The sequence below is a fragment of the Cryptomeria japonica genome, chromosome 6, assembly GCF_030272615.1.
Source record: "Cryptomeria japonica chromosome 6, Sugi_1.0, whole genome shotgun sequence".
Taxonomy (NCBI): domain Eukaryota; kingdom Viridiplantae; phylum Streptophyta; class Pinopsida; order Cupressales; family Cupressaceae; genus Cryptomeria; species Cryptomeria japonica.
In genome coordinates, this window is record NC_081410.1 from 171,218,822 (window position 1) to 171,363,000 (window position 144,179).

A 144,179-nucleotide genomic window follows, 5' to 3' on the forward strand; every position below is an offset into this window, starting at 1 on the left:
CTGGGAGCATCAAGATGGTGCTGATGGTGAAGATGAAGTTCACATAAGTGAAGACGAACCTGAGTTTGTACCATGCACACAAGAGGATGGGCAGCAACAGCCAAGGCAAATTAGCCAATTCTTAAGACTTCCAGTGCAGAGAATGAACCAATCTTCACGTGGAGGTAAGAAAGGGGTTCTACGTCTTAGTAGCCAGTCACAGATCTTGACATCTGATGAGTACATTCAAAGGGAAAAAGATAAAGAGGTTGAAAGGAAAAGAGAAGAGGAATTGGCAGAGTGAAAGAAAGAGTAGATGAGACAGAGGAAGGCACAACGTGAAGCAGAAGCGATAGAAAAGGAGGCTAAGAGGGTGGAAAAATAGGCCAAAAAATTGCAGGATTCCCAAGACAAGTTCATTCGAAGACAAGACAAGGCAAAGAAAGATGCAGAAGCAAAGCTTGAGAAGGAGAGGATGAAAGCTAAAAAGGCAGCCAAGCGTGTGAAGAGGACAAAAGATGTTGCCACAGTCGCATAACCTCTACCCATTCGACACCCAATTCTCATGGAAATGATGAACCTCTTGTCCCCAGCCTCTGCAGCTATTAATACTATGCAAGTTGGGACTACACCTGGACCCTCAGACACCGTGCAACTTACTTCAAGTGTAAACCAGACATTCCTTGCTCAAATAGCAAGTTTCTTACAAACCCCTCACAGCGAAGAAAACAATTTTGGTGGGCTAGACCCTAGTAGGCCACAGTCCGTTGGGGTTGGATTTGTCACACCTCCTCCATTTAATACCCAAATGGAGAATTGATATAACCGTGATGTGATTAATACCCAAATGGGGAGCAAATTTTGAGTTTCGATATAACTGTGATGTGATTATAGAATGACATACTGCCATATTTTGTAATGTGTTCAAAATTCTGTTGTTTTCAAATATATCAGATGGATATTCCAATGAATTGATGGTGTTGTTGTAAATCTGATATGTTTGTTTTCTGTGATGTGATATTTCTCATATATCAGTTGAATTGATCTCGTATATTTCTCACTATCAAAAAAGGCCACATAAGTGTTCAAATTACTCACTATCAAAAAGGCCATATCAATGGCATTTGATTATTCACATGCCACTGATATGTCCTCTTTTGATAGTGAGAAATTTGAACACTTATAAATATTCAAGTTGCAGTCATCATATTATAAGTATTCAAATTGCAGTCATCATATATAAATTGCAATGTGTAATATGTCTACTAGTTCATTGCCTCAAAATGATAAAAGGAAGTGTCCCATTTGTAAAAAGGCACCAGACAAAGAACTATTTTCTACTGTCTTAAAAGATATCTTGTTAGCTGCCAAGTTATCGTTCTTGGGAGTATCTAACAAGACATCTTTTAAGGCAATATAAGACAATTTTTTGTCTGGTTCTTTTCCTCAAATAGGGCACTTCCATTTGATCATTGAAACACAAACAATTCAGAAATTGAAACAAATTGAAACACAAACAATTCAGAAAGTGAGGAATTTAAACAAATTGAAACACAAACAATAGGGCACATCCTTTTTCTACTGCACTAAGTGAGGAATTTAAACAAATTGAAACACAAACAATTCAGAAATTGAAACATAAACAAATAAGAAATTGCATTGTCTACTAGATCATTTCCAAAGTACAAATAAAAAAAAGAGAAGATTGAAACATATGAACTAAGTGAGGAATTTAAACAAATTAAAAAAAAAAAACTCTGGATTTGAAACATAAAAAAATCAGAAATTGCATTGTCTACTAGATCATTGCGAAAGTACAATTCCAACAAAGAGAAGATTGAAACATATGAATTAAGTGAGAAATTAAAACAAATTGAAACACAAACAATTCAGAAATTGAAACATAAACAATTCACAAATTGAAACATAAACAATTCACAAATTGCATTGTCTACTAGATCATTGCCAAAGTAAAGTCATATGGACTTTACCTGAGAGACATGCTTGTTGTCTTTGACATAGTGAGTCCTAGATCATTGCCTGCCATAACAATCGCAACAAAATGCAAAACAAACTAAGGTGTGTTAAGAAACACATTTAATAAGAAATGCATAACTACCTAAGATATCTACACAAATTAATATAAAATGTAAGAATTAAAGGCATAATGTCCAAAGAATTGAAGTGTGTTAATAAACACATTTACATTGATATGATGATCTTCCACAAGTATGGTTCTTCCCTCGATGCTCTAGCACGCCTGCAAAAAACAACAATATTGGAGGGTAGCATAACGTTGTAACAACAAATCATCCATACATTATTGAATGCATAAGTACATACATATACATATCTAGCTACATACATATGCACATGTACATAGAATTGCACATATACATACATATGCATATGCATATGCATATGTATAACATACATACATATTGCAAAGAAATAGTTACCTAAGGAATGTGCAAAGGGAATTTGCAAAACTCAGAAATATGCAATGAATTGGATTGTAATCAAAGTGACATGGAAAATTTTGTCTTATAATATAACTCGAATGTGCAATGCATTCAATTGTGGTAGCTACCAATTTTCAAATTTGAATTTTTGTGGGAAACATTCGTTCATGTCATATTGAACATGCAGACCTCCATTGCTTCGAATTGTTCAGTTTTATTCTACACACACACATGTATATATGTGTGTATGGACAATAACCATACATGTATGTGTGTGTGTGGATGACAAACATATAGGCACACTAAGCTGTAAGAGAGCATTGAAATGAAACTGTAAACCGCATACAAAGAAATCGTCAATATACAAAGCATAATGCAACTACGAAGGAGCATAAACCATCACTAGACATCCACCATGGCTGTTAATATTATTTACAGTGACTATATTGAAATAAATGCTGATTTACTGAAAACAGTATAATTTAAATTGAAAGATTTATAACATTTAACATTGACTGTAGAAGGAATTTACTTATTCAATGTGTACCAATCTGAATGACCACCCTTGAATAAGGAAATTGTTGTTGATTACAACAAGTTATGTGGCTATATGGTTATTGTCCATATACATATAAAAATATATATAGACAATAACCATATAGCCAGAGAACTTGCATCAACCATCGTTTTAGAATATATTATGCTATTATGTGTTTCTTCATGTATACATATACATGTATATGTACATACATGTACACATGTATATATATACATATACATATATATGTATATGTGTGTATATATATGTATGTGTATACATATATATGGACAATAACCATATAGGCAGAGAACTTGAAAGTGTATATAACAAGGAGACAAACTATAAGCATGAGATGCAGGAACAAAATATGTAACTGTGATGTGATTGAAAACTGGATATTGCTGATGTTTTATTAGATAGTGAATAATTCCATCATTGAACATGATTTTCAAAAAATAAATGGTACCGTATAAATATATAAAGAGAGACAGATCATTGAAATGAAACCCTCAACGCCATTGAGAGAAATGATGAAAAACAAATCTATTTCTGTAACTCATCATTGAACATCTTTCAATAAAATAAAATGGTGTTGCGTCTCTATTTGTGTATGCATGATAATATAGACAATAACCATATAGCCAGAGAACTCAAAAAGCCATGCAGGAGTTGTAAGTATGTAACTGTGATCTCTCTCTCTCTCTCTCTCTCTCTCTCTCTCTCTCTCTCTCTCTCTCTCTCTCTCTCTCTCTCTCTCTCTCTCTCTCTCTCTCTCTCTATATATATATATATATATATATATATAGACACAAAGACATAGGTACAAAACTTAAAAAATTATATAACATTAACCATATAGCCAGAGAAATCAAAAGAGCCATGCAAGAGTTATAAGTATGTAATTGTGTTGTGCGTGTGTGTGTGTGTGTGTGTGTGTGTGTGTATACACACAGACATAGGTACAAAACTTGAAACATTATATAACAAGGAGAGAAACTAGAAGCATGAGATAGTGAACTGTGATGTGATTGAAAATTGGATACTGTTGATATTCTACTAGACAGAGAACAATTACATCATTGAACATCTTTCAACAACAAAAAAAATGCTACCGTATAAATATATATACAGACAAAGATCATTGAAATTAACCCCTCAATGCCATTGAGATAAATGATGAAAAACAAATCTATTTCTGTAACTCATCATTGAACATCTTTGAACAAAATATAATGGTATTGTGTCTCTATTTCTGTATGCATGATAATATAGACAATAACCATATAGCTGAAAACAAAATGAGTAAATGGCTGAATGATGTTATTGTATTTCTCATATGAAATTTAATGGAAGTACTACATGGTATGCTTGATAATATTATTTACAGTGAATATATTAACAAATTGAAGGCAGAGCAAACAATGAAAATGCCACAAAAATCTTCATTTCCCTAAGTTTTTAGGACGAAAAGGATAGCGGGAGTTCATACCACGTGTACACACCCACCCACACACACGTGTGTGTGTGTGTGTGTGTGTGTGTGTGTGATGAAAAATAATGAAGGGGTTTCGAATAATTATGAACAATAATCAATCTTTTTTGCATTCTCTGTAATGATTTCGGCATTATAAACAGAGAGACACCATTTAATTGCACACCCATAAAATGAAATGATAAATAATGAAGGGGTATGAACAATGATCATTTTTTTTTGCATTCACTGTAATGATTTCAGCATTATAAACAGAGAGACACCATTTAACAGCACACCCATTAACCATTTAACAACACACACACACACACACACACACACACACACACACGCGCGCGCGCGCGCGCGCGCGCATATATATGTGTGTGTGTATATATGTAATGGTAAATAATAAAGGGGTTTTGAACAATTATGAACAATAGTCCAATTTTTGCCGCATTCACTGTAATGATTTCGACAGTATAAATAGAGAGACAACATTTAACAACGTAGCCATAAAAGAAAATGATAAATAATGAAGGGGTTTCGAACAATTATGAAAAATAATCAATTATTTTCACACTGTAATGATTTCGGCATTATAAACAGAGAGACACCATTTAACAACACACCCATTAATCATTTAAGAGCACACACACATGCATATATATGTGTGTGTGTGTGTATATATGTAATGCTAAATAATAAAGGGGTTTTGAACAGTTATGAACAATAGTCCATTTATTTCAGCATTCACTGTAATGATTTCGACAGTATAAACAGAGAGACAACATTTAACAACGCAACCATAAAAGAAAATGATAAATAATGAAGGGGTTTCGAACAATTATGAACAATAGTCAATTATTTTCGCATTCACTGTAATGGTTTCGACATTATAAACAGAGAGACCGCGTTTAACAACGCAGCCATAAAAGAAAAATGATAAATAATGAAGGGGTTTCAAACAATTATGAACAATAGTCAATTATTTTTGCATTCACTGTAATGATTTCGACATTATAAATAGAGAGACCATTTAACAACGCACCCATACAAGGAAATGATAAATAATGAAGGGGTTTCAAACAATTATGAACAACAGTCAATTATTTTCGCATTCACTATAATGATTTTGGCATTATAAACAAAGACACACCATTTAACATCGCACCCATAAAAAGAAATGATAAATAATGAAGAGTTTCAAACAATTATGAACAATAATCAATTATTTTCGCATGCACTGTAATGATTTCGGCATTATAAATAGAGAGACACCATTTAACAACGCACCCATACAAGGAAATGATAAATAATGAAGGGGTTTCGAACAATTCTGAACTATAATCAATTATTTTCGCATTCACTGTATTGATTTCTGCATTACAAACAAAGACACATCATTTAACAATGCACCCATAAAAAGAAATGATAAAAAATGAAGGGGTTTCGAACAATTATAAACAACAATCAATTATTTTCGCAGTCACTGTAATGATTTCGACATTATAAACAGAGAGACACCATTTAATAGCCCACCCATAAAAGGAAACAATAAATAATGAAGGGGTTTCGAATTATTATGAACAATAATTAGTAATTTTCGCAGACACTGTAATGATTTCGACATTATAAACAGGGAGACACCATTTAACAACCCACCCATAAAAGGAAACAATAAATAATGAAGGGGTTTCGAACTATTATGAACAATAATCAATTTTTTTCGCATTCACTGTAATGATTTCGACATTATCAATAGAGAGACACCATTTAACAGCCCACCCATAAAAGGAAACGATAAATAATGAAGGGATTTCGAACTATTATGAACAATAATCAAGTTTTTCACATTCACTGTAATGATTTCGGCATTATAAATAAAGAGACAATGTTTAACAACGCAACCATAAAAGGAAATGATAAATAATGAAGAGGTTTCGAACAATTATAAACAATAATCAATTTTTTTTGCTTTCACTATAATGATTTTGACATTATAAACAGAGAAACACCATTTAACAGCGTACCCATAAAAGAAAATGATAAATAATGAAGGGGTTTCGAACAATTATAAATAATAATCAAACTTTTTCGCATTCATTGTAATGATTTCGACATTATAAACAGAGAGACACCATTTAACAACGCACCCATAAAAGGAAATGATAAATAATGAAGGGGTTTCAAACTATTATGAACAATAATCATTTTTTTTCACATTAACTGTAATGATTTCGGCATTATAAACAGAGAAACACCATTTAACAGTGCAACCAAAAAACGAAATGAAAAATAATGAAGGGGTTTCGAAGTAAACAAAGAGACATGCATTAACAGAGCATACGAAGAAATCATCAATAGACAAAGCATAATGCAGCTGCGAAGGAGCAAAACCGTCATTGGACATCCAATATGCAATATGGACAAGTTATCGTTACTTGGGAGCCGAGGTTGCGGAGGAGGCCGCTGACGAAAACAATTTTCCTAACTTGCGAGTGCAAATGTTAGGGAAACAGTTTATTTCCCTAAGTTTTTAGGGCAAAAAAGATAGTGGGAGTTTGTGCCACGTGGGGCCACCATACCTCCGCGGGAAGGGGGTTATGGGTGGTCAACATGTTTTTTGACCACCCATTTTAAACTTGTTTACATTTATCATTATTTTTAATTATATGCATGTCATAATTTTTTTAGGTTAATTATTTTTTATAAAAAAGGTGAAAAATATATTAGCTTTTAGGTATTTTACAAATGGATAATGGTGTTTTGGTGTGTGGGTATTGGCGCAAAAGAGGTTAGGTATCGGTCGACACTTTGAAATGACCACTTTTTGACCTTTCGACGCATAATGACCCATAGAGATTGGATCATTACTACCCAGAAGCCAGATCAATAGGTTTAAGAAGTTAAGTCGCATACGAAGACAACCCAAAAAAAAAATCAAAATTTGATATATCGTTTAGGATCTGTGGGTGCGCGAAGCTAGCTATGACGGCTACTGGTGCTCTTCCCCTAAACTTTACTTCCCTTTACGTGAGTCTTTCCCACTGACCATGGGTGCCAACTGGAGTCTTCCTCATGTTTTGTTTGGAATTTCCCTCCAAAACACAAAGAAACTCTCCCAAAACACTTGCTCATAGTCACGTGGTCCCTTCACTAGGGAGAAAGCTCTTTTGAAAAGTTTTTTGTCATGAACCAAAAGGAAGTAACATATTTAAGTATATTAAAGACAATTCCAAAAGAGAATTTTATGAAATAAACAAAACACACACCCCCGCCTTGTGGCCGAAGACTTTGAATTAATGACTCAAATTGACTCAAAAATTACATAAAGACAACTTACACAAGATTTGAAACCCAAAATAAATCCATAAGTGCAACTAAGGCATAAAGCAAGAATTGGACTACAATTAGAACCTTGGCTCTACAATCCATAACATCGTATTGATAAGTCATAATAGGATTTATAGGTTTGAAGTCATTCTCATTAATATCATCCCATAGATCTTGATCTATTAGTAGATCCTCCATCTTCAACTTCCATACGTAAGAAATATTTCTAGAAAATTTGTCCACTTCTATTCTCCCCGACAAACTTTTCATCTAAGAATTATTCTAGCAAGATCACAAAGTATCTTTTGCACAAGATCCCACTCAAATCAAGATTAGTTTAAAAAATACAACAACCCACAACGGAAACCAAAGGTGATCAAGCTCTGATACCATTTGAAAGGAAGTTAAGGCGAAAGAACAACTTCCTACACTAACCTTGAGAGGAGGGAATGGTATTACAAAACCATGAGCTAGAACCACCCAAAAAGTGGTGCTCAACTTATCTCCAATGCAAGATGCCTTTTGATGTGTCAAAACACATGCCAACATGTGTAACTCTCTCTTACAACTCATTTATGTGTCCAACATGTTTTTCTGTTTCCCATTTTTGGAGACCCAACTTTCGAAGGCCATACATTTGATCCAGGTGTTTGATTGATGATCCATTTGAAGCACAAGAAAGATCATGAAGACATATCAATCTATAGCCCACTATGTTGGTTACGACCACTTTTGATCCCATCCAGAGCCTCTATGGCTTTCAAAATTGACTTCAAAACTTTCAAAAATGGAAACTTTAATATCTTCAAATCTAGGCATGATCTTGCACAACAAAAATTTGTCAGCATGCTTATTTGGCCAGTCCACAACTTTGAGGAAACTTTTGGACTAAGCTTTCATGAGATCCAATTTCAAGAGAAACCCAATTTTTTTGTTCAATCATAGCTAATGCGAGACCTCATAGATTTATAATTTTCAAACATCTTATCTTTATTTAGTTGTATATTACATTGTTTGATTTTTTTGTTTCTAAGATGTATTCAAGCTTTTTTCTTCTCCACTTCTCAATTTTTCTTTATTGACTACTATCAATTCACGACCATTTATTACTAATTTTACGATGTTAATAAAAAAATAGTGAACAACTACATTATATTCATTTTTCCTACATTGTGACATATTCTTTTTAGCATGTAAAAAATTAAATCGTTGGAGAAATTGCCCGTAAACAATTAAATTTATTGATATAATGTTGGTACAAAATTGAAACATCTAGGAACAAGATGAACTGAAATATTTGGTAAATTAACCTCCTAATTACAAATTTTGATTCTTGGGAATAATCAAACAACATATTCCAACCTCATATTCACATGCTATTCATTATTCCTACAACATGTTCATCCATTTTAATGTAAGTACTCTCTATGTATATTAACTTCTAGATATCACTACCATTTAATATTGAAAAACAATGATGGAGAACTTAACTTGAGGTACTCTAGATTAGCCATCTCCTCTCTTGATATTGTTCGTGTTTCCAACTGATTGCCTAGTTATCTCTATAGAATAGTCATTTCTAATGTTTAAGACTCTCCAATCAATGGCCAATGAACATGAGACAAAAAACTTGTTCTCCTCTATACTTGGATCTCCAAGACCTAGGGGGTATTCCCTCAACACGATATTAATAGATTTAACTTTATCATACCAGAATATTGTTATAGAAAAAATGTTCTCATAAATTTTCACAAAGAAATCTTGGATTTACTCAGAATTGTCTATGTTCTTGAATAATTTCTAATTATTGTCTTCGAGAACATATATAAATCAAAACAATTATAAAACATAAAACATGCAAATTATTTATCCTTTTAAATTCTTGGTTTTGGACCTTGGGCAAATGAATTTTTGATTGGTGCCTATCTAGATTACAGAGTCAAATATTTCCTTGCAAGTGCCTCTTTCTAACATCTAACTTCAAAATCAAAGGACAAATTGTATCAATTCATAGCAAAGATACATCCAAAAAAAGGGTATATCCCACAATTCTACTTACAAAACCTCAGTGACATACACAATTCTCCATATCTCATTCAAAGCATTCATATATTACTTGAATAGAAGCGAATAAACAAGATATACAATGCAATAAACTTACATAGATAAACTTAGAACCCTTGATCTCTTTATTTATAAGGAGTGCATACATCAAGGAGACAATTGTAAAAGACACATGGTGTAGCATTATTCCTATTAAGCAACTTAAATTGAAACTATGTCATATAGAGATTTGTCACATACAAGCAAAATTCTTCTGCTTTGACTCAAAATATGATATTTCTACCAAAAACTCTCACCCAAAATGGAAATTCTACAATCCATTTTACAATAATGCAAGTCCCTTATGTATTTAAAAGTAAAACATGTCCTAAAACTAAATAACATGACTCGTGTATGTCTTTACACTTAAACTTTTTATTTAATAGAAGAAAGTTCTAGACTTGATGAATACTAAGAGGGGGGGTGAATTAGTATGCCAAAAAATACTGTAAACAAACTTTTAAATAGTTTAGCAGATAACCGGTACAACAGATTCACTAATAAATTGGTTAAGATAAATACAAACCAGATAGCAAACAAAGCATTCACCCACAAGAGCACAATCACCATAACACAAGATATTTGACATGGAAACCCAAATGGGAAAAACCACGGTGAGCAGAAAATCACAAGTAACTATCTGCATAATAGAAACCAAACCGGTTAAGGTCATGCAATGTTCTTCACCAGAACAAATCCTGTTAGGAATCTAGATCTCTGTTAGGAGATAAGTCCTGTTAAAGACTACCTTGTTAAAGGATTTCAGATCCACAGTTGTGAACCACCTTGTTAGAGGATTTATAAAGGTTTTGTTGGGCCTACCCAGTTAAGGGTTTCAGACTTGTCAAAGATATTAGTAATCAACAAGTGAATGATCTAGATAATAGCACAGTATGCTTAGTTAGATCCTTGACAGCTCATTGTTAATTTATTTCAGCATTACTTCAGTCTTCAATATCTCCACACTCTGTCTCTTCACACAGACCTAATCTTCTCTTCAATGATCGCACATAACCATTTCAATTCTATATCTCACATATCACACATCTCACATGCAAACCCTAGACATGATGTCCTTATAAAGGAAATTGATTTCATGTCGGTCCAATAGGATTAGACTACAAGTTCCTAGGTTCAGTGCATCTAGACACATTTGGTAACACGACACAAAATCACCACCAAAGTGTCGGTGGATGATAACTCATCACACATTATAGTAATACCGGTTGGTAACTCATCACAGAGTAATACCGGTTAATACAATGTATCGATTACCGGTTGTCAAAAATGAAGACTGGTAGATCGTAGTGTTCCGATCAAAAGTTAACTACCGCTTGGTTCCTTCGTACTGCTTGAGATCCTCAAACCGCTTGGGGTCTTCATACTGCTTGGGATCTTCAATCAATCTGTGACCGATAAACCGTCTTCTGCAAAATACCGATAGTCTAAGGACTATACATTCAATAATACACAATACCGGTTGGAACAATTATCGGTTGAGTATAACTCATACATCAAGAAAGTGTGTGTCCATCAATGACAATCAAAACATCATCAAAATGCCAACAATCTCCCCCTTTGGCATTGATGGAAACACTTAGGAAAATTTTGACATCTAAGTGTTTTTACAAAAAAAATGCCATAATCAAAATTACTCCCCCTAAGCATATACACTACCCCTCTTGCAAAAAATACAATGTACACTACTCCCCCAAAATGGTAACACAAAAGTGCATGAAATGGTAACATTCACCAAAAATTTAATGTACACTACTCCCCCTTTGCCAACAATGACAAAGTAAAGCAAAGTAACCCCTTTTGCTTATATAATAAAATAGAGTAGATGTTCATGACAATAAGGAATGAAATTTCTCAAAAATAGATTTAAAGTTCTGCACAAAAGTTTTCATGTCCAATGTCCATGACTCAAGTAATGAGGTAGCAACCTCACTTTTAGTCTTCATCTGGAATGTCAGTTCTCCATTGCATCGATGCTACTCAGCTCTTGAGTTACCGTGATGGCTTCCAAGTTGAGAAAACATCTCTGAAGAACCTGCAGTTTAGGTAATAGGAGCAGTTGAAGCTCATGCAAATCTTGAGTCTAGTTGCTGATCTCTAAGTCCATCTTGGTCGTCTGATGTTGATAATGATGCATAGTTTGTCCATAGGCAGTGAACAAATCATAGGGCATCTTGAAGGTGTTGATATATTCCTGTAACTCTGATTGGAGTTTAGCTTTCTGTTTGAGCACATCTTCACAAAACAGATGGGGTTGGCAAATTTTACTCAATAGTAATTTACCTTCACCCATAGAAACATTGATATCATTCTGTTGCTTCAGTAGTTGTGTTCTCATTTCATTCATTTGCTTGACTAAGGCAACATTGAGTGCCTTTTCATGGTTCTTCTTTGCAGTTGCTTCATCAACATCTTCCAAGCATTGTACCTGGTCCTCCACTGTGGTACAGAGAAGTTTGAGCTTACATAGAGAGGAATCGGTATTGGGGAGGTTGGTACCGGGAATTAGACTGGTAAGGGTGTCAACCGCAGTTTGTATAACATCTTGTTCTTTCTTCCATCACAATTCTTCCAGTCTCTCCTGTGCAAGTTTGATGCTTCATAGTAGCTCAGACTCATCTGCTAATTGAGTCAGACTTGCAAGAGTTAGATCAATAGGAGTGGTGGTATCAACCTGTTTGGTTTGATCACCGGTTGCCTTAGGAGTCTGCTCTCCTTCTTTTGTTTTGATCTCTGCTTGTTTGTTCTTCTCTGCTTCCTTCTCCTCTTCTACTCTTTTCTTATCCTCTTCTTTCTTCTTTTGCTCCTCTTATTGTTTTTTCTTCTCTTCCTCCTTCTTCCTTTCTTCTTCCTTCCTCTTGTCTTCTTCTTTCTTCTTCTCTTCTTATTTTCTCTTATCTTCTTCTCTCTTCTTCTCTTCCTCTTTCTTCTTTTCTTCCTCTTTCTTCTTCTCTACCTCTTTTCTCTTATCTTCCTCTTTCTTTTTATCTTCCTCTTTTCTCTTATCTTCCTCTTTTTTTTCTCTGACTATTTCCTCTTGATTTCTTCTTGCCTTGCTTTTTCCTCTTGCTCTTTCTCCACTTTCTCTTTGTCCTATTTCTCTTTCTCAGCTTGTTCTTTGTCAGGATTGACATCCTCAATATCTAATGCAGCAACCTCAATAGGATCAATTTGTTCTGTCACCCTTTCTCCTTGACTGTCAAATACCTCATCCGGTTTGCTTGATGATAGGTCATGTTCTTGTTCAGTCTTCTTAGTGGCTTCAACTACCCTGTTTATTTCGACAACAACTTTAACATGTATATGTGTGTCATTTTCCACTTTAGAAGCTTTACCTTCTAGTAGCCTGAGTCTTCTCCTTCTCATGAAGAAGATGCCTTTATTCTTATCCATTATTTCAAATAATTCAGAATTTGAAGCGTAAGGAAAGTATTGTGCAAAAAATTTCTCCTCAATCTCCTGTTCTTTCTCAATAGCAATGCACCATTTATTATCCAAAGAATTGTACAAAGAATTTGAAGTAACCAATTTAATCTCTGATGGTGACCGATCATTAACACATAAATATTTAATGACCTCTTGTTCTACCTCCTCTTTCTCACTATCATTAAAATCATCAAAATATTCCTTTAAATCATCAAGCACTTTCCTCCTAATATTCTTTAATGTCCTTTGACAATGTGTCATTGGCTTATAAGAAGAAATATCAATATTTACCGGTGTTGAAGTTGCTATCACATTACCGGTAGACTTCACCTTCTTGCTTGATTGTCTTGTCTTCTTTGTTTGAGTCTCTCGTTCAGTGTCCTCTAACGTCGGTGAGTGGGTCTTGGATTTACGCTTACTCTCGAATACCTTTGCTAGAATAATCTCAGGTTTCTTCTTATCTGGTGACTACTTGGTCATTTTTGGACTGACAGAGGTAACCGGTGCAGATACTGATGGCACTGCTTTTCCCTATTTTTGTTTTGGTTCTTCAATCGGTGTGACCCTCTCAAAGTAGGTACCGGTTCTCTTTTTCTCTGCATCCAATGGTGAGGCAAGTAGGGTAGAGGCATACCCGATCAACATGTCATTCACCACTTCATACCCCATAGGTTCAACTACTTCCTTTCTTGGTTCCATAACTTCCATTATGCAGTCATCTATCCTTATTGTGAAGCAGATGTCATCTTCATACTTCTTCACAATATCATCAGATATCCTCATTCTTTGGCTCATCTTTCGTTTGAATTCATCAAAATACTTGTTTACAACCTCTGGATATGTAGTTCCCACTACTTGTAGACTCTCCTTGATCTGCCTGGAAACTGGTAGGTCAGTAGACCATTGAACATCACCACTCCAGGGAAATAACCTTGAAAGTAGAAGAATAAACCAACCAGAAGTTGGCCAAACCTGAACCTTACTGTTTGATGGACTTCAGATTCAACAACAATTGCTTCTATAGACAGGAACATAGGTCAAATATAGTATCTTCCTTGATCATCCTGTAAGCAACGTTCACTGCAGCAGCAGGGACAAAATTCATTCAACTGGCATAAAATATTCGGTAACCAATCACCATGCAAGCATATTTTATTCGTTCATCAAAGATAGTGTTGACGGTCATCGCCCATTGGTCACCCACAGAACCAGTGAGCTTTGTCATTTCAGTTTTGGTGACCTTCCGTAGAGCTGGTACCTCTCGAATATTGCAAAAACTGGTGATGGCATAAATTGCTTCCGGTGTGATGTCATGGGTCCGCTCGAGATACATCTTGTCACCATGCACTTTGCTAAGGATGATGTGAATATGTTCTTCTGTGAACTCTTCCAGAAAATATACTGCATTGTGCAGTTTCATCTTCTCAAGGACACTATACTCAGGTTTGATCTTCTTGTCATCCCCACAGAACAGACTTAGCTGGGAATGAATCACTAAGGATCCTAGGTCTTCCAATTTACAGTCTACATACCCTGAAATATCTCCCTCAATAATAACTTTGGTGGGTATTTGAGATAGGGCATTGTATTTCATTTTCTTTTGAAGAAATTTGGCCGAATCTACAGGTGCACTAGAACTAGAGTGCGATGCAGAAGCCATGATCAAATGATAAGTAAGAATTTCGGAAAATACCTTCACAAACTGGAATTTAGGTTTTCCAATGTCACACACAAAACACCACTTCGGTTGCAAGTTCACCGCTTAGAGTTCTTCACTGATTGCTTGAAGATGGTTGCAAGATTTCGCACAAGATTTCGTCAACTGCTAGACAAATCGCTCTGGTTGCTCTGCTCTTAAAAAATTCTTCTTTCGAAAACAGATAAGTGATAATGACGACAAAAATCCCTTTTAAACAACTCTCACCGGCCATAATAAATGCATCACCGCTAGGGCTCAAACCCTAAATTTGCCTTTTACCGCTTCAGATCTTCTATCGTCTGATAGGTAACATATACCGGTAAGGCTCTTTACCGATATAAACTGAGGGTTTAAAATATTTCACTGATATGTTCTCCCTAAGCTTTTCTGAAGCTCAGTTTGCCGGTTCAGAGACTTCCACACTAGGTGCAGAAACAGGTTCATTCTATGACTCTTCTTCTGATTTCTTTTTTCAAGTTTTATTTATTTCCACTTGAATGGTTTCAACATCAATCTTCCGTTCTGGAGTGATCGATATATCATCCGATAGGTTCTTTCTCAGTCTGCAAGTTCTGGCAGTGTGTCCCGGTTTGTTGCAATGATAGCATACCATTCCAGGTGTTCTCCATAGTCCATTATTCATACTTCCATTCTTCCTTCTATATGTTGCAGCAGTGTGACCGCTACCACGACAGATAAAGCAAGTTGCTCTCCAACTAGTTGCCGCTTGATAACCACTTGACCAATGGTCATAGATATTGTACCGGTTGGGATTTCGATTCACAGGAAGTTCCAGAATAACTCCTTGAGTCCTCGGAAGATATCTCCCAGTGTTGTGTAAAACTGACCTGCATTCAAATGGTCTATGCCCAAACTTGTTGCATTCATAATAGTTTCCATTGAATCTATTGGATCTAGGCATATTGTTTTGAAAGTAAAGAAAATTTTTGTAGGCCTTGCTTCTACACACATTAGCAGTATGTCCTTCTTTGAGATAATTAAAGCAAACATGTTTATATTTTTGCTTACCTTTTCCTTTGGATGTCAGTTGCTTCTTTGATGCTTCAACTTTTGTTCTAGAGGTCTCACCTTCCTCATATCTAGAGAAACCAAGTCCAGTGGTATTCTTTACTAGCTTTGCCGATTCTAGCTTTTGCTCTAGCTTAGCAATACTTTGATTGAATTTGGCAAGTATCTCCTTTGACTCGGTAAGTTCCTTGGAAATAGCAGCATTCGATTCCATCAAGGTTGCATTCTCAGAAATAACCATGTTTAGTTCACCTTGCATTTCTTCTTTTTCCACTTTACTCTCTTGGAGATGAGCGGTAAGGGTACTGATTTCTTGCTTCAGCTTGGAGATCTCACGATCTTTGTCTTTTACCAGATCTTCATCTTTCCTTCTGTTCTCAAGCTCCCGACTGATTCTGATAGTCAGTCCTTCCATCTCCCTTCTCAAGCTGGCTTTAGATTCATTCAGTTTTCAACTTCTTCAACTAGGGCATCCATGTCTGCTTCATCAGAAGAGCTATTTTCAGTAAGTTCCATCAGTTTCTAAGCATGCTTTCTTCTCTTGGCCAAAGAGGCTTTATACTTGACTTTGAGTTCATCATAGGCTCTCTCAGTCTGAGTGAGACGATGAGTAAGTTCCCTCACACTGTATTCCCCCATATCTCCTTCCAAGTGGTTAGACTTATAGAAAGCTTGGCTCTGATACCAATTGATGAATACTAAGAGGGGGGGTGAATTAGTATGCCAAAAAATACTGTAAACAAACTTTTACATAGTTTAACAGACAACCGATATAACAGATTCACTAATAAATCGGTTAAGATAAATGCAAACCAAATAACAAACAAAGAATTCACCCACAAGAGAACAATCACCGTAACACAAGATATTTGACATGGAAACCCAAATGGGAAAAACCATGGTGAACAGAAACTCACAAGTAACTATCTGCAGAATAGAAACCAGACCAGTCAAGGTCAAACCGGTTAAGGTCAGACAATGTTCTTCACCAGAACAGATCCTGTTAGGAATCTAGATCTCTGTTAGGAGATAAGTCCTGTTAAAGACTACCTTGTTAAAGGATTTCAAATCCATAGTTGTGAAACACCTTGTTAGAGGATTTACAAAGGCTTTGCTGGGCCTACCTGGTTAAGGGTCTCAGACTTGTCGAAGATATTAGTAATCAACAAGTGAATGATCTAGATAATAGCACAATATGCTTAGTTAGATCCTTGACAACTCATTGTTAATGCATTTCAGCATTGCTTCAGTCTTCAATATCTCCACACTCTGTCTCTTCACACAGACCTAATCTTCTCTTCAATGATCGCACATAACCATTTCAATTCTATATCTCACATATCACACATCTCACATGCAAACCCTAGACATGATGTCCTTATAAAGGAAACTGATTTCATGTCGGTCCAATAGGATTAGACTACAAGTTCTTAGGTTCAATGCATCTAGACACATTTGGTAACATGACACAAAATCACTGCCAAAGTGTCGGTGGATGATAACTCATCACACATTACAGTAATACCGGTTGGTAACTCATCACAAAGTAATATCGGTTAATACAATATACCGATTACCGGTTGTCAAAAATGAAGACTAGTAGATCGTAGTGTTTCGATTAAAAGTTAACTACCGCTTGGTTCCTTTGTACCGCTTGAGATCCTCGAACTGCTTGGAATCTTCATACCGCTTGGGATCTTCAATCAATCTGTGACTGGTAAACCATCTTCTGCAAAATACCAATAGTCTAAGGACTATACATTCAATAATACACAATACCGGTTGGAACAATTACCGGTTGAGCATAACTCATACATCAAGAAAGTGTGTGTCCATCAATGATAATCAAAACATTATCAAAATGCCAACAGTGTGCATTACAAGATATGTTTTCTTTTTAAAAATAAATTGGACTTTGATTAATTTAGCTATTGGAGAAAATTGAAATGTATGTTAACATTGCCACATAACCCAAGACTATTGCACTCTTGAAGATTGCCAAAATTAGGTCCAACTGATTATATTTCTCTATCTAGGTTGCACACATATTTTCTAAAGGTCATTGAAGAGGGAGTAATTTGGCTATCCTTTAATTATGTATAGCATATTTTGCATCCAATATTATTCTAGTTTTTTTGGTAAAATTGTCAAGACTTTTACAATAAATAACTTATCTAATTTTCTATTCAACAAACTCATATTGAGTTCTCCATTAACACCTATGAATAAGGCCAAGATAGGCACCACTGTACTGAGACATCCTTTCCATTGATCTTGTGGCTTGATCTTCTCATCATCATCCAAAAAATTTGGCATAATTATTTTTCTCTATGTTCTCAAGCATATTCAACTTGTCCTTTATCTATTTGTCTAGTTTTGACATACATGTAATGATTTCTTCAAGTATTATCAATATATCATTAGTTGTTATTGTAGACGCGTAAAAATTAATTAAATTAATATTTAATTAATTACCCTGCATCACATAATTAATTAAATTAATCATGTTAGACTTTTTTTATCCCCAAATTAATTAAATCAAATTTAATTAATCCCCCCCTTCCATCCATTTGATTAATTAATTAATTATATATGTTTCATTTTCCTATAAAGTTTGATTTATTTCAATAACACAAACTCAACCTTAGGCAATATGTCTAACTCCCTCCTAATCCCATTTAGTTAAATTAATTCACAACTAATTAAATTAATATGACGATTCCTACAAACCCACCTTTTAATCCTCCTTCATTAAGTTAATTAACCTAACTCTAATCCCTATTAACATTTATCCTATTTTTAAAAGTTACACACCTACCAAAGTCCACATGTGACTCCCCTCATAAATGACTTGCATGCACAAGTCATTTTCACCTCTCCACCCACCTTTGACCCATTGGTGCTCACACATGTGTGAGAATGCTCTTCCCAATAGAGTCACTCTGCCTCTTACACATGTCATAGACATGTCACTTTCATTAGCCCTCTACCTTTTCAACATGTGACTCATAAGTCACCTCATAGACACCCAACCTCTTACAAATATCCCTTTCATGAGCTTCACACTTACCTTTACACCTCACTTCTCATTGTGACACTTGTCACAAGACTAAGCCTTCAAATCTTGGACCACATTCTCATTTAATCCAAACTATCCATTTATCTTTTAATCTTGGCCCTTGATTTTCACCAAGAAAAATCTATAAATTGAGTCCTCTTCTCTCAATTTTATCATCCATTCATGTGCTATCATTGTGCTATCAAGTTTATCACTCAATCATCTTCACACCACCGCCATGCTACTGGATCAATGAGCAACCACATCTAACCAATCATCATCATATCAACATATTTGTCATTTTGAGGTTTGCATGTTCTTGTTTGAATTGGCTAAATGCATATTTCATTTACAACATTTGCATGCATTCAGTTATAACATTGTCGATAAATTTTAGATCAAAATTTGCACATTTATACACCTACTTCAAAACTACAATCTCGGTAGTCCACCTATCAATTATCCATTTCAAACTCTCCCTATCTATCATATACTCTAAACATTAGATGACTTCAAATGTAAATAGGCTTCCCATGTGTCATCAAGTTTACTCATTATTATTTACAATCTATAGTCGATCAAGTTATTGACTATACTTCCAATTTGTTTCATTTTTGCTTCCTTGGCCTTTTTAATTTTTTCCTCCATTTGCTTAATTTTTGCAATCAAGGTCTCCTTCTTTAGTGTTGATGGCTCTGCAGAATTAGGTGGTGTAGAAATAATTGGTGTCGTTTCACTTGGAGGTGAAATTTGGAGTGATTTAATCTGTTTTGAATCAACATATGCCTTCACACATTGCTCATGCAATTTATCAAAATTTGCCTGCAACTTTTTTGCTACTACTTCACTGAAGAGAGTTGTGTTCATTGCAAGAGATAGAAATTGGGGGAAATGTTGTCTAATAATCTCTTGACAATGATATTTCCTATTAAGTTTTGAATATTGTTTACCACCTTTGTCTTATTGGTGTTAGGAACCATTTCTTAGATTGTAAAGGTTTCAAACTTGGTACTAAACCTTGATCCAAAGAAAGATTTCTTAGCTTGTTGTTTTGTAGCAATTAGTTCTTTGTCCTCTTTCATAATTGTATTTAGAGCAATTATTGAATAAATATCCCTAAAGCAAGGGAAACATGCGATGGTGGTCAAGGTTAGTTTAAATCAAAATAAGCATAAACACTCAAGTAAATACAAAATAAATGTTTATACCTTCATAATGTTGCCTCTTGTTCCTCCGATTGAGCCTTCAGTGAAGTGAAATAGCGCCCTATCTCCACTTGTTTGGATTGGCTCCAAGGTTGGATGTGGAATGATCTCCACTACACAACAACAATCAGGATAACTTGATGGATGAATGGATGGATGATGAAATGACTAATTATAAGAGCAAATATGGCTATAGTGGTGATGCTATGGAGATGATTCTAAGCATAAACTAACAGCATAAGATTGCATAAAATTGAGATGTGGAAATGAGGGAAGGAGACCCCAATTTATAGATTTGAAAGGGCCAAGATCATTTCAAAATGGAGGGTGGGGATTGAATGAATGTGATGGAAAGGATTGAGAGGACATGGTGTGGAGACCAATATATTTTCCATAAAGGCATTTCTTGTCTCCACACTCCTCTGGTGCATGGGGAAGAGATCCCTAGACACATTGGTAGAATAAAAAGAATTTAAAATTCCTTGGGAAGGGACAAGGGGAATTTAAAATTCCTAGATAGAAGATTGCATAGGAAGAATAAAGAAGAAGAGGAATTTAAAATTCCTTGGGAAGGGACAAGGGGAATTTAAAATTCCCAAATAGAAGATTGCATAGGAAGAATAAAGAAGAAGAGGAATTTAAAATTCCTTGGGAAGAGAGGGCATGGGGATGTGAAAAGCATTTGAAATCCTTTGACATGACCAAAGCAGTTGCATTTAAGGTTTGGAAGGCAAGAGAGGAAAGCCATTTATGGCAAAGAGTTGACTTGTTACTAATTATGTTGATTAGGACTGTGCAAATGATTAAGAGGGGAGATTAGGTGGGTTAATGAGAGATTAGAATGCAAGTGGATGAGTTAAGAGGATTTGACAAGAGGAGAGAGAATGTGTGGAGGAATTTAAAATTGAGGAATAATGATAATCAAGCTTCTAGAAGAATTAATTAGGCTAAGTGAAGATTAGAAGAAATGATTTGTCGGAATCACATGACTTAAGTTAATTAATTAGAATTAATTAACTTAAAGAAGTTTAGAAGAATAAATTATTTAAAGGACTTTAGAAGAATGGATAAATAATTAATTCATTGACACATTAATTATTAGACTATAGTGACAAAATTAATTACATTTAATTAATTCATTTTGAGAGGAATAAATGGTAACATAATTAAATAAATTAATTATGTAGAAAGGATAGATTAATTAAATAACTACTTTAATTAATTTTAGAGGTCTACATCCCAATTTGGGAGAGCTAGTAATCTATTGTCCCATACCAAATTTCTTCTCTTCTAAGGAGTAATTTTTCCAATATCAAAGCATAACGCCTCCATTTGAGCATAGTGTTGCAATTAATGTCAAAGGTGCAATCACAAGTCTTATTGATGTCAGGGTATCCGAAAGTTTGTTAAATATTTAATTACTTATGTCATGACATGCAAAACATCTAAATGATGAAGTCAATTATGTCTCATAACTCTCTTAATGTTATCATATTTTCAAGGGACTCAAAACTCAAATTACAAAACCCTGCCATCAGCATAACAATAGTAAAAAGACATAGAAACAAACAAACAAAAAGCATAGAAAGGAATAACCAAGAAAAAAGACCTAATTAGAGTTCTTTAAGGCCTCTATAGCTTTAGCTTTCAATTGGGTCATATTCATAGCAATTTTCTTGAAATCCTGGATCTCTTGGGTAGGCTGCTCCACTACCTTATTGAGGCTGCCATAGGTTCATTTGCACAGGCCCTGTTGGTTCCCAAATCAACAGATTCCCAAACCCTAAAGATTTAGCCAACTTCTTATCAACAGGTTCAAGACTGGATTTGGCCAATAAACGAGATTCAATTGCACAACTGAAATCTCCTACACTTTTGGCTCTGCGGGACGAAGGCGGGCATACCTAAGTAATGCCTAAATAACCTATAACTTCCAATATTCATGGCATCACATGTTAAAGTAGATATCCCAATGTGTTTATGCCAAGGAAAGTGTTTGAAACTCATATTTGGCTACAATCATGGCTTTTAAACTCTCACTCAACATTTGGGATGGTTTTCTACACTAATCCTATAGTTTAAACTATAACCAGAGAAATCCTAGCATCAATGCATTACATCAACACCTTTTATCACAGTTTCTCTTGTAATCATACTCAAAGATCATGTATGCATAAGACATACTTCTTCATCCTACTAAAGCAGTTTTATCTCTTCTTTGAAGAGAAGAAAAAATGAGATGAACACCAGAACTTGCTCGAACAAAATAAACAATCCTTAATCATTCATTTCATGAAAAATGCTATTACATGTTGGAGACAATAACAAGAAAAACAATAAACATTTACTAGCATTTTTGGTTACAACTATTCAAAGCATAAAGCACCTACAAACTGAAAATATGACTCTAACTGGCATTAACTTTTGCATTGTACAAAAACATTACACTGCTCTCTTGGAGCCAAATCTGGGACCTCTCAAAATGAAGAAGAGAAAAGAAAAAAAACTAGAAGAAAACCCTAGAGTAGTCCTAAAAGAGTTCTACAATCGACACATGTCCTCATTTATGAATTTTTGCAATTTTTAAATCTGATCTTTTCCCTCAAAATTTGTCTTAAATCTTCACCTTGAATCTACTAAAATCACATGGAAAATATCTGAACAATAGCCCTACAATCATACATCTTTGACCTCTCCTCCTGCACACAAAAAATTGACATTGTCTACTCATTGATTTGTGGTGACTAAGGACTTATCACTCTCAGCACTCTACCCCTTGTTTGAAAATTTCCCCATTTGGGCCTCTATTTCTCTGTTTGTACCTTGCCTTTTTCTCTCTATCCAGAAACAAAAAAATTCCCCTTTATGATTGTCATTTTCTGCACATTTCCCATTTTGGTGAAAACACCTTCTTTCCATCATTATCTATCTTTATTCACACTACGCTTGGCACCAATCTTTCAAACATGCATATTTTACCACCACATTTTGCATTTCACCCCTTGAGCACAAAGAATTTATTCCATTCAATTTGCTCATGAAAATAATCAAAGCTTCTCCCTCCGCATTTTTGGTAAATATCCACATTTGTTGGACATCCTCAAATGGAAGTAAAATCTTTGTTGGCATTAACCCTTGTTTTTGCACACAACACCATAATACGACCCTTCACATTATCGTGTGCTATATATGTGCTTTCACATTTCACCGATGTGGTGACTGCAAATATTAGCTTAAATGACAAAACCTTCAACAGTTTGCTGGGTATTCAAGCTTTTTCCAAAGTTTCCCACATTTCACATTCATTTATGCCAAACATCCTCTAAACTTGATGCTTTCATGGACACACATACCCTATTCACTGCTAACGCACTTGCACATGCGAGGGGAGTATTGAGAGAATAGGCATGGAATAGGGCATTACACCCGCAATTTGCATTTGTGTAAAGATTGCCAAAGCCTTTTCATCAATGCATCTCATGCATTATTTGCACTCAATGTAGCCCAAGAGATAACATCTCTCTGAGGCATCTGTTAAACAATTTGTGTGCCTGGTTCAGGCTTCCACATTTCGCATTTCATGTTTGGTGAGTGCAGCTACAACACTGGACAAGACTCCCCCATGTCTTGGTACATATCCATATATTGTTCCAAATTTGCCTTATCAACATAGGCAAGGCACTGAAAAAGGCGTGAAGTTTAGTATTATGCCAGACGTTGCATTCTCCTGAGAGTTTCTAAAACCCTTTTATCAAATACATCTTCTATCTATCGTGCACTCATGGCATTTTATGAGACCACGTTTTTCTTTTTTCTCATTGCAACCGATCACCTGGCAGATAAAAACCAGAAACCCACACAAATCATTCTTTGCACTCTTTCCCTCTCAACTCATCTCTCTGCAAACCCCAAAATGAGCCACCCCTTCTGTTCATTTCTACTCGTCATCACTATAATTAGCTTGTTATTATGATCTAATGAAGCAGTATATAGGTCTAGGCCCAACTCTTCGAACTTCAGATCCGCAGTAAAGACACAGTTGAAACATTTCATTTCTGGTACTCACGTTAAGATTCGGGTGCTTGTAGTCGTACCACTTCTTCGTTGAATCCCTAAATCACCTGAACTGCTGTGACCGACTTACACAGGTGAAGAGGAATTTCGCATCCATGAACAACATCCAGTGAATTCAGTCTTCTACACTGAAAGACATATCATTTTGATTTGGACCGAAGCCATAAACTCTCGCGACTCATTTTGCAGTGACCTAATGTCGACTACCCCGCACCACCCTTGGTTTGACCCCTTGTTACTGTGTGGAGTGGTGGGGGGTCTTTCCTTCGTTGCCCTGAGTTTTTCTTTATTCCGCACTACTGCCTAGATGCATGCCATCGGGATGCAAGGTGGCAGGAGACCCTTTCTCTTGCGCCCTTACCTTGCGTTGTTTCATGCCGCCCCCTTTCGCCTTGCGGGGTGGTGTGGTCGACCTTTCCCCTTCTCGTTTGCTTACCTCGCAACATTTCTCCTGGCGGCTCCTTGTGCATGCGGGGTGGCGGGGAGGGGTCACTCCTTGCCTCCGTGGGACGTTCTATTTGCAACCCGACTTCCCCTACGTGCTGGCGGGGTGCTACCTTCCCTTTGCTCAACGATCATCCACTTACCTCACAATCATTTTATGCGCTCAAAATATCTTTGCAGGGTGTTCTTTTCATTACATCTCAACCTCATCCCGCACCTCTCATGACTTTTGTCTTGCACTTCACAGGGTGAGTAAATTTTTAAAAAAATCAACTTCCCATTTTGTTATGCGGGTCCGTCCATACCAAAGAAGTTTTGGTGCATATTTTATTCACCTCGTAATTAAACCATTAAAAAATGATTTAATATATAAATTTTATCAAACCAAATGAAACTTTAACATAATTCCACATGTTCCTTTATCCAAATTAAACCACCAAAGTGATTTAATTCATTTCACTCATGTCTTATTTGGATTAACTTTGTATAAAATATTATTTAAATCAGAATGATTTAAGCGATATATTTTTCCCTAATGGGCTTCAATTTATTTCATTGGGCCCCATCATTAGTCGGGCCCCCGGTGGGCCCGACTAATTTTTTTTTTTTTTGTTTCCGAACAATTGACTTGCTGAGAATGCTGAGAAACCTTGACTCGATGAACCCTAAGTTTGCAAATTTGCACATATCATCATTTAAATTTGACATTTATCACCTTTGGGCTATGGCCAAAAACACTTGAGTAGCTCCCAGAACTGGCTTTAAAAATTGACCAAAACACCTCGTTAGGGCTTGCAAGCTAGCACATTGGCAAATTGTTATACATAGAATTCACGACATCAAACATATTCTCAACTTGAAATCCAAGGCAAAAGATATTAATGTCTGAAGTTCCCTACTTAGGCTTATCTGAAACTGCTCCTGTCAAATCAACTTGAAAGCCATACAGACCCCAAGTTGAAAAAATATCAAGACTCCATTTCAGAGGTTGCCACTCGGAGAGATGATACATCTGGATACCTTGAATAAGTGTGCAAGAGGGTTTAGCTTAATTCCATCAAATGTGCAAAATTTTAACCTCCCAACTTGCCTTCTCTGAAAATTCTGAAGATGCTGCTTTTGAAACCTTGAAAAAGTGCATTTGGAATGGGCTTTGAAAAAATAACAAATGATGAGTTGGGGGGCTATAAGTTGGCCAAGTTGTAGATAATTATATAGGAAATGTAGAAGAACATTAATTTGTATGTGCATTTCACTGGGTGATCAAATATAAATTCAAATGTAGGGCTACTTTCTGCAAATTGTGTACAGTCAACTTGAAAATCTGAACTTTTTGCAAATGGAATCAAGTTAGGAAACTTGACAAATGGACTCATGGGGCTATGCCAACTGATGTGGGGGTTAATAAACATGTAGAGAAACATGGAAAACCATCAGTTTGGCTTAATATTTAACTGGTGCAAAGATGCAATGCCTCAAAGAGGGCTTGCTAAAAAAAAAGTGAAACAACCGCATATAGCAAATCAATCTCTGGACCTCCAAACAGGGACATCAAAAACTCATCAAAATTGATCAAGGGAAGCTGCAAATGGACCCATGGTATCTATGAAAGGTGCTCAACACTCCCCCAAAAGGGATTTTTCTTGATAATTAAGGGGTGCAAAATTATAGGTTCTCAAAGTGAGCTACCTAGGCTTATTTATTAGGGTATTCTCTAAGTGCATAAGGCAAAATTTTGAAATTGGGCTTTCAAAATTTGACAAATTTTTTGAAGTCCCAACAGGCCCAAGTCCCTTTCCATTACTTGTTTACCTTTATCCTCAATGTCCACATCCACCACCTAATTCTTGCTCTAATACCTTTTATCAAGTCTGTCAACCATAGTGTTAATGCTTTTTGCATTGCTCTTGACAACCTTGTGGCTAAAGAAAACCAGAGTGGTAATGCTATCATTAACGTGCTTCACTTTTTTCTTCAAACCCATGATTCTGCCCTCATAATTCAATTTCATAGTCTCGACATCCTTAACAACTTTATGAAGTGAAGCAACCAGATTTCTACCCTCATTTTCATCCTAGGGGGCTCCCTATTATCTTGTTTGCTGGAAATAGAACACAACTTGAGGTTGATATTCTTGATCTCATGGAACAACCACTTATTCATATGAAAACAATCCACAATTGCGTTCTTCGCAATGCCTAAAAGATCATTGGGACTTTCCTTCTCCAAAATAAGAAGGGGGGAATCAACATTCAAATCCCGAGGAAAAGGGGTTCTACCCTCACGATTTGTATCATGTTGTTGGTACCAATTGTTCCTAATTGTTTAGCATATGTTTTATTGTTTGGAAGTATCTATAAAATGTTTTTGAGACCTATTGCTAAGAAATAGTATGTGCACTCAATCACATTGTCATGGTTTTTGGCTTTGCATTCTACCAAAATTGAGATTTATGGATTGTAGTTTGGAAATAAAATAGAATGCCAAATGAAGTTTATTGTTTCATAGTTCTAGAGGTGGAGCTTAAGAAGACAAAAGTTATTAATGAAAAAGTGGCCATTGTGTTTGCATATTGATTGTGTTATTGTTCATGATGAATGCACCAAAGTATTGTACTATACACCATCTGGAGGAAGCGTGTGAAGGTTTTTGGGGACCAATTGAGTTAGTGTTGGGAAACACATACCATAGTTCCTTCTTTTGTTGTAACGTGTTGTCTCTAGATTGGGCCTATTACACATTCATATTAATGTTTATTCCTATGACCAACTTGCAGATGTTGTACAAATAAGTTCTAGGCCAACTTGAGGATGTAATTAACGTAGGAATGCATATATATTAGTGATTGGATTCATTCTAATGGTGTGAGTGTATGTATGTGAATATAAGACAACTTTGACACAAGTTATTCAAGTTGTCTACTCAATTTGTATAAGCGTGCAAACTAAAATGTAGATCTCGTGTGCACACTGCGATAATGTTTTGCAATAGACCCGATCAAAGGAATATTGAAGGTTTAGCCTTGAAGGTTCACATGACATATTTTTCATATATCTTATTGTAATTGGAGTTGGTATCTCCTTACCTAGTTCTTGGATTAGGGGATTGATATCTCATGTAGGTTGGTGCCTACAAATCTAATTGGGGACCGGTGTCTCCATCATAGATTGTAATTCCTATGGGTTGGAGCTAACAAAATATTGTAAGTTCTTTATTTACTTTGTGAGGCTGAATTTTGGAAGTAGACCCAAGCAACTATTCTCATTATAGTTTTTCCATTCTATGTTTCCACGTATATTTGATGTTTCTTTGTGTTAATGTGTGATTGTGTTTATTAGTTTGTTAGCTGTTTTAATGTATATTTGGTAATAATCCTAATGATGAATTGGATTTTAAGTTGATATTTGCAATATACGACACACCCTCCACCCCTTAGTATATCAGTGTGTCTAATTCTAATGTAGTGGAAAGGGGTTTACTATTCTAAACATGCAAAATAGGAATCAAATCCATTAACATTTACATACATTAAAGAATAATCAATAGGCCTAACTACAAACCCTAGGGAGAGTTGGGCACAATGCTTGGTTATTTCTTTTTTACTATTGATATGATTGGATAAGATAGAATGAGAAAATGCAAGAACTAAGTATAAGGATGCAATATTGATAATAATCAACATGAATAGTAAGCTACAAAATAGATATGGAAACTCTGAGTATAGATTTGGAAATATGATTAAAAAAGGAACCCATGTCTACAATTTGAACTTGAAAGTGTTGAATTTTGGGGTTAGGCATCACTCCCTTTATACCATATTGAACTATATTTTTGCATGTCTTAAACGAGGTGTTCATTCTTGAAACTAGAGGAAACAAACTCTTATACGAGATGCTTCATGCTCAAAACCAGACACAACATTTGATATATGTCTTAGACGGGGTTACACATCACTGAAACCAGAGAAAACTCTTACATGGGATGTCCTCGGAACCAGACATGTATCTGTCATTCGGCTCTTGACATTCACACATTCACCCCTTAGCATTTGCATTTATATTACATGTCTTAAACAAGTTGTTGCACACTCGAAACTAGAGGAAACAAACTATTATACAAGGTGATATATACTTGGAACCAAATGTCACTTGCACACATGCACGAGGATGAGTGGAACCAGTGGAATAGGGCTAGACTATTCCTACTCTCCTCCCCAACATGGATCACCTAGATGTAAACATCTAGGGGCGATGTATCTATGCTATCTTTCATCATTCTTCTCATGGATCACCTGGATAAACACATCTAGTGTGTATTCATGCTCTCTATCTCCTTCTTCTCATGAACTCATAGCTTTGCAATTGATAATTTATGGATGATGCTTGCTTTTCTCTTTTATGTGATCATTTATGTTTGTGAGATGATATTTTTCAAGAATGATATTAGTGGTTGAGACATTTTGATAACAAGGTCTCTTCGGTTAGTTGAATTGAGGTCTTGTCTTTGGTCTTTAGCTTTTGTTGTGTGTCTTTTTGTATCTTTGCCTTTGTTTGCCTTTTTGTCTTTGTTTGCACTTTTGGTTTTTGTCCTGTTTTGTGTGCTCTTGCATATGTTTGAGTGAGTTTGATCCTAAGATTGGGAGCTTCATCCCTTGAAATTAGTGATGTCTTATACTTCTTGTGATCTTGCTCTGCATTCCTCCTCTTCATCTCTCTTTTGTTTGCTTTACTGTGAGTATTTGCGTAAGTGCATACTCTCACTAAAGTGGGGGCTAAATGTAGCATCCTAAAATTGCACCCCTTTGCAATTTTGATTGCATTTAGGGCCCTTACCTTAGTGTTCGCATCCTTATTCCTAATTAAGGCCTGATTATGCTTATACCATGCAAATTGGGCCTTGTTTCCACTTTATCCATTGCATAACCACTTAGTCTGGCCCTAAAAAGGGATAGGACCAGGGTGTGGCGCTTTGGTCCTCATTGGGACCAGGGCGCCACGCTCTAGTCCCCCTTAATTGGACCCCTCTTTGATCCCCTCTTGCCTCTTCAAAAATGAACGAGAAATCTCTCCCCGTGTAAGCTCGTGTTGGAAAATTAATGCATTTTTTGACAGACAAGTATATAAGAAGGTTTTCCCATCCCATTTGCATAGTAGAAGGTATACAAGAGATCATAATAGAAAGGTGAAATAATCATCATCAAACATTCAAGCACTGAAGCATTCATCAATCATCCCTAGAGGTCTTCAAGGCTGCATTCTTCATTCATCAATTGTGCAATAACATTACATCATTCATTTGCAAGCATGTGTGTATGATTAGGGTTTTGTCATGTTCATGCCATTTTCATACAACATATGTGCTTACATTCAAGAAGCAAAGCATCATTATCAGTCATTGCAGATCTGAGGTATATCCTTCTATCATTTATTTCAGTATTTACAATATTTCAATCAAGGTTAATTCTAAAACTGAGGTTTGACTTAGGCAAACCCCTATTCCCAACCTATTTCCCTTTCTTTCTGTGTGCATGAAACAAGTACGAAGCCGTGCTCTTCAGAATAGGCATTATTTGCAGAGACGAATCAACCCTCTTTGGCATGCAAAAAAGTAGGAGGACCAAGGTGACGGGCACACCAATCTCGACATTTTTGGATTTTTTCGAGGGTCAGATCTGAATCTGTATACACTACTTAGATCTAGGTGCGTGTGAAAAATTGACGATTGTAGCTCACAATTTCCGCATTTTTACCTTCATTTCCAACACTTTTCCCTAATTTCAAGATTTCAACTCACAAAAGAGGGTCAATTTATTCACACTCCCCTTAAATCCATTCAGTATTTAGTCCTTATCATCCTTGATTTGGGATTGGATCTATTGGATTCCTCCCTGTTTTGAATGTAATGGTAAATTAGTGGTTTTCATTCCTTTAATGGTGGAAATCCTAATTTTTTACCATTACAGATAATAATCGGCATGAATAATAAGCTACAAAACAAATATGGAACCTCTGAGTATAGATCTAGAAATAAGAATAAAAAAGGAACCCATGTCTACAATTTGAGCTTGAAAGTGTTGAATTTTGGGGTTAGGCATCACTATCCTAGAGGTGTATGAAGAAAATAACATAAACAAATTTTAGGTCATAGTGTCACAAAGATTATCTCCCTAAAATTTAATTAGAAAAGTGTCAAACTATGGGGCTAAGCCCCGATGTCCAAGGTTTTTTGCTTCTTAAAAATCAAAATCTCTTTATGTCAGCCTGTACTTTATGAATCTGCAATCCTTCTTTGTTAGATCTGAATCTCGCACCCAAAAAAGAGAGAAAAATGGTGTTGGGTTGTATAGGGGTTTACCTTAGTCAAACTCTGGGTTGGAATTAACCCTACAACATTGATGATGAAAAATAGAGGTTACCCTTATAGGATAAAGGCTAAAAACCTTAAGGAAATGTAAAATTGACATATGTTATACCTTTTTCTACGAATCTCCTTCACTTGAAGTCTTCATGGAAAGTTGATGTTGCTAAGTGGAAGTCAGGAAGATCGCGCATGCCTTCACATAAATTTGATCATGGAATCCATCTTGAATGCTTGAAAATCAAAATAATTGACCTCTCCTTCACTTCCTTGTGAATGTTTGATTGCTTGATGTGAATTCCTTGACGAGATATGTTTCAAATGAGGGATAAGACTTTCTTTTATACCCAACCTCACGAAACATGTTGAAATTTTTGAAGAAGGTTGACATCATGAGCATTTTTCTGTTTAACATTCGCCAACCATTAGAGGGTTCAAATATACCAATCTTTTCTTCCTTGTTAAAATATACCAATCTTTTCTTATAAGCATGCTTGAACTAGAAAAAAAGATTAATTTCTTTAACAAAATGTTAATTTATAAATGTACATATATTAGTAGTTTTTCCTCTTCGTAATATATTGAAAACTATGTGATTGTAGAAATATCATGTCTTTAATAATTTCCAAATTTCCAAACTAGAGACATATAAAAGAGTTAAATGAATAATTAAATAGTATAACACTTTAAATGAATAAATAAATAGTATAATCACTTTAGACAAATGGCACTAAATTAAACGCTGACGGACTGAGTGGGACTCACCCTGCCACCAAACAAAAATTACGAAAGTATGCCTGCCGATTGGGGGCGTGCGTCAGAATAGAAGTTTTGTCAATGCACCTCAACACACGACGAGGAGGCCGAGGAAGGAGGAGCACATTCATCCTTCCTTAGTCAACTACTCGTTAATCTACACATTTATTTCTATCATGCAAACTCTTCGTCTTCGGATCACATTGTGTTCTATTTTTCACAATTGCACGGATGATCAAGGCCTATAAAAGGGGTCATTCGTTTTCAGATCTTGTCCAAAATTTCATAAAATTTGGAGCAAACCCAAGAGTTTTGTTGCAAGCCTTGAGATTTTAATTAGATTTGGAACAAACCCAAGAGTTTTGTTGTAAGCATTGGGATTTTAATTAGATTTGGAGCAGTGTGAGGGCAGATTGGGCCAAATATGGCAGAGGATGGTAATATATCGCGTTATGTGAAGCTAACAAAGGACCACGATGCACCTCTGGAAGAAATACGCCCTGGGGAGCTCAATCAGCCTGTGCATGTTCCGCAGGTTGGTTACATTCTCTTTAATTTAACTACAAACTCATTGTTTTCGTGATGTATGGATGCTTCCGTTTGCATCTTGGGTTTGTTTAATTGAGTTTGGCCTAAGCCAAGTTGTTTAAATTCCTTCGTTACGATTCAAATTTGGTGGGCATGAACGGTCAGATCTAGATCAATAGCGTTCTTATTTGGTTATATGGTATGCAGAAGAAATCAAGGGCATTAAATTATATTTGTAGAATTCAGACATCTGCTGTTGTAGTCCCATCGAGATTATGGGGTTGGATAGCATGGTTTGTCAAAATGGACACTGATGCGAGATGATAAAATGGAGTTAATGTTATGCAAATTTACAGGGGCATCCATTAGCTGTTGGTTAATTGGGTTCCATTGCTTTAATAGTGGGCGATGTGTCACATATGTAACAAATGGATTGTGGTATTAGGGTTTTAGGTATATAGATGGGTATCAGGGGTGCGTTGGGTTGGCATTTGCATGTTTATTTTTTTTTAGATTTTGAGCTGATGAGCTTCAGGAATTAAATGCTACGCCACGCTTTGTAGGATGCTTGCTCAACGTTTGGCAAAGGGTTTATACATCAGTTGCTTTATGCCAGCGATTCTGGTAACTTATTAATTACGGTTAATTGCAGTGGCAATTGTTCTTTCTGATAATGCTAAAAGGTCAATAATGGCCTTTTGTAATTGCCATTGTCTTCTTGCTTGTTCATTAGTTGTGTTTTGATGGATTTGACCTATCGATTGGTGTTTGTACGCATGGGTCATCAATGCCTCTATAATGCTTGGGAAATTTATGGATAAGTTGTGGCAGCTTCTGAAAGAATAAATGATTTTCTTAGGACATACAGCCTTTAGGTTGATAAATCTTTATACCCATTTGGTCGATAGATATGGCTTCCTCCATAGCTGTGATGTAGTCGTCTCCATAAATCAAGGGATACTTTCCTAGAACTCCAATAGTGTCAATCGGTAAGGAGCCCAGAAAGATTAATTGGGGAAACTTGGGCAAAAATAGAAAAAATTACAACATTTTTCAATTGAAAAAAGGGGTATTGTAAAAATTGTGACCAATTAAAACAATCAGAATCAACTGAAGCGTTTGGTACACTAACCAAATATGATAATAAACAGGGGACGGAGCTCTAAAAGATTGTCTTATGATTAAGGCATTAGCAGGCGCCTATGTAGATTAGGTGTAATTGTTAATGGATTCAAAATAGACACTAAGCAGCATGTAATTGGTTTGAAATACAAAAACATGTCAAGTCATCTATTCGGTTTCTTTAATGATGGGTCAGTTACTCTTAAAACGTTGGACAAAAGCTTCTACCCAGGTTATCCAGAGGAGCTTTTGCATGTTGAAGAATGCTAGGAGTTCATATTAGGACATGGGTGTTTGTTATAAAACAATCGCAACAATGATAGTCTTATGACAATAATGAGTGCGGATTAGAAAGGGAAGTCTAGTACTGGCAAGAGGTAATGGTCCTAATTCTAAATGGTTTTTCAAGGTGTAGAGGAAGGTGGAAACTGGTGTATACATGTTCCAAGTCTTACAGGTTTGATTCTAAATGATGAACATGAATATGAAAAAAAGACAAGGGATATAGAGAACATAGAAACCGGGGCTTTGCTACTTTGAAAGAGGAAAATAATTAAATTTGTTTTGAATTGACTCATATATAGAATTTCATTGTTTAGAATCCGTTGGTATCCACACCACCAAACAAATTTCATGATTGGCTCAGATTACAAGCTAATAATTCACTTGTAAACAATTTCTAATTCAAAGTGAAGCAACCTACAAGATTCCCTTTGGCACTAGATGACAATATGAATTCATGTGATGCCTTTGGATTGTTTAATGACCCTCCCACCCTTGATGTTAAAGCAAATAAGGTATATTAACATTATCTAAGAAATTTTATGATTGTTTTTCTTATCATGTCAATATGAATTATGAAATTCGGATGATACATATTAGGCTTCAAATTCATTAAATTATCATATTGCAACACCATGAAATATACCTTTTTAAAGAAATCCTTAGTTCATTGCAACAAAGTTGGATGAGAAAATCCATTCTTTAGATTTTGAGACGGGTCTTAAAAATGGAAAATAGTTTGTCAATTTTGATTGTTTAGCTACAATGTATGTAGTTGTAGACACAAACATGACTTATTTTTTGGTAAGTTGTGGACAAGGGGTCCACTGACACTCCCATATAAATTAAAACCAAAAATGCCAAAACTTGCATTACCCAAATGGGGTTGTGTCAGAATTCCAAATCTTTTAAACATCCCTTTTCTTTGATGATCTTAAAGCCATTTGATTTGTTACTTTTAGTGGTGTAGTCTTCTTTCTCTTTACTTCAGTCCATTCCATCTCGAACCTAGATTGCGGTTTTTCGAAGCTTTCCTCTTTAAACAAAGTTACTTCACAACCAGTGGCAGTAGGAGACCCAAAAGTCACCGTGGAAGATGTGCTTTTGCTTGGGCATGCAATTGAATTCTCCTCATAAGTCAAAGAAACCACATTTATCCCCTCCGTGGAGTCTACTATTTTCAAGGGCATGGTCTCTGGGGCATCTGAGCCAAGAGAAGGATAATCACTTGGCAAATGAGGGTCTTCTTGAAGTGTCTTTGGGGCCGATGAGTCTGGTTTCTCCATGGTAGGAACAACATAGTGGTGGGAAGCAACCCCTTTCCACCAAGAAGGCTAAGCCTGCACTTGAGAATACTTCTTTCTGCAATCGGAAGTGAAATGTTCTGTAGAAAAACATATCCTGCATTTGAGAGCTATTTTCTCATAATCTACAGTCTATCTCCAACGTCTTTTACTAGCCATCAATGAAATCTCAGCTGGAAGTCCCTTTGAGAGATCCATTTTGACACAAAGTCGTGCATTTCATAACTATCCATTTTGACACAAAGTCGTGCATTTCATAACTGATAGTTTCTTTGGATATGCTTTGATATTTTCCCAAACTATTGCCAATAGCTACTAGGCACTCAATTTCCCAAAATTGTAGGGGGAGTTAAGGTAGACGCACCCACAAAAATGCAGATGAAAATGTCTCAGAACATGGATCAAAGGAAGGGAACCAAGGCTTCATGCATAAAAAGTTCCCAAGGAAAAACCAAGGCCCAATATTAAGGATTAAATCCTTATCATCCTCAGATTCAAATTCCAAAATAAAAAATCCTCGAGTACATGGATAAATGCTAATTTCATCTGTCATATGTTTTTTCCAATTATCACTAAATACAGGAATGAAGATCACGCAGGCTTGGCCAAGATCTCATAAATCTACAAATGAGGGCATTATTCTATAGAAATTCCTCTTTGTCGCTAATGAGACTGCCCACATTAACCTCGGGCATCGAATTTGTAATGTCCCCACTTTGGAATAGAATTTAATAATAAATAATAATAATATTAAAATAGAAAAGAATAAAATTAAATTTTAAATTAAAATATAAAATAATATAATTAAAATTTAATTAAGTTAATGAATGGTCAAAAGACATGGAAGGAAAAGTTGTGACTCCCTCAAACATGGGATATAAAAGGTAGAAGAGAACCTCATTTTGAGAAGGGGATAATTTGGGAATCAGAAGTGCAAATCTGATTCAAATAAGAAGTGCAGATCTGATTGTGAAAGGTTGTGCCCCTTTCAAAGGGCAGACGTAATGAAGGGCTACGCTCTTTCAAAGGGTGCTAATGGTGAAAGGGTGTGTCTCTTGCCAAAGGGCATCCATAATGAAGAGGTGTGACCTCTCCCTCACATTGAGAGATATAAAGGAAAGGAGTCAAAAGCATCTAGTGACATGATCATCGATCAGATCAGATCAGAACTATTATTAAGTTACAGGAACTGGTAGCCTCCTAGTAGGGGACATTACAGTGGTATCAAAGCAATGATCCTGCCATCCTGCAGGGTAAAGAATCTAAAGATGAATCAAAGAATCATTCTAGTTAAGGAAAAAGAATCTAACAATATGTGTATTCACATGTATGCTCCGTGTTTGCAGATATCCGTGTATGCTTTGTGTTTTCAAGTATATGCTCCGTGTTTGATTCATATCTGATGTGTTTGTTTGCTCCATGACTATAGACATTTATTTAGGAACATTGTATTTGAGGTCATAGATGTGTGTCATGCTTTTGATCACAAGTTCTTAACATTAAGTGATATCTATGATATTGTGCAAACCATTTAAGAAGTGATGCGAGACAAGGAGAGAGAAAACTTGTCTTAAAATTACATAATTATGAAATGTATATGTAATTCATATTATCATTTGTATGAAGAATACCATATGATTCATATGTTGAGCGAAATGCCATGGTATTAATATAAGGAAGTACAAAGAGGGAGAATGGTGATGAGGTCCTCCTCTAGGTAGCCCACCTCATGGTAGTTGATTGGTGGTCCCATCAAGCCAAGGGGATGTAAGACAGAGTCCACCGGTCTTGTACTTAGAGGGGAAGGACATTTAGGACACCCTATTGTATCTTTCCAAACTCTATCATGATTGATTATTAGCAAGGGGATTGTTGCAAGGTGTGCGCCCTTGGTCTCCTTGTGTTGTGCAACGCAGTGCTCGGGTTTGTGACATGGCTTAACCGCTTCTTGTGGATTCTATAAGTCTAGTGGTTGTATCGGGCATTAACTAGTCAATCTTTTGGTGCAACAACAACCACACTTGTAACAAGTGGTATCAGAGCTTGGTCAAGGTTCAAACCTCTTGCTTGCGCTGGGGGGGGGATTGTTGCAAGGTGTGCGCCCTTTGTATCCTTGTGCTGTGCAGCACAGCGCTAGGGTTTGTGACATGGCTTAACTGCCTCTCGTGGATTCTATAAGTCTAGTGGTTGTATCGGGCACTAACATGTCGATCTTTTGGTGCAACGACAATCACACTTATAACAAGGATAAGGATGGAAGTGATGAAGGGGAACCGTGATAGGATACCTCACTAGGTAGCCCACCTCATGGTAGTTTGACCGATGGTCCCATGAGGCCAAAAGGGCTCTGGCTTTCACTCCACTCTTGGGCCTAGGGTAGAGGGTCTCTTGGACACCTCATCATTCTTCTTACTCCCACTTTCTTATGATTGAGCTCCTATAGGGAGCTGGACCATGTGATGTCCCCTTCTAGTTGACATCTATCAGCTTGGTAGATTAGCCTATCATTGACCCTCGTAGGCTGATGATGTTGGTTAGAGGGTCTTCTGGAGATTGATTCTTCATCTTTAGAGTGAGCATTACAGGACTGGCTTTCATTTGAGGTCTTCAGGACTCCGTTTGAGATACTTTCTATTTTCAGCAGTCTTGCTATTTTTAGCCAGTTGGGTTGGGCAATGGCAGAGTATGGTTTGGTAGTCTCCAGTTCTGACGGCAGGCAATTCTGATGGATACTTAGAGAGATATCAATATTTAATTACTTTAATTAAATATTAAGTGGCAAACTTTAATGTTTTAATATTATTAAGTCACTTTAAGTTATAACTTAAGTGAAGGTCTATTTCTCATTGGATGGGGCCACTTTTTATATTAGACTGGAGATGATTTATTTTTGACGCCTCAATAGTCAAAAAGAAATATTAAAAGTTTAAACATCTTTTAAATGATAAAATCGTGCAACTTGGGAAGCTGTGCCAATTAGGGCTGCAGCCCTAATTCGTCCTTTGGAGAGTTTATATGGTTGCCTTGGGTTTTGAAAAGGATTAGGTGATTGACGATATTCTGATTTTTGCTCTGAGAAGAGACTTGGCCAAGGGTTTTCAGCAGAAGATTATTCTGCAGGTGATCGGAGGTATTGGTGCAAGGAAACGTTGGATTCTTGTGCAACAACATTAGAGTCTGTGAAATACCAGATGATTTTGTTACTGTTGGTTTCATTTAGAGACCAAGTTTGAGCAGATTGGATAAAGAGGCATTGTTCTTTGAAGAGGGTTTGATAACTACAGCTAGAGGAGAAATAAAGAAATTCTGAAGTGATTGGTTGCTGATTTGACCTGCTTTGGAAGCCGTACCCTAGATAGCTGGAAGACTGCAATTTTGGCAAGGGAGCTTCTAAAACCCATGGAATAATTACAAAAGGTGGCGCCTAGTCTTCCTTGACACTTTGAGCTATTGCATGGGCGATTCTGGTTAGTATTGAATAAACAGTGATCTGCTGTCATAAATTTGCTTGCATGAACAGCAAGGGTTTGATGAATTTCCAATCAGAAAATGAGTAATTTACCTATGAAATTATTCTATTATTATTGTCTTAGCATTCCATGGAATATTAGTGTTGTTTGAATGTTATAAGAGACCTCAGGCTGAAATAAATAAATTTTCAGATTATAGCACTGTTGTTTTTTTTCCTTCATATCTTGTCAAAACTTGTTTTATCTGTCAAAAACAATTGCTATTGCAACACAAACGCACCAGGTTCAACTAAATGGACAGAGACAATAAACACAGCCTGTGAAAGGTTCTTACAGACCAGACCTTGGTTAAGTTAATTTATGCTTAATTATCTTTCTTTAGAGATTTATATTATTAGTCCCAATGGTTTCCTAACCTATTGAAGGATCTCAATCAGGTACGCATCTTGTTCCATTTGTAGTTTTACATAAAATGGTGATTTAGGGCAAGAACTAGGGTTTTTACAAAAAAGTAGCAGCATGTTTATTCTATGAGTGTTTCAAAAGCCATTTCATATCGGGAATCATTTTGAACATTCCATGATCATTGCTTGAGGACAAGCAATCTTGAGTGGGGCGCACTGTAATGTCCCCATTTTGGAATAGAATTTAATAATAAATAATAATTAAAATATAAAATTATATAATTAAATATAATTAAAATTTAATTAAGTTAATGAATGGTCAAAAGACATGGAAGGAAAAGTTGTCAACTCCATTTTGAGAAGGGGATAATTTGGGAATCAGAAGTGCAAATCTGATTTAAATAAGAAGTGCAGATCTGATTGTGAAAGGTAGTGTCCCTTTCAAAGGGCAGAAGTAATGAAGAGCTGCACTCTTTCAAAGGGTGCTAATGGTGAAAGGGTGTGTCTCTTGCCAAAGGGCATCCATAATGAAGATGTGCGATCTCTCCCTCACATTGAGAGAAGGAAAGTAGTCAAAAGCATCTAGTGACATGATCATCGATCAGATCAGATCAGAACTATTATTAAGTTACAGGAATTGGCAGCCTCCTAGTAGGGGACATTACAGAATTTGAAAGAAAAACTGTGAAGGGGGGTTTCTAGTTACCTGAGGTGCGGGGTGAAGGGAGACCAGAAGGAGAAGCAGACCAAGAAGATTTTGTTGGAGACAAAGTCATGCGCTCCTCTTGAGCATCCTGGCACAAATCAGCCTTGAAATCTAGATGATTGGCATTTTCCCACCTTCTGAAGAAGATTCGTAGCACCCTTCAGATCAGGCTTTGGATTATTAGAGCACTTGTCCATGATTTTTTCAGAACCATCATTGACAACCCCCTTGTTGCAATCTGAACTAGCTGAAATCTTAGAGACCGGGGCATGAGAGGAAGAAAGTGCTTCAAGTAGCAGATAGCGATCTTTTGAATATGTGTTTCCATGTTTGCTGTGTGGGGAGGGGTGTGGCAGATTCTTTTTGGCCCTAACAGAAGCACATGAAGCATCCTCGCTGAATTATTTCTAGCTCCGAATGGGAGCCGAGCGTGGCGATGTGTGCAGACTAGCATCTCCCATTGAACCTAAACCTGTTTCATTTCCCATAGAGGCCTTGTTGAAAATGCCTAAAACTCTGCCATCAAGTTGCGTGAAAGAGGAGTGAAGATGTGCAAAGTGAGACATTGTGCTCTTGGTATATGACACAAACATGACTTATTTATATCAACTATTTTGATATTTTAAATCTAATAAGACTCAATAGTATTCAAAGATAGTATTTTTACAGCAAGTTTCTTTAAAGAATGAGGTGTGCAGTCCCATGGTGGAAAGCATAGTCGGTGGAATGATCTCTCTTGTTGCAAGGATCTTATCTATTTTTTCAAGATAAAGGAACAAACTTTATATTAAGAATTTCACTCATTTCATAACTGTTTCAGCAAAATAGGCAGAAAACATCTTGCTTGGGGAGATCTATTTTTCTTGTAAGCTTCCAAAGCAAATGAGAATTCACAGGACATTAGTTTAACAATAACTTTTTGGCCAAATCCTTTAAGAGGATGGGGAGTGCATTGGCTTGTAGTACTACCCAACATTTTCAAACGAACGATCGATTAAAACTATTGAAAATGTTTTGTATGGTTACTTTCAAAATTATTTAACAAATTCTCAATCCACTTGGTCCAGGTGGTTGCTATCGGCTGCAAATTTGTAGTATAATACCTACCAATAATCTATTGCTGTTTGTTTGTTTAAGGCTCTTTATGGATATGAACAAAATAATCTATTGCTGTTTGTTTGTTTTAGTGCTTTATCTGATGATGTGACTGCAATCCTTCCGGATGAGTGTAAGGAGGCATGCCTTCATAGATAAGGAGCATACAGAGGCACTTCTTCATAAATAAGGATCTAAGTTGGAGAATGATAAGCACACACATGAATTGACAAGATATGGAAAGAATGACGTTTTATTGTTAGTATGCTGTTATTCTTACACTAGCCTGAGATGGATTTCAAACATATATATGCTACTTATTTATTGTTATGTTGTTTGTGATTTATATGGGTAACTGAATTACCCTTTATAAATTTTAAACAGCCCTTTATAATAACTCACTATTAATTCTTTATCATCCCCCTTGAGCATAATCAATATTGCACCCATTTTTTTATCCCACACAATCTCATCAAGTGTCATTTAGGATCATTTGTTTAATATTTGGTGCTCCCTTAATGTTGGATGGCCTCCATATGGACCAAACTTGATTGATGACCATGCTAAAAGGTGCTTCTTGAACCCTCACAAGTCTCAAAGTGATTATGTTGGCGGTGAAATGGATCCTAACAACCTATTTTAAAAGAAAAAAATAAAAGAAAAACAAAGAATAAAAGTACCTAGTATAAAGCATAGATTTTTAAAGTGAAACACAAAATTTTATACTGTTTCACTTACTTTCAGTAGCTCAAATTTTGAGAATGTTTTGAATATGCTTTGCAACATGTGGTGGTCGGTGAGAAAAATTTGGATCTCTTCGGCTTTGACATACACTTGTTTGATCCAATCAATTTTGTTGCTAATCTTTTGTAGCATTAGGTTGAGGGGGTGTATTGCACAAGGTGTCCTAAAGATGTGTGAATTAGATTTCTCTACTAACAAATAAGTTGCTCTACATTTTTTTGCATTGTGTTATGATTTGGACAACATTATAGATTCCTTCTCCTTAATGGTTCCTATAAGAATGTTACCAATAATTTGTGCATCCTTTATCTATCCTTCACAATGCACTTCTTTCAAAATCATCGCCTCTTTAGGAAACAATATAATAACATTGATCAAGGGATGATTTTTGGCCTCCTTCCACTCATTAGAAATAGACTCCTCTATCTTTTTCCACAGATCGCTAATGGGCTTCGATGAATCTTCTACAATTTTTACTTCCTTTTCCATTAAGGTGCAACACACCTTCGCATAACCCATTTTCTTTTACTTTTTTGGAGCCCTATTAATTTTTCTCATTGTTTCTTGCTAATATGATGAGCAAACAACATTGAAAGATAAACCATTTGCATATATACATCTTGCAATGTGTTGATAAACAATCTTTCGGGATTAATTTTGAAAGGCCAATGGTCCCTTTGGTGTCTTACGTGAAGTAGGCTTTGCTTGAGGCATGATGAAAAATGGGTGGTTCTCTACCACAACTTTAAGATTATATGGGGAAGAGGGGACTTCATTCTTCGGAATCCTTTCTTTGCCAAAATATGATTTGTTCTACAATTTGCTGCTTTAAATAATTATGCTGAAGATGTATTACACTCACATATGGATGCAAAAATGTCCGTTAATAAAAACTAGAAGCATTTAATTTGACGTGTTTGTAACACTTAAAGCATGAAAAACAAAAAAACATTTATTTATTTTCTCCTCTCAACTACCACTCACTTTGAGTTTAAGTGATCAATCAATTCTCTCTATCTCACTCTGCAATATATTTTCTTAATCCAATAAAAAAAAATTCTCTCTATCTCCATGCAATCATTAACTTCATAATTATCTCAATCTAATATTTTTTGCTTTGCTCAAGAGTTTAATAGAAATAATATAATATAATAATTTGGTACTAAAAGCTTTTTTACTTTTTAAAAGAGTTTAATTGATATATAAAAATAAGAATATACTAATCTTGTAATAAATTAAATATAAAATTAAAAAAATAATAATAAAACTATTTTTTCATGCATGTAATATTAATTACAATATAATAATATATAATTTTTTAATTGGAATAATGAAAAATATGATATCTTTTGACATACTTTTCCTATATTCCTCTAAAGATAGGTATGCTAGTTTCTCACGCTCTAGTATATTGTATCAATTGAGATGGTGGTATGGGTACACCATTCTTTCTTGGAGAAACTTTGACACCCATTCCAAGAATGACACAGAGATGAGCTTTCACTTGATTGTATTATCTTGTATACTACACATCATACCCACCACAAACCCAAACATATACCTCGCCACTTGGAACATGTATCATTTCAACATACTTCCAAAGTGGGGAATTTGGGTCTTTTTTGAATCAGGGTCAGTCCACAAAGCTAGAATTGGTTGCCACTGCAATTCTTGTAGCAACAAGTTTGGTAAACAACATAATTCAAACAAATGACTTGTTTAATAATTTAAACATAGATTCCTAGAAGAACGAAAATAAAACAAGAGAGTTCAATTGTAAAAGAAAAATGGGTATGGATTCACATTTGTTACATCACAAGAACAATCCATGGAGTTTGCAATATTGTTCTCTGACTTGCGTACATCTAGACACATTGTGTCGCAACGATTGGTATGTATCTTTTACTAAGGATACAAGTAGAAGTGATTATGTCACTTTAGGAGATGGGTGGATTCATTGTTGAAGGGTCTGGTAATGTTTGTGTCACATTGTACAATGTTGTTTATACATTCAGTAATGCTTAACATGCCCTTGACATTAACATGAATCCTTTTTCTAATAATGAAATAACCAAGAAGCCTAATTTTTGTGTCAACTTTTAAGGCACTCATCTATGGTCAAAACTCTCTACGTTGACAGGGTGATTGCAATTGGCATTACTGAGAAAGAATTGTACAAGCTTTGATCCCAAAAATGTGGAATCACATGCATTGATAGTGATGAAAAATACAAGTATATTTTGGCATGAAAGGCATGGGCACTTGATTAATCGGTATTTTATTTTTACTAAACAAAACTTATATGGTGAATGAACTTCCATCTATTCAAAATACTCAAGATATATGCATAGGATGTTCAATGGGATTTCACCCATTTGATATTGATAAAGCATGCAGGGCTAAAGGAGTCTTGACCTAGTTCTATTGATTTGTATGGCCTAGTGAAGGCACCCATTGTGCAGAATCAAATATTTCTTGTTGTCCGTTGATGACTTTTCAAGGACGATGTGATTCTACTTGTTGAAGTAGAAGTTTAAATGTCTCATGTTTCTTAACTTTCAAAGCCTTGGCTGAAAAGGAAGTAGGTAGAATTATTGAGTGAGTGAGGTTGAAATGTTCACCCCTGATTTTTTTTTTTTTTTGTAAAAAATTATGCGGAAACAATATAGAAAACAAGGCAGCTTGGCTACTAAATGTTAGCTTCAGATGCATGCAATGATACGAAGCTTTTAACAGGAAATCACTCTAACCAATACATTACCATAGGAGATATTAGTAGATACAACTACTGATGTTCAATTCCTCACACACATGTTAGCCCAAAACAATACCAAAAAGACAAGCAGCTAAAATCAGAATATCCTGATAATAAATTGGAACATAATAAGGGCAGTAAACTCATTCCCATGGAACAAGAAAGGGCACATGCGAGTGCCAAACCAACAGCAATCATCTTCTTAAACTTTACCAGAAATTACCCCTTTTAATGATGCTACAATATGCAGATTTTAGATCCCAAGTATGATTGATTTAAACTCATTCTGAAACACCAGCCAAGGGCAGGCGGTACAGCCACCTTGAGGAGTGATTTGCTCTAGTAAAATCTGTACTTTGCCAAACAACGCAAATGATGGCACAAAATGGATCAGTCAACTGTGATAAGTCAATAGAAGTAATACCCAGATTGATTATCTCCAGCCTAAGAAATAAGCTCACAAGTTTGCTTCAGCTACTTAGAGTAGGGCATTTTCCAGATTTCTGAAAATCAACTCCAGCATGAAAAAAAAGAAACCAAGTCAACACCAAACCTACACCACACATTCAAACCACACACCAAAACTAGAAACCCAAATCAGAAAACCTTGAAAAGCTTCATTATTCCATAACCAAAAACCCTATACAGGCCAAAATCACTGAAACTTTGATCTCTGATGCAATGACCAGTTAGGGTGGATCTCTCACCACCAAAACTAGTGTCCCAACTGAGGGTTTTCGTCTTCTAACCAGCAGTTTCTGTTCTCTGTAGAAATTCCAGCAGCATTATGTTATATTCACCAAAACAAAGATGCACAAATGAAGGCTCAATCTCCCTTTTAAAGAATGAGAGAGTGAGTTAGGGCAACTTTAGGGTTTTCACACTTTTTGCCTTCTTAAAATATTTTGTATTTTAAATATTTCCTTTTCTCCCTTAGGCATCCACTTTCTAAGGCATTATCTTAGCCTTAAGTCAAGGAAATATAATGGCCCCCCTTTTAAAAACAATGATATTCAACTAGACCATGGGGATAATGGTCCCCCTTTTAAAACCAATGTTATTCAACTAAGCCATGGGGTACTTTTCTGAAAGGCTTAAAGGCAACATTAAAAAAGATTGAAATGGCCAATAACACAAATATTTCTCTGAAGCCTTTGAACTCACCAAAGTTAAAGATAGGAACCCCGCACTGATTGAAGAAATCAGGAGCCCATTGACATACTATAAATAGTAAGTACTGAAATAACTCCATGCCAAAAATCGAAAACTCTACTGAAAAGCTAAAAAAACCCCTGCATGATCTCAATCAGGACACAAAGTCCCTTAACCAAAAACCATTTAGTCTTCAAGGACTCGAAATAGGCTAATTGTACTCCCATGCTGACTAGGCGCAAAGAGGGGACATTGCAAAGGTTAGATAATGGAGGGAGTTTTCCTCCAATTAGTTCAAGGAATTATGCGATAAGAGTGATATACATGTATTGTATACTACAAACACTCCACATAAAAATGTGGTTGTGGAGTAGAGGAATAGAGTGGTTATGGAGATGTCAAGGTGCATAACATACAACTAGAATGTGCCATATTTGTGCTGGGTAGGAGTCGTGAATAAATTATTTACATCCTTACCAATGTTCTTGTAAGGCATTGTAGAATCACTCTCGAAGAAGCATGGCTAGGAAAGAGACCATTAGTAAACGATTTTTGTATTTTTAGTCATCTTGTGTTTGCACTACCTCTTGAGTAGAGTGGGATTAAATTAGATGCAAATTCTAAGCCTTATATGTTTTTGGCTATAATGGGCAGTCCCCAAGTATATAGGTTACTTGACATCTCTAAGTATATGATTGTGATTAGTAGAGATGTAGTTGAAGATGAGAAAATGTCTTTCTTCTCGAATGATGCAAAGTCTACAAATTGTATTATAAGGGAAATCACTATGATATAATCCACACATATAATAATAGAAATAATATAATGTAGAAGATAGATCTCACGCAACACGAGATGTTTTGGTCAAGATGTTCTAACAACCAACATATGCAGAAATAGAGTAAACCCTTGAGGTAGGGTAACACCATACAATACTCCTTATGGAAGAAGCCACTCCATGCTATATCTCCAAATACAATATCATACTTCTTACACATCTTACAATGGTAATCCCCTTCTTTATGTAGACCTCTTCCTAATAATACAATGGAAGGATAGATGTTTGCGGGCCAAGATACCCTAATATTCAATAAATGCATAAATAGAGTAAACCCTTGAGGTAGGGTAACACCATACAATAATCCTTATGCAAAGCCTTTCCACACTATATCTCTGTAATGATCCGTCTCCAAAGCAATTCCCATCCGCATCATAATCAATGCATTCAAGGAGGAAATTTTGCATTGTGGTAGCTTTTGGATGGTTTAAATGATTCATCAGCAATAAATCCCATTATCTAATGTTTGAATGCAGCCAGCTTTATAGCTGGGAATTACAATATGAATCACACTTCACAAAAGACAGACTGCTGGTGTCAGAGATTGTTCCTCCAGCATTAGACAATGATAATCCACCTAAATTAACAAATGAGGAAATCACTTAATAAAGTAGCATCAATAGCATATAAGTCTATGGAAAGAATACTTGAGGAAAAAGTGACGCTAGTTTCATACTAGCAATTGGGAATAAGAAGGATTAACCTGATAATCAGAAAATGATCCTAGTATAGATTTGGGAAATCAGAGAAAATGTTAAAAGCAGAAATAAATATTTACTATCATCAAAAAATTGTCTTATTCATAAGACTTCAAAATTTTCTCTAATATTGGAACCCAATACGCTACAGCTATCAGATATTAAAAATACTTCATCCTTGATAAGCAATGTATTATCTTTAATAAGTCCTACAACTGCAGTGATCAAGATGAAAGGTCAGCAATCACCATTGAAGGGGCATCAGTTTAAAGTGAATGAAGAGCAGCGATTAATTAGGAAGAGACACATCATTTCTAAGGGATGGGACTCTTAGTAAAGAAGGTGACTCTCCATCCTCTCTTGAAGATATATAAGGCAGACCATCAATTGAAGAAAAGGCATCAAGAAATTTGATCAGATCAGTTATACATAACCTGCAACAGCAGACTTGGATCTAATAACCTGCAAATAACAGACTTGTGATCTAGCAAGTAATTGGTATGCAATATGATGATCTTGCTTAACATATAATCTCTTATGGAGTATTAAGATAATTAAGAATGGAAATTGCTAATCTATCTAGACTCTTATAATTATTTAGTCAATCAATTTATTCTCCTACAGACAATCATGTATGGGTTAGCAAGGTGATACGATTGGGAAAGTAGATACGGGTTCCCCTTCTAAGTAGACCACCCATGTTGGATAGACTAGAGTTCCTGCTGCTTATGGGCCAAGGGGTGTTATATCATGCCCTTGGGCTTAGTTGTGGTGAATGGTTTTGGGCACCCTTTGTGTTATCCTCTCCAATCCCTATGATGGTTGATTTGGAAAGTGAAAGAAGAAATCATGTATGGGTTAGTGAGGAGACACAGTTGAGAGAGTAAATACCAGTTCACCCTCTAAGTAGACCACCCCATGTTGGATGGACAAGGGTTCCTACCACTTGTGGGCCAAGGGGTGTTATATCATGCCCTTGGGCTTAGTTTCAGCGAATGGTTTTGGGCACCTGATTGTGCATTCCTCTCCAATCCCTACCATGGCTGATTTTTGGAAATGAAGCTATAGATTAGATCTCAATGAGTGATGTTATTCAAATACTTATTTGTTTTTCTTAAAAGATTCAATAGCTATTATATGATTTGATTATAGAATACTATTTGATTATTAGTGCAATTAGTTATATTTGCATTTATATGTTATTGGATCCCTAACCTGTATGGAAATGATTGGCCTTATGAATTACATTTCAAATGTTGACTAACATTATTGCAGGGTTTAAACCAAAGTTTATGTTGGAGAGGAAATTGTTAATTGGTAAGTTTGTATTTTAGTGAACTATATCTCTTATTTTAATTGAACTTGTGATTTTAGGGCGAGATTTAAGAATATCCCAAAAGGGGTGATTACAATCTCCAAGAGATCCCAAAACAATATCATACTCAACACACATCTTACAATGATAATCCCCTTCTTTATATAGACCTCCTAATAATATAGTGGAAGGGTATAATCCTAATGAAGGTCTACTTATCTCTTGATATAATTAAATATGCAAGTTGTTCACATGACTCAATATAACTAACTTAAGGGATGTGTGCCAAATGTTGGCATCTCCATCCACCTAAATACACCATATATCATATCCCTAGGCACATAACACACTACTAATAATTATGGAATATATTCTGGTGTGGAGGTCAAACAAGGCTTGGAGCTAGTAGTAGTAAAAGGCTCTAGTTCCATGGAGAATTTAATGATGTGTAGGGTGATACCCAAACTTCATAGGAGATCCAACAATGAAGATTGAAGTGGTATCATAACACAATGAAAGATGTATGGGAGGATGAATTACTAAAGGCAACGGAAGGCCGATCTACATAAATAGGCAACTACTTGTGCAAGGTGGTGAGATGGTAATTTGTGGTCTAATTGCTATTGTCTTGTAGGTCTTTGAACTTCACATGTATGATGAAGACAAGGGAAACCTTGAATGAGAGTATGCCATGAAGATAAAAATTTAGGCCTTACAAAATGAGAATTGGGTACTGCAAGGAAAAAAGACTTTGTTTCCAAATGGGTGTATAAAGTCAAATGTAAATCAAACTGTTCTTTAGACATGTACAAAGCTATGCTTGTCAAAAAAGGATATGTGCAGCAAGTTGTGATGGATTATAAGACATTTGTCCCTACTACAAAGATGGTAACCTTTCAGTTGTTAATTTCTATTGTTACGTAGTTTGGGTGGAGTTTGTCAAATAGATGTCAAAAGTACTTTTTTGAATGGAGATTTAGTAGAGGTGGTCTACATGGTGTATCCACAAGGGTTCAAAGTTCCAAGAAAAGAACATTTGGCTTGTAGGTTGGCTAAATCCTTGTATTGCACATACTTAAGCGAGCTCCTAGGGCCCTAGTATATTGAATCAGCTATTCTGATCCAAAGCTTTATGTAAAAACCAGTGGTGGTTGTTTATGATGATGATTTTGTTATCACTAGATTTCAAAAGGTGAAATCTAATCTTGTAATACTTTTGAAATGATTGATCTTGGGCTCTTGCATTTTTGTTGAGGTGTAGAATTTTAGCATCTTAAGAATGCTATATATGTATCTCAAACTGAGTATGCCGCATTTAATTCTGAAAGGTTCAAAATAAGTATAATCCATCATTTACACCTATGGAAGTTGGTATCAAACTCTCAACTAACACTAATTCACCATCTGTCAATGCATGAACGTATCATCAACTAATGGGTAATTTGATTTATCTTACTACCACTTGGCTGGACTTGTGTTTTATAGTAAGTTGCTTTTGCAGATTTATGCCCAAACCTCAAGAAGAACATTCACAAGTTGCAAAACATGTTCTTCACTATGTGAAAGGAACACTTACCTTTGGCATTTTTTATTAGTACTTCACTAATTCAATGCAATCTAGGTATATTGATTCTGATTGGGAATTGGTACCTACCTTTCTACAACTAGATATATCTTTACTTTCAGATTAGGAATAATTCCATGGCAGAGAAAGTTACAACATATAGTTGTCTTATCTTCCATTGAAGCAGAATATAAAGCAACTGTCAATGCAGGTTGTGATGTGATACAGTCGCAATGAATCTTGGTTGATCTTCAACTTGGTGGTACTACATTGACTTTGCCCTTCTATGATAATTGGGGAGTCCACTAGATGGTGAAGAATCTAGTATGTCATGCCATAACCAAACATATTAAAATTCGTCACCATTAATCTACAATTGGTTGATAATAAAGACATTTATCTTTATTAGTGTCCTATAAAGGAGCAAATTGCAGACATAATGACCAAACCACTTAATAGAGATAAACTTGTCAAGTTTAGACAAGCTTGAAATTGTTTCTAATTTGGTCATTAAGGCGGGGGGGGGGGTGTTAAATATATCGGTCATTAGCTGATTAGAATGAGAATTTGGCAATAAAAATTAATAAGTATCTTGGTAGTGGTTAAAACTAGCTCCGAGAATTAGGAAAGCTGTTTCCTTTGTTGAAATTGCACTTTTTCTGCTTATGTAATCAGTTTACAGATAGCCAACTTGGCTTACCTTTGTAAGCATATTGATAGGCACAATTTCAATGAATTGACATTGCTTACTTGTGAATTTTGGCTCGTGTAATTTTTACTTTCTCTATTGTCCTTTGTTTCTTGTTATCATTAAAGATTGTTGAGATTGAAATTGCATTTTTTGTGGTTGTTTAGCCTTGATGGATTTTGTATCTTTTTGTGGATTTCATATCTTCACGTATCTGTTCTCTAAATGTTGTGGCTCGTTTGCATTCATGTCAACTAGCATTACAAATAGGTTGACTAATAGCAATGGGTCTTTGCATTCTTCATTTGCTTTGCCTCTAGTCGAATATATTTGTCAAAACTCTATTTCTTGTTGTGGGCAATTCAAGTGTATTTTGTGAGCAGTGTGTGGAGTCTCAACTAGTGCAATTTTTTCTTGGGGTAAGTTAACTCAGCTATTTGAGGCTGGAGTTCCTAGTGAGGAATAAAGTCTTGATAGATGGCTATTTTTGTGGCACCTTTGACACCTATAGAGGATCTTATGATCTATAGGCTTATTCTAGTCAATTGCTCCCAAATCTATTCTGATTATATCTCAAAGTGGATTGTCTGGATCTATATTGTTACACATTGTGGATTTTTTAAGGACACTTAGATTCTTTGTAAATATTATGCTCATATCCACTTGGAAGAAGGGAGAGACAAACCCACAAGTGCCACACTTTAGAGATCTTTAGTTTGATTAAGGCTGGTGTCCTGTGCTTCGTAAAGTGATCTGATTTGTTCATGAACCAAGGTCCACTTTGGAAGGATGCATCTCCTTCCTTCTTTGAGCTGAATAATAGCCATGGAGTATCCCCTTAGCATCATTAGAATGTCATTTGAACTCACAAGGGTTCTTTTTGATCTAGGTCCGAAGGATCCTTTGGCTAGGGTAGGCACTCATTAATCTGCATATTACTGTTACCTTTTAATAACCAAAGTCCATGTTCCATTTCACCTATTGAGAAAGGATTTGCAGGGGGTGTGGGCATCCTATGATAGCAGCTGTTCTCTTTTTCAATATGAAAACCATGCTTGGAAATGGTATGATGTGCATGATATTGGAGGAAGTTGTGGATTACTTCCCTGTTTTGATGATCTAAATCATTTGAGGGTGCAATTCTGGAGCTGTGGAGGGACCACGGGGAAGCATCCATGGGGGAGGAGGGCATGGCCTCTTTTGGGATGAGTGAAGGATGTATCAGTTCCTATAAGGAGAGCTTTGTGATGGAGGTGGGATTCATAAGGGTGCATGCAAATTGGGTGATTGTTGGTCATGTTGCTGATTTCTTCCGAGCGTCCACATATTCTATGTAAAACACAACTGTTGGAAGAAATAACATTTCTAGTATATCTTAGAGAGGAGTGTGCCAAAACAGTAGAATCAAATGGTCATCTATGATGACTTCATTTTCTTTTTCCTAAGCTCTTTCTATGTTACTTACTCTCATTTAGTTAATTCATGCATTTTTTTTAACTTCTAATGTGATACCCAATTTTTGATTTAAAACTGGAGATCCCTTGTTATCATGCAAGTGGTTCAAATTTACATAGTGCTTAATTTTTGGGGTTTGTGTCAAATGATGAAACATGTAGGTATAATCTCCTGTTTATTGTTAGGAATTGATAATGGCATAATTTCCGTAGTTGCTACTCTTTTGACCTTGTTAATCTGACATTTATCACAAATGTTTAATTACTTATCCATGTTTTTCCTCATATTTGTATTTTGACACATTTTATTTCATCTTATGGGACTTCCAAATGAATATTGTTGTGGAACTCCTAAAATTTTCTATTTATGAGGATCATTGTTGCCTTTAAGTCATGTAAAATTGTATCCTTGTAATTATAAGAATGTTAGTCTTTAAGTTGGTCAAGTTCATTTTACTTAGGAAGGTTTGTGAGGTTTTGAAATACTTTGATCATTTGCTTATTGTTTTGCAATCTTGTCTTTTAAGTTTGTCTTTACCACTAAGATCAAATATACTCAAATAGGCGATCAGCAACGACAATTTTCCCCTTTGTTAAACACTGTATAGATTGTATAGACTCAAAATAGACTTAATTGCACATGCTATTGTTTGTAATTGTGGGACCAAAAATGGGGCATCTTTGTTTGACATTGTCAATTTTTAAGTATTCTTATGCTTTTTTTTGGGTTCAAAATCTTGGCATAAGATAGCCCCTATTGCATGGGTGGCATCATTTATATGAGATATGAATGGTCTAGTTGGATCTAGTGCAATTGAGATGGAGGTTTTTTTAGTGCTTTTTAAGGAAGTCAAAGACTTTTCACTGTTTTATTCTATTGAAATATCCCCATTTTTTTAAAAGTCTTGTTGGGGTTAGTATCTTGGAAAATCAATAGATAAATCTTATAGGTTTGTCATGCTTAGTGGTGTTCTAATATTTCGTATCACTTTTATTTTTATAGGATCTATTTTTATTCTCTTATCTAAGACTTGTTAATTTTCCTTTATCTATTATATTTTCTTGGTGGTTTTCTGTTCTTCCTCATTTGTATAGACATTTCTATCTTGAGAACTCTCTAATATTGAATATTCGTAGGTAAGAGTGTAAGATGTTCTTCATCCTCATAGAGGCCAAATGGAATTATCAGGAATTTATGGTGACAAATAGCTCTTGCAAACATTATTTTTGGGATGCCTGCTTCCACACATTTAAGTTGGTGATTACCACTTATTTAATGTATATTGGAGAATAATGTGCCTGAATAAAGGAAATCTAGAAGGTCTTGTGTTTGGGGTAGAGGATATTTTTATCTGATATGCACGATTGAAGCAATGACAGAAAGAAAACACAAGAGATTGCTGCAAGTTTACAAGTTGTATAATCATTTGTATTAGCATATTTAGGTTGCAAAGGATGTATAAGGTAGCTTCTAAGAGGATGGAGATGTGTACAATACTTAAGAATATAATATGACTCTATGTGACTGAAAAAATTAATTTAAGTATGCTAGCCCATATGACCATCTCATCAATTGCTTCAAATATAGAGGAAATTGTCCACAGATTCAAAAAATGTTCAAATTCACTCTGAAGCTACAAGGGTTTCAGATTCGTAAGAAAGAAATGAGATTAAGAAAGAGAATCCACCAAGGTTTTGTATCGAGTGAAATAAAAAGAAAACCTCTATGTAAGTAGACTTGAAAATATCTTCAATATGACAAATGGTCCTTGATTTTGCTTCCTAGACAGCATAATATGATTTTCTTTTAATCTTTTTCTGCAATTTGTGATTGGAAAATAAAATAGTACAGATACTTGGGAAGTCCAACTTCACAAGATAATAGATCCCTCCAGCTGCTTAGAATTATTAATGTGGCATCTTGATGGAAAGGTTTCAAAGAGATGTGTTTGAAAGATTTTGCAAGAATCTTTTTAATTAAAACATTTTTACTAGGAGAAATATTCACTACAAAAGGCAATTCTTCTGGAAAACAAAAAGCAGCAAAATGACTGAACATTGACTAAGATCTAAGATGCTTGCCGTGTAGTAAATGGTTGTAGTGCCAAAATGATCATCACCAATGTGGAAGTAACTTTTCCAATATCTTAAGGTAGCTGAAAATAGTAGATCTAGTGGAGGGTAAGAGGTGAGAGCCATCAAGGAGACTAGGTTTGACTGGGAGAGGCCAAAGGGTGTTAGATATAGTACGGCTAAAATATGGAAACCTTTGAGAGTACTAGGTCTAGGGCCATGATCAATAAAATTTGATATTGAATGTTATGCACAATTACAACAAAAATAGAGAGAGACAAACATGAGATTGTTGCAGTCCTACATGTGCACTCTGTAATGTTCCCTTTTGGGAGGACACTAAATCTTGCCCAAGATACTTGTAGAACTACTGCAAGCTATGTATATTCGGTCTGCTGTAGTAATTTGGACAGATTCAATTCGATGTTGTTTCCCTCTTAGAATGCACAGGTTTTCTGTTTATATCAATATGATCTGCTACCTATACTCAGATATATATATGTGTATGAGAATCCTTTCTATTCCATCAGGTCAGATTCTCTGATTATTGATTTGATGTTTCCTCTTCTTTTCCTTTGATGCGTTCTTTATTATTGTTTGCTGATTTGTATTTGTGTTCTGATCTCTTTGATAAATGTTCATATCATTCTTCCTGATTTTCGTATAATTCTGATTTAGGTCTGGTCCTAAATCTGCTTTTAACACCTCAGATATTTTGTTCTATTCCATGGATCCTACCTTCTCAAATGAATACTTCTCCACTTTATATCCTCCAATGTGAGAGAGAGTCACACCTCTTCTTAAAGGTCGCAATTTTCACAATTACCACCCTTCGAAAGGGTCACAACCTTTCATCATTGCAGCCCCTTTGAAAGAGACACTTCCTTATCTTCTTCCCATTAATGCTTCCTTAATTCCTTTGCTCCCTTCTTTCTTCCTTTTTCCCCTTTTTTCCAAATGAAGTTTTCTTCTTTCCCTTTTATATCTCATGTTTGAGGGAGTCACAACTTTTCATTTCATGCCTTTTGACTATTCACTAAACTTAACTAAATTTTAATTATATTAATTTTTATTTTTATTCTTTTATATTTTAATTTATTATTATTATTTATTAATAAATCCTATTTCAACAAGTGGACATTAAACACTCATTTGTATCATGTACATAAAGATTACATAGGATGTATGAGATGCTTCTAAGAGACTGAAGATGTGCATAGAGATATGCATAACATTTAAGAATATACAATAAATCATGCGTCAAGTGGAATTTTGATAAACTACACTAATCCATGCAACTATATTTATTAACTTACACTAGCTTGTGTGGTTATGTCTCATCAGTCTCTTGTTGTGATCTTATACAAAGTTTCTAATCCATACACATCTACATGGTCCCCTTTTCGTTTTTGACCAAATATGGTCGGTGTGCTGAAGGGAGGTTTACGTATCCTGTGTGTTTGTGATAGTTCTTGAACATACTTTTTGACTTGTTTTCCATCGTAGCATAATTTAGTAGGGGAACTGAATGTTGGTTTAGCATTAAGTTCAAGTTCAGTTTGATGGTCATGCCCATTTGGGGTAGGAGTCCAAGAGATAAATTGTTTGAGAAGCCATCCTTGTTTTTGTGGAAAAGTTTCCTTAATGCTGTGTAATAATAACGATTGTTTCCTCATTAATTTTTAACTTGAATATGTCGTACTGAGTTTATGGTTAAATTTTCATTATCTCTATAGAATTTGATTTTTTTATATTTCTGGACTTCAAGGGAATGATTTATATGTCAATTATGACAGTCATTGTACATCTATTTGCATCCACGAATCATGGTAATATCTTAAATCTTTTTATTTTCATTGCATCAAAATCTAACTAGTTATTGTATTGTTGGATTTTTATTTTGATGACGCACTCATAGGTAATCCAGCTTTAAATAGTGTTTAAATTCGCCAATTGTACTTTGCAGTTCAATCTTATCTCCATTGTTGAGATGTTATCTTTTGGAATGAATTTGCTAGTGAGATTTTTTGAGCACATTTAAGTCTACCAAGTGTTGTGAATCTAAATTCTCTTTAAAAGTTTGGTTGGTTGAAGTCTTTGAGAGGGCTATTGTAAAACTTTTTGACTTCTGAGGTTTTATTCTTAAGTTTTTAAATCCTTGTAACCTGTGCTAGTCACTCTTGTTTCTCTATCTTCAAAGTTTTTAAAGCTTCACGATCTTTAACATTCTTGTGTGTGCTTCCTGTAATAACTTTGACAACAGGGTTTGAACTTTTGGTTTGCATAGATTGCCTATTTTGTTGATTGCTATCAATTTTCTTGAGTTTCTTTCCTACAATGGTTAATTTTCCTTGTAGTGAGGTTGAAAGTTTTTTTGGAATTTTTGCGCTAGAAAGTAATGTTTGATGGTCATTTGAGATTTACATATTCTCTATTATGAAGTTTCAATCCTTATATGAATCTGAGGGTTCAATGTTTTTTGGGGAAGTCTTCAAGTGTAGCAGTTTTGATTTATACATTGGGATGCAAATGGTCGCCTTTTGATTTTGTATATGCAGACTAGGGGAACACAAATTGTGAAGTTTTTTATGGAATATTTTATAAATGATAACCTGTTTTTGTTTTATTAAACAGCTATGGTTAAACTGTTTCTTGTGATATTTTTGTGTTGTTTTTCTTCAATTATCTTGACAACTTATGCTAAAATTCAGCTGTGGTTTACATGGGACAGTTGGTTGTACACAGATGTCGAGAGTGTGGGCAGCCACTTCCTGAAAGTTATGAGCCACCTGCCAATGAACCTTGGACAACTGGAATCTGTGGCTGTGCTGAAGATCCTGATAGTTGTGAGTTCAATTCTGATCCATGACAGTACCAGGGTGCCTTGTTTACATTGCTTTATTAATGGTTTGATTGCCCTTGTGATAGAGATTGGAATACAAACTATGCATCCCTATTGTTTCTTTTATTATAATTTATAGTTGTAAAATATAAATTTTATTCTGTACCAATGCTTTTGTAATAGTCCATTTCCATCTTCATTCTTATCCATTGTTTTTGTCACTTTCTATCTTCTAGAATCCAAGGAGATTCTCATTGAGCATTTTTATCGCTGTAGAATTTTTTTAATATATTTGGAAGTTTGTTTTAAAGCTTTTGAGATACAAATCAAACTCAAGTCTGCAATAGAAAGGAAATCTCATGCTGTTCCTGATGGAAATATTGTCATTGATGTCAAAGGCAATCAGTTGAGATTGTTTAAATATGTGACCAGTCAATATGTTTCAGATTTGGTAAAGAACATGCAAGATGACTTCATAAAGAAACAGTGATTATAATAAGCTGGATTAAAATAATGATATATGTTCAAGGCATATTAAGATACAGTAATGCAGAGACAGCAATCTGTATTGAAGTTATTAATATCCATATTCAGCGATCTCCTTAGCACAATACTTCAGCGATTCAATTGAAGTATTGATAGAAGGCTGCAATTATCATTCATTTATATAGAAGCATATATTAAGGATAACATTAGTACCATTGAGTCTATCTTATTAAAAAGAAGATATTATACAGTGAAGGGAATAATAAGCAGTGATAACAATACTGTAATTAAAGTCAGTAACTACATAAAGCTACGATGCGCAAAAGAAGAAATGACAACGATCAGTATTATCTATTCTCAAGCAGTGCTTATGAACAGTGACTAGAGAGTAAAAGTTTACAAGTAGCCACGATGAGGAATAAGTCAGTGCAGATTTAAGACATCGATCATGTTTCAAGAAGGGTGCAACTTCATAAGTAAATAGACTGCAGAAGAGGCATTTATATTTATGAAAATGAAGACAGTTATCTTTGATAGAGATATGTATTAAGACAGTTATTGACGAATGAGGCCATTAGAAGATAATAAATTAGAATGGTTAAAGTCAGTAAAATAAAAGATAAGATAGCACAAAACAAAGTTTATTCAATGAAGAGCAGCAATGGACAATGACATATTGATAAGGGATTCAGAAAGAGCAGTGACTTTATTAAGAAGACTTTTATCAACATATCAGCAATTAAGTGGAAGATGAAGCTCTTGTATCAAAGGCAACGATTGTCTTTAGATTAGTTTTTGAAGAGAATTTAATAGTGCTCAGAAAAGCAGCGATCCATAAATATGCAGCAATTTATTAGTAAAGAACAGTGATAAGAAGTGGCAATTTGTTTGAGAAACAAAAGGAAGCAATAAGTCAATATTAATAAACATTCATATATCATAATGACTGACCAAGTCAATAATCATTAACATATCGCTAAGACAGTATTTGCTTTCCAAATGATATGGTTCATTAAAGGAAATATGAGTATTTTTGTTAAAGAATGTTTTCCCAGAAAGATGCAATTAAGAAGACTCTCCAAATGGTAACCTACGATTATTATACATAAAAAGGTGCAAAGTTTATCACACGAAATGAAATGAAATGAAGGATTTTAATAACGTCCACGAGGCCAAAGCAGCCTATGGGACCCACGGATAGCACACACCACACAGTCAGGGCACCACGATCCTAATCTGCCTGTAACCTCTTTTCAAGAACTGCCCTTCTGCAGTGAATTTTTATCAACAATTCGTTGTTTTTTCGAGTTTTGTTTCTTCAAACGAAGTGTTTAAATTGTCTGTTTTCAAAATGTCTTCATAAATGACCTGGATGTCACTATAAGCCGGGCATTCCAGAACAAAATGCCACTCTGTCTCTACTGCTCTTGTGTTGCAAAATAAGCATATCCTCTTTTCCCACTCTTCTTTAGGCATCATCCATTTACCTGTTTCACATCTCAAGTGATGAGAGCTGGTTCTTAATTGAGCCATTAGCATTTTAGCTTTCCATTTAATATTTGCTCCTATGTAGGCTTTTTCTTCATGATCTCCTGTGGGGTTGAATTCTGTGATATAATAGGCTGTTTTACGTCCACCTTGTTTTGTCCATAAACTGCTCCTGAATTTTTCCTTCACAAATTTTTTTATTTCTTCATTGGTGTTTGGGCATTCTTGTATACTAATGTCCCATTTGTTCATCCAATTGTCATTTTGTTTCATCCATGTTTACTTCCTTTTATCTAGTCTTTCCCCCATAATCAGCTTAGGCCAACCATGATTTTCCATCTTTTGAATCTTATTTTGGTTGTAAAAATGCAACTCTAAAGAAGAGGTAATCTTCAAAGAGAGAAGGAAAGAATTGAAATGAAAGATCACACTCCCCTAAGGAGAGATTAACCATAAGAGACACACCATTCCATGGAAGAAAGGATATCAAAACATGAAAAATACAACCAAAAGGGAATAGTGACAATTTAGATATAGAGAAAGAAAAGGATAAGGTTCTTGCCCCCCAAGTATAGAGGCAAGAATGAACCATGTTGCTGCCCCAAAATGTTTGATATTGAAAAAGCATCACCTCTTATGACAATTAGCGCCCAATTAAGTTAACTACTTGTGTCATAGGGTGAGGAGCAACATGCAGGGTGAACGGAGTGCTAAGGCACTACCTTTTCACCAAGAAAAAGAGCAAGATTAGTTGTATGAGGTATGCGAGCAAGATCATATTGTTCCTGAACAAATTCTTTAAATGCTTTACACTTTCCAAGAGAATGAGAACCACCACGATGAAAAAGGCAATGTTGACTACCTTCTTTATGTTTATTGCTAAATTTTACAAAAGGAAAAGCAACATTCTTATCATACTTCAATCTCCAAAAGATTCTATTTGCTAATTGTTCTCGATCATCAATAGGTGTAGGTTTAGTCTTTTGAGTTGTAGGACAAGTGTTGTTGGAAGAGGAAGGATTGTCATTGATGATTTTAACAGTTCCATTATCAATTAGTTATTGTATACTTTTTTTAAAATCTGGACAATCATTAGCATGATGGTCACGAGTTTGATGATATGAACAAAAAAGAGTTTTCGAAGAAGAAGCACCCTTAGATGGATGATAAGTCTTATGTCTTGCAAGGTAATCTTTAAAATCTTGAATTCTAAGGAGATCATCCATGGGGGATTCATGATAATTTCCCAGACCTTCGTTATTAGCTTGTGTAGGAGGGTTTATAGGGACTCTAATTCCTTGTTCAAATTTCTCAAGTCCTTGTCGTCGAAAACCTTGTTTTGAAATTATGTTATAGCCACTCCTATAAGTTCTTAATTAAGGAGGAACATTATAATGGATATCTTTAAAATTTGTGGTGTAAGTGTATTTAGGAGCAAAGGGAAAAGTAGATGAAGAAGGAATATCTTGTGTAGGGAGATTTTCCTTTCTATCATCATGCATATCCTCTTTGATGGGTTGGGAAGGAAGATCCTTATCATCTAAGGCCTCATCTTTACTTAATGTTATGTTGGGAGATAGATCATGAATGAAATGCATAACATTATCTTCTCTACAAATATTTTGATGACTAAGATAGGCTCTAGGAGAGTAAGGTGGATCTAGTGAGATAGAAACACTAATATTTTGATCTTGCCCCCCTTGCGCTAGGGTATGTGTAAGAGAAGAAGATGGTACCATGTTGCTCTTCAATGCTTGCTCTCCATTAGAGAGATCATTGATAGGAGTATTAACTCTTTCTTCATTCACATTAGATACCCTAGGAGAGGTACAAGTATTAGGTTTGCCATCATCTCTAGGTTTGGGATCTATAAAAGCTTATAGGTGATCTATATATGTAATGCATTTTCGTAAAAAGATCATAATAAAACAACATGCATTTTAAATGTAAGCTTTGAGATTTAATTGATTGAAAGGAAGTAGTTTGGAACTCTAAAAATGCAATATGCCAAAGTGCTTTGAATGAAAAGAAGCAATGTGAAATGAAAGAAGCCATTATCCAACACATGATTATGATAATTGTAAGTAAAAAGCAATGAAATCATATGTGAAATAACAAATAAATCAGATCTATTAAGTGACATTATGAATGTTTAAAATCAGTTCTGAAAATCGAAGTGATGAATTACACAACCCACAAATCCAATTTACCAAAATAAATTAGGGTTTTTATGAATAAACCTCTAAATTTATGTAATTTGATTAAAATAAGATCTATGAATGCGAATTCAAAATTTAAAATGTTTCCAAATCAGATCTGAAACAGTTAATTCAAATTAGACAACCCACAAGCTCAATTTTAGAATAAAAAATTAGGGTTTTTGTTGATTTAACCTCTAAATTTTTGAAATTCAATTGGAAATTAAACTTGTAATGTAAATTTGAAATTTAAACTACATAAACTCTTAGATCCGAGAACATAAATAAGAATAAAGGGTGTAAAGAGTCGGGTTAACCAAAATGTAATGGTGAAAAATATTAGGGTTTCCGCAATTAGATATATGAAAACCACTAAAATTTTACTTAACGACCATTACATTCAAAAGAGGGGTAAATTTGGTAGATCTAGCCACAAATCAGCAAGGATAGGGCTGAGAATTCTATTGGATTTACTAGGTTTGAATTAATTGCCCTTTTTTAAGTTGAACTGTTGAAATGCTGAAATTAGGGTAAATGTGCCGAAATTGAAGGAATTATGCGTAAATAGTGAGCTGCGGTCGTCAGATCGAGCCACAAACTTGGATCTGAGGAATGTAAGTGTATTTGGATCTGTTCCCAGAAGGAGCTCCTGAAATGTTGGGACCGGTAGGCCTGTCGCACCGGTCCTCCGCACTTTTCTTTTTCCAAAGGGGGATCTGTTTGTCACTGTAAGTAAAGTCAATTTTGAAGATCGTAGCTCCATACTAGCTTCCTACACACAAAAAGAAGGGGAAATAGGTTGGGAATAGGGGTTTGCCTAAGTCAAACCCTGGTTTAGGAATTAACCTTGAATGAAATATTGCAAATATTGAAATAAACAATGGAAATATATACCTCAGATTTGCAATGACCGATAATGATGCTTTGCCTCTTGAATGTAATCACATATGTTGTATGAAATGGCATGAACATGACAAAACTCTAATCGCACACACATGCTTGCATACAAATGATGTAATTTTTCTCCACAATGGTTGAATGAAAAGTATGCAGCCTTGAAGATCTCTGAAAATGCTTGATGATGAATGCTTCAATGCATGAATGAAGGATTGATCACTTGGAGTTTTAGGATTGAATTGAATTGAAATGTTTTTATATATGAGATCCTAGGTCAATTTACCAATTAGGCCAACCTCCAATGGTCATATAGAGCCACCAATTTCATTTCCCGCTGGAGAGATAGGTCCCATCCTTCTCTTGAAAATTGGGCCTCATTGAGGGGGACCAAGGCGCCAACGCCTTGGTCTTCCTCAATCAGGGACCAAAATAAAGGCCCAAAGAGGACACCCCTTTAGAGAGTCATTTGGTAGGCATATATGGCATAAAAATTGGAGCTAAAGCATTGAACGAACCTGGATAGGAGATAAGGTGGAGACATGCTAAAGTAGGGGCACAAACATGAGGTGTAAATTGGCCCGATGACAATTTACGACACTATAGGATCAAAACTCTTCAAGACAACATTCATTCAATGAGGTCATCTCCTCTCACAAAAAGGAAGAAGTAATCCCAAAGGCTAATGTTTACACTCTATCTACCCAAATTAAGATATCAATACATAGTAAAAATTTACAATCAATATTTAATAATCTTCATATTGCTCTTCATTGAGAGCACCAAAGACAACATTTGGTTCAATTTCATTTGAACCATAATCAGCTGTAATGCTACTCCCACTATCCATGTCATTTGCAAAAGCTGCCTCATCTATAGGGACTTTGGCAAACTGTGCAACTACAACATCTAAGTTGGCACACTTAGGAGTTAGATACCAATTCTTTGTCACCCCCTCATTGTTATCAGGTCTTTTATATGACAAGTGATGCAAGTTGGAGTGTACAAAGACCAAATACTTTGCTTTTTTTGCAACAAATTAGTTGTGCTTAGCTGAGTGGATGGTATATGCACTCCAATTCTGCTTAGCTAAAGAACTCGCAACTTGTTGAATTTGCATACAATATTACAATTACAAAACACAGATTATAAATTGCAATTTTGTAATATATAACAACTAATGAAATATAAGATTTAAAAAATAAAAATATACATACTTGACAGAGAACTTTAATTGCAAGAGGCTGTAAGTAAGTAGAGCCCTGGCCATGTATGTACCACCATTCATGAACATCTCTTTTGTACTTGTCTTGAAGAGCACGTACATCATGATTCCTTGAAGATATGAAGTGGCCAAAAACACTCAAGGCAACACATTCTTCTGAATGTAGTCTTCTAATGCCCCCTTTTTTATACGGCCCTTGACAAATTCCTATTCCCAAGCTAGACATAGTCCATAGGTGAGCTTTCACTCAATTATACAAGCTATTATACTCAATTCTACATTGGCTAAAATGACAATGATAACCTCATAGGTAGGAGTTGTTCAATCATTGTTGTATGTCACCATAGAGGTGACGCTATATCAAATGCAAATGAAATCTTTGCATAGACATTCTTTAAAGATGTTCAAAACTTAATTTTTTTTTGAAAATTCTTCAAAAGTTGAAAAAATTAAAAATTCACTTATCTTTGATGGTTAATCTTCCTTGTGTATCTCTTTCTCCCTTATTGGCAAGGTGTTAAACTCTTTTGTAGCCCTCATTTTAGAAGAAAATTGAAGCAATCTGCAAAAACCAACATATCAAAAAAGTAAAGTAGGAAATAAGAAATAAAGGATCACTTAAAAAGCTCACTTCATCCTAAAGCATAATAAGAGGCACCCAAGATCCTTCTTCATCACGCAGAGAATGCTAGGAAAGAGGTAGGAGAGTGTCACAACCTCCATATATGGACTTGCATTTTTTATTTTATTGGCCAGATCACTGCTAGTAGACATTGACATTTTATATATATTTTTTTCAATCTATGATCTAAATAAACATATGAATTGTTTATCTAAGTAGCAAATAAGAATAAACTAAGTAAACAAAACACAAAATAAAGATAGATATTACCATAACTATGATCAAAACTAAGAGGAGGCAATAATGAAATTGTGTCAATAACCAGCAAATTCACTGGCAGTTAGGAACATTGAGTTGAGGAGGATTGGAGTAAGTTCTTCCACATGAATAATACTTAACTCCACTTAAGCTAAACTATTTCTCATGCTCTCTTAAGATGTGGCAAGCCTAAAATGTTGAGAAACTTGCCCTATTAGAGACGTGGCAAATAAATCACAACAGTTACCTCTTAAACTTTCTACCACATCATCTAGTGTAGTTCAACTAATTTCGAAGGGACTTGCCACATTTCATAAATTAGTAGTTCTCTGATTATTTTTGGGCAAGAAAGGAGGATGACCAAACCATAAGTAAGGGAGAGCACTTGGATTATCCTCGACCCTCGTTCAGCTCTTGTTTCAAGTTTCTTGCCACCATAAGTCAGCAGAGAAGAGGGGAGCTTCTGCATTCCAAAAGATTCATTTTTCTGCTATCCATTATTCATTCCTTCTTTGTTAGAAACATCCGTTCTCTATTGCATTTTTTAATGAGAGAGAGAGAGAGAGAGAGAGTGAGAGAGAGAGAGAGAGAGAGAGAGAGAGATTATTGATGCCAGGAGGATCCGGTGAGAGAGAGAGAGAGAGAGAGAGAGAGAGAGAGAGAGAGAGAGAGAGAGAGAGAGAGAGAGAGAGAGAGAGATTATTGATGCCAGGAGGATCCGGTGACAAAGAATTGGTGCAGTGATTTGGGAGTTCACCTTTTCGAGTTGACTCGTTCAATCCTCAACTGGAGCTCAGTGTGACTAGGTAGGGTCTAACATCCACTCCTTATTTTGAATGCGTGCTCTATGTTGGTTATGTGGGAATTAGTGATTCAGATCTGAATAAAATTGTGGACATATGCACAACTGTAGCTCAAATTTCTTTACCATATGTGTAAACACATCCATGTATCTTTCCTATCGTTGTTCTATGAGATTTTATCAGTACATCATCCTCTATCATTTTAGATGATAAGCATAATAGTTCTAACATAGGGAGGGCTCAAATCTGCTGTTCACTACGTAGGAAGAACACCCCTGGCAGCCGTAAGGAACAGAATTATCATGATTTACATGGCTTGCTGTTCAAGATTTCATACATTATTCATTAGTGTGTGTATATATATATATATCTCAAAGTCCCAAAAAGGTCAAATGGACTTGACTGCCTGTAACTTCATCTACAAACTCTCTGTCACTTTTAATTGATTCTATGGATTAAAGATTTCTTCCTAATAGAAAGGATATACTTGGCAATATAGATATGCGAGGATCATATAATTCCTCCACACACACTTTAGTTTGAAGGATACAAATAAATATTAGAAACAAATTCATCAAAGTCCATTCTTAGAGAATAAGAAAAAAAGAGAGAACTAAACAAGCCATTCTGCCAAATTCATTTAATAAGATATTGTTTTAAGGTTAACATTAAGATATTAGAAGGAAAAAAAAATAATTACATCAAAATATTATCCCTAGGATGAGATTCACAATGGTTGGCACTTACATCAATTTGATTATGTATATATCTAAAGATTATACTGATAGGTTTGATGTATCTTACACACAAATTAAGAGACTAGGGTAAATGCAAACACACAAGGTTAGTATGTACCCTTATTATTTAATAGAAAACTTATTTATGTCATGTTCCTCGTTCATTTTGAAATTTGTTATGTAATACATTCTAAGCATATATTAATGGGATGATCAAGTGTAAATAATTTAAGAAACAAATGATCACTTCTAGATTAACTAGATTGAATGAAACATGAGTAAGATTGTTAATTTATTGGTTAAACTAAAATGATAGGGATGATTGCATAATATATTAATAATAAAAGTAATAGGTTAATTGTGTATATTGGAGTGATATAAGGAATAATTTCAATCATAGTATATGGTCTCACTAGAACAGCTCAACTACCTTGTCCATTGTTCTTACTTCTCTTTCCCTTAAAGTATATTGCTTGGTGATAAAGGAAATTGGATTATTCAATAATAATTACCTCAATTTATAAGTTGTTATCAACATTATAGATCATCAATTTAGACAGAGGTAACATGTTTAATTCTATACAATAATAATATTTTAATTTTAAATCAGTGAGGAATGTATATTATCTCATGTACAAACAAAGAGATTAGAATTCTAGAGTAAACACACATTAGCATACCCTTATGATTTAGTAATAACAAACTTAATTATTCCATGCCCATCCCTTTTATGGATATTTTCTTGAATATATTCCTATGCATATTTTAGTAAAATCACGTGTGTTTAGTTTGTGAATTAGTTACATAACAACCCCCCATACTTCTAGGTTAACCTTAGGTGAGTAACTTTTTATCAAATAAGTGATTAGAGACATTACTTAAAAATCACATTATACAAGAAATTAAACCATCCTTCATTACCTTCTAAATTATCATTCGATGTTCAATATTTGATTTTTCCTTTAGTAGATTAATAATATAGCTGGAAATTTATTTAGATTAGGAGCATCCCGTTCTTCCTTTTTTAATAATTGATACATGGTGACATGAAAGTCATGTCTCATTACCCAAAATTGCATAATGGATTAATAGGATTTTTGTATGTCTCATCTTAAGTGTTAATTTAAATATAATCTTTGAATATTCATATATTTGATTTATCTATGAATGCCTTAGAATGTAATTTGTAGTCATTTATTCTATTTTATTCCTCGTAATGAATTAAATGATTTTATTTTTTATTAAATCTCAATGTGCAATCTTTCCTTTAGTTTTTTGTGTTAAGTAATTAATTTATTAATTCTTAAAAATTGTTAAAATAATTAAAGTCTCTATATGCAAGATTAGGGTGGGTTAGTATGTCATTCAACTTTTCTTCCTTTCATGACATAGGAATTAACAAAAAAATGTATTTCATTTTTTAATAACACTTAAAAAATTAATTTTTTCTTTCAATAAAAGGAAAATTGTTTAGAATTTTTTTTTTTGTATGTGAATGTGCATTGATATTGAAATAATTAATATCAATATTTTCTTTTCAAATTTTATATTTATTTACAATGAAACATTAATGTTGCATGCTGATTTAAGAGTTGTATTTTTTTTCATGTTAATCAGAAAACCTAAATAAAAAACCTTAGAAAAATCTAGCAATGTTTGGTATAAATAGTTCCTCTAGCTTTGTTTACGGGTAATGTCGTCGTGACTGAGCTATTGCATCTATCGCCTGTCGTCCTTATAAATTGTCGGGGAGTAATAAGAGACACTGTGGAGTTAAAATTCAAGAGACAAGAAATCTCCCTTGGATCAATCATCTAATAAGATAACTTTTAATTAACTTACATCTGCTAGTGAAATTATAGAAATCACCAATAGGGCTTGGATGTATGTAATTTTCAAATTCATTATTTTAATTGGATTTTATGATCCTTTATTTCGACACACGAGTTAAGGGTGACGTGATCATATGACTAGAACCTAGATGGAATTAGGTAAACAAGCAAGGGGTTAGAGTGGACCTTTTTGCTTTATGAACTTCCAATGTAGATAGTAATCGCAAAGAAACTGTTTAGGACAATGATCTTCGAAATAGTTGCATATCCACTATATAGTTTACATCAAACTTAGTTAGAAAACGAAATTACATAGGCTTTGATCCTATTTGGAAGTGATGTGTGTAGGTAGTCGAGGTTGTCCCTACTATGCAAGCCTTTGGGGAAGGGGCTTTAGGAAGGTGACATGTTTATAAAGGTTAAAATAAATCAAGATAATTCATTCAAGTGAAAGGGGTGGGGATAAATTTTTTTAACATAAAGTTAAGATAAAATATATATTTTTATATTGAGAAGGAATCCTAGATAGATTTGTTTGACTTCTCGAGGCTTTAGGACAAATTTCGAGGTGGAACTCAAGCTATATATATAAACTCTTGAAGATGGTGGTCTCAATGCACTTCTAGTAGGGAAGTGTAATCTTGTGGAGTTTAGGGTGACAGATTGTCCCTAAGTTTAAGTGTTTGGTCAAACTATTATGTTATCCATCCCGTTTGATGGATGTATGCCCATCTTGTTTTGATAAATGGATGTCTAACCCTTTAAAGGCTAGATGCCTATCTTGGATGGATAGATGAAATCCTTGTCTCGTAAGGATAGATGCCTAACCCATATGGTTAGATGCCTATTTTGTATGGATGGAAGTACTTGAGTATACAAACAGATGAATACTTAATAAATGAAGGAAGATTAATAACACAAAAAAGATTGTGGTATTTTTGGGTTAGATGGATTGAGTTATTACATGTGGTATCAGAGTAAGGTTGAAATTTAGGCCTTGGACCTACTACAAACTTGCACAAGAAAAGGATAAATGTAATTTTGAGGAGTGGTATTTGAGTTAAAATTTTATTTTTATTCAACCCTTGGAAACACATTAATAAAGGAAATTATTAATTTTAGGAATATCAAATGGCTAGGACAAGGGGTGCATATGCCAACACTAGATGTAGGTAAGAAAATGTCAAGAATAATGAACAAGAAGCTTAAAGGGGACCTAAGACAAGACATGTTAGTCACACAATGGCAAGAGGAGAATAACCAAGAACAACAAGCACAAGCAAAAACAAATGTTGGGAATGAGAAACAACCACATGATCAATGTTAGCATTGAAACAATAATTGAACTGCTAACTGGGCAACAAGATAAGATAAATTTCTTAGAGCAAACAATTCAAGATTTTAGAGAAAGACATGGAGAATAGTGGGGTATTTGAACTAGAAGATCCTCTTGTAGAAGACATTTCTCGACAAGATGAAGTCCCTATGAGAGAATCATCAGCTCTAGAACTTGTACGATTTTTAAATCTAGTTTGAATGATTGTCCAAGGAGTGTACTTGTAGTTTCTATTGACACATTCTGAAATTTGGTCCGACAATTCCTCATTGCAGCATGAATTTTGCCATAATTTTCCCTTGCATCCTTGGACATTCCCTAGCAAAGCGGTTTCCTCCACACATAAAAAACCCTCTGGGTGGTCCTTGCTGTATTTGATTTCTAGGAGGGTTATTCTTTGTTCTTGAAGTCTTGGTGGGTTAGGTGGTCTATTGAGAAACCTTTTGTTGTTTCTATTGAAGTTGCCCTTGTTGAAATTATTTTCATTGTTCCTTGGAATCAAGCTAGGTGGTGGTTTCTTTTTTGATGAGTTGTTCCTTTGATTCTTATTAAAGGTGGGGTTTTCCTTGAATTCTTGCTTCCTCTTAAATGATTGATTCCTTTTACTATTAAAGCCTTGTCTTGCTATTGCCAAATCTTGTAGCTTCCTTTCTTGTTTCAATGATTTTTCTAACACTTAAGTCATATTCTCAGGCCCATGCATGTCCACTTTTGGTATTTATTCCCAAAATGAGTTGTCTAGCTTGGTTCTTTTCGTCCCTTTGTACATACTTCAACAACTTAGTGAACCTATCCCAATATTGTTGGACTGTCATTGACCCTTGCTTCAAGTTGTAAGATTCTGTCATTTTTTCATCATTGAAAATGTCTGATAAATTGCATTCACATTAAATTCTTCTTGGTTTATTGTAATATCCCCACTTTGGAATAGAATTCAATAATAAATAATAATAATAATATTAAAATAGAAAAGAATAAAAATAAAATTTAAATTAAAATATAAAATAATATAATTAAATATAATTACAATTTAATTAAGTTAATGAATGGTTAAAAGACATGGAAGGAAAAGTTGTGACTCCCTCAAACATGGGATATAAAAGGGAGAAGAGAACCTCATTTTGAGAAGGGGATAATTTGTGAATCAGAATTGCAAATTTGATTTAAATAAGAAGTGCAGATGTGATTGTGAAAGGTTGTCCCTTTCAAAGGGCAGAAGTAATAAAGAGTTGCACTCTTTCAAAGGGTGCTAATGGTGAAAGGGTTTGTCTCTTGCCAAAGGGCATCCATAATGAAGAGGTGTGATCTCTCCCTCACATTGAGAGATATAAAGGAAAGGAATCAAAAGCATCCAGTGACATGATCATTGATCTGATTAGATCAGAACTATTATTAAGCTACAGGAATTGGCAGCCTCCTAGTAGGGGACATTACAATGGTATCAGAGCAATGATCCTGTCATCCTGCAGGGTAAAGAATCTAAAGATAAATTAATGAATCATTCTAGTCAAGGAAAAAGAATCTAACAATATGTGTATTCACATGTATGCTCCGTGTTTGCAGATATCCATGTGTATGCTTCATGTTTTTAAGTGTATGCTTTGTGTTTGATTCATATCTGATGTGTTTGTTTGCTCCATGAGTGTCTATGATTACTATAGACATTTATTTAGGAACATTATATTTGAGGTCATAGATGTGTGTCATGCTTCTAATCATAAGTTCTTAACATCAAGTGATATCTATGATCTTGTGCAAATCATTTAAGAAGTGATGTGAGACAAGGATGAGAGAAAGTTGTCTTAAAATTAAATAATTATGAAATGTATATGTAATTTCATATTATCATTTGTATGAAGAATACCCTATGATGCATATGTTCTGTGAACTGGCATGGTAGTAATATAAGGAAGTACAAGAAGGGAGAATGGTGATGAGGTCCTCCTCTAGGTAGCCCACCTCATGGTAGTTGATCGATGGTCCCATGAGGCCAAGGGGGTGTAGACAGAGTCTAACGCTCTTGGACTTAGAGGGGAAGGACGTTCAAGACACCCTATTGTATCTTTCCAAACTCCATCGTGGTTGATTATTAAGGGAATTTCAATCACAAGAGAAGGATAAGGATGGAAGGGATGAAGGAGAACAATGATAGGATACCTCACTAGATAGACCACCTCATGGTAGTTTGACTGGTGGTCCCATGAGGCCAAGAGAGCTCTGGCTTTCACTCCGCTCTTGGGCCTATGATAGAGGATTCCTTGGACACCTTATCGTTCCTCCTTACTCTCACTCTCTTATGGTTGAGTTCCGATAAGGAATTAGATATAACTATGGTTAAGTAATGTTCTTGACCCTAGGTATAGAGAATTTATGTTTAATATCCTTTTTAGAAGATTTATATTATGGTTTATATACATTTCAATGGTTTGCTAACCTATTGCAGGATCTTAATCAAGTACGCATCTTGTTCCGTTTGTAGTTTTACATAAAATGGTGATTTAGGTCAAGAACTAGGGTTTTTAAAAAAAAAGTAGCGGCATGTTTATTCTATGAGTGTTTCCAAGGCCATTTCATTTTGGGAATCATTTTGAACATTCCATGATCATTGCTTGAGGACAAGCAATCTTGAGTGGGGTGGACTGTAATGTCCCCACTTTGGAATAGAATTTAATAATAAATAATAATAATATTAAAATAGAAAAGAATAAAAATAAAATTTAAATTAAAATATAAAATAATATAATTAAATATAATTAAAATTTAATTAAATTAATGAATGGTCAAAAGACATGGAAGGAAAAGTTGTGACTCCCTCAAACATGGGATATAAAAGGGTGAAGAGAACCTCATTTTGAGAAGGGGATAATATGGGAATCAGAAGTGCAAATCTGATTTAAATAAGAAGTGCAGATCTGATTGTGAAAGGTTGTGTCCTTTTCAAAGGGCAAAAGTAGTAAAAAGGGTGCTAATGGTGAAAGGGTGTGTCTCTTGCCAAAGGGCATCCATAATTAAGAGGTGTGACCTCTCCCTCACATTGAGAGATATAAAGGAAAGGAATCAAAAGCATCCAGTGACACGATCTTTGATCAGATCAGATTAGAACTATTATTAAGTTACAAGAATTGGCAGCCTCCTAGTAGGGGACATTACATTTACCCATACGGTTCCTTGGTTTTGGTCCACCTTGCCACTTCTCTGGTGAGTTGATAGGATCCCCAAAGGGCCTTTGTTACTTTATTGTAGTTCCTTAACTTAAAATGTTTCTCCGTTTCGAATAGCTAATTTTTTGCCCCTTCCCTTATTTGTTTTCTATCAAACTTGGGAGGTGTAATCTTCTTCAAATCCTTATCTAATTCTAGGGTCAATGATTCTCTGTCAAGGACTTCATCTTGTCAAGGAATGTCTTCTAAAAAAGGATCTTCTACTTTGGGTAGCCCATTATTCTCCATGTTATCTTGCCTTGCTCTAATATCTTGAATTATTTGCTCTAAAAATTTATCTTATCTCGTTGCCCAGTTAGCAGTTCAATTATTGCCTCAATATCAATATTAACCCCTCCAAGTGGTTGTTCCTCATTCCCAACATTTGTTTCTTCATGTGCTTGTTGTTTTTGGTTATTCTCTTCTTGCTTTTGTGTGGGTCTAGTATGTCTTTTCTTAGGTCCCTTTTGAGCTTGTTCATTATAGTTGACATTTCCTTGCCTTTGTCCAATGCTAGCACGTGCACCCCTTGTTCTAGCTATTTGATATTCTTGAAATTAATAATTTTCATTATTAATGTGTTTCTAAGGGTTGAATCCCAATGAAATTTTAAATCAAATACCACTGTTAAAAAATTCATTTATCTTTTCCTTGTGCAAGTTCGTAGTAGGTCTAAGACATTGTTTTTGAACCTTGCTTTGATACCACATGTAATAACCCAAATCTATCTAACCCAAAAATAGCAATTTTTTGTTGTTGTGCTATTAGTTTTTTTTTTAATTTATTAAATGTTCATTAATTTGTATGCTTAGGTACTATCATCTCTATAGGATAGGCATATAAATATATAGGTTAAGGCATCTATCCTTATGAGACAAAGAGTTTCATCTATCTATCCGGGATAGGTATCCAACCCTTAAGTAGGGTTAGGTATCCATCTATCAGACAAGATGGGCATCCATATCAAACAAATTAGGTAACATAATGCTTTGTCTAGAGACTTGAACTTAGGGACAATCTGTCACCCTAGGCTCCTGGAGACTACACTCCTTTATTGGAAGTTCATTGAGGTCGTCGTCTTTAGGAGTATATATAAATAGCTTGAGGCCCACCTCAAAATTTGGCCTAAAGCCTTGAGAAGTCAAGCAAATATATCAGGGATTCCTTCTGAGTGTACAAAGAATATATTTTATCTTAACTTTATATTAGAGATTTTTATCCCCAGCACTTCACTTAAATGAATTATCTTGATTTATCTTTATTAACATATAACCTTCCTAAAAGCCCCTTCTCCGATGGCCTACGTAGTAGGGACAACCTTGTCCTTAGATCACCTACATACATCGCTTCCAAATAGGATCAAGGCTTACATAGCTCTATTTTCTAACTAGGTTTGATGTAAACTAGGTTTGATGTAAACTGTATAGTTGGTACACAACCCTTTCTAGGGCCATTGTCCTAGACGGTTTCTTTGCAAATGCTATCCACGTTGGGAAGCTCATAAAGCAAAAAGGTCTATGGTGATCCCTTGTTTGCTTACCTTATTTCATCTAGTGTTGAAGTTTATAGCTTCGAGAGAGCTCATCTTCATGTATTGATGGTTTCACATTCCAACAACAATATCATCTCTGATTTTACATTCGTCAGTTGCAAGCTTCTTTGTCATCGTTCTTCGTGGTTTATTTCCTCCAGCGGTTGTATGTTGAAAGGTTATTTGTCTATAAGATAACTGCTCTGCTTATGTGTGTGTAACTTATGTCTTCGTGAGAATCTTGCATGAGCTGGCTACCGTGTCTCCTACTTGGATTGCTGTTGGTGTTATAACTGTCATCTTTCCTTCCGTGCTTGTCTTTTCATCTTCCCACACCGTGAGTTATGTCGGGTGAAATGTTGATTCTTTTGTGTGGATGTCTCTTCGTCTTTCCACTACAAAGAGTCATTTCAATCCTTTTTCTCTTCTCTTAAATATATTTTATTATGCAAAGAGTTGGGTGGTTGATTCTTTTCGAGTGTGCACTCAGATTTTATTCATCGCTGCTATGTTTCATATGCTTTGGGGGTTGCAACAGAATTAAGCAAGTCACTTCTTTCTTTCGAGGTCTAAGTGTGATCAAGTCTGAATCATGATATCTTCAGCTGCTTCAGTTTTCTCAGTCTGATTATTGTGCATATGATTCATGTGCAATCATTGTATTTTGTAGAAGTCATTTATCAGAAGTTTCGGCTTATGCTGTTCTAGTTCAAGTGATGTCAATCACTGTTGATTAAGTGTAAGAGCTGCATATCAGATTTTCTCATTCAATAAAGTTTATTCTTTGGTGTGGCTGGGTTTTTCACCCTCAGGTGGAGGGTTTTCCCAGGATAACTTTTGTGTTCTTGTGTTTTCTTGTTTTCAATTTTCTGAGTTTGTTCTTTCTGGTTCTAAATTTAACATGGTATTAGAGCGGGTATAAAGAAAAGATCCAGAACCAGATTGCTTAGCTTTGAAATTTTCTTTGTTTGAAGCTCTAGTCTGTTTTTTCAAGTTTTTCCATCATGGTGAATGGAGTGAAAGTTGAAGACAGATTGGATGGTGTAGCCAATTACACTTCATGGAAATTCAGGATTCTTATTGTGCTAGAAGAGAATGATCTTAACTATGCGAAGTCTGTTGTAGATGAACCTTCAGATGACACTGAGAAAGCTCAATAGAGGAAGAATAATCTCATGGCTAGAAAGATTCTAATTGATTCTGTTAAAGATCATCTAGTACCTGTTATATCCAAGTTGAATTCAGCCAAAGATATGTTCGAGTGCCTTCAAAGCTTGTATGAATTCAACAATACTAGTAGAGCTCTAGCATTGAGATGTCAACTCCTTCATATCAAAATGGCTAGAGGTGAATCTGTTGTTTCTTTCTTTATGAAGATTACAGAATTGAAGGATCAACTCAATGCTATTGGAGATTCTATTGATGATAAAGACTTGGTTATGCTGGCCATGGATGGCCTTCCTCACTCTTGGGAAGCTTTCATTCAAGGTATTAGTGGAAGAAATGAGTTACCCAAGTTTGATCGTTTGAGAGGTGATTGCATTCAAGAGGAATGCAGATTGGAGGCAAGAGGTATTGGACGTAAATCTCATCATGAAGAAGATCATGTTCTTGCTGCCCATACATCTAAAAGAAAAGGAAGGAAAGGAAACTTCAAGAGGAACAGAGATAGAAATTCTGATTCAGCTCTTGAATCTAAGAGAAGAAAGGACCTCTTTAGAGTACAATGCTTCAGATATGACAAGTTTGGTCACTTTGCTAGAGAATGTCCTTCTTGACCCAAACCACAAGCTGCAACAACAAATGTTGAAAATGTTTCTGAGGAGTGAAAATTCAGAGGGGTTCTTATTTATTTCTGATCTCTCTAGTAATATTCCTACTGATAGTGATACATGGCTTATTGATAGTGGAGCCTCCCGCCATATTACTGGTTATCGTGAACACCTCTCCAACTTGAAGGAAAAAGATTCTCATCTTCAAGTTATCATTGGTGATGATGCATGTTATTCTGTGAAGGGTGCTGGTTCTACTTCCTTTCAGTTGGATTTTGGTATTCCTCTTCTTCAGAGCGATGTTCTCTTTGTTCCTGGTATTAAGAGGAATTTGATTTCTATTTCAGCATTAGAAGACAAGGGTTATCATGTTGCTTTTGTTGATGGAAAAGTTCTTGCGTGGAAGAAGAACACCAACATTTAGTCAGCTCGTGAGATTGGTGTTCGACATGACAGTCTTTACAAGCTTTCAACCTGTCCTATTCAAGTATTAGCTCATGATTACAAGCTCAAGTGAGCTGTGGCATAAAAGATTTGGTCACCTAAATTTTAAAACTTTGTCTTCAATGGAGAAGGTGGTTGTTGGTCTTCCAAAGCTGAATCAAAATCATGAAGGTGTTTGCAAGGGATGTGCTCTAGGTAAGAATGTTAAGATACTTTTCATAGTAGTGAAAATAGAGCAAAGGATATTCTAGAGTTAATTCACTCTGATTTGTGTGGCCCTATGTTAGTTGCTTCTCTTAGTGGTTTTTGGTATTATGTTACCTTCATTGATAACTTTTCTCATAAGTGTTGGATTTATTTTCTTAAGTCTAAAGAATCTGATGAAGTGCTGTCCAGATTTAAAGAATTCAAAGCACTTGTTGAAAATTTATCTAACAAGAAGATAAAGGTTCTAAGATCTAATAATGGTGGTGAATATGTTTCTGGTTTATTTCATAACTTTTTTGTTGAAGTTGGGATTAAGAGGGAGTTCTGTGTCCCTTATAATCCTCAACAAAATAATGTAGCTGAAGGAAAGAACAAGACAATTGTTGAGGCAGCGAAGGCTATGATCAGAGTCTTCATACATTTTTATGGGCAGAGGCTTGCAAGACAACAATATACATTCAGAATCGTAGTCCTCATCAAATCCTAGACAACATGACTCCAGAAGAAGCTTTTTCAGGTATCAAACCAAACATTAGTCACCTCAGGATTTTTGAATGTCCTGTCTATATTCATGTTCCAGAAGAGAAACAAACTAAGCTAGAACCTTCAGGGAAGAAAGGCATCTTTGTTGGTTATAGTGAATCTTCAAAAGAATACAAAATCTACATTCTACATCAAAAGCAAATTGATATCAGTAGGGACGTGTCTTTTGATGAAGATGTAGCTTGCAAGAAATCCAAAGAGTCTAACATGGAATCTAATAGAGAAGACTTTGAGCCTCCTTAAGACATAGATATGGCTGATCCGGATTCACCTTCAGAGATTCAGAGGGAGAATACAGATTTAGAAGGCTCTGCTGATCCTGTTGATCCAATTGATTCTATAGATACTTCTGCAGGTCCCAGTAATATTCCAGCTAATAAGAAAAGACCATTGTGGGCTCGACACACTATGGAAGAGGTTGAAAAATATGCAGCCCCTCGTGGCACCTTCAGAGAGAGTAAAAGACCTCATAAGTTTGCAGGATATGTAGCTTTGATGAGTCACTTTATAGCTTCCGAGCCTTCTAATTTTGAAGAAGCCTCAAATCAGCAAGTGTGGAAGGATGCCATGATGGAGGAGTATCAATCCATTATCAAAAATGATGCGTGGGATATTGTTCCTAGGCCAAAAGGTAAATTTGTTGTTTCCTCTAAGTGGCTGTTCAAAATTAAACATGTAGTTGATGGGAGTGTAGAAAAATATAAAGCTAGATTTGTAGCTAGAGGTTTTTCACAAAAAGAAGGCATAGACTATGAAGAGACTTTTGCACCTATAGCACGTTACACTTCTATCAGAACTATTATTGCTATTGCAGCTGTTAAAGGGTGGAAATAGCATAGATGGATGTAAAAACAATGGAAATTGCATTAGATGGATGTAAAAACAACATTCTTGAATGGTGTAATTGAAGAAGAAGTTTTTATTGAGCATGCAGATGGATTTGTGATCCATGAGAAAGAATCACATGTATGCAGATTGAAAAAGGCCTTGTATAGCCTTAAGCAAGCTCCACGTGCTCGGTATGAAAGAATTGATTGGCATTTGTTGAGCTTGGGTTTTCTCAAAAATGATGCAGATCCAAATATCTATTTCAAGGTAATTTATGATAAAGGCTTAATTTTAGTTCTATATGTTGATGATTTATTTCTTACTAGAGAGGATGATCTCATTGGTAGATGTAAGAAAGAGTTAACTTTTGAATTCGAGATGAAAGATCTTGGCTTGATGCATTATTTCCTTGGTTTAGAAGTGTGGCAAAGACCAAATGAAGTCATATTGAGTCGAGAAATATGCCATTGACATTTTGAAAAGATTTGGTATGTTAGATTGCAAGCCTATGGCAACTCCCATGGAAGCAAATCTGAAAAAGTTACATGAGTTTGCAACTAGTTCAGATTTAGTTGATCCTTGTAAGTATAGGCAATTGATTGGATCTTTGATGTATTTAGTCAATACAAGGCTTGACATATGTTATGCTGTTAACACTCTCTATCAGTTTATGAATGAGCCTAGATAGATTAATTTTGTTGTAGCTAAACATATATTGAGATATATGCGTGGTACAGTGGGATATGGTCTGAAATATATTTCTTCTGGAGGTCTGAAATTGCAAGGTTTTTCCGATTCAGACTGGGCAGGATGTGTACCTGACAGGAAGAGCACTTGCGGCTGTTGTTTTAGCTTAGGTTCAGCTATGATTTCCTAGTGCAGCAGGAAGCAATCATGTGTGGCCCAAAGTACAGCAGAAGCTGAATATGTTGCAGCTACTACAACAACTATAGAAGCAATGTGGCTTCGCAAATTGCTTGCAGGATTGTTTGGACAACTTTTGGAACCTACGGTGATGCATTGTGATAACCAAAGCTGTGTGAAACTTTCGGTTAATCTTGTTTTCCATGATAGAACCAAGCATGTGGAAATAAAATATCATTATTTGAGAGATATGGTTCAAAGGAAGGCAGTGGAGCTCAAATACATTTGTTGCACAGAAGAGCAAACAACAAACTTTCTTACCAAGCCACTTCCTAGAGTGAAGTTTTGTTATTTTCGAGACAACCTTGGTATTGTAGAGAATGATGCTCTTGCTGAGAGAGAATCTTAGCTTCAATGGATCTTTTATATGTTGTTAATGAGTTCTTCTCTGCGAGAGAAGTTCGAGGTGAAATCCCTTGTTAATGAGTTCTTCTTTGTGAGAGAAGTTTGAGGTGAAATCCCTTGTTAATAAGTTCTTCTCTGAGAAAGAAGTTCGAGGTGAAATCCCTTGTTTCCACCCTCTCAGAGTAGCTATGGTGGAAGTCATGTGTGTGACTGCATGAGTTTATTTTCTGTTTTACTGTTCACCCTCTAGGAGTAGTTATGGTGAATATTGTTATTTGAGAAAATCTGTGATGAGATTTTTGTTGACATTCTTTTGGTTGCAGCTAAGTGTACATGTCATGTGATGACATATTGAAGATCTCTCTCTTGCTAAGAGGGAGTGTTGAAGTTTATAGCTTCGAGAGAGCTCATCTTCATGTATTGATGGTTTCACATTCGAACAGTAATATCATCTTCGATTTTGCATTCGTCAGTTGCAAGCTTCTCCGTCATCGTTCTTCGTGGTTTATTTCCTCCAGTGATTGTATGTTGAAAGGTTATCTGTCTATAAGATAACTGCTCCGCTTATGTGCATGTAACTTATGTCTTCGTGAGAGTCATACATGAGCTGGCTGCCGTGTCTCCTACTTGGATTGCTGTTGGTGTTATAACTGTCATCTTTCCTTCTGTGCTTGTCTTTTCATCTTCCCACACCGTGAGTTATGTCAGGTGAAATGTTGGTTCTTTTGTGCGGATGTCTCTGTCTTTCCACTACGAAGAGTCATTTCAATTCGTTTTCGCTTCTCTTAAATATATTTTATTATGCAAAGAGTTGGGTGGTTGATTCTTTTCGGGTGTGCACTCAGATTTTATTCATAGCTATTGTGTTTCATAAGCTTCGGGGGTTGCAACAGAATTAAGCAGGACACTTCTTTCTTTCGAGGTCTAAGTGTGATCAAGTCTGAATCATGATATCTTCAGCTGCTTCAGTTTTCTCAGTCTGATTATTGTGCATATGATTGATGTGCAATCATTGTATTTTGTAGAAGTCATTTATCAAAAGTGTTGGCGTATGCTGTTCTAGTTCAAGTGATGTCAATCACCGTTGATTAAGTGTAAGAGCTGCATATCAGATTTTCTCATTCAATAAAGTTTATTCTTTGGTGTGGTTGGGTTTTTCACCCTCAGGTGGAGGGTTTTCCCAGGATAACTTTTGTGTTCTTGTGTATTCTTGTTTTCAATTTTCTGAGTTTGTTCTTTCTGGTTCTAAATTTAACATCTAGGTCATAGTCTTATGATCACGTCACCTTTAACCCTTGTGTTGAAATAAAAAATCTTAACATTTAATTAAAATAATAAATCCGAATAATTGTATACATCCAAGCTCTATTGGGGTTTTCTACGGTATCACTAGCGGATATAGATTCATTAAGATTTATCTTATTAAATTATTGATCTAAGGGGGATTTCTTGCCCCTTGGATTTTAACTCCACAATGTCCCTTATTATTCCCTGACGATTGATAGGGACGATGCCACATGCCATTGTTGTAGCTTTGATAGGCAAAAGATGCAGTAGCTTAGTCACGACGACATTACTCTTAAGTGCGAGCTGGAGGCACTGTTTATACTGAACGCTGCTATGTTTTTTTAAGTTAACTCCTATTTATATAGGTTTCTTAATAACACAAAAAGAAAATACAACTATTAAATTAACATGTAACATCAATGCTTCATTTTAAATAAATATAAAATTTGAAAAGAAAATGATGATATCAATTATTTCAATATCGATGCACAATCTCATAGAAAAGTAATTATTTTAATCATTTTTTCTTTTATCGAAAGATAAAACTAACAAATGATAAGTGCTATAAAGAAAGGGAATTCTTTTTGGTTTTTTTTGTTAATTCCTATGTCATGAAAAGAAGAACAGTTGAATGACATAGTAACTCACCCTAATCTTGTATATAGATACTTTTATCCATTTTTATCATTTTTGAGATTTAATAAAAAAAACTACTTATCACAAAATTTTTGAAGGAAAAATTGCACATTGGTGTTTAATAAAAAATGATATCTCATTTAATTTTTTACAAGGAGTAAAATAGAATAAATTATTACAAATTACGTTTTAAGGCATTTATAGATAAATCAAATATATGAATGTTCGAGAATTATATTTAAATCAACATTTAAGATGAGACATACAAGAATCTTATTAATTGATTATGCAATTTTCAGTAATATGATATGACTTTCATGCTATCATGTATCCATTATTAAGAGATGAAAAAAGGATGTTCGTAATCTAAATAGATTTTCAACTATATCATTAATCTACTGAAGGATAAATCAAATATTGCCTGGTACATTAATTTTTTAACCAAATTGCTAATGTTCCTAATCATCCATTTCAAACATAAGGCTAATCACTTAATTTCACTTGGATTAAATCTTCTTTTCTACATTGAATGATAATTTTAGAAGGTGATGAAGGATGATTTAATTTCTTGTATAATGTGATTTTTTTTTAATTGGAAAAAGAAGAATTTTTTTTACAAAGACAGCTGATCAGCAAATCAGCAACAGAGAAAGCTGTTCAGAAGCAATTACAATGACATGTACAACTGTAGAGTAACAAACAGCTTAAAAACATAGTTCCATACTATTACTTCTCGGCCAATATTCACACATAAAGACCCTGTAAGGACATAAGAGAAAACCATCAAAATGTTAGAAGCTCTGGACTTATGTATTGGCATAAAATCTATTCTCAATAACCTCAATGATCGTGTAGCAGCAACAGCTCCTTCATGGGCAGATGGATGGGGCTGGATTTTGAATTGAGTGCTTGTTGCGATCAGCCTTCCATTCTGAAATATTGAAACCATGCTTCTCCAATGAGCTGGAAAACTAAAAGTAGCAGCTACATATTGTAAGACTCCCAAGCAGTTCAAGAAGTCCTCTCTTGAAATCTCCAGGCTGGAACATGTTTTAATGGTTGGGTGCAAAACTGCTCATGTATAATGAGCCAAAGTAACTGTTGAACGTCTTACTCTAATGACCAAAGAAGACTTGATCATTGGATTCTTTGTTGTTTTCAATGTTTCCCTAGCAGAGGCTACAACCATGAACCAATATCTGATAAAATAAATTAAGAGTTGGAGCATATCACTGCTTTTCTGAATTCCTTTCATTTGGGTCCCGCAATTTGTGCTCAAACTTTTTTAATTTGTTTTTGAATGTCATCCATAATTTTTAATAAGATCAAGACTCAAGCCAGATGTAGTCTACAGAACCCGAATATGGAGGGATAAGCTCACGCAAACCATGTGAAGTTCAATATGCAAGGGAAGAAAGGACTGAGAGAAAACGGGCAGACAATGAAACTTCCAAATGAAGCTGTTGATGACTTGTCTTGAGGTTTGGGTGATGATATTATGGAGAGAGGACAGCCCAAGAAGAGCAGTTCTTCAAGACCAAGCCTGAGTGAAAAGAGCTGGGAGAGTGGAAAAGAAGGAACACCATAATTGGCAGGCATGAACACATAGCAAAAAAAAGCATGCTTGATAGACTCCTTTTTGTTGCAAAATGGATACATGGGGGGTGGGAAGATGGAGGAGAGGCGATCACCAATAGGTAACTTAATATGGAGTACTTTCCAGGCTATTAATTGAGACTTTTGACTTCCAGATCTGAAAGCTTAGCTTATTCCACTATGATTGCTAAGGTTGCATTTCCATTTAGCATTCAGTCTTGTCGCCAAGGCAAATAGTTGGGAGAAGCTGCCTATAAATAATTTTAAAAAGAAAGTTTCGAATATTTTGCATTTTGGGCCATTTCCAGTCCTTAAGGAAATTGTCGTGGCAAGGGATAGATAACAAACAGACCAGCTCAGGAGTCACCATTTGTTGTATATTCAAAATAGAATACCTGTCCGAGGATGAGAATTTGAAAAGGTCTTTTGGCTTCTTCCAAGAAATCCAATTGAAATTGATAGGGTCCCACAAATCACAAAAGATTTGAATTCCTTTCTTAAAGAGGTGTTTCCTCTTGAGACTTTTAATACAACCAAGAGGTTTGTCGTCTTGTTGAATTAGGTGGTTCCACCAAATGGAAGAAGTAGCAAAGCTTAGACCATGACTCATGGATTGGTCAAACCAAGTTAGTCTATTAGAGGTAATTTGCCAAGCAGACCAGATAGAGTTGAAAGGAGCAGACCCATGAGTTTTAAAAAAGGTGCAATATGAAGTTTGTCTTGCTTATTAACTAAAGTCTATGATCTCCCAGCTGTAGTAGATTGGATATGGTATCGAACCAAGCTCTTCCAAGGGGCCTCTCCATCCAAGGCTCTAACAATCCACTTAGTGGTAAGGCACATGCCTTGGGTATAAGGGTCAATAATTTCTAAATCGCCCCTATCTTTTGGCTGGATACACTGTGTCCAAGAAGTTATAGGGAGTCCTCTCTCATTACCCCACTTAGCCCAAAGGAAACTCCTAATCATTTGAGTCAATTGTTTATAGCAGCTCTTAGAAGGCAGCCAGCAGGAACATATAGAAATATGGCTGGCCAAAAGAATTTTATTTGCCACTTGTATTTGACCAGCCATGGAAAGGAATCGGTTGGTCCAATTCATGAATTTTTTTTTTAGTTTAGACAAGAACAATCTCCACATATCTTTAAGGAGGTCCCTATGCCAAAAGGAATCCATAAGTATCTAGTGATAGACCCATGCTTCACTTCTTTCCAATCACTAGGAATCCAAGGTGGTCGGGTGCTAGGACAGGTCATAATGTATTCAGTTTTATGCATGGCCAGCCTAGAACTAGAAATGGTGCAAAAGAGCTCCAAAATATTAAGTGTATGTGTCACCTCATCAGCTGAGTTTTGTATAAACAGCATGCTATCGTCAGCGAAATGTGAATTTGAGAGCTTTAATATCATTTGGCAGTGAAATACCACGGATAAGTTTTGTAGAAAGTGCATGTTGAAAAGGATAGCCTAGAGAAACAACAACAAGGACAAATAAAAATGGAGCAAGGGGGCAGCCTTGGCAGATGAATTTTTGTAAAGGGAATTGGTGAGAAAGAGCTCCATTCACAGCAATTTTAGCATTGGCATCAACAAATAGCATATTGATTTACTTGCAAAGGTTGGGACTAGAACCAAGCCAACGGATTTGATCATAGGCTTTATCAAAGTCGATTTTGACAATTAGAGCGTCTTGAGTGGTTTGTTGTGCCCATTCAGCGGTTTCCCAAGCAAGAACTAAATTGTCAAGGATGAATTTTCCTCCTAGAAAACCGGTTTGCTCAGGTCGAACAATGTCTTGGGTGATCTGTTTAATTCTATGAGGAAGAGCTTTAGCAATGGTTTGGAGGAAGTATTGAGGAGTGTAATAGGATGCCATCCATTAATAGTGTCTTCATCCTTTCCTTTGGAAATGAGTATAATCAATCCCTAATTAATAATGGGACCCAAGGATCCAGTTTCATTTCCTTCAAGATACACATTATAAAAGTCATCTCAAATGTGAGGCCAAAGAGCTTTGTAAAACTCAACTAGTAAACCATTAATTCCAGGGCTCTTTTCCATTGCCATACACTGAAGAGCATCATCAATTTCTTCAATGGAGAGGTGGTCAAGGAATTTAGCATACTCGAGATCAACTTTTTGAGGGATGCAGCCAGCCGCACCCTCCTCAAGGATAGGAATAAGGTCATCACTAGCAGAATCATCTCTAAAAGATTTTTGAAGTTCTCATAGAATGTGTGCAAAATAGCATCATTGCTGGTCTGAATGGAACCATCAGCAGCTTTAATAGCAGAAATAAACTCTCTTTTGTGCTTATGTTGTAGATATTGAAAGAAATTTTTTGACCCACGATCCCCTTCTTTGATCCATTGAAGACGGGCACGCACTTGTGCGCCTTTACCTTTGTATGCAGCCAATTTTCAAAGAGCATTCCTTGCATTAACAGCTGATTGTTGTACAGTAATGTTTTCTGGATGTATAGCAAGGAGAGAATGTCCTTGTTCAAGCTATTCTTTGTGGGATCTTTCAAGTTGTCGTCGTCTAGCAGCAGCTCTTCTACCATAATCACGCAGAAAAGAAGTGCATCTAGCAATGGTTCTTTCCCACCAATTGATCCACCTATCTTGTTGAGGTTTCGGTTTAGTGTTCCAAATGGCAATTAGACCATCAATACAATCCTGGTTTTTAAGATGTGACACATTCAGTTTAAAGGGTAGATCATTTGAGAGGGTAGAGTGGTTGGAAAGATCAAGAGTGGTGAAAATGGGGAATTGATAAGAAAGTGTGACTGCGAGATCCATACACACAAGGCGACTATCACAGGGTAAAATTGAGAAGTTGGGAGAGATATAAAAGTGGTCCAGCCTGCTCATTTTTCTCAAGGAACCTTCACGACAATTGTTCCATGTGTACCATTGAGGCATATGGGTGTTGGCTTTACCCAATAGAGGATCATGCACCCCAAGGGAGTTGCGAGCTAAGGTCCACACTCCAAATTCAGATTGGGATGAGCGGGAATTGCTGTTCTAGCTACAATCAGATGGGTGCTCAACCATGTTAAAGTCACCTCCAAGAACGCATTGTGCATTAGGGAGGTGTAATCTAAGCCAATCCCACAACATAATTCTATTAATAGGAGAGTTGGGAGCATAAATAGAACAAAATCCAAGGACATCGTTGATAAGCACAGTGGTCCAGACACAACGATTGTTGGGATCAGAATTAGATGCCGTAATATTTTATGCTAACCAAGGGGCAAGGCCCAAAATAGGACCTCCCCCACCATCATCATGATTTATATGCATAAAACGGGCCCCTTGCCAAATGGTAGCAAGGGTAGCATCCGAACGAACAACGCTAGTTTTCACTTATTGAAGCATGAGAACATTAGTTTGATTTTGCTGAATGGACTGTTTGACTTGATATTTATGAGCGGGCATTGTCAAATCCTGCACGTTCCAAGATTGAACGTGTCACCTCATTGGGATGAGTTAGGAAGGGTTTCCTCATTTGCAAGCAATGCATTGAACTAATTTTCTGGGCAAGTTTCTACAACCATAGAGGGATCTTGGTTAGGGCAATCTCAAGAAGCAGACTGAGTCGGGTAGCTAGTGGGAAGGTGGTGAAGCATTTGGGGTGGATTTTACCAAGGATAGGAGCCTCTTTCTTTCTTTTAGATGCTCTAGATGCAAAATCAACCATAGCTTCCTTGTATGATTTGGAACTTGGGAGGGAGGGTGGTTGTTGAGGGGATGAAGGGTTGGTGGGTGGAAGGGGTGGATTGGAGGAGGATGGGATGTTACTAGGGAGTGGGGGTTTGGGAACAACAACATTATTAGGTAAATCAGCTGGAGTAGAGTTGACAGGGAGGGTGGAGTTGGAAGGATGAGTTTAAGATGTTCGGGGTTTACGGAAAGGGCAAGCACGAATGAGGTGTCCTTATCTATGATAGTAAAAACATGCATTGGGCTTGTTAAGGTAGGTGAGTCGCCGATCAAATTCAAAACTAGGTCCAACCTGTTTAATAGAGTTTGGAAGAGATCGGGTCAAGTCCATTTCAACACAAACTTTGGGATGTGTGCGTAGGCTGTCCCATTTGTCAGAATGATTTTTGCACCAAAGAACTTTAACCAATTGTTCTGCAATGTCTTGCAAGAAAGGGCGAAAAGTAAGATTGAGGAAGGGGAATTCCACCCTCAGGATTTTTTAATTTGGTGATGCCTCCAAGATGAAAATCAATATCCCAGGCTTGAACATAACATGTTTGACCACAAATAATCTAGGAGCCATATTGTAGGACAATATAGGCATGGTCAGGGTCCACAAATGTGCATGAGACGTATCCCCTGCCTAGACTTCCCAATTGTTGCAAATCCATTTAAAACAACCTTCACTTAGAATGCCTTTAAGGAAGAAAAGAATGATTGTTTTTTCTCTATAATCAGAAATTACTTTAATAATGTCATCAAGTAGCTGAAAGGAGATTGCCTTACCTTCATAGCAGTTTTTTGGTTTCTTAGAGTTTTGGTGGCAGTGGGGATACATTCTTCTTTCGCTGCATTTGTTTGGGGTTGAGTTGGATTCGCAAAAGGCATACTATTCACATCATCAACCATGGGGCCCTTTAGTTTGTCCACTATTGTTTTGTCTGGTTCTGAATAGCACGCTCTCTTGTGTTTTTCTTCATGCTTTTTGGACTATATTTTCAAAGTCGAGTGGGCTCCAGCATTGGGCAAACCTAGGTGCATCGTATTCTCCAACGCAGTAGAGATTGCTGCACTAGAGAGCAGTAGGAAATGCATAGGTTACAAAAAAAGGGTTAGGGTTTCTTGTAGTGCATTTCTCTCAATGCATTCGTAGAGTCGGTATAATGTGATTTTTAATCATTCAAGTAATGTCTCTAATCACTTATTTGATAAAAAGCGACTCACCTAAGGTTAACCTAGAAGTAGGGGGGGTTGTTTTGTAACCAATTCACAAACTAAACGTCTCATGATTTTACTAAAATATGCATAGGAATGTATTCGACCAAATATTCATAAGAAGAGATGGACATGGAATGATTAAGGTTGTTATTACTAAATCATAAGGGTTTATGCTAATGTGTATTTACTCTAGAATTCTAATCTCTTTGTTTGTACATGAGATACTATACATTCATCATTGATTTAAAATTCGATGATTATTGTTGTATAGAATTAAACATGTTCCCTCCATCTAAATTGATGACCTATAATGTAAATTAACAACTTATAAATTGAAGTAATTATTATTAAGGAATGAATTATCTTTTACAAATCCAATTTCCTTTATCACCTAGCAATATACTTAAAGGGAAAGAGAAGTAAGAACAATGGACAAGGTAGTTGAGTTGTTATAGTGAGACCATATGCTATGATTGAAATTCATCCTTATGCAAACCTCTTGAGCATTTGAGCAAGGAAGCAAATGAGGGGACATCGTCCTTGGTGACAAGTTTTCCCAAACTCAAGAAAGTGAATGGCTGCCTGGAGAGAAGCCTCAATCGCCTGGTTCTGGTGATTCAACTAGACTCGGTTGTAGAAGATGTCACGTACTTGAGCAATCATGCTTTGATTTGCAAATTCATTGGGCTTCGCATGTTTGCTATAGTTTTCGAATCTTGGGCTCGACAGACCTGGAACCTTGAGGGTGACATGAAAGTAATGCTGGCAGCCAATAACTACTTTTTGGTAGTTTTCTCTTCCATGGCTGACAAGAACATGGCTTTTCAAGGGGGTTCATATTTCTACAATTAGGTTGGTCTCTTCATCAAACCCTAGCATGTGGGGTTTAATTCTGCTGATGGGCTTCCTTCGAGGGTTCTTGTCTGGGTTCGCCTTCCACAACTTCCGCTTGTGTTTTGGAGTTATGATATCCTGCATATGATTGCTCTCTTGCTTGGCAAGCTGATTGGTTTTGCTCAACAAACTCTAGATAGGAAGGTAATTGCTTATGCCCAAAATTTTATTGAAATTGATTTTAATAACCCTCCACCAAATTTTATGGAGTCGTTTTGGATCCTCTTCTTGTATTCAACAACTCGATTATGAAACCCTACCTTTTAGATGTCGAATTCATCAGGAGTATGAACACTTTCAAAGGAAATGCCCTCGGTCCAATCAGGGGGCAGCTACAACTCATACTTCCTCTATCTTCGCTCCTAAGTTGGATAAGGGGAAGGCTCCCTTGTTAGATGGGGCTGCAGATGAGGGATTTATTCCTGTTAAGCCTGACAATAAGGGGAGAGACTAGAAGAGAACCCTTAAGGGCAGGCAAATGAATGGGGCTTTTAGTCGGTTTGAAGTGTTGGAGGACTTGGTTTAGGAAGAGGGGATTCCTGTTGAGTTATCTTCTGGTGCAAAAGGTAGAGATACCGAATTGCACAACATCCCTCATGTGGATTTGTGGAATACTCAAAAATGGATATAGATGTCCCCTCCTAGGTTTTTGATGCACTTGAACCTAGTGGAAGTTTAGTTTTAAAGGATGTCGGGGCCTTAGATGCTTCGACTCCTCAGGGGTAGAAAGCTTTGGATCCTTAGAAAATTGCAAGGGCTTCAGAATTGTTGGGGTTGCAACAAAGACCACATAAAAAGGGACCTTCAGAGAGATCATCTTGGCTAGGATGCAAGGACCAGGAGAAGATGAAACTAATTGGGGAGATAATGGAAATGGGGCAAGTAAAGACCGTTTACTCCCACTTTTTTTTCAATCTCATAAATGATTGTTATCTCTTGGAATGTGAGGGGTATGAATAACATCCCTAGACAAAAGGCTATTCATGAGATGATCAGTATTCACTCGCTTGATGTTCTCTTTATTTAGGAAACTAAATAACAATAGATAGTATGATGGATAGAGCTTCTAGAATTTGGACTTGTGGTTTTTGTCAATTTGTTAGAACCCAATTTAGCTTTAGAGGTGTGGCTTGTTTTTGGGAGTTAAGGGGGTCACAATTTGATGGTGTGCGAGTTGCTCATCTATTTCTTTGGTCGCCTCTAGCTTGGATTGGGGTGAAACCGTCTCTTCACTAATGTTTATGCGCCTACAGGTTATCTTGGCAAACTTAACTATGGTCCCATGTTTGATATGTTTGGTCTTTTTTTCCTTTTCCTCCTTGGATCTTGGTAGGAGACTTCAATGCCGTCTCATGTCTAGAGGAAAAAAGTGGTGGCATTGGCATGCTTGATAGCATGTCTGCTATGGTTTTGGAATCTTGGGCTTGATGGACTTGGAACCATGAGGGTGACATTGAAATACTGTTGGCGGCAAATAACTACTTTTTGGTAGTTTTCTCTTGCATGGCTGACAAGAACAAGGCTTTTTAGTGGGGTCCATATTTCTATAATTAGGTTGGTCTCTTCATCAAACCTTGGCATGTGGGTTTTAATTCTGTTGAGTTGCTTCCTTTGAGGGTTCTTGTCTAGGTTGGCCTTCCACAACTTCTGCTTGAGTTTTGGAGTCCTGATATCTTGCATATGATTGCTCCCTTGCTTGGCAAGTTGATTGGTTCTACTCAACAAACTCTTGATAGGAATGTAATTACGTCCGAACCTATGTTGAATTTGATTTGAATAACCCTTTACCATATTCTATGTGTAGAAGGGAAAAAAGTGAACCACTTTGATAGGCGGATATCAACCTCTCGTGGACTCGCCAATCGGCCTCTCCACCCAGGATGAGCACAAAGCATAGAGCTATCAGGTGTCTCGTAGATAACACAAGATAATTCATAGAGATCTTTTGAGGACCTCTGTTAGCTCTCTGCCCGAGGACACACGTGCGGGTTGTGGACAACAGCTTTGCGCTGGCATCCTATACGGATAGAGTACGAAGTTACGTACAAAAAATTAAATGTTACATATACGTGTTCCATATGAGGTAAAACTAATAAATATACAATAGAAAGTAGAAAGCGACTATAGATATTAAGGAAAAGAAATAAAAGAAGGGAAGGAAGTAATCTCATAGTCGGTCCACGAATGAAGCTTCCAACAAAGCAACTCTTCTCCAACGAAACTTGCACACAAACTAGAAAGGAAAGTTGTTGGGGCTGTGTTTAGAGGTTTGCCACAATCAGACCCCCCTTTTGGCGTTTCCACCTCTATGGACAGCCAAATACATAGATGGATAAAACCAATAACAAAATAGAAAGTAAATGCAATAAAAACTATGCTAATGGAGATAACAGAGATAAGAGAAGAACTCCCCTTCCACACCCAAAACAGAGAGCTTGCTGGATGAAGAAGATGAAGCACAACCCTCCTCAAAGTGTAACGATGGTGGTGAGAGTCTCAAGCACAAAGAAGAGCCAAGAGGGCTGGAAAGTATGACTAGAGAGCTTCAATGGAGTCCATGGAGAGCATAGAGAGTGATTTTGATGTTAGAGATGCTTGAATGAGTTGCTAGAGAGCCAAAATGAAGCAAGAAAGGGAAGATAAGCATGTTGGGGATGAAAGAAATGTTGGTGTGATGTCCCCATCTAGACAATCAAAACATGATGATGCCCGCTTTAAAATAGAATTTAATAATAAATAATGATACAATTAAAATATATAAATATATATATTCAAATAAATGAATAGAATGAACTAAATAAAATCTTAATGATAATAATAAACAAGATTTAATATATAATTTATATTTATTAAATATTAATATTAATTTCATATTTATCAAATAATAATATAAATTTTACAATATTATATTATTTACAAAATATCAAAGCAATTAGAAAATAAATATAATAATAAATAAATTCAGAAAAACAACTATTCAATAAAAACAATATATAATAGAATAGCAATCACCTAAACAATAAATAAAGTTAATTATTAAATTAAATATAAATAAACTGCTGTTGTCAGAGATTGTCCGCTCACAATAGACAGTGATATTCAGTAATGTAATCAAAACTAATGCAAATTAAATAGTTTTAAGTTTTAACTACTGATTTTCATCTCTTTCAACTAATCGATATTATAACATTAAGTTGTAATGATCAGCACTTATATCCTCAATATAATCACAAGCTATCAATGAATGGACAATCAGTAATAGGATTAATTTCCAATTAATAATCATAATAATAAAGATTTGGTTCGATCATATATGACCAACCGTTCCATATACAACAGTTAGCATATGATTAATAAGCATTATGGAAGGGTTCGATAATGAATAGAAGTGTCTTCTTATTGCCAAAGAATGCCAACCTTTCAGTTTGGGCGATATAAGAATAAGAACTTTCCCACTCCATTCAGGGGAAGGGAAGGAGTTGGACAGACTAAAGTGGAGGGTATCCACTAGTAGATAAAAGATTTCTATTTCACAGTGATAGAAGAGTTAATAAAAGACAACGATCTAGTATTGCAAAAGCATCAAGTCATATATCTGAAAAGACGATTACCTACAACCAAATCATCACCATTGCAAATACTACATCAATTAAGCAATCAGACTGAGCGAATCAGCAACAATGTAATTCATATATATTATACGGAAGATATGTGGGACAGCATATACAATCTGATCTGTTACAAACACCATTCCATATACACCCAGTAATCGCAGGAACATCAGTCGGTATACATATTACGATACATTCTTCCGTTAAGATTAAATATGACCGCCTTCATGATAAGGGGATATAGAACTGGACATCGGAAAACAGCAATTCATCGTTAGGAGAATTAGCATCATACATATATACTTGCTTATACTCAAGTATAAATCAGAAATAACAATAAATCACTCCAGGTGATAGAAAGACATTCACAGTATATTCTCCAATATTAAATCAGATGAAGGCCAGCGTCAGATTGAATTTCCAGATCACCTAGCACAACTAATATCAGATATAGCAGAAATAATCTTACCAATAGTAAAGAGATGCAGTTTATCAAACTAATACAAGTCTCTTACCTTTACTAAAAAGCCACAATTAGTCAGAGATGTGTATGGTGAAATTTAGGAAAGACACACTACTTCATTAATGATTACAGTGTCACAACTCTAAGGGAAGAATATACGACACAATGCTGTAGAGCAAAAACGTTGGAGAAGTCATAGTCACATTTATGATCGGATTTTGAGTAGAGATATTACCATATTTAGGATCGGCACAAACTAAAGGAATCTACCAAGATAAGTTCTACTCTCTAAATTATTCTTAAATTTGAAATTCAACATTATAATGAAATATATTAAGTTTGAATTAAGTTATGTTTATTAATATATTACAATTCTTATTTCAGTTTAAAATTGATGTCCCAGGGCTGAATTTTGGTAAATCCTGGAAGGGGACATTACAGTTGGTGGTCGTAGGAAGAGGCGTTGTGAGCTTTGCCAGTCGCAGGCATAACGCTTGAATGGCAACTTGTGGATTGGAGATTTGTGGGACACTAGCGCAGCGTGTGGATCTCTCTGCGGTGCATGGGCGTCCACGAGTCATACAATCGACGAGGTTTAGAAAAGGGACAATTTGGTAAAAGGGCTGTCCAATCAGCATAAAGCGAAGGTGCTTATGTAGTGTGGAATTACATGGGGCGCAATTTACGACACTACACTATGGAGTTGTCTTGGATCGTCTTCTTGGATTCAACAACTTGTTTATGAAACCCTACCTTTTAGATGCCAAGTTTGTCATGAGTATGAACACCTTCAAAGGAAATGCCCTCAGTTTAATTAGGCGACATCTACAGCTCATACTTCCTCTATCTCTGCTCCTAAGTTAGATAAAGGGAAGGATCTCTTATTAGATGGGTTGGTAGATAAGGAGGGATTTATTCCTATTAAGCCTCACAATAAAGGGAGAGGCTAGAAGAGAACCCTTAAGGATAGGCAAATGGATGGGATCTTTAATTGGTTTGAAATTTTGGAGGACTTGGTTTAGGAAGAGGGGGTTCTTGTTTAGTTATCTTCTAGTGCTAAGTTGTGGGGAGATCTTGGGACAAAGGGTAGAGATAACGACTTGCAAAACATCCCTTAGTTGGATTTGTAGGATACTTGGATCGATATAGATGTCCCCTCCTAGGTTCCTAATGTACTTGAACCTAGTGGGACTTTAGTGTTAAAGGATGTTGGGGCCTTAGATGCTTTGATTCCTCAGGGATAGGAGGTTTTTGACCCTAGGAAAAGTGCAAGGGCTTCACAATCGTTGGGGTCACAACAAAGACCACTTAAAAAGGTACCTCCAGAGAAACCATCTTGGCTAGGATGCAAGGACCAAGAGAAGGTGAAGTTAATAGGGGAGACGGTGGAAATGGGGTAAGTAAAGACCGTTGACTCCCACTTTTTTCCCAACATCATAAATTATTGTTATCTCTTGGAATGTGAGGGGTATGAATAACGTCCTTAGACAAAAGGCTATATAAAGATTGATCAGTAGTCACTTGCCCGATGTTCTCTTTATTTAGGAATCTAAATTAAAAATAGATGGTATGATGGATAGAGCTTCTAGAATTTGGACTTGTGGTTTGTGTCAGTGTGTTGGAGCTCAAGGTAGCTCTGGAGGTGTGGCTTGTTTCTGGGACCCTAGGAAGGGGGTCCCACTTTGGTGGTGTGCGAGTTGCTCATTTATTTCCTTGGTCTTTTTTAGCTTGGATTGTGGTGAAACCTGTCTCTTCACTAATGTTTATGCTCCTACTGGTTATCTTGGCAAAACTCAGCCATCTCTTGTTCCTTTTCTTCCTTGGATCTTGGTAGGTGACTTCAATGCGGTCTTATGTCTAGAGGAAAAAAAAGGTGGCATTAGCAAGCTTGATACATCTGCTAGTCTCCTAAGGGATAATTATGAGCTTTTGAATCTCTTTGATGTGAAGCCGAATAATGGTATCTTTACTTGGAACAATAGGCGATGTGGAGAAAATGCTATTTTAGAGAGGCTTGATAGGTTCCTTGTCTCTTGTTGTTGGATTGCAGATAGGCGGACTACTAACTTTGAGATCTTGGATTGGAGGGGTTCTGATAATTGTATGCTTAAATTTTCGGTTGTTTCATTGAGGTCTGCTAAGAAACCCTCTTTTAAGTTCCGACTTATGTGGCTTTGTGATCTCTCTCGTTAGGACTTAATGCACAATTGGTGGATAGAGGGGAGGCATGTTCATGGCACGACCATGTATTCTTTTGTGAAAACAGAAATTGTGAAATATAAGCTTAAATGGTGGTATAGAGTTTTTGGAAGCATAAGTCCCGTATTAATTGGTTGCAAGAAGGGGATAGAAATGCTTCTTTTTTCCATAATTCTATCAAAGCTAAAAAGAAGTGGAAATTTAATTACCTCTTTGGATTCCTCAAGGGGGGCTCAACTTTCTTCCCTCGGTTAGATCTCCCAGGAGGCTTTACAGTTTTTCTTAGCTTTGTTTACTGAGGACTCTCCCCTTGGGCATTAAGATGAGAACATTTTTCTGAACTGCATTCCCTCTTTAGTTTCTAATGAGATGAATGCAGTTCTCACTTGGCCCATCTTAGTTCAAGAATTGGAGTTGGTGGTTTTTCATATGAAAAAAAGGAAAGGCTCCGGGCCTTGATAGTTTTCCTACTGAATTCTTTCGGGAGTTTTGGGAGATTTTGAAATTGGACCTCCTTGAGGTTGTGCAGGAATCACAAAGAAATAGGCAAATGCTGAAAGCTCTAAATTCTACTTTCCTGATTCTTATTCCTAAGAGGGAGGGTGCTACAACTTTGAATCATTTTAAACCCATTGCTCTTTGCAATATGACTTATAAAGTTATTATGAAATTGATTGTTGAGAGACTTAAGCCTTGGCTGAGGTTGTTGATTTCTGAGGAATGGGGTGGATTTGTTACTGGTAGACAAATCTTGGATGGGATTATGATTGCATCTGAGGCTATTCACTCTATGGAAAACTCCAAGGAAAAGGCCATGTTCATAAAACTTGATATGGCAAAAGCCTAAGATAGAGTCAAATTGTCCATCTTGTAGAATGTTCTTCTATCTTTTGGCTTTGACAAGGTTTGGTTGGATTGGATCGTGAGTTGTGTCTCTTCTACCTCTTTCTTTGTTCTTATCAATGGTGAGCCATCTGAGTTGATTGGAGCTTCTTATGGTCTCTGACAAGGGGATCCTTTATCTCCTTATTTATTTATTATTATGGTTGAGGGTCGAGGAAGATTTATCAAGTCCAGTGTTTGGCATGGTTTGACTTAGGGATAGAGCTGGAACAATAGTTTACCTCCTCATTCTCACCTTCAGTTTGTTGATGATACAACCTTGATGGGTATGGCTAGAATCAATGAAGTTGTGAACTTTAGGAGAGCTTTGGACATTTACTTGGCTACCTCTAGGCAAAAGATTAATGAGGATAACTCGTCTATTTTTTCTTTGACACTCCTTGCCTTCTTCAGAGTGGGATTGCTCAGATCCTAAGGTTTTAGATTGGTTCCTTTCCCATGGTTTATCTTGGGATTCCCCTAACAATTCGTTCTCAGTCTAGGGAGCTGTGGTAGGATGTTATTGACAAGTTTTGTAGGAAGGTGAGCCGTTGGACTTGTAGATGGCTTTCGACAACTGGGCGGGTGACTCTTTTGAAGTTTGTAGTCCAAGCCCTTCCGATCTATAGGTGCTTTGTTCAAGTAGCTCTTTCAAGTTTTGTCAAGGAGTTTGATCACCTTGGTTGTCTTTTTTTATGGGTGGTTAATATGCTTGCATCGAAGTGGAGTCTTGTTAGGTGGGAGTCAGTTTGTAGGCCAAAGAAGGAGAGAGGCCTTGGGGCTTAGGACTGTGGGGATGATCCTAGGCCAAGTTTTAGCTACTAAGCTTTACTGGAGATGGTGTACTTGTCAAGACTAGGAGAGGGCTAGAATTCATACTGTTAAGTACCTTTGAGGGGTGGAAAACAGTGATATTCCTCGCTGCAGTCTTTTAGGGAAGGGTTCTATGATTTGGAATACTCTTAAAGAAAGGGGCTAAGCTTATCAAAGCGGCTCTTTTTTGGATTTGCAATAGGGGATTAGATGCCCTCTTTTGGTATGATTCGTGGGATGGCCATCCCCTGTCATATCCCCTTTTCCTCATTTATTGCCTCTTTGCAATAGTCTACAAGTTGCTTGTTGGCATAAAGTGGAAGACTTCAAAATTGTTTAGAATTTGGGTTTAGTGGAGGTGGTTTGTTGGAAGGATCTAAGGGAGTGGCCATCAAGGGGTACTGCGAAGGCTCTTGGGTTATTTAGAATTGGATAGACAGTTGTTTGGGAGGGTTAGCATTTCTTGGTGGAAATAGGTGTGGAAAATTTTTTATTGGCCCAAATGTAATTTCTTCATTTGGTTGGTTGCCCAGAATAAATGTCTTACTCGGGAGAATCTCCAGAAGAGAGGCATCCAGGGTCTTGTTTGTGTTTTTTGTAATAATAGTGAAGAAGATGCTTTACATCTTTTCTTCTAGTGCCCTTTCTCAAGGGAGATTTGGCACTGTTGGTGGGGGGCAGAATCATGCCCATGTTCATGCTACTTCATTGGTGGAATTTTGGGAAAGCTTGGCTAGGCCTCCAGCTAGGGTCCCTTTCCTCTAGGTGGCTTGGGCTATTTGGCCCTACTTTGATTATTTGGCATCTTTGGTTGGAAAGGAATAGAAGGATCTTTCAGGATATGAAAATGGTGATGATTTAGTTATGGCAAAGGATCCTTTGTAGGCTCCAAGATACTATATCAGCGAAGTGTGACCTTTTAGGTTTAGTTGACCCTAGTGATTTGACTATTATTAAGAATTTGAATATTATGGATAGGAGCCTTGGGTCCTCTGTAGGTAGAAGACTACTACAGGTCATAAAGAAGATCTATCTTGAAGGAAGGTGGCTTCCTCATGGAGTTTTGAAGGTGAATATTGATGGTTCCTCTAGAATGAATCTGGTGCATGTGGGGATTGGTGGGCGTTGTTAGGAATAGTGCTAGTGATGTTATGTTTTTCTTTTCCATCTATAAAAAACACTTCACTAATGACCTCATGCAGGCACTTGCTATTTTGTGTGCAATTGAAATAGGTTATTCCTTTGGTTGGAAAAGGATTATTTGTGAATCTAATTCACAAATTGTGGTGGATATGTTGAATGAGCAACGGTTAGATTGGGGTCAATCGGCAATTGACCCGGGTGGTTAGATAGATTTTGAGTGTGAGTTGCTCTTTGGAATTTGTTTCCTTTTGTCATATTCCTAGAGAGGAACCAAGTGGCAAATTGCTTAGCTAAATGGGCTTCTCAGTGTGGATGGGTGGGATGCTGGTGATTGGGGAGATTTGTCTCTAGGGTGTTCTCTTACTATGGAGAAGTTTGTGGCGGAGGATAGAAAAGTGTAACTGGTTTGTTCTTTGGTCTTTCTCTAGGTGTTGCTTTCCATCGGCTTCCGGTGCTCTTTTCTGGGCCTGTGGTCCTGTGCTGTGTAATTTCTTAATTCTTTACCCCTTTTTTCTAAAAAAAGAAAAAGAAAAAGTGAGGGTTAGAGAATTGATGATAAAGTTTGTAACGAGAGGAGAGGGAAGGAAGATTTGGTATGGATGAACTAATTATGAATTGGTGGGAGTGGGAAAGTGGTAGTCACCCTTTATGAGGAGCTTTTGAATGTCAAAAGGGTAAGGGAATGCATCACAATTTGTCAGGTGCTGCAATTGTTTAAAACTCAAATGGATGTGAGGTGGAGAGAGCTTACAACATTCTTGCCAACCAGTTAGCTTCCTCAATTATAGCATGTAAGCTCCATGGCTCTATATTACCACAATTCATGGCATTAATTGTGATCTGAGAGTTACTATCACAACCAACTTTGTCCAACCTCTGATGATATAACTTTATACCTTTTAATAATGCGATAGCTTGGTTCTGTTAGAATTTCTCCCCATGTCCAGAGCATATTTGACAACTTTTATCTCAAATAACTTCTCCAATTTCTGCCAGACCATGATTGCCTTTAACTGCACTGTTAAATTTGAGTTGAATTGCATCCTGGGGAGGAGACCAAAAGATCACATGATTTTAAGCCAAAACTGAACTTAACCCTTTATTAGGTTTCTTGGTTCTTTTCTAAATAATAAATTTAGTTCTAGTTTTCCAAGTTCTTGCTAGTTTACCAAGTAATTGAAAGATACCAATACTTAAACTTTGCTGTGTCGTTGCCATGTAAGGGTCCAGCTACTATGCCTGTTATGGCAGAATCATATATCATTCATGATCCCTCAGCTTGTATTTTTTCATATTTGGCCCTTAATTCGTAATTTTAATCTGAATTTACCTTAATGTCACCTATCAAGAAATGGAGTAGAGGTAATTTTTTTAGTTTTATCATTGTGATTGGGATCCCATTTTTCTTGATACAGTTATCAATTTTACCACGTATTAGTGGGCTGTTCTTTTTACTTTGTCCTATTCTAGATTTAGGTAATCATGCATTTTGCAGAACATGTTTCTGCATCTTGGAAAAGGCGATTGGCTTATATAAATTTAATGTAATTGGCAAGAGAATACTTTTCTAAGAACTGCAACTTTCCATTGGTTCTGTGTGACTAAAATATTACTGTTATCTGCATTTTTGCAGTCTCTTTTCTTATGATTAAAAGGCATTTAAGAACTATGAGTATAGATACATGCTCTGACAAACAAATGTTGGTTGAAGTTTATATAGATTGGACAGACTAAAGTGGAGGGTATCCACATGCTCTGACAAACATATGGATGAAAGAGTTAATTCCTTTTTTTTCTTTAAATATGTTTCTAAGATGTGAAGCTTGTTTTAAGAAGGTTCATTTAGTCTTAATAACCTTTCGTTAATATCTTGTTTGAAAATTGTGAGTAAAAAATTACTGACTTTGCATTCTGTGTTTCAGGTTGGCTTGGCTTGTTCTGTCCATGCATTCTATTTGGGCGTAATATTGAGAACATGAAGAAAGACATGGACATATCATGGGTGACACCATGTACTTGCCATGCAGTTTGTGTTGAAGGTGGTATGGCATTAGCTGTAGCAACAGCAGTTTTCCATGGTGTGAATCCTCGTGTCGCTTTCCTGATAGGAGAAGGTTTATTTTTTGCATGGTGGATGTGTGGCATTTACACAGGACTCTTTCGACAAGAGTTACAAAAGAAATATCACCTTAAGGTGAATAGTTTACAACTAAATCCTCTTCAGAGATTACTACTCTTTCCGTTTTTTAGTAGGTCAGATAAGATGTTTGAACTTTGTATTATGGAATATGTAGAAATTGCATGATTCATGATGTTGGCAGCAATCTGCACATTTATATTTAACATACGCCATTCCCTTGCTTATTTCTTGCCAAGGTAATTTGGGTGACTACTTTAGGATACTACTAGAATAATTTTCAACTGAAAATGGTATTGGCAGATTTCAAAGCTATTATTCTGACATTTTGGTAAACTTTGTGCAGAACTCTCCTTGTGATCCTTGTTTGGTGCATTGCTGCATGCATTGGTGTGCACTTTGTCAAGAGTATCGTGAAATGAAAGGGCGTTTGTCAGATGATATTGCAATGCCCATGACAATCATAAATCCCCCTCCTCCTCAAGAAATGGTTTCTGAGAACAAGAATCCAAGCAATAGCAATAACGACCAACAAATTAATGTAGAGATGGAAGCATTATGATATTTAAATCAACAGAAGGGGTTAATTTTGTTCAACATGTGAGAGGATGCTTTGCAAGAGCAGTCTGAAATTGACTTCCTATGCTTTCATTTCTTGTTCCTTCAGAAAGGTGGTCTTTCAGAAAATAGACGAAAAATAATAATCCCTAAGGTGGCATTTGACATGATCAGCTAAATTTATTCGTTTATTATTCTAGTTCTAATTTCTTTAATTTTGCCAAATTTGTGGCTTGATTACAGGGAGCTCCCATTTCCCACATCTTGTTGGATATGACAAACAGTTTAAAGTGTAAAATTTCAGAAATTCTTATTGTTGAGGTTTTAACTTTTAATTTGAGAGCTTTTCAGTCTGAAGCAGCCTTTCTGAATCTATTCATGAGTTCTAAAATGTTGTAGTTTCCGGCCTAGAAGTCAAATTTAAATTCACGTATATGATATAAAGTATTAGTATAAATTTTCAGTTTTGTGGAATGTCACAGTCAATGTTATTCATAGTTCAATTGGATATGAAGGGATTTGGTTTTAAAATTGTGGCACGCCACTAATGAAAAATATTTTGTGAGGTCTGGTTTCATTTGGTTATCTTAAGATGGCTTATGTAGTGCTCAATGTTCACATACTCAAATTGTAGTTATGGCCAGCTCTAGTAAGTTTGGAGTATGAAGTTGTATGCCCACTTTGTATCCTAATAATCATTTTGTTAATTTCAGGGCCACTTCTACTGTGAGGTAAATAACATAATTTCGGTAAGTCTGCAAAGTTGCTTTGTTTTTGTGTTAATATACACAAAAATAAAGAAAAGATACACAAATGCATTAACAAAATTTTAATTGTTTACTATATATTTTTTAGGTATTAATTGTGTATGCATATGTGTTTCTAGGGCCAGTTTTACTGCAAGTTAAATGACATAATTTCAAGTGTTGTTGATTTATAGATTGCCAACTTATTATCTGCAAAGTTGCTTTCATTATGTTTTTATACACAGCCATCCCAACATACACATGCGCACACACTTGGTAAGCATTTACCATATACCTTTAGGCATACGATGCCTATGCCCATGCATGTGTCTAGGTATATATTGGATTATAACTTCGTTTGAGATCCTTATTTTTCCATTTTTTGTTCATAATTTATTTTTCTTCTTCAACTAGTGGCTTTGAATCTCGACAGCTCTCATTTTAATAAAGGTGGCTCTAAACTTAAAATGCCAATGAGCTGAACCTGTTCCAACATAATAAGATTTTCTTGGCAAACCAGGCAACATACTGCTTCTTCCTTGAGTGGTCTCCATGTCCCTTTCCGAGTCTCATATGAATGCTTTATATAAAATTGCATTCATATAAAATTTTAAGGGTTGTTTCCAAACCATCACACCCTTTCACAAAGGTTTTCCTCTTGATAATCATTTAAACAAATAATTATTCTTTCCATGCTTAAAAAGTTTATAAAAATATTCTTTATTAATGCTCATTTTAACCAAAGGACCATAATATCCTTTACGTGTCTCTCCATTTTAATTTTAAAGAGTTATTTCTATTAAGAATTAGGTGTGGTATTTGTCCCGTAGGTACTACCAGTTGGTGGGTATGGTGGGGATTGCAATTGCCCCCCTCAAAAATCGCACCTTGAAAATTTTAAAGCCACCACCATTTTTAAATAAAATAAATTTTTTATTAAATGCCATTTTGAAAATAAAAAAATTCAAATATCCACCAAAAATTAAAAAAATCAAATTATTTTGATAGTGCTGACATCAGCATATATAGACGACAAACAGTGTGGCCCTTTTTGACCCCCTTTGCAAGCATCACGAGCTATTTTTCTTTTGGGGGCCATAATTTTTGTCTTCGATGTCTGTTTTTTAACTTTTTATAGTAAATGGAAAGCTAATTCCGAGTACTACTCAGTGGTAAGGTTTGGTTATCTAGTTTTGATATTTTGAATAATTTTTAGAACCTGTATCGAAATTGTTGTTAAAGATAAAAAGACAAATGTTTGTCATTGATACCAAAGATAAAGAAAGAATGTCATCATACACATAAACATGAACATCATGGAGAACAATGCATAAAGATAATAATGCATGGTGATAGACCAAGCAAACGTTCCTAGAAGGCATTGGGTTTGCCAGTACCTGATACAAATATGATTCTTCATTGGTGAGCTAATGTTGTCCATGTTGCATATTATGTACAAGGGAATAGGAAGAGTAATGACATTCGAATGTAAGAAACAGTGGACAATACAACCAAGAGAGATATAGAAGCAAAGAATACATGACTGCAAGAAGTGATGTTTAGAGAGCAACGATAAAAATGAAGTCAAGATCAGCCGATCATCCTTAACATGGTTCAAATACTTGCCGATAAAAGGGACTAATATACAACATTAGACAATGGAACAATGATGAAAAGAATATGCATAGTGATAGAATAACTTTGACAAGGCAACATTCTATTACGTCAATATGCAAATTTATTATAAACTAAAGAGATTATTATGCTCACAGTTAATATATATGTCAACTTGGTTATGAGCATCCGATTTGATTATGGTTCGAGAGATGCAATTGAGTTGTGATTGTTAGAGCAACGATATAAGTTTAAGGTAGCAATCAAGATGCATAAGCTAACGATGATAAGTTTAAGAGTAATGTTAGATGTATACTCCAATATGCAGCCTGATCGAGCAAGATTTTATAACAGTGACTTTATCATTATAAGTCTAAATATATTATGCAGCGAGTGACAAAGAGAGATTCATGATAAACAATAAGACAATATGGTGCAATTCAGTTTAGCAAATACAAAAGAAGCGATCTGTAATTAGTCATTTTCAAATTACGAATATTAAGGAATAGTTTTATTATAGTCTACCTTTCCAAATGGAATGTGAAGCCTAACGATCACATGACCATTTGTTTTCTTCTAACTGTTCATTTCATAGCCGAATACAATTGTATAAATGGCTGTGTGCAGTCATGCATGTTGTAGATTTGAGAACAATTAATACAAGAGATTTCCCTGCTTGAGAGTGGATGTAGCCAGTTAGGGGTGAACCACGTAACTCTTTGTGTTGTGTGTTGTTTGGTGTTTGTTTTAGTTTCGCTGTTTTATGTTTTCTCTGCTCGTTTATAATTAATAATTGGTATCAGAGCTTGGTTAAATTGAGCAGAGATGGAATAAGGTGATATGGAAGAGAGAATTAACTGGAAAAAGTGCTGTCGAGCTCTAATGTTTTGGTCTTATGTGAAAAGAGAACAAAAAGTAATGAGAGGGGGGGTGAATCAGTGCTTTTAGTTAAAAAAACTTAATGCCCAAAAACTGAAATAGAAAAAACAGAGACAAACAAATTTTTATCACGTGAAAACCCTTTTGGATAAAAAACCACGACACTGAAATTTATCATATAAAGAATGGGCTCCAACCCTTTTACAGTAGTGAGATACAACTCACAATATGAGCACCAACTCAATATACAGGCATCAACTTGATGAGCACCCACTCAACACACACATGACAAATTCAATAGTTTAGATGATTATACAAGCTCTATGTTTTACTCTATAATAAGTAAAACTCACATAATTCAAAACATGGATATAATGGGATTCAACGCGTTTAGATGGTGAACCACGTTCTCTGTACCCTTCAACTGAAAACCACGTATCTTTGGAGTTTGCAAGACAACACAAAGAAGCCAGATTCTTGTCACTTCTTCAAATATACAGAAATTGCACCGAAATACATACTTATACTCCCATATTCTCAAATAATATCTTCTAGATGAGACACTGACTTTTCTTCTTTCAGCAATATATACTCAGAAAGCTGAACCATTTTAAACATATTCGACTAACTTCTGGTATTTCAAGCACCATTATTCACTTGTGAAATCAAGCTTCATACCCATTGAGTTTCAGTCACTTCCATTTTCTCAATTCTTCAAAAACACACAAGCCTGAAGTCTTTATTCTAGTTACATTTGCAATATGCTTCCTATTTTTACTAATGACACAACAACTTGAATTAAAAACGAGATCATATCCTTGATCACATAACTGACTGACACTCAATAAATTGTGCTTCAAACCTTTAACATACAAGACGTTCTCAACTTTTGTTTCTCCATCATTTAAGACAAGAGTACCAATATTTGCAACTCTTGTAGAAGAGTTACCTCCAAATCTGACTTTACTGTCGTTCATTCTTCTAAGAGATTGAAATTTGTTCTCGTCGCCGGTCATATGCCCAGAACAACCACTATCAACATAGGGGAGAGGAGCCTTAACAAGCTCACCCTAACTTCACGATTCTCTCAAAATCATATGTGGACATTTCAAAATTTTCTCAATTTTACACATCAACTTGTCAAGTCCCCTACTTACAAACAAAATTTCAAGTCCACACAATCAAATATGATGCTAGATCAACATGCATTTTTGTGAAGGTGTCCAAAATGGTCCCAAATTGTCATAAGACGCATAGGTGTGCACTAAGTCATGTTTACTTGTGCGTTGATGTGGCATCACATCATTGGTTTTGTTTTGAATTTTAGAGGCACTTTTTTGGGGATAAGCATTGACATGACATTTTTAGAGCACCACTATTGGTCTAAAAGTGTCCATGTACTATACCATGTATTGGTACCCCTATCACCTATCGGTCCCTCTCCCCTACCAAATGACTTTGTCATTTTGTGCTAAAAAGGCAGTTTGCACAACTAAAGACATTTTTGAACTTGGCTTCTCCTTTTTCTTCCAGACTTTGACATTCTCCTTTGCTTTCCCTTTTGCATCCATCTTTTTGGATGGATCTATCAAAACACTCTTGCAAAATTTTGCAGAATGAACAAGATTATTACACTTGTAACAAACAATATTATAACTTCTCAAAGGAGCAAAATAATTTGATTCACAAAACCGATTTTTTTTCTAGGAAATATTCTACAATTTACATCCTTGTGACCAAAATAGTTGCAAAAAAAACAATAACCATAAAAAATAAGCATTCTTATATCTAGTCATATGAGCTTTTCCAACATTAGAAAACTTATTGAAGTTACCATTTCTATTTTTAGAAATAAAATCAACATTAGGCTTCTGTTGTTCAACTCTAGAGGATTTATAACATTGACCTTCTTCATCCAACTCCACTATTGTCAAGGGACTTCTTTTGATTGCTCAACAAACCATCCAGTGTCATAGAAGTATTCTGAAAAAGTGTTCTCATTACTAAACTGTTGTGAGGATTTTTCAAACTTTCTCAAGGAGACAACTTCACTTTCAAGTTTTTCACACACAAGCTCCTTGTCCTTGAGTTATTTCCTAAGATCTTCTTCAAGCATTTTGGCTTCTTCAATCTGCACCTTGAGATTTTCAATTTATTTTTCTGCAACCTCTAATGAAACCACTTTTTTTGAGACCTTGTTACCTTCCTCTTGTAGCAACAATTTTAGACTTTGTTTCTTGTTTCTCGGCTTCTTAATTTCATTAAGAGCAAAAATAAGTTCTTGTTCCAAATCAACTTCAATTTTTTCATCATTTTAAGACAAAGTTTCTTCTACAGCCATGAATAAGACCTCATCATTTAGTGATTCTCCTTCACTAGCTTCTGGCGAGCTGCTTTCTTCTTTTGAATAGAGACTTCTTTTGGAGACACGATACTTTTTGCCTTTCTTCAGGAATTTCTTCTTATTGTTTTTGTGTTCATTTTCATAACAATTTTTCTCTTCCTTCTCATTAGGAAATTTTGAAGCAAAGTGTCCCTTTTTTCCACAGTTAAAACAAGCTAAAGACAACTTGCCTTTAAACTTATTAGAACTCTTCTTAGATTTTCTTACCAAATGAGCTTCTTCACAATCACTTTCTTCCTCTGAACTATGACCAGATGTAGGACTATTTTGCTTACCCTTCTTCGATACTTTGAAGGTAGTTTCTCTTTTTGAAGATGCTTCAACATTCATCCTCATTTGATAAGCCATCAAGATCTCATGCAACTTATCAATTGTAAGCTTATCAAGTTTAGTCATCTCTTCAATTGTTGAAACTTTGACATCAAATCTTAAGGGCAACGATCTTAAGATTTTGGGAACCACAACTTTATCGTCCAATTTCTCTCCCAAGCCTTTGAAGGAATTTACTGCTTCATCTACTCTTAAGAAATATGCTGGTATGTTCTCGTCCTCTTGCATTTTAAGACCTTCAAACAACATTCTATGTGTTTGAATTTTTGCATTTTAAACCTTCTCGTCCCCTTCATAAGCATTCTACAATTTTTCCCACATAGCTTGGGTTGGCTCACAATGCATGATCAATGTTTTTTTTAGTGGCTAATATTCGCCAATTGGCTATTTTTTAAAATTTGGGAATCAAATTTGGCTAATAAGTTCAACTTTTAAGGTGACTCAAATCACCACATTTTTACAAATTTTTATTTTAGTTTATTTAAATCGCCACATAATTTTTTTAACTCAAAGATTCGCCACAATATTCGATACATGGTTGGATTAGATTCATCAACATTTTATAATTTATTGTAGAAATCTAAATTAATTCACCAATAATATATCATACTTATTAGTTACTTTAGGGTTATATCAACAATCTTTAGTTGCCACCATAGATTTAAAATATAATCTAATGACCTTCATTATATTCCATGAGGTAAATTGTACCTACAAGTTGTAATGCTTGTGGGGGTTGAAATTGCTTTTGAATTGTTGACCTTAATGAAAATCAATCGTCTAAAAGCAATTTTTGGCCCCATGTGTATACAAATTGTTGATACATTTTATCCCACAAAATACAAAGATGGCTATTAGATTATTTTAAAGTAAAGGTAGAAACTAAATAAAGTAGAGTCTACCCCTTAAACTCATTAATGATTTCCACCTTTAGGCGTCTACTTTTCTATTAAAAATTATTTTTTTAAATGAAAGGATTTGTAATAGTAATTAATGCATACTCTTATTATTTTCCAAGATTCACCAATATTTTTTGCCACAAGAAAATTGGTATAAAAAAGTTCGCCAATAAAATTGATAATTTTCTTTTAAAAAAAGGAAAGATTCACCAATCAAAATTATTATTATTTTAAAAAAAAAATATTAAATATTCAGCAAGATTTTATATAATTTTTTGAGAAGGGATTTCATAAATTTATCACAGATGCATGACCTTAACAAACTTAGACTCAGACAACCCACACAAAATTGCATTTATGCCTTGGCAGTGTTTTCAAAAGCCTTCTTTCCATCAACATCAGTGGGTGGATTAGAAGGAGTGTAACCATTAACAAGACTCATAAAGACATCAAAACCTAGAGACATGATATAAGTTTTCATATGAACACTCTAGAATGCATAGTTTGTCCCATCAAACAAGGGAGCTCTATTAGTTGCTAGACCTTCTAGGGTACTCATATTAAATAGTCAAGATAATATCTTCAGGCTTTCAAGCTTTGACATAAGATGACTTGCTCATATACCAATTGAAAAGAGAACATAAAGTACTAAGAGGGGGAATCAGTACTTTTAGTTTAAAAAAAACATAATGCCCAAAAAATGAAATAGAAAACACAGAGACAAAGACACAAATATTTATCATGTGGAAAACCCTTTCGGGTAAAAAATCACGAACCTACAAGTTTTCATAAAAAGAATGAGCTCCAACCCTTTTATGGTAGTGAGCTACAACTCACAATATTAGCACCAACTCAATACACATGCATTAACTTGATGAGCACCCACTCAACACGCACAAGACAATTCAGTAGTTTAGACGATTGTACACGCTCTATGTTTTACTCTATAATGAGTAAAACTCACATAATTCAAAACATGGACGTAATGAGATTCAACACGTTTAGATGGTGAACCATGTTCTTTGTACCCTTCAATTGAGAATCACGTATCTTTGGAGTTTGCAAGATGACACAAAGAAGCCAAATTCTCTTCCCAAACTTCAACTTCTTGTCACTTCTTCAAATACACAAAAATCACACTAAAATACATACTCATACTCCCATATTATCAAATAATATATTCTAGATGAGACACTGACTTTTATTCTTTCAGCAATATATACTCAGAAAGTTGAACCATTTAAAACATATTCGGCCAACTTCTGGTATTTCAAGCACCATTATTGGTTGATGAAGCTGATTATGTCATCGATGAATTTCTCATAAATTTAGACTTGAAAGGAAGTGAAGTTATGCAAGCAAAAGTTGAAACAATCCACCATGTACATTGGTGGGATGACTAGAAAGAAGAGGAGGTTTCAGTTGAAGAGGAGGAGGATGCTGGGTATGTTTCCTTCTTGACTCTTGAGGCATATATCAATAATTTTGACTGGGAAATTGATGTTGTCCCTGTGTTGAAGGGGGATTTCAGTGGCTCATAGTCAAAAGTGGAAGTTGTTGAAGAAGTCAAAGAGTTTGGAGAAGTCGAGTCAAGTGAAAATGAAATTGAGGAAGGATGGACAGATGGTCAGACAAGTATTGAAATGAATGTTTTGAAAGGGGAATGAGAGTTTGTGAGAGACAAGACATTCCTTGGGAGTTTATGATTGGATGAGATATCATTTGTTCCTTGATGGGTGCATCGTGGGTTTGAGAAATAGCCAATTGAAGAAAGTTTAGTTGTTTAGCCAGAAGACTTTGACTATGGCATGAACAAATTGTAGAGAGATCTTGTGGATAGAAGACGTTGAGAACGTAAGAGTGGGTGTGATCGACCTATAGAAAATTCCAAATGGTGTGAAAGCGAAAAGATTTGGCTTTAGGACTTGGCATCACCATGAGAGCTTCATGAGGAGACAAATTATTTTTGCGTTTTCGGTTTGTAAGGGCGTTGCAATGAAAAGATCCATGAGGTGGTAAAATTTCCGCAAAATCACAATAATTCTGAGAAGAAGAAATACATTGGAGAGGAACCAAAGAGGCTTTTGGTTAAATCTGATCACATTCATTTTTCCAATGTTGTTGTTCATCCTCAAAGACACGAGAATGGGGATTTGGGAAAATTGGGTCCTAAAATGAAGGATACCAAGATTTGATTGGGCCTGCTAGTGGAGGTAGAGTTATATGTTGGCAGAGTTGTGGGTGGAACAAAGACAACCATCTGTTTTGATGCGGGAACTTGCAAGTGTTGAGGGATCATAGATATTGTGAATTTTTGAATTTCGATGGACAAGGAATCAAGAGTGAACAAGATTCAGTATATTCCAAATTCCACTATTGGAGACACCCATTTGCATGGAGTGGTGACTATGGAAAAGGATGGAGGAAAGGTCGTGGGCATCATCCTCAAGACTACATACAATGGTGTTGTAGTATGACAACATGATCATGTGGAGATGATGCAGAGTGACATGAAGCTCTGGCATGATCGTGTGGAATTGAATGGTGTGGCTTACATGCATGGAGTCGACAAAGAAGGGCACCCTGTGTGCTACAATATCTATGGTGTTTTCGAGGACAAGGAGCTTTATAATAAGACCTTTGGAGATGATGCGAAGCATGACAAGTTTTTGCAATGGAGGGATTAGTTTCTAGAAAAGGGCATCCGATAGTTGAGCTTCAGTCCCAGTAATGTGTCTAAGAAAGATGATAGGCCTTTAGAAATCAATTGTTAATTTAAACGAGCAAAGAAAAAAAACAAGATGAGGTAGATTTCACGATGAGCTCTAGTATCGTACAAGATGAGGTAGATTTCACGATGAGCTCTAGTATCGTACAAGATGAGGTAGATTTTATGGTGTTTGAGGAAGATGACAAGCCTTTAGATATTCAGTTGAGCCAAAAAGATATGAGTAGTCCATCGCCGCCCTTTCCCTTCCTCACAACAAAACCTTCACCTAGATTCGAACCACAGGCCATTTGGACAAAACCATGACAACAGGAGTTAAAGTGTTGCAAAGAAAAAACTTCATTAAAGGGAACTGGCCATAGAAAGTTTGTGCACACAACTGCCATTTCTTCCAATTCCTCTGCAGAATTTGGACAATCACCATCCACCAATTTGAGACTTATTTCCTTCCACGCATCGCCTTCAAGCACAAAAGAGACACTACCAACAATCCTCGTGGCTTCCAAATCCTCATCAACCCATATTCTTCAACTAGCTTCAGCTCTGCATCCAGCCATTACTCCTGGTATGGGCTCCTTAGCACCATGCCTCTTCTTTGTGCTTGTTTTTATTGGCACTTCTTGCAAAGTAAGATTCTCCTCATCACAGGAGGCAAACTCCATAGTGGATTTAACAACTAATTCCCTAGGATGCCCAAACACCTCCGGAAACATGGTGACTGTGAGGTTCTAATCTTCTTGTTTCTCCTATAAGTTAAAGGAAAAACAATTTTCTTCTACCTCAAATTCCATATCTATAATAGATCAAATATTGCTATGCCCCACGTGGTTTAATTTGTGCTCTACATCCTTCAGTTGAAGTCCCAATTTTTCCAAATCCTCAAGGTTAGATTTTGAACCGAATGGCCCACCCTAGGCTCTTTTCTCTGAATTCATAAGTTCTTCTCTAAGTTTCTCAACTTCATGAGCCATTGAAATCAAATTATTCTCCATTGCATCTTCCATAAAACTCAATTGATCTATGAGAAACAGATTCATGTTCTCTTCCTTCAACGTCATAATTTTGTTGTTTTGATAGTCCTCCCAATTCTCAGTCATCTTCATCAAGTTCATGCTCACTCGCCTCAACATCACTCTCAGTGAATTCAAAATTACCAAGAAATTATTCCATGATGGAATCAGCTTCATATTCTTCTTCCATCTCTGCTCAATCCAACTAAGACTCTGATACCAGTTGTTAATTTAAATGCGTAGAGATAAAACACAAAAGGTATAGGACTAAGATTATTTAAGGGATGGAAGATGAGTGTTGAGTTATAAAGATAATCAAGTAAATACACCAAGGGTAATATATGTGAAGATTATTGTAGAATTGATGAGAAGGATATAAAAGTTTTTAGCAGATTTATGTAAAGTGTTTGTGATCACTTTATGGAAAATTTATGATTAGGTTATAACAGATTTGAATAAGAATTTATAGCAGGTTGAAGAAGAAAAAAAAAAGTGATAAGGAGTAAAAGAGAAAAACATATAAAATCCAAATCATTGAAAATGAAGCAATGAAGTAAATTAAATGAAATATATGCGTGTGTGGAACAAAAGGAAGATCTTTGAGAAAGAGTTGAATGTGAATATGAGGTGGTACAATTAAGTTCTATAGAAGAGGTGTGATATGCATTTGTTTTGAAAGGAGATGAACATTGTGACTGTTTGTGTCTCTAAATTAAAATCGCGTCTCTCGGTAAGGTATTAAGAGAGTTTGTGTTTGATTGAAAAGATTGTATGTTAAAGATGTGTTCCTAAATGTAATGAGAATAAAGAAGTTAAAAGATGTCATCATGAAGTGAATAATTTAAGAAGACCTATTTTGTGATGAAGTTTGCAATTTTCCATCATTTGTTGAAGAAGCAACAATCAAGGTGGAACTTAATTTTGATTTGAAAGTTGGTGTTCCCCAAAAAAGGGTTGGTGTCTCTCATTAAGTTGGAACTTAGCTATGGGGGTTGGTGCTTCTAGTAGGTTGGTGCCTACAAATTAAGGGGATTGGTGTCTCTGGTGGGTTGGTCCCTACAAATTTGTAAGAAGATTTAATATATGAGAAATATTGTGTCGTGGTTTTCTCCCATAAGATTTCCATGTAAATATTGTGTCATTGTGTTATTATCATGTGCATAGTTATTGATGTTGATTAAATTATGTTATTGTGCTTGATAAAGAGTTAAATTGGTGAAACATTTCATCATATTGATACACCCGCCTCTCAATATATTTGTGTGATCTTTAGCCTGAAAGTCAATTTTTTCTCCTAGATATGTTTATGCTCATAATTTTTGCAAACTAAATCATATTTTTTATTTCGAATAGGCATTGGAGAGTACATATAGTGGATCATGTAGATTTTCAATTTGTGGTGCAAAACCAATTTGTCACTTGTTTGAACACTTGTAGGTGCTTGTGATTTAGGGTGTGATTGTATGAACATCTGGACAAGTAAAGAGGCAAAAACTTGAGTGAGTACATGTTTTCATGTGATATTCATGATGGTACAATTGATTTTTTAAATTTGGTGCCTCTTGATATAGGTTTATAGGTGATTTTAGATTTTGATTTTGATGGTGATAGGTACATAGGTTGTCTTTAGTTTGAGGACATGTTTGGACATGGTTTGAGACTTGGAGTCCCACGTGGGTGATATTTGAGTGCACGTACAAGATTGGTGTTGATTATGGTGTCATTAATATGCACGTACACTTTTGCATTGGCACGGTAAAACTAGGTTTGTGGTGGTTTGGTGGTGACTTGGTTTAATATTAGTAAATTGTTTCTCATCTTCTAGATGCTTTCTTGGTTCATTGACTATGGTACTTGGATGTGAATATGTTTGGAAAATCAAATTTAAGGTTAATTTGGTATTTGAGTCATGTGGTCTACAAGATTATTATCTTTGATATCTCACTTTGCATGTTTTAGGAATAGATATACGAGTTATGTGATTTGAAGGTTTCAGAGCCTGTTGATTACAATGGGATGAATTGGATGTGGATTGCCTATATCCACTATAATTGATTTAGTGTTGATGAAAAATTTATTAGTTGACCTTGTTTGTGGTCATTTGTACATTGATATGTTTTCTTTGAGATGAGATGATGGATATTTTTTATAATACCTAGTGATGTTCGATCACTTTTTCATGATAGATTGGTTACACATTTCAGTGGGAGATTTTGATAGTGATGTATTGGCGGTGTTGAATTAATTATTTTTGGTTTGTTTGGAGTTTATATTTTTTTTCCTTGGATATCTTGGTTTCACTCAATGTTGCTAACATTTCACTTGTGTGTGTAGACCCAATGATCTTCGTTTAAGAGATGGTTTCATCACGATGCCATATGTGACTTGGTATCACGGTTTAGTGGAAATTTTTGGTAGTAGCATTTGATGGTGGACGATTTACTTTAGTGTTGTTGATGTTTTGGAGGAGCTCTTAGATCCTTTTATTGTAGAAGGTTCTTTCACATTTTCAGGTTTGCTTTTGTAGATGGTTATCTTTATGAGATTGGAGATGTTGACTTTGGAGCCATGTAGGACTCATGCATTCTTTGGCTGAGGTGTTTTATCATTCAAGACATGTTATCCTTGTTTGATATGATGGTTTCTATTATGTCATGGTATACTATTATTTATGCACATTAGAATTTTGGCACAATACTTGTTTGATAGGTGCATATGGAGCATGTGATCCCCTAGGAGGAGATGGTTAGATCACATTGTCATTTTTATGTCCCCGATTCTCAAGATTGGAGAATTAACATTGATCTTGTTTGGTTCTCTTTGTATTGAGTACATGACCATTTTATTGATTATTTCATGATGATGCTATGTTGTATTTAATGTTTGTCATGGATTGATCATTATAGGTGCTCATGGATACTTGGATACATAGGTGAGGCTTATAGTTCTCTTGTGGTTAGAGAATGTGTTGAGGTGGATACTCTTGGTGAGATTTTAGTAGGAAGTTCGAGGAGTATACACCTTGGTTGGTCATTAGCTCAAAATGGATATATAAGGAGGGTATTCTTAGATGAATCATGGTGACTTGGATATCTTGGAAGAAGATTCTCATTCCCCACTCTTGGTCTACTCAATGGTTTATTAATTGAGAGGTATTGCCCATTATTCCTTTTAGATTCTTTATGTTTTATGCGTATCTTTCATAGATGTGGATCTTGAGCTATAGATATATGGTTAGTTCTGGAGTATTCATTCGAGGAATGGATAACATGGTTATCTCCTTGTTTATATGAGTTGATATTATGATGCCATGATGAGGATGTTAGAAGATGGTTTATGGGATAATTTACTTCTTTGAAAATGGTTACTTTGAGTTTGATCTTCTTGGTTTGAGAGGTTTACATTCATGTTTACATTATACATATGTTGTGTTTTATCTTGTTGATTGAATGGGTTGTGTGTTATTAATTTACCTTGGGGGGTTTTATGGAGGAGACAATACTTGACACAATTTTACATTTAGAGGTGTATGTAGAAGAAAATGTTACGTGCTTATGATTTGCAATTTTCCTCTTTGGTCTTGGTTATCTTCTTGGATGTTTAGATTTACATTACATTGGTTTTGAGGTTTGGTTGGAGCTATGGTAATTACTAGTTTGTGGTCATGTGTTGTCATTTGGTTTGTGCGTGATGGCATGGAGCTTCCTTCATCTCATTACTTTTTTGGGTGTGGACAACATGGGCGAGATTTGGAGATTTATGGTGAGAGTTGTGCTTATATGTTATTGGTTTACAAGTTGTGCATATAATTTACGATGTTCCTTATGAGATGTTCTTTTGTATATTGAGTGCATGATAATTTGCTTGATTACTTCATGATGGTGCTATGTTGCATTTGGATTTTGACGTGGATTGAGGGGTTACAGGTGCTCATGGATACACAAAGATATAGGTGATGTTGGAGTTCTCTTGTGATTACAGATATGTGTTGAGAAGTTTGCTGGTTTTAGCAAGAAGATCGAGGATCTTTCACTTGGAATAGACTTGAGAGGAGATTTTTATTAGAGTCATGATGACTTGGATAACTTGAGGAGCATTCTTATTCCCCACTCATGGTCTCCTGAATGGTTTACTACTTGAGAGGTATTTCCCATTGTTCCTTTCAGGTGATTTATGTTTATCATTCATAGATATGGATCTTGAGCTATGGATAGATGGTTGGTTCTAGAGGATTAATTTGAGAGATGGATAACATAATTATCTCCTTGTGCATATGTTGCTATTATGATATGATTATGAGGATATTAGGAAATGGTTTATTGGGCTTATTTCCTTCATTGGGAATGTTTATTATGAGTTTGATCTTCTTGATTATGAGAGGCTTACATCCATCTTGGAATTACATGATATACATGTTTGTTTGGTCTAAGAGATTGAACGAGTTTGGGTGTTGTTATTGTAGACACCTAAAATAGTCCTAGCATAATTAAATAAATATTTCATTTATTTAATTATTTTTATCCTAAACCTTCTATTAATTAAATAGATTTTTATTTATTTAACGAATTCACCAAGCCTCTTCTATCCTTTTTCCCATTTAAATAAATATTTTAATTTATTTAAATTAATCCTTTTCCTAAATTACATGAATATTTTATTTATTTAATTTTCCCCACCTCTTCTATGAATTAAATAAATCTTTATTTATTGAATTCATTATCTTTTTCTCTCCATGACACTTGTCATTCAACTCTTTGTTTACCTTTAGTCACCTCTCTAATATTTTCCTATTTCCTATACCAACGCTCTAATCTGAGCTACCATTTATCCTTCTACCTCTTAATCCTAGCCCTCCATTTCTAGGGTTCTCTCTATAAAAGAGACCTCTTCCCCTCTCTTTCCATAAGAAAAAGGCGATCAAATACCCAAACTCTGCCGAATTACAACTCAACCACATCCATTATCTATTGAGCTCTTGTGCACATATAAAATATGAGAGCAAATATATCAAACAAGATAAATGGAGATAGGACGACAATGAAGACTAGCCCTTATAGCATGCAAATGGTATAATCTCTTTATTCTATGTTTTTGCATGGTCTTAGGTTCTTCATTATTTTTATGTTGGATTATATTGTAGGACTAGGGTTTTAGTGGTTGTTTCCCTTAAGTTTTACAATAATTTTAATTTCCAAATCTAGCATAAACAATCATGGCTTTTCATTTGGGGTGTTTTGAAGAGATCATAAATGATACATGTTACTTCTTTGAGGTTTTTATAGAAGGACAAGTTATATTTTACAGGTTTTCTCTCTTCATTCTATGGGATTCTTGATTATATGATTTGGGAGGATGGTGACATATTGTGGGAGAGTATGTAGCTATGTGAGTTGCATGTGTGGATCATTGTAATTTCTCTTGGAACTTCATGTATTCATTTACTTAGTACACCTTGATATGAGCATTGATTGGTAGAATTTATATGCTTTGAGTTTATTTTTATGATATGATATTACCCACGCAATGGGAGTTCCTTGATATGCATGTTCTTCATTGACATGTTTGATACCATGGGGGCTTCAGTGTCTAGGAAATATTATATCACATGCATTCATATTGGGGGGTTTAATATCCCCAAAAATGAGCTTAATATATTGTCGATCTAGTGAAAATAGGGTTTTTAAAAAAAATTCAGGATATAAAAAAAATATAATATTTAGTGAAAATAGGGGGTTTTAAATTTGGGCTATGTATTTGGAGGGGTTTACAAAAAAGGACTTTAGGGCAATATTTTTTGAAAATAGGGGGATTCTTTAGTATGCCATGAGCATACGTGATATAACCTAGGTTCACTAAGTGAAGGCCCCATATTTGATACATAAATATTGATTGTGGTTTATGGGTTGAAATGAGGTTGGCATGAGTTTGTTAGAATCCAAGAACACTGAGAGGGGGTGGGGGGGGTGAATCATTTTTCTACCGGTAACCGGTAACCATAAAAGAATATAACGGTAAGTAGAAATGATGCCACCACAAGAACATACACCATAACACATAGATTTATACGTGGAAAATCTCAAAGAGGAAAAACCACGGTGGGATTGGTGACCCACAATATCTATCCACTAGCCAAATGAATAAATATTACAATAGGGGCCTGCACATGTAGGAAGGCCAACAACCTAGAGCGCACTGCTCATCACAAAAGGAGCCTCACTGACTACAAACACCAAATACTGGTTTACAAACGAAATTTTAAACTCAGAGAATGCATCTACTATGCTAGATGAGTTCCGGTTCAAGCTCTATCTGTACTGGTTTTCACTATGTCCTCCTTTACCGGTAACTTACATCACATCGCAAATCTCTAAACCAATAACCAAGACCGACTACATAATATTATATTCGCATTTAATCGATCAACATTTCTTGCACAATATCACACTGCTATATATTCCTTCTCTTTGTATGTATATGCAAAATAACCTAACTAGACCGACTTAAATACCCTTCCCAAAGGTAAACATGAATGCCTTATGTCGGCTTACAATGATATTATGATTTATTTACATGTTGGCCAAGACAAAAATAAATACATTAAGCTTTTTGACCAATGTCCTTGATTGTTGCCGTGTAGACCTGCCAGATCAATCTCCTATGTCGGCCTCATATACCGGTTCCTAGTTTGTCGGTTGCCGAATCATGAATATTGGTGAGTACCGATTAAGTATCCAACCCAAAATGATGTGTGTTGTCATCAATGATAACATAACTAAACCAGATGAGTGTCAATCACCAACAATCTCCCCCTTTGGCATTGATGGCAACACTCATGTGAAAAATTGGATCGTTGAAGTGTTGTCCCGGTTCCTTCCAAAAACTGATGACCAAAACGTGCCCTGCTCCCCCTAAGCTATACATTACTTCTTATGTCCCTTAACATTTTTCACAACAACCACTCCCCCTTTGACATCAATGACAAAGGCAGGGCAAATGAATGTGTTTACCGGATCTAGATGTACTTGAATATATCTGGGTAAGCACCCTTCAAAAATCCTAAGTAAGTATCCCAACCGGTTTTCAATGTCCCCAAAATAGATACAAACCCATTAAGAATGTATGCATGGAGTTCTTCAGTTAGGTCTTCCAGTGTGGGTTTATTCATCAATTCTAAACTTTCCCGCTTATGAAGTAACAAAGTGTTCAATCGAGGACTTACCAATCCTCTCAGTTCCCTAGCTCGTCAGATTAACCTGTCCATATCTTTCTCCAAGGCTGGTATATCAAATCTGTAACCAAAATTTGACCATCAATAATGTTGGTCAATGAGTGAGTACCATCAAAATTGTTAGCCAGATGTTCCAACTGAGCCTTTGCCGCTTTTGTTTTTACCTTTAGGTTAGCTGTAAGTTTGTGGGTGTTACTACAAGACCTATATATACAACTGCACTGATTAAGAGCCTCATCAATCTTTGTTAGTTGCTCTATCATCTTCACCTTGTCTGATATGATCATATTGTCATAGGTGACCTTCCTAGCTGTATTGTATCTCTCTATTAACTGTCGGTTTGATATCTGTTGAAGAGTTTGAAACTCTTTTGTAATGTGTTCAGTCAAAATCTTAAGCTTACTAGAGGGGCTAGCTACCGGACTAGTGTATCCTGGAACTAGCTGTTGCAGAACTGAAATGGTCTGCTCAATGACTTGCTTGTCTTTTGTTCCTTCCTTCCTTAACTTCTGAGCTGCAACATACATCAATTCAAAACTACTTAGTTGCTCAATATTCCTTTGTCCAAAATCAACTTGACTGGATGAGCCAAGTGCCAACAATGAATTACTAGACTCTCCAGCCTGTTGACTGGCACTAGTGGCTTTGCCATTTGGTGCAGTAACTTTCTCAACCTTAACCTCTTTTATATGTACATTTGTTTCCAGAGGTTCAATATCCTCAACCTGTTTATTTTCTATATCTACATCAATAACCTCTACATACAAAATGTTTTGTTCTAGTGTATCCTCTTTATCATACACAACTTCAGTGTTAAATACCGGTTTCTCTACATTATGTACAAGTGATACTGCCAAAAGAATATCCTCTTTTAGTTTTTGTTCCAAAACTGGTGAATCCAAACCTAATATGCCTTTCCCCTTACCATCAAGTGATGTGTCTTGAATACCAGACTTGGGCGAGAATACTGGTGGAGTAAAGAAATCAGGTTTATCTACAAAAAAATTTACCCATGCCTCATGGGTATCCTTAACTATTTCATTTACTCTACCTGCCATTAGACTCACATGTCAGTGTTTTCTCTGGAAATTTTTTTTATTTGCATATTTTAGACACTGCTGCAACTCCTCATCAGTTATTGCACCACAAACAGTCAATAACTCCTGCATCTTTATATTTTTATCCTCTTCAATTGCATACAATCTCCTAGCATCTAGCTTATTGTACAAATCTCCCAGTATTTTATTTTTAATCTCAAGTAATGCCTTCTTATATATATATAACAAAAATGATTCCTCAATCTCCATTTGATCCTTATCATCCATATGTACATAGTAATGTTGGATGTTACTCAAAATTCCATCTTTAGTTATTTGATCTATCAATTCAACAACTGAGAGAGGACGAATGACTTCAATACTCTTACCAGATTCGAGAGCCATATCTATATCTGATTTCTTCTTGCCGGGGGTAGGAGTAGACTCTTTAACCGGTTTCCTCTTCTCTATGGGTTTCCTCTCCTTCAAAATTTTCTTTGGGGCTGCGGGAGGAGTGACCTTCAATTTCTGTTTCTTTCCTTCCTCATGCTTCTTCCTCGATATCCTGATGTATGTATTAGGAATCCCTGAGAGAACAACATCAGTATTAGAACCAGATTCAATATTCATAAGATTAGTATCGTAAAACCTTCAGACTGACTTCTCCAAGATCTGAAACAAGCTTTTAGACCGCTACCATGGGTAATGCAATATCTATCATTAATTTGCCTCCGCCTAAGACTAATGCCTTAGTTATCAGATGAGTGTCCTATCAGTGTAGGAAAATTCTGCTTTGCTGGTTGAGTAACCTGGTTATTTGTCTCTGCCAGTTGATCTTCAAATATCCTAACCCATTTCCTCTCATGCTCCTTCGGAATATCATCAACCTTCTGTTTTCCTCTCTCATCATTTCCTACCGGATTGTTCTTGCTTCTACAAAATTTAGCAATATGTCCTATTTTGTTGCATGCATAGCAAGTGACATTATTTTTCTGAATTGCTTTACTGTATCCTTGATCATTCATTGACTTGCATTGATTAGCCATATGTCGAAACTTTCCACATATATGACATTTCACATTCATTCTACAATCTTCTATCTTATGACTATATTTCTTACCATTTGAACACTGATCGGGAACTGCATTATTGTCCTAATTTTCTCTATTTCTGCAATGTTTATCCATATGACCAAATTTATTTCAAATAAAACATCTACCATTGAATTTATGTGCATTGAGTTTCCTTATCGGTGATTTTTGGTTTCAGTTGATAGGTGGGTTCTCCTTCTGATCGGTTGCTTCAACTTCATTTGTAGTACTAGAGCTTTCTCCATGCTCAAATCCAAGACCTCTAGTGTCTCCCTTGCACCTTTGATCCTTCAATAACTCATCAAGCTTTGCAAAACTGTCCTTAAACTTGTCTTTGTATTTATTTGTAGTATTCAGATCTCCCCTTAGGACTGCTATCAATCTTTCCAACTCCTGCTCATTATTCTGGGTTTGCACCAACTTAGTTCTCAACATATCATTCTCATGTGCCAGTCTAATGCATTCCTCAGATCTATCTTTCAGAGACTTGCCAAGATTTTCTGCATTCTTCTTTCAATCTTCAATATCCCTGGACATCCTCATGGTTAGGGCTTGCATTTCATTCTTCATGACAATATTCTCCTGACTCAGCTTTTGACATTTTTATTTAAGGGCATTCTTTTCTTCATCATCCTAATTCTGTAAAAGTTCCTTTCTTTTAGCTTGAGCAGATGACAACCTCTCCTATAGGATAAGAATGAATTCCTTTGCAGAGTTCAACTCATCTTGCAACTTCAAGTTTTTCATCCTTTCAACATCATAATCTTCAAGTGCTACTTCAAGTTGTTTCTCCAAACTCATCTTCGTGGATTCCGGATTCAGGATCTTCCTTAAGCTATTAGACTTACTCCAAGGTACCAAGCTCTAATACCAATTGTTGGAATCCAAGAACACTGAGAGGGGGGGGGGGTGAATCAGTGTTCTACTGGTGAAATCAACTTTAACCTTATTAATAAAGCAATTCAGTAATCGGTATCCATAAAAGAATATTACAGTAAGTAGAAATGATGCCACCACAAGAACATACACCATAACACATAGATTTATACGTGGAAAACCTCAAAGAGGAAAAACCACGGTGATATTTGTGACCCACAATATCTATCCACTGGCCAAATGAATAAATATTACAATAGGGGCCTACACATGCAGGAAGGCCAACAACCTAGAGTGCACTGCCCATCACAAAAGGAGCCCCATTGACTACAAACAACAAATATTGGTTTACAAACAAAATTCTGAACTCAAAGAATGCATTTGCTATGTTGGATGAGTTGTGGTTCAAGCACTGTCTGTACCAGTTTTCACTGTGTCCTCATTTACCGGTAACTTACTTTGCTTCCCAAACGTCTAAACCAATAACCAAGACCGACTACATAATATTATATTCACACTTAGTCAATCAACATTGCTCACACAATATCACACCACTATATATTCCTTCTCTCTCTATATGCAAAATAACCTAACCGGACTGACTTAAATACCCTTTCCAAACATAAACATGAATGCCTTATGTCGGCCTAGACAGAAATAAATATATTAAACTTTGTGACTGATGCTACTGATTGTTGCCATGTAGACTTGTCAGATCAATCTCCTATGTCGGCCTCATATACCAGTTCCTAGTTTGCAAGTTTCCCTTGTCTGCTGGATGACTTGAATGCCGATTGCCAAATCATGAATATCGGTGAGTACCGGTTAAGTGTCCAACCCAAAATGACGTGTGTTGCCATCAATGACAACACAACTAAATTGGATGAGTGTTAATTGCCAACAGAGTTTACTGATGTTCTTTATACCTAGGAGGTATGGATGGTTGGATGTATTGACATGTGTTGTGGATGTCATTTTTGATCATGTGGGTTTTTTGCTTCATGAAAGTAGCTTGGAGTCCATATTATCACATTGGATTTTGGTGCTTGTGTTCTCGGATTGGTGCATCTTCACCTTGGTCCTTTTCTTCCATAGGTGGCATGTTGGAGGATGAGAGGAGTTCTTGCTTGAGATGGTGGTCACTTTGGTTTTATTGTATGTATCTTGATGGAGCGTGAGAGCATGTTGGAGATTCATGTGGTTTTATGTTTGGCTATGTTGATGTATTTCTCTGATTTAACCTTATGCAATGTATACAACAAGTGGGAGAATGTTGGGATAAGGTCTTGTACACCTTGTATAATATTTATAATGTATTTACTTTATTATTATGTGTTGCACCTAGGGGAACCTAGATGGATGTGAATCACTAGGAGTTAACATTCCTAGGGCCACTTTATGTGTTGCATTGTAACAATGGTAATTATTATTAATGTGCATGTCATTTTGAGATACAATATTAAAATTATTTAATATTGGGGAAAGATATTTAATAAAATGAAAACTTAGTACCAAATATTAAATAAGGGATCAATGATATTATATTCACATGATTTTACGTTACCACTAGTTGTATTTTGAGTGAGGTTGATTCTATAAAAGATAGCACATGTTAGTGGTTTAGGTTGGTTGGTTGAGTGGGCTGTCATTATTGATTCTTTCTAAGGAGTGCATATGTGAAGCATGGCATGGGATGTGTGGATTCATACTTGGACACATGGAGGATGCATGGGAGAGGCTTGATGTTTCAAGAGTATTTATTGTAACTCTATAAGTTCTTTGTGTTTCTTTATGGTTGAATAATATGATGGAGCATGGATGCTTTTAAGGAGACTGGGTTTTTCCCTCACGAGGGTCTTCCCAAGGTACATCTTGTGTTATTTTGTGGCTTGTCTACTTGATCTATGCATAATGATTATTTTTTAAGCTTGTATGCATGCTTTTTTGTCATCAATTATGTAGGAAATTGATTAAATGTAAATGGGTATGAAGCATTATTTCCTAACATTGCATAATTTTTATAATATTTAATTTATTATTATGTGTGTGGTGCACCTAGGGGGCCCTAAAAGTATGAACACCACTAGGAGTTAACATTCTTGGGGCCACTTTATGTGTTGTCTATGTTAGTGTGAATAGGGTTCTTTAGCCATCTAGTTATTTATTAACTAGTTCTACACTATATCTCTCTTCACACTTCGTTAAGTTTACTTAGGGACTTTTCCACTTTATCCCACATTGATTGTGTTTTTAGTGTCTTGGGTGGTTAGTCCTATGTATACTCACCCATCGCTCTCATATGGGTATTCTCATTCATTGTATACTTTGCATTCTCTTCAATTGAATACAATTTATTTAGCTCATATCTGATTTTTGTTTTTGCTTTCCTTTGTTCATTTGCGTTCTTAGGTGGCTTTTCATCCAAATCTTACAGTATGTAACATTGGGATATTTAAATGTAAGCTGTAAAATTATATTTATTTAATATTGGGAAAATTAATTTAATAAAGTACCAAATATTAAATGTGGGGTCAATGGTTTTGTATTGTCATGGTTTTAGTCACACGATTTTATGTAATCCATTTGGTGGTTTTGTGGGAGCTTGTTTCTATAAAAGAAAATGCAAGGGTAGTTGTCTAAGGTTATCTAGTTGCGGTTTTGAGTCTTCTTATAAAGAGTGCATATGTGAAGCATGGCATGGGATGTGTGGATTCATGCATGGACACATGGAGGATGCATTGGAGAGGCTTGATGTTTCAAAGGTATTCATGGAGGCTTTGGAGATGTATTGTAATGTTTATTATTGAATAATGCATTAAACATGTATGGTTTTGGATGTTAAGTTTTTTTCCTCTTGAGGGTTTTCTATGGTATATCTTGTGCCATATTTTGATGGGTATGTTGTCTATTCTCTTGCATATGGATTCTGAATACTTGTTTGCATTGATTTCTCTTTTTGGTTATGTGGAAATAGTCATTATATGGCTATTTCATAACTTTCTCTTTTCTTATCGAAAAAAGTCACATAACACACATAATCTATGGTTTGGCGCCTTTTAAAAATTCATGCAAACATAATAAATGTACTATAAAAGAAATTAAAAATATTACAATAAAGAGGTAGGTTAGTAAATGAATTTGTAAATTATCACTTACCATGATCTATTATCAATATGGATATTCTATTTCTCAATTCACCAATATGAATCTTGAGTTCATCAATTTATTTCTCATAAACTCTATGTTGGCTTAAAGTATGAAGTTTTATGCTTAATTCATAAATATCATACTTACAATCAACATCAAAGAAAGAACATTTGCATCATCCAAATACAATTTTCATATATATCCTATCTAACATCAAGTGAAAATATGACATCAAGAAATTAAATGAGCATAACATAGTAAAATATAACACAAAAGATTTACCTTAGAAAAACCTAATTTAGAGATAAAAATAAGAAAGAATTCATCATCAAAGGTACTTATATAATCTCACTCTCTGATTAGGGACACCAAGACAACCAATCAAGCATCCTATTACTTACATATGATTTAATGGAATCATCCTATTATATACATTGGAAAGATGTTGTACACGTTGCATAAAATATTTTATAATATTTTATAATATTATTGTCCATCTTGAAATGAGATGTCACATTTTGAGTAAATAAATATTTTATTAAAAATTTAGATTTGATAAATGTTGGGGGTTCATATAAAGACATGTCATCTCAAGAGTCAAATTAAATTAAAGGTCATATGGGTTTTTATCTTAGAGGTTGTAATGACTCTTGGATCTAGATTCAAACTTGGGTGTTGACCTTAGAAATGCCAATTTATGCCATTGATAACAAAGCTTAGTTTTCTTGTTGATCCTTCTCTATATAAAGAGTTCTTGAGATGTGACAAGTGTACTAAAGACAAAATGTTGAGATATGATGTTAAATATCCTCCATGGTTAAAGAGAATTGATCTTTTAATACTTTCATTGTGATATTATAATTGGATATGAATGTATGGATGTGATTCTATTTGATTATTCATGGATTTAACATTGTGTGTTAGACATGACACATCATCTTTTGACTTGAAGATATTATGTTATTTCATATTAACACTCTATTATTGTATTATAATGGATCTATTTTTGATAATATATTAAGTGCCCTTTTGAGGTATTATATTGAAAGGGTTTCAAAAAGGTATACCTTGTGTTATGTGATTTTTTTTTATCTTGCAAGTATTTTTCTACTATAATAATATGATTTCCAACATTTTATAACAATGTTAACTTGTTCAGGGTTGGTACTCGTGTCAAGTTGTTTAGGTATTATAGTTCATTATATCTTAGCTAATCCATGGGAGGAAGGGTATTTTCAATCCTATGTTAATCTTGATCTCAATGGGAGCAATTTGTATGCACTGAATCTTTTTCAACTATAAAGAACTGTTGAACAATTCCACAAAAATAGATAAAATAATTAACACATAGAGGTTGGAAAGTTGATATTTTAGTAACTTGGAGATCTTGAAAACCATTGGATACATGATTTTTATTAAAAGGTAAAATAGGTTTGAAGGGCCCTTGGAACCCTTTACAAATAGAAACTAATCAAGAAAAAACTAGTAGGATCACAAAAACGTAGTCACCCAAATTAGACCCTTAAAAAGATCAATAGAAATAGGAAAAATATAAATACATGAAATACTCCTTTAAATATCTTTTAAGGTTTCAATTGCTTCTAGCTCATGATAGTGGAATATTTCATTCAACTAGAAAACCCATTTATATTTAGTTTTATCCCCTTCATTAAGTTTCTTCTTATTGCTTCAGTCTTTATGCTCATACCTTCTTTATCTTTCTCAATTTTCTCCTCTTGGGTCTTAGGGTTCTTCTAGATGTTCTTACTAATCTAAGGTATATTGTAGAGCTTGCCTTTAATCTTGGATAATGCATTCTCCACCATAACCAATATTTTATCACAATTTTTCCTCCATTTCAACACTAATAAAGGTGTCATTTTCCTTTAAGTCGTTGGTCTCTTGAGAAAGATTGTTGATATTTGGAAAATCTCCCATTTTTGAAATATTATTTTAACGTATCATCTATTCAATTGAACATGATTTCCACTCTTCTTGTCTATAATCACAAGTTTCATTGAATGTTGGGCATCCACTACTTCATGTATAGTACCTAGAATATTAAATATACCCTCTTTGGAACCAAAATTTATTAGATCTCTATAACCAGAATTTATTAAAAAATTGGGATAATACTTAAATGTAGTTGGGGATTATGGTTGAATATTTCTAGGAAAGAAGAATCCATCAAAGGTTTGAGTAACTTGATAGATTTACCCTTCATCTTGTTACTCACATCAACCTCCTATGTGTGAATTTCATACCTTTTCATCTCTTTTGATTTCTCTCTTAATAATATTTCCTATCATGACAACCTACCTTCTTTTTTCAGACACTTGACTATTACTAGATAGGGCCTTGGGGCTTTGAAAAATACACTTCCTTTCAATACTAGGGATAATATTAGACCTATTGACACCATATGGACTTAATTCTTTAGATGACTCCTCTTTATCCAACTCAACATTATCCTATGAGGAAATATAGATAAGGCTGACAAAATTTTTTAAGTCCTCTTGTAGAATGAAGCTCAAGGTAGAGATTTTGGGGTCGTATACCTTCATATAATTGACTATGAGTAGAATTGGACCTTGGTAGAGGGGAGTCATCCCCATGGCACATTCTATAATCTTTTAGGGATAATTTCAAGGAGGAAAGAAGGTAAACTGGGAAGGAAATAAGAATGTTGTGCCTAAAATACTTGAGGAACAAAGTGGTACTGATAAATATACTTAAACCTTCCTTCAAGTCTTACATACCTCACAATAGTGTACTTTGTCCCAAAGAGGCTTGAGAAAATCTCTAGTGTAGCTGGAATTTAGTTTGATCAAATCTTCACCCAGCTTTAGAAGGTCATGAAATATTCATCCCTCGACCTTATATCCTTAAAAAAATTTGTCCCTTCCATAGATAGACTAGTAACATGGGCAACAAGTTCCTTAATGACATAAGATTCTATTATGCTGGAGCAATTTTAGGACAATTATCTAATTATTTATTAATTAGGTCTTTTAATTATTTTTTCACTCCAGCTAAACTTATATGCTTTATTTAGATGCTTTTTTAGTCTTAGCTCACTTAGAGGCACTTCTAGTTATCTTTTTAAAGCTAACTAGAAGTGTCTCTAAGTGAGATAAGACTTAAAAAGCATAACACCTACATCTAAATAAAACGCCTAAGTTTAGCTGAAGTGAAATGCAATTAAAAGACCTAGATCTAAATAAAGCACGTGAGTTTAGTTTAGTTTAGTCTAATTCCCAATGGTGGTATAAAGAGATAGTGCAAGGACCACATTATACCTAACCCTAGCCATTGTCCTAATTTGGGGACAATTATCTAATTTTTTATTTTATCCCATCAAATTTGTCATGTGGACAATATTTGATTACCTAATTGTCAGCCGAGAGTCTTGTTTAGTTGTTGGCACTACTTTTTATAATTTGTTTGAGTGTGATGCATTTTTTGTAATTATTGATATTAATTATAGCCTATGTGTGTAAATTAAATTAATAATTAATCAATGATTATTATGGATATAAATGTAATTTTGATTTAATAAATATATTTTAATATTGGATAATATTTAATATTTAATAAATGATTTATGATTTATTGCTTATTGTTTATTATTTATTATTTATTGTTTATTGTTTATGATTTATTGTTTATTGTTTATTATTTATTATTTATTATTTATTATTTATTGTTTATTGTTTATTGTTTATTGTTTATTGTCTATTATTTATTATTTATTGTTTATTTTTTTATCATTTATTGTTTATTATTTATTATTTATTATTTATTATTTATTATTTATTATTTATTGTTTATTATTTATTGTTTATTCTTAATTCTTAATTGTTTATTATTTATTTTTTATTTATTGCTTATTTCTTATTGCTTATTGCTTGTTGCTTATTTCTTATTGCTTATTGCTTATTGTTTATTATTATTATGTAAGTGGATATTTTATTATTTATTTTTCTTGAGGTGTAACTAATTGTTTGATCTAGGGGGAAACTAGTTGTCCTATTTTGTGGATAATTATATTTTAATTATTTATTTACTTATTTATTCTTTTTTTTCGATTTTTAAGGAGTCAACTTTTTATAGAATATTTATAATTGGTGATTTATTATATTTTATTATTTTATGGGAATTATTATTATTTTGGAATCTATTTAATATTATTTAATATCTATCTATTATTTATTTAATATTATTTAATGTTTATTTATTATTTAATATTTTTAGGATTAGGGTTTTTCTTTTTGTGCGCTTTATTTAGGAGATTGTGTTTTATTTATTAGGTTTTAAAGAGAGTTGATGGAGAGGTTATTATTATTATTTTCTTTTCAAAGTTTGGGAGAAGGATTTTTATTGCATCTTTAGGTAGGAAGTTTGAGGACAAGAATTTGCTGTTTTCAGATTTTCTTTAATTCGTGATTGGGATTTCTTGAGGCTAAATGTTTTGAAGACTTGGTTGCTGATTTGAGAAGATTTTGTTTTTCAGAAATTTGTCATTGATATTCTCTTCTCTCTCTCTTCTTTTTTCATAGTTTTTCAAGTAGGTATTTGTTTTACTCTGTTTGTTTTCAGTTGGTTTATGTAATTTTATTTTAAATGGTTATTAGGGGGAATTGGGGTTTGATTGAATTATATTTATGATTTGAGATTGTGTTCTTATTTGTTATTTACAAAATTTGGGTTTGCATGAAAGTCCTAATTTAGTTTTGTAAACTGAGCCTGATTTTGTATCTATGTTGGTTCTTTTATTTTTGAATTGAATTTTACATGAACCTTAAGTGATAGGCTAGATAGGTACACATTGTAATGTCCTTGGTAGGTAGAGATCATTGTCCCGCAAAATAGAATGTTAGAATGCAACAAATATATATATATATATATATATATATATAGAAAACTAATCTAATTTGCAATTAAACTTCAATTACTTAATTAAAATTAATCTCAATTCTTATTTAGTAAAAAGGATACGAGTGCAGTACTGGGACATGTCCTTAGGCGGCTGTGAAGCTCATCTTGGTTCCAAGTCATACTGGGAAATCAAAGGTTAATTCAATTCCTGTCTTGGATGTAATTTCTTACACCCAAGCCATACCAGGAATTGAAGGTTAATTCGATTTCTGTCTTGGATGTAATTTCTTACACCCAAGCCATACCAAGGAAGACCATCATATATGATCGGTTCCTTGCCTTGGATGACACATCTCGTCATCCAAGTCTACCAGAGAGGACCGACTAGATCCGTCTCTTCTTGGATGAGATTTATCACCCAAGCCATACACATATGCATATAGATACTCAGTATATACTGCCTACCAGGGACTATGATAATCTTTGAATTAGGCTAAGGGAATTTCCTCCCAATAGCCTCCATCACATAGCCACATTATTCATATAACATTCTACATTCCATTACCATTTTTCAATCCATAATTTATGCCCACATTTACATATTCCTTAATTCCCATTATTGATCCTATATATATAAATATTCTACATACACTCATATGTCCTTTGCTACATACACATGAGATAATATCATTATCCTACTATACTCTGTCAATGAGATTGGTATACTATTCATACGACATAACCATCATAAATATATATGTGTGTGTGTGGTACACACGTCCACACACATATATATCCTTGTGGTGTGTAAATCAACCGCTTACCTATTTCGCAGTGTCTAAATTATCTGATGTATTCCATTGTCTTCATATAATTCCCTTCTTATATCATATTTAGTTCTATTATTGAAAACCATCCATTATATTCATAATAATATGTATATTTATAATTTATGCTTTTATAAATATATAAACATAATCTTATTGATATTATGTCAAGTATGTATGTATGTATACATATATATTATTATTTTCTAATTTGAATATAAATAAATTAATAAATTAAATTATATTATCAAATATTTATCTATTACCAATTATATAAATTATTAATACTACCATTGTCTAAACAATAATTATTAGTCTATCTAGAGGTTGTAAGGCAGACAGATCTGACATGCATCAGATCTGGTCTACCACTATATATGATACTAAATATGGCTGTCATGCATATTGCGGTCTATTTAATAGTATTTTTATTAATATTACTATTTGTATGCGGGAAAAGTGGGTCAATAGAACTTAAAATGTGAAAAATGAAGCCTAAGGAGCCTTGTCCACACACCCATAGGACTTCTTGGTGCAAGCTATGGAGTCATGAAGGATGACTCAGCTTCCCAAGGTTGGTTCCATGGTTCTCTATCTCACAAGGTCCCTCAAACCAATGTCTTTGCTCTCAGATCACTGAGCAAAGTGGTTTAGGGATGACAAATGCAAGAACGAGGGATGCTTTGGTTGATTTTAACATGAGAATGCAACCTGTCTATGCATGATCCTACAAATGAAATGAACTAGATTATAAGATGACAAGATTAGTAGTGATACTATCCTAACATGATATACTAGTTATATAGTTAAGCTATTGATAAAAGAAGCAATCTAAAATGATTATTAGATTAATTCTTATTTGCAAAGAGAGAGACTAAATGTGATAAAATTGAGCATAAGTATGATACTAAGAGCTTGCATATCTGAAAATGGAGGAATGAGAGCTCTATTTATAGCAAAAATAGGGCAATGGATGGCCAGGATTGAAAGAGATAATCAAGGGTTGAGTTTGAAAGTTGCTCAATCCATGTTTGCAATTTGCACCAATGAAATGGTGACAATTGTTAACATAAGGTTGGGTTGAGAAGAGAGGTAGGAAGCATTAAATGCTTGAGAAGACCTCATGGTTACCTTAGGGGGTAAGGGTTAAGGTTAGGTTAGGATAACCCATTGGATAAAGCTTTTGCCCAAAGGATAAACTCTTGTGCAAAGGATTAAGGAATAACCATGGTCAAAGCAATAAATGCTTGATGAGACCCTTGGGTTACATGGAGGTTGAGTTTAGAGAAAGTCTTTAATCATGTTGGAGGGTTGAGTTAACCATTAATGGTTTGGAAGACTTTCAAAGTTAAGTTGTTGAAGCCTTTAATGGTTTCCAAAGACTTTGAGGGTTTGAGAAGTGACTTCCCCTTGTTTAGGGACATGACAATATTTAGAAGATGGGTTAGGCTAATTTAGAAGTGATTAGAAGAGTCTAGAAGGGGGTTAGGAATAGGGTTTAGGAGGCAAGTGGGAGATGTAGGATTTTGCAAGTGGATGGAGAGATAATAGGATTTAATTGAAATAAAGTTAATTTAATTCAATTTGGTTGCAATTGGGGAAATTGAATAAATTAGATTTATTCAATTTAGGGTAAACTATTAATTAAATTTGAATTTAATTAAAAAGTGGATAGAAGGGATTTAATTGAATAAAATGACTTATCCCATTAAATGGTAAAAGAGACTTAGTGAATTTAATTTAAATAAATTGAGTAATTTACTTAATTAAATAGAGAAATGTAAGTGATTCAATTAAATTGGATTTAATTAAATAGAGGAATGAACATAAAATATTCATTTAGGAATATGGTCATTTTTATATGTCTACATTTTGCCCCTCTTTGAAGTGACGTGTGTGCACATGTTAATTCAAAGAAAATGATGTGTCATTGCAATTTATGATCAATCAATTTTTTTATGTCGTTTTGAGATATGCCATGCCCCAGTTTTGATAATCGATGCCCTAAATTCGATAAAACGATGTTGATAATGCCCCCTTGGGAGATGAATCAAAATTTTGAAAAATTTCTTGGATTGTTTTGGATAATAGCATTTTTAATTTTGGTGTGTGTGGAATGTGTTTATTTGATTCATCTTCGGATAATGATGTCTGTTAGGGTTAGACGAAGACCGCGAGCAAGTTAGATGCCCCATCTCCAAACCCTAATTTCAATTCACCCTATAAAAGGGGAAAAGTGCATTGTTTTGTCTCATTTGTGCTTTGTTGACTTTGGAGAGAATGATTTTTTGAGAAGAGTCAACATGCCGATTTTGTATTCTACTCATCGATTCGAGCGCGTGCGGAGGTATCAGAGGCCCGCCACATATGGACCACCGGTAAGTCAACCTTTTGACCCCTTTTGGATTTTTGATTTTGTCATTTCTGGTATTTTTTTTTGAATTTTCTATTCAGATTTTACGTGTTAGCGTGTCACGTTGAAAGGGTAGCATATACGAAAAATTTTGTAGCGTGTAGGGTCCAGTTAATAGGGTAGTATCCGAAATTATTAGGCTAGCGCATAATTAGGTTAGGGTAGCACTTCAAAATAGGTTAGCGCACCGGGTGCTTAGGATAGCGCACCGGGTAAGTTGCGTAGCGCGTAAGAAAAACCTAGCGCATAGGGCTTGTTGGAGGTCGCATGAGGAGGGTAGGATAGCACGTAGGTGCAACCTAGCGCATAGGGGTAAATTCGCAGTGCGTCGACAAAACTGGCTATCGCATAGACTGTGTTTAGCGCATAGGGTGTGTTAGAGGGCGCATGTGAAGAAAAGGATAGCACATAGAGTTTGTTTAGTGCATAGGGTTGGTCAGGTAGTGCGTAGACAAAACAAAGTAGCGCATGAGATGCAGTTTAGCGCTTGGACAGAATAGGTTAGTGCATACAGGAAATTTTGATGGGAAAGTGGAATTTTGTGAGTAAAAAAATTTTGTAGGTAATGTCAGGTTTGCTGGGATAAGGGAATTTTTGCCAGTTTCTGTGTCTTCTGTCTTTGATGTGTCCAATATGAGTTCTGATACAACTTGATTTATTTTGCGATGTTGCAAGTTGATAGTGATTTTGATATGATTTTGGATATTTCGTGGAACTTGATTTAAATGTGTTCAAAGTTTTTCAAGTTTTGGATATGAATATGATTGATATGAATTTGTGTAGCTTGACTTGTGTTACAAGCTGATATGGAACTTGAGTTGTGTTACAAGTTGGTATGGAACTTGAGTTGTGTTACAAGTTGATATGTTGATGAAACTTGAGTTGTATTACAAGTTGATATGATTTGATGGAGTGATATGATGTGAAACTTGATTTAGATTTGTTCAAAGTTTTCAAGTTTTTGAGATGATTTTGATTTTGATATCCATATGTTGATGAGGGAACTGATATTTGAACTTGCATTGTGTTTGATAGGAGCGTCTTGGTGTAGTGCAGTCACGTGAGTGATTTTGGAGACCATGGTCATTGATACCACGATTGACACAGGGAGACAGGGATATCATTGACAGGTGTGGCTTGACCTCTTTGCTAGAGATGCCTCGGTTTATTGTAAATCGGGGTTTGTTGACAGTGTTGGCAGAGAGGTGGCATAGCGACATGAACACCTTTCATTTAGCTACAGGTGAGATGACAGTGACACCTAAGGATTGCTACCAGATTCTGTGGATTCCTGTAGTAGGTGCACTGCTACCGTATGAGCAGACAGAGGAGGGTGGGACCAAGACACTGCGTCGGATTTTTTAGGATGATACCATTTGCGAGTATGAGATCCCATGGTAGAAGTTTCTGGATTTGGATTATCCTCCCTTGCCATCAGTTCTAGCAGGTTTCATTGGTGGTTTTCTATGTCCCGACCGTAGGTCGAAGGGATTTTTCGTTGGATGGGGGTTAGTGTTGGAGGACGTGGTGACGCAGGATTGTCGTTTTGCATGGGGATCAGCTATGCTGGCCCATCTATACAGGGATCTTCATGAGGTAGTGTACCTTGGATACGATAGTCCATCAGCTGGTGTGACACTTCTCCAGGTATGGGCATGGGAGCATATTCCCACGGCTAGGCCATTGGTAGATAGAGATAGGCCTATTGGATGCGCTTACGCATATGGGTACAGAGGTTTAGTTATCCAACGTAAGCTCGACAAACTAGAGCATTGGAGGAGAGTGTTGGATGACATTGATACGGTCATCTGGCGACCATATACAGGTTGTGAGGTTTGGGCTGAGGATGGGATGGAGATGCCATATGTCTTCATGTCCCGATATCTGATAGGGCAGACGCCCTTTGTTATAGAGAGATTTTTGCATAGTTGGGTGTTGCGGCAGTATGGGCGACAATAGGGCATTCTACAAGGAGCATGTCTATATGCTTGACGGAGACAGGATATCCCAGATTGGGGTCCTATGATTGACAACACGACGACCGTAGATGAGTTCTTTTAGTTAGCCAGCTAGATTTGGGATTATGCCCCTGAGATCGTGGATGCAGGGATGACTCACGAGTTTGTGAGACTCTTCACAGCATGGGAAGTAGCCAGGATATCGGATCCAGCAGAGATGATTCCAGCATACGATGATGATGAGGAGGCAGATGAGGGAGGGGGTGATGGAGGGGGAGGAGATGGAGGATATGATAGAGGAGGTGGGAGAGGTCGGCATGTAGTTAGAGGGAGATTGGAGTTACAGAGGAGAGGAGATAGGGATGGAGACGGTGGTGGGAGGGGGATATGGGCAGAGAGAGCTGTTTGGCGGGTGGTCTTGGATAGAGGGAGAGGGGGTTTAGCGATCAGAGTTGGAGAGGAGGAGCAGGTGGAGGAGGTGATAGCAACAGTGGGAGGATATGAGGATGTGCGGAGACTGAATCAGAGGAGGAGATCAGATGTATTACCTCCGCTAGCACCAAGGACGGGTAGAGGGATAGGGGGTACCCCTTCATAGGTACCCTTATAGATGTAGATCCCGACACATGTGGAGGACGCACAGATCAAATCACTGCAGTTGTCAGTGCAGCAGTTGTAGGCACAGATGTTGGCACAACAGCGTCAGATTACACAGTTGACCACAGAGCGCAATACTGAGATAGAGCGGTGGGGTCGAGCAGAGGAGCTTGCAACGAGTTTGTAGAGAGTGACAACAGGTGGTCCGATGAGAGACACCTTGAGAGAGCTGGCTTTGAGAGCCAAGGAGGTGGAGTACTAGCGGTGCCATTATTAGGATGTGGTGCCTAGGGAGTGCCGAGTGCAAAGTTTTACATAGTCGAGATCTAGTCGATCTTGAGAGACTGGGTTGCGGTCAGAGGGTAGAGGCGTGACAGGGCCTCATAGATAGGATCCACCTGGAGATCCAAGGGCTGGGACATCTGTGTTGAGACCGTCTCCTTCAAGAGATAGTCACACTTGAGAGACGTTGTCTCCATTGTATTTTTTATCATTATTTTTGTTGTACTGGGTATAGACATGACAGATATTGTATATTGATCATTAGTTGAGATATATATATGACACCATTTTCTTTGATCATGTGATATGTTAGGGATTTATGCTTTTTATATGCTTGTGTTTATTCTATGATGATGTAATGCTTAGATAGATGTATGTGATGTGAATGCATGATGTTATGAGATGTATCTTGAAAATGAGATGCATGATATGATATGCTGTAAGATGTATCTTGAAAATGAGATTTATGATATGATATGATATGTTGTGAGATGTATCTTGAAAATGAGATGTATGATATGATATGCTGTGAGATGTATCTTGAAAATGAGATGTATGATATGATATGCAACTAATTTTTTTTGAGCATCCTCATTCTGCATTTGTCACCCCGATATAGCCACATGTTATTTGCTTTCGATATATATATCATCATTGAGCCTTGATTGATCTTGGGATATGTTGAAAATTTATACAAGCATAATGGTATAATTGAACCATGATGACCTAAGAAAAATTTACATGATGTTTGATTTTGCAAGATAGCACAAGCGTCAAGGTATAATTGAACCAGGACGACCTGAGTGCGGATTGCGTATAAACAGACAAGATTAAACCATTTGTATGCGTAAAGTGGAATCATGTCTTCAGTGATGTGTTGTGAATCACGTCTTGAGACAAGTATTTACACCGTACAAATGATTGCCTCGCAGATAGAAGACTAAAAAAAAATAAAATTGGAGTTTCCCGATGTTTCTCTAGCTTTGAAGCATTGTGGAGAAAATATAGAGAATCCAATAATTCAAAAAGTTTAAATGCAAGAATAGTCAAAACTTTATGCAAAATGCAACTTGTGATACTTCAGAAAATCATCCATCGTATTTCTTTTGTGATTCTTTGTTTGAACGATCAATGTTTTGCTTTGTGATTTGCATAAGCCTTTGGTTGTTGGATATGATGTTCTGAGTTGGAAAACAGTCTTGATGATTTGAACATGCTGCAAGTTTTTAACGGTTATTGCCCCTAGCTAAGTGTACCTCTTGATGCGGGTATGTACAGTGATTACCAAGTCATGGTGAGATGTGGTGAAAGGTTAGATGGATGAGCCAGAATAGTGACTATGCTAAGTATGTCCTGAATGGATATTTGTGATAAAATGTCAAGTGATGCCCGATAGTGCTTTACTACGGAGATAAGGATATGGATATAGATAGAGGAGTTGTTCTTTCACAATAGCGCCTGTTACCAAGTTTTCGCCAGTTGCTTTTATTGTACCTTTTTATTTGCTTTTTCTTGATTTTTTGATTTTTTAAACCTTTTTCCGTGCATTAGACTACTCAAGTGTAGTATTTCTTTAGATGGATGTTGTTAGTTGGTTCGTCGAGCACATCTCCTTCTGAAGTTGTTAGTTGATAAGCACTTGACCCATAGACTGATATGATGACATAGGGACCTAACCAGTTAGGTTCAAATTTCCCTTTCTTTTCTCGATCTTGTTGATTTCTAGGATTTTCCTTGAGTACTAGGTCAACAATTTTAAAAATCCAGGGAATGATTTTATGGTTGTAGCTTCTGCACATGCGTTGCTGATATGCTTTGAGATGAGTATAAGCATGCTGATGTCTTTCATCTAATAGTTCAAGTTCTTGCAGTCGGTTAACTCGATACTCTTCATCTAGGATTAAGCCTTTCAAAGAGACTCTGAGAGATGGAATTTCTACTTCCAAGGATAAAATAGCTTCTGATCCATATACCAATGAGTATGGTGTTGCTCCTGTAGGTGTGCAGATGCTAGTTCTATATGCCCAAAGTGTTGGATTGAGTTGTACATGCCAATCTTTGCTTGCATCATTCACTATTTTCTTTAGGATTTTCAATATTGTCTTGTTGGATGCTTTTGCCTGACCATTCCCCTGTGGGTAGTATGGTGTAGAGAAACGATGTTGGATTTTGAATTTTTCACATAGTTCTCAGACATCTTGGTTTTTGAAAGGTCTTCCATTATCAGTGATGATGGAACTGGGAATACCATATCTGCAGATTAGATAATTAAGGATAAAAGAGACAATTTGTTTCCCGGTCACTGTGGTCATGGGGACTGCTTCAATCCACTTGTTAAAGTACTTTGTTGCAGTTATAATGAACCTGTGCCCATTTGAAGATGAAGGATGAATTTTTCTGACTAAGTCTAGTCCCCACTGACAAAAGGGCCAGGATGTTGTGAATGGTTGCAGTTCCTGTGCTGGTGCATGTATAAGATTGCCATGGATTTGGTATTTAGGACACATTTTTGCAAAGTGATAAGCATCTTTTTCCATTGTAGGTCAATAGCATCCCATCCTTAGAAGCTTTTTAGCAAGAGTAGTACCACTGGAATGTGTGCCACAGATACCTTCGTGAAGCTCATGTAAAGCGGAGTTAGATTCATTATGATCAAGGCAATGAAGAAGAGTACCATCTAGACCTCGACGGTACAAAGTATCAGCAGTAAGGGTATAACGGGCAGCTTGTCGGATAAAGTTACATTTTTGGTTTCGGGACAAGTCAATGGGTAGGATATTGGTCTTAAGATACTCATATATCGTTCCATATAAGGGGGAGTCTAAACCAGTTAAGGCGTAGATAACCTGTGATTCCAAGTGGTCATAGGCTGGGGAGAACAGTTGGTCTACCAGAAACTCATAATGACTCTGTTGTTCTGGAATTTGTAGTAATGAAGTGATAGTAGCCATTGCATTAGCTACTTTGTTGTTCAATCTTGGTATTTGCTCAAAGGTGATGTGTGCAAAATATTGCTTGAAGTCATCCACCATTCGCTTATAGGGTAGCAGCTTGTCATCCTTTGTCTGATAGTCATTGTTGATCTGATTAATGACTAATTGTGAGTCTCCATAGACCTTTAACTCTATGATTTTCCATTCTACGACCATTTTGATGCCTATAACCAATGCCTCATATTCAGCCACATTATTTGTGCATGGGAACATAAGCCTATATGATCTTGGTATAGTGTGTCCTTCAAGAGTGATGAATAGAATGCCAGCACCTGAACCATGTTGTGTGTAGGATCCATCAAAGTATAGGGTCCATTGTTTGGTAGAGATAGCAAGAATGTCCCTGTCTGGAAATTCAATCTCCATAGTTTGTTTTCTCGGTAGTGGTGCTTCTGTTAGTTGATCTGCTATTACTTGTCCCTTGATAGCTCTTCGCTTCGTATAGTGGATATCAAATTCACTGAGAATCATGACCCATTTAGCCAATCAACCTGTAAGAGCTACCTTGCTGAGCAAATATATGAGAGGATCAATTTTTGCAACTAGCTTAATTGTGTGAGCTAGCATGTAGTGGCAGAATTTTTGAGAGGCGAAGACCACAGCTAAACAAACTTTCTCAATAAAGGTGTAATTTAGCTCATAGCCATTCAATGTCCTGTTGATGTAGTATATTGCTCAATCCTTGCCTTGTTGATCTTCTTGTGCTAACAGTGCCCGCAGAGATTTATCTGTTGTTGAAATGTAGAGGATAAGTGGCTTTCCTGCTATTGGTAGTACCAGAACTGGTGGGTTTATTAGATATTGCTTGATTTGATAGAAGGATTTGGCAAACTTGGCTTCCCATCTGAATGATACATTTTTATGTAGTAAATGATTAAATGGTAGACTCTTATCTGCTAGTTGAGCAATGAATCGCCTGATTGATTGGAGTCGTCCTTGTAGCAACCTGAGCTGGCTGATGTTCTTTGGTGGTGGCATCTCCATAATGGCTTGTACCTTTCCTAGATCCACTTCAATTCCCTTTTCTGAGACTATGTAGCCTAACAATTTACCTGATGTAACCCTGAAGACACACTTCTTAGGGTTGAACTGATGGAAATGGGAATGGGATAGACTAGCCTAGTCTATGCTCCTTGATCCTCTCCTTGGATCACTAGGTATTTCAACCACACCCTAGGGTCTCTAGGACTTCCCTTGCTTGTGGAATCCCCTGACCTTGCCCAATGCACCCACCAACAATTTGTGATTCTCCTCCTAAAGTCACACCTACTCTCAAGCATAAAAAACCCTCACATAGGCTAATAAGGGTTTAGCTCCTCCTTCACCTTCTTAGGTCCTAGAAAGGTTAGGATAGGTCTCTAACATGGTTATCCATCCATTCATGTGCCCCCAAGAGGTTTTAATCTTCCATTTCATTACCAATCTCACTATTTTGCTTTTTTCCTACAAAATAGGGCTACAAGGAATGTGCCCAATTAGGCCTCCATTTCGGACTTTTAGGGATCCCTCTTGCAAACGATGCACAAACTTGTGAAAATTTCCAAAAGGGCTGCTAATCATTTGGCAAGGGCTCAAATATTTTCTTGATTTTGGGCCTCCAAGTATCTGTACACTGCCCTAGGTGAATTTTGGGGTTTTTGAGGGTTTTAACAAGGGTTTTAAGGCCTGCCTGGGTCACAGTGATGGTTTACTATCTTTGCCACCTTATCTGGATTGGTGGAAGCTCCTCCTTCTCACCAATAGTGCTTCACACATCCCTCTACACCTCCTCTAAAGGGTTCCTCCCTCCTTGTCCTACCTTGCTCTCATGGACCTCTGCAACTTCAACCCTTCCTAGCCAAGCACAGTTTAGTCTCGCCTAGGAGTGGGTCTTTGAAAGACTTTCCTACATCTTCAAGGGCCCTGCTTGCTTTGGGATACTGTACAAGGTTTTCACTCCTATTCCCCATGGTTTCATGGTGTCTCCACAATGGGGATAGGAGTTATCATTCCATTACACAAAACAGTCCAAAACTAGATAGTGACAAAGTACTTCACAAAATAATTACAAACACACAAAAACCTACACAAGAACCTACCCTAAGTGCTCAAAATGAAAGGATAAACGCAATGCAAGACTCAGTTCACAAAACAATCCATTATCAACCTGTTAATGCTCCATTTGTGTTGACTGACAACAAAAACACAGTCACAGTCAAGGTCTTTTCTCTTGGCCATACAATCTGACATCCAACCCCTCATTTTAGGGTTTGCAATAATTTATAGTGTCTCTACCCCAGTTTGTGTGCCATGGTTAGGGTTCGCAATGCCAAGCTAAGGCTATGACCTATTTGGTGGAAAAGTTGCACGACAACTTTGAAAAATTGTCATGCAACTTTTTACAACTTTTGAGCAACTTCTACAATGTTGCTTTTCTTGGCTTTTGAGCCTACCTTGGGCTATCCTATGGACACAACCATGTCAAAAGGACCCCAAACACATCAAAGGAACACCTATCTTCTACTGCACAAGACAACTCAACCTAGACTTAAGAACCTAGGACCTAAACAAAACCAATGAGCTCTTAGCTCTTATTACATTTACATGGCTTCTTAAAGAAGAAAAATTCCAACAAAGGTCACATGGAGAAAGACATTAGAAAGGTGCTCCTACACCATACTCCCCCTCTACACAAAATTAAGGAACTAGGGGAGAGATGAGAGCTAGGTCAATACCAAATTTCTTGAACCTGCTCTCTTCAACCCAAGTGGCTTCAGACTTAGGTTGACCTGCCCACTTCACCAAGTGTTCCATGTAGACCTGGTGTCTGGTAGACTTCACCCTTGACTCCAAGATCTCTTTTTCTATGGGTTGCTTCATTTGAGGTAAGGTATTCACATCCAATTCTTGTAGTACCTTGACTTGATTCTCAGTTTTCTCTGCTATTTCACCCTTGTATAGTATCAGATCAACAACATTGAAGACTGGTGATATAGCCAAATATGTAGGAAGATACACCTTGTAGGTGTTTTCATCATATTTGGATCGAATTCTACAAGGTCCTACCCTCTTCATTTGTAGCTTAGTAGGCTTGCCGCTCTGCATTCTAGCTTTGCTCAAATGGACCATCACATAGTCACCCACTTTGAACTGAACCTCTTTCTGTCTTTCATCCACTTTTGCTTTCAATTTTTGAGTAGACTCTAGGATGGCTCTCTTGACCTATTCTTGTACTTCCTTGATGGTTTGGGTGAAGTCCTCTGCTTGCCCACTCTTCATCTCCATGGAACCAAGTTCTCTTAGTTCACACAACCCTCTTGGATGTCTGCCATAGACAACCTCAAAAGGACTCCTTCCAGTGGTCCTATTTACATTGTCATTGTAGGCATACTCAACTTGTGGAATAACTAGATCCCATGTCTTCCCATACTCCTTGGTTAGACACCTCAACAAGTTGCCTAACACCCTGTTAATGACTTCAGTTTGACCATTAGTTTGTGGATGGTAAGCTGAGCTAAATGACAAATTAGTCCCTAGTCTCCTCCATAAGGTTTGCCAAAAATGGCCCATGAAATTGCTATCCCTATATGAAACAATACTTAATGGGAGTCCATGAATCCTTACAATCTCCTTAAAGAAGAGATGTGCAATATAACTAGCATCATGAGTAGTTCTACATGGAATGAAATGGCTCATCTTAGAAAATCTGTCTACCACCACATAGATGCTATCCATACCTATCTTTGTCTTGGGGAGTCCTACCACAAAGTCCATGCTCACACACTCCCAAGGCCTATTTGGGACCGGTAATGGTTGATAGAAGCCTGCATTACTTGATCCTCCTTTTTCCCTTTGACACACACCACATTGCTCCACATACTTTCTCACATCCCTTGGCAACTTAGGCCAATAGTAGTACCTCTTTACTAGATCCAAAGTTTTATTGACTCCAAAGTGTCCACTTAGACTACCATTATGTTTCTCTTGCATGAGATTTTCTTTCATGGATCCTCTAGGTACACATAACTGATTGCCTTTGAACAAGAGACCATTTTGGAGACTGTAATCTGAATACTCACCATGAAAATGATTCTCAAACTCCTTACAGACCTTGTAGGCTGATGAGAAGTCCTCATCTTCTTCATAGAGATCCTTGAAACCTTCTATCCCTATGCTCTGCAATTGTAATTCTTGGACAGTCAACAACTTCTGGCTCAAAGCATCTGCCACCTTGTTAAGCTACCCCTTTTTATGCTTGATGGTAAAGGTAAAGGATTGGAGGTACTCCATCCACTTCAAATGTCTATTGCTAAGCTTCTCTTGAGTGTTGATATAACTCAAAGCCTGGTTATTTGTGAGCACCACAAATTCCTTTGGGAGTAGGTAATGCCTCCACTTCTTGAGAGACTAAACTAGTGCACACAACTCTAGATCATATGCTGAATATCTCTTCTTTGCCTCATTAAGCTTCTCACTGAAAAATTCCACAGGCCTTCCCTCTTGACTCAATACACCCCCTACTGCAATGCCACTTGCATCACACTCCAATGTGAATAGTTTGTCAAAAGTAGGTAAGAGTAGGATGGGTTTTGTGGCTACTTCTTGCTTTAATAATTGGAATGCTTTATCAGCTTGTTTAGTCCATTTGAACTTAGTTTTGAGGCCTCCTTTTATGGTGTCAAGTACTGGGGCACATATGCCACTGAAGTTCCTCACAAACTTTCTATAGAATTGGGCTAAACCATGAAAACTCCTAACTTCAGTCCCTGTTTTAGGGGCAGGCCAATTCAAGATTGCCTCCACTTTGCTTGGATCCATCTTCAAGGTTCCCTTAGACACCACAAACCCCAAGTAGACTAACTCTTGCTTAAAAAACTCACACTTCTCTAAGTTGATTGCCAACTTCTCTTCATTCAACCTCTCTAGGACTAACCTCAAATGTTCAAGGTGCTCCTCTTTGGTTTTGCTATAGATGAGTATGTCATCTAAGTATACCACCACAAATATGCCTATGAAGTCCTTCAACACCTCATTCATCAACCTCATGATGGTGCTTGGGGCATTGATAAGTCCAAATGGCATCACAAGCCATTCATACAACCCTTCTGTGGTCTTAAAAGCGGTCTTCCACTCATCACCCTCCTTAATTCTAATCTGATGATAACCACTTTTAAGGTCCAACTTAGAAAAATACATGGCACCTCCTAAACAATCCATCAAATCCTCTATTCTAGGAATAGGAAATCTGTACCTTATGGTGATCCTATTGATTGCCCTTGAATCAGTACAAAGTCTCCACTTGCCTCCCTTCTTTGTTGCTAGTACTACCGGGACTGCACATGGGCTGATGCTCTTCTTGATCAGTCCTTGATCCAACAACTCCTGCACTTGCCTTGCCACTTCCTTATTTTGATTAGGTGTGAGCTTGTATGCTACTTTATTGGGTAGGGATGCACCAGGTACAAAGTCTATTTGATGGCTAATAGACCTTCTTGGTGGAAGTGTTGCAGGTGATCCATCACTCACTATATCTTTATACTCTTGCAACATTTGTTTTACCTCCTTAGGTACCTCTGTCTGCAACTTATCTTCCTCCTCCTTTGGCTTCACAAAAATGGCACATCCCACTGTCTCCTCTTCATGTATCAGGTGTAAGAACTCTTTACTAGTATTAAGTAAAACACTAGGTGTTCTTGAGGTTCCCTCATCATTCTCTGTCAGAGACTGAATCTTAAAGGTTTTGTTGTCCTTCTTGAAGGAAATGGAGTTCTCCTCTCCATCATAGATCATCTTCCTATCAAATTGCCAGGGTCTACCTAGCAGCAAATGACAAGCATCCATGGGTAACACATCACAAAGGATCTTGTCCTTGTATCCTCCAATAGAGAACTCCACCCAAGTCTGTTCATTGACAAGCACACTTTGTCCTTGATTCAACCATGTCACCTTGTAAGGGCTAGTGTGGGGTATCTTTGTTAGTTTCAACTTCTTAGCTGCCTCATCTGATATGATGTTATCAGTTGACCCTGAATCAACTATCACCTTACAAACCTTACCAAAGATTTTGCATCTCACCCTAAACAATGCTCTCCTATGTTTAGGTTCATCCTTAACCGGTTGTCTTATCAAGACTCTATTGACCATCAGATTTTCTCCAATCTCTGATTCAATATGGTCCACCTCAGGTGTTTTGTTGCTTGATGTGTCTTCATGGGCATAAGCAACTCTCTTTCCACTATTTGATGAGGTAGGCTTGTCAGAACATCTATAGGTCGGGTGTCCCAATTGACCATAGTTGTAGCATTTCATGGTTGCAAAGTACGAGTTACCCCTACCAGCACCTCTACCCCTACTTGGACCCCCTTGTGCACCTCTTCCTCTAGAATGGCCTCCTCTGAGATTGGTTTCACTGCTATGTTCAGGCAACTTGGACTCTCCTTGATTCCTTTGCTCAT

The 144,179-nt window shown here is 35.9% G+C and overlaps 1 protein-coding gene across 1 annotated transcript; it reads left to right on the forward strand.

Moving 5' to 3' along the window:
• The first annotated feature begins 32,000 nt into the window (after positions 1-32,000).
• On the forward strand, positions 32,001-100,181 carry LOC131071796 (cell number regulator 6). The gene is made up of 4 exons (XM_058007754.2): positions 32,001-32,493; positions 56,882-56,996; positions 99,036-99,307; positions 99,597-100,181. The coding sequence occupies exons 1-4, from the start codon at positions 32,383-32,385 to the stop codon at positions 99,810-99,812; spliced, it is 714 nt and encodes a 237-aa protein (XP_057863737.1). The 5' UTR covers positions 32,001-32,382; the 3' UTR covers positions 99,813-100,181.
• Positions 100,182-144,179: the final 43,998 nt, after the last annotated feature.

Excerpts from the sequence above, each read along its gene's own strand:
- LOC131071796 (XM_058007754.2), top strand. The coding sequence starts at position 32,383 with ATGGCAGAGGATGGTAATATATCGCGTTATGTGAAGCTAACAAAGGAC. Across the intron at positions 32,494-56,881 it reads AGCCTGTGCATGTTCCGCAG|TTGGTTGTACACAGATGTCG; the intron begins GTTGGTTACATT and ends TACATGGGACAG. Across the intron at positions 99,308-99,596 it reads AAAAGAAATATCACCTTAAG|AACTCTCCTTGTGATCCTTG; the intron begins GTGAATAGTTTA and ends AACTTTGTGCAG.